Source organism: Armigeres subalbatus, chromosome 1, assembly GCF_024139115.2.
Source record: "Armigeres subalbatus isolate Guangzhou_Male chromosome 1, GZ_Asu_2, whole genome shotgun sequence".
Lineage (NCBI taxonomy): Eukaryota > Metazoa > Arthropoda > Insecta > Diptera > Culicidae > Armigeres > Armigeres subalbatus.
Window position 1 is genome coordinate 117,272,877 of NC_085139.1, and position 144,179 is coordinate 117,417,055.

The 144,179-nt window shown below is 39.4% G+C and overlaps 10 protein-coding genes and 3 long non-coding RNA genes across 15 annotated transcripts in view; 5 read left to right on the forward strand and 8 right to left on the reverse strand.

Moving 5' to 3' along the window:
• Nucleotides 1-11,616: 11,616 nt before the first annotated feature.
• LOC134204986 (integrator complex subunit 15) lies at nt 11,617-31,976 on the forward strand. Its single transcript, XM_062679838.1, has 5 exons — nt 11,617-11,814; nt 11,877-12,184; nt 12,333-13,057; nt 31,328-31,381; nt 31,494-31,976. The coding sequence occupies exons 1-5, from the start codon at nt 11,739-11,741 to the stop codon at nt 31,582-31,584; spliced, it is 1,254 nt and encodes a 417-aa protein (XP_062535822.1). The 5' UTR covers nt 11,617-11,738; the 3' UTR covers nt 31,585-31,976.
• Nucleotides 13,257-14,421, reverse strand: LOC134204987 (ribosomal RNA-processing protein 7 homolog A). 2 transcript variants are annotated; one of them, XM_062679840.1, is made up of 3 exons: nt 14,383-14,421; nt 14,120-14,221; nt 13,257-14,055 (listed from the first exon to the last, which is right to left on the reverse strand). In XM_062679840.1, exons 2-3 carry the CDS (start codon nt 14,145-14,147, stop codon nt 13,328-13,330), a joined length of 756 nt encoding a protein of 251 aa, XP_062535824.1. In that variant the 5' UTR covers nt 14,148-14,221; nt 14,383-14,421; the 3' UTR covers nt 13,257-13,327. The 2 variants fall into 2 exon arrangements, with proteins under 2 accessions (XP_062535824.1, XP_062535823.1); XM_062679839.1 differs by having other exon boundaries at nt 14,120-14,229; nt 14,383-14,398.
• Nucleotides 31,977-32,823: 847 nt separating the features above from the next.
• Nucleotides 32,824-33,722, reverse strand: LOC134204991 (uncharacterized). The gene is made up of 2 exons (XR_009978035.1): nt 33,549-33,722; nt 32,824-33,465 (listed from the first exon to the last, which is right to left on the reverse strand). It is a non-coding gene; the product is annotated as an uncharacterized LOC134204991 (long non-coding RNA).
• Nucleotides 33,723-39,548: 5,826 nt separating this feature from the next.
• Nucleotides 39,549-41,344, forward strand: LOC134204989 (histone deacetylase complex subunit SAP30 homolog). Its single transcript, XM_062679841.1, has 3 exons — nt 39,549-39,988; nt 40,760-40,975; nt 41,037-41,344. The coding sequence occupies exons 1-3, from the start codon at nt 39,812-39,814 to the stop codon at nt 41,163-41,165; spliced, it is 522 nt and encodes a 173-aa protein (XP_062535825.1). The 5' UTR covers nt 39,549-39,811; the 3' UTR covers nt 41,166-41,344.
• Nucleotides 41,345-42,018: 674 nt separating this feature from the next.
• On the reverse strand, nt 42,019-42,665 carry LOC134204990 (single-stranded DNA-binding protein, mitochondrial). The gene is made up of 2 exons (XM_062679842.1): nt 42,470-42,665; nt 42,019-42,415 (listed from the first exon to the last, which is right to left on the reverse strand). The coding sequence occupies exons 1-2, from the start codon at nt 42,555-42,557 to the stop codon at nt 42,084-42,086; spliced, it is 420 nt and encodes a 139-aa protein (XP_062535826.1). The 5' UTR covers nt 42,558-42,665; the 3' UTR covers nt 42,019-42,083.
• Nucleotides 42,666-44,676: 2,011 nt separating this feature from the next.
• On the reverse strand, nt 44,677-47,412 carry LOC134204998 (uncharacterized). Its single transcript, XR_009978037.1, has 4 exons — nt 47,336-47,412; nt 45,528-45,754; nt 45,286-45,380; nt 44,677-45,212 (listed from the first exon to the last, which is right to left on the reverse strand). It is a non-coding gene; the product is annotated as an uncharacterized LOC134204998 (long non-coding RNA).
• A 6,517-nt stretch (nt 47,413-53,929) lies between these two features.
• Nucleotides 53,930-55,207, reverse strand: LOC134206465 (uncharacterized protein K02A2.6-like). The gene has a single exon (XM_062682185.1). The coding sequence runs from the start codon at nt 55,205-55,207 to the stop codon at nt 53,930-53,932; it is 1,278 nt and encodes a 425-aa protein (XP_062538169.1).
• A 1,528-nt stretch (nt 55,208-56,735) lies between these two features.
• On the reverse strand, nt 56,736-58,971 carry LOC134206466 (uncharacterized). Its single transcript, XM_062682186.1, has 2 exons — nt 58,950-58,971; nt 56,736-57,838 (listed from the first exon to the last, which is right to left on the reverse strand). Exons 1-2 carry the CDS (start codon nt 58,969-58,971, stop codon nt 56,736-56,738), a joined length of 1,125 nt encoding a protein of 374 aa, XP_062538170.1.
• A 1,594-nt stretch (nt 58,972-60,565) lies between these two features.
• Nucleotides 60,566-66,533, forward strand: LOC134204993 (anaphase-promoting complex subunit 4). Of its 2 annotated transcripts, none has more exons than XM_062679845.1 (5): nt 60,566-60,690; nt 60,763-60,898; nt 60,956-61,072; nt 64,276-64,421; nt 64,478-66,533. In XM_062679845.1, the coding sequence occupies exons 2-5, from the start codon at nt 60,772-60,774 to the stop codon at nt 66,386-66,388; spliced, it is 2,301 nt and encodes a 766-aa protein (XP_062535829.1). In that variant the 5' UTR covers nt 60,566-60,690; nt 60,763-60,771; the 3' UTR covers nt 66,389-66,533. The 2 variants fall into 2 exon arrangements, with proteins under 2 accessions (XP_062535829.1, XP_062535828.1); XM_062679844.1 differs by having other exon boundaries at nt 60,584-60,690; nt 60,744-60,898.
• Nucleotides 66,440-69,087, reverse strand: LOC134204992 (probable cleavage and polyadenylation specificity factor subunit 2). Its single transcript, XM_062679843.1, has 2 exons — nt 68,804-69,087; nt 66,440-68,694 (listed from the first exon to the last, which is right to left on the reverse strand). The coding sequence occupies exons 1-2, from the start codon at nt 68,950-68,952 to the stop codon at nt 66,504-66,506; spliced, it is 2,340 nt and encodes a 779-aa protein (XP_062535827.1). The 5' UTR covers nt 68,953-69,087; the 3' UTR covers nt 66,440-66,503.
• A 9,301-nt stretch (nt 69,088-78,388) lies between these two features.
• LOC134204994 (claspin) lies at nt 78,389-82,896 on the forward strand. The gene is made up of 6 exons (XM_062679846.1): nt 78,389-79,208; nt 79,279-79,413; nt 79,468-81,031; nt 81,096-82,393; nt 82,467-82,628; nt 82,704-82,896. The coding sequence occupies exons 1-6, from the start codon at nt 78,528-78,530 to the stop codon at nt 82,836-82,838; spliced, it is 3,975 nt and encodes a 1,324-aa protein (XP_062535830.1). The 5' UTR covers nt 78,389-78,527; the 3' UTR covers nt 82,839-82,896.
• A 17,809-nt stretch (nt 82,897-100,705) lies between these two features.
• LOC134204999 (uncharacterized) lies at nt 100,706-101,370 on the reverse strand. The gene is made up of 3 exons (XR_009978038.1): nt 101,264-101,370; nt 101,099-101,194; nt 100,706-100,988 (listed from the first exon to the last, which is right to left on the reverse strand). It is a non-coding gene; the product is annotated as an uncharacterized LOC134204999 (long non-coding RNA).
• Nucleotides 101,371-101,466: 96 nt separating this feature from the next.
• The window catches only part of LOC134204997 (enolase-phosphatase E1-like), a 49,988-nt gene continuing 7,275 nt past the window's right edge, over nt 101,467-144,179 (forward strand). Inside the window, exons 1-6 of the mRNA XM_062679847.1 lie at nt 101,467-101,867; nt 125,235-125,390; nt 132,449-132,585; nt 132,744-133,000; nt 133,129-133,454; nt 135,914-136,493. Of these exons, the coding sequence (XP_062535831.1) occupies nt 101,775-101,867; nt 125,235-125,390; nt 132,449-132,585; nt 132,744-133,000; nt 133,129-133,454; nt 135,914-136,493 (1,549 nt within the window). The 5' untranslated portion in view covers nt 101,467-101,774. The remainder of the gene's footprint in view (nt 101,868-125,234; nt 125,391-132,448; nt 132,586-132,743; nt 133,001-133,128; nt 133,455-135,913; nt 136,494-144,179) is intronic.

Sequence of the window (144,179 nt, forward strand, 5' to 3'; positions counted from 1 at the left end):
GATCCAACGCTGGCTCAGATTCCGCGCTCGGTTCTTGTGTCAGTTCATTCGGCCGACTGAAAGAGTTATCTGAACCAGCCAGTTGATTGAGGTGCTGTCCTAAATCCAGTAGATTTAGAGAATTCAGCGAGATCAAGCATTTTGTAGACATCAATCGGTTGAGCTGGTGTCCTGAATTTAGTTGAGATGGAGAGTCCAGCGAGGTAAAGTGTCCTTCGTCGGAAAGAAAAGGCAGGCGAATTCGATTGAGGGCAGATGTAGTATCTTGGATAGCTTCTGGGGGACATATACTGCAGTAAGCTTTACGTGGGCCAGTCAGTCGGTTGAGCTGGTGTCCTGAATTTAGTAGAGATGGAGAGTCCGTAGATAGAATTCCGAAGGGTGATATAAAGATCTGTTTGGGAGACCTCAATGCGAAGATCGGATCCGACAACTCGAATCATGATCACATTATGGGACGCCATGGTCTCGGAGAAATGAGCGAAAGCGGAAAGCTGTTCGCAGAATTTTGTTGTAATAACGACATGGTGATCGGGGGATCGCTCTTCCCTCATCGACCGGTTCACAAGGTCACGTGGGTCTCCCGTGACGGCTTTACAGAAAATCAAATCGACCACATCTGCATCAGTTGAAAATTCAAACGGAGCCTTCTTGATGTACGGAATAAACGTAGTGCCGATATCGCGTCTGATCATCACCTCCTCATCGGCGAAATACATTGCGCGGATTCGTCGGCAGGAGTAGATAGTTGGACGACGGTTCAACGCACACCGACTGGAGGATGCCACTGTGAAACGGTCCTTCGTTGAAGAACTGGAGACGCGTGCTGCAGATATTCCGGAAGGTAGCAGCGTGGAAGACCAATGGACCGCCATCAAGAATGCCTCCATCATCACCAGCAGCGAGAAGAATCTGGGCGAACTGCGCACTCAGAGAAAACAATGGATCACCGATGAGACCTGGAGGAAGATAGAGGAGCGAAGAGAAGCCAAAGCCGCGATAGAGCGATAAAAACCGCGGCCGATACGCGGCTCTTGAGAAGGAAGTAAAACGCTTATGTCGCTGCGAGCGTGGGCAGACTCTCTGGCCGACGAAGGAGAGAAAGCCGTAGCAACCGGGGACATTTGCATCCTCTACGATATCTCACGACGCTTAAGTGGGGCGAAGATGAATGCAACGATGCCTATGAAAGATGCGAATGATCAGTTATTGACCGACCCAACTGACCAGCTGAAACGCTGGTTCGAGCACTTCAAACAACTTTTCTAAGTGCCAGCCAGGCCACCACCACCTCGGCATGATCTGCCTATAGGATCCGACGTATAACACGCGTCAATACCTAAGCTCCATCACTGCTAGAGATTCAAACAGCCATCCAAAGCATGAAATCAAATAAAGCCCCAGGTGTCGATCGCATATCAGTCGAGATGCTCAAACTGTTCCCATGACATCTGCTCAACTACTGCATCGTTTATTTCGTAATATCTGGGACACCGCAACTTTCCCGGTCGACTGGATGCAAGGTATCTTAGTGAAGGTGCCCAAAAAGGGTGACCTGACTGTATGCGATAACTGGCGAGGCATTATGTTGCTGTGTACCGTTCTCAAAGTTCTGTGCAAAATTATCCTAGCCCGGATTCAGGAGAAGATCGATGCGACTCTCCGGCGGCAGCAAGCCGGATTTCGTGCCGGAAGATCCTGTGTGGACCATATTGTCACGCTCCGCATCATTCTGGAGCAGGTCAACGAATTCCAAGAGTCCCTTTACTTGGTATTTATTGACTACGAAAAAGCTTTCGACCGTCTCAATCAAGAGAATATGTGGGGCGCCCAGAGACGCAAGGGGGTTCCTGAGAAAATCATCGGTCTCATCGAGGCACAGTACGAGGCCTTTTCGTGTAGGCTGCTGTACAATGGGGTCCTGTCCGACCCTATCCGGGTCGTAGCTGGTGTGAGGCAAGGATGTATTCTATCACCGCACCGTTACTGTTCCTCATCGTAATCGACGAGATTCTGATAGGTGCGATTGACCGTGAACCAAACCGCGGGCTGTTATGGCAGCCTATAACCATGGAGCACCTAAACGACTTCGAATTGGCCGATGACGTTGCACTCCTCGCTCAACGGCGCTCTGATATGCAGAGCAAGCTCAACAACCTTGCCGAGCTTTCCTCTTCGGCAGGCTTAGTCATCGACGTCAACAAAACCAAATCGTTTATACCAAGATTTTCTATTGGCAAATATCTAATAAATAATCATTCTTGTAGGGTCCCACATCTACCGATAGGTATCACGGTAGTGCCACACCTTGTTTGTATACTGACAGTTGTTCGAACGGTTAGGCATACCTTCATAACAGAGAGATATTGATGATGAGTGACAGTGAGAGGGAAGCAGGTATATGTTAGGGGGCAGAAAGTGTTGAGCAGCCGCAGAGAACGGTGGTATATCAGAGTGTCGGGAATAGATGTGAAGAAAGCCATTTATAATAAACGGGATTATTGTTTGTGAGAACAGTGTTTTATTTGAAGGAGCAGAACATTACAACCTGGCGACGAGGATAAAGGTTAGTGTTTTTGTCTACGAATATTATTCTGGATGAAAAAAAAATTGATGCTTGGCAAAGAAATAGCGTTGAAAAAAAATAAAATGGCGTCGGTCGGATGGAGTGCTTTATTCAACTCGGCAAACGGGTGATGAATTCAAATTAGCAAAGGGTAGTAACAATAATAAAAAGAAGGGGTTATATATACGGTGAATGTTGGTATGGATGCGGTGTTAAGGGAATATTGGTGAAAAGAGGATGGAAGAATGAAGTAAGTAACAATGATTGTTCGTGACCGACAAATTTTCTCGCGCGTAGGGAAACATTGGCTGCGCTTTGGGCGGGTAGATGGAGAGCAGGGTGGGAATGAGGATTCATTTTTATTGGCGGCCGAATGGATGGGCAGTGTACTGTGGTGTGGTCGTTTGGGGTGTTTTTGTTCTGTTGTGGCTAAGTGAACGTGTACTGAACCAGTGGCGTTCATAGTGGACTGTAGTTTTGCCACCATGTGTTTACAATGGAGAAGTGAATCAGTAGCGTTCACAGATTTGCATATGGACGAGGAGCGAAAAAAAAAAAATGAACCAGTAGCGTTCAAAGTGGTGGATTTTTTTTGTACTAGTTGAGTTGAATTAGAACCAGCAGCGTTCGTGTGGAGTGGATAATTTAAGGAAGTTGGAGTTTGCATTGAGTTGGATAGTTTAAAGAAAACGACAGAAGTAGTAAGGTACTCCGGGGCAAGTGAAAATACGGGGTAAGTGGGTACTATGGCTGCTGATCAATCGATAAACGTTTTTAGTGGTAACAATCTTCTAGAAAGATGAAGCAGGACTATCAACGAATACAGCCCACACAAAAATATTTGGAATCAAAACCATTTGAGGCACCATGCTAATGCTATTGCTTGATCATGACTTTAGACTACCGGGAAAATCTATTGCTTATATTTTAATTCAATGGATTTCCACCATAATAGTCGTTTTTAAATTTATCATTGATGTGGAAGGTGAATAATTTGAGCAATCAAATAATTGTGTGACATCGAAAATGATTTATAAGTTTTAATTTAAGCCAAAATTAGCAATTTTCACTTACCCTTTAGTTTTAACATACATGGGGCAAGTGGGACATATTTGAACAACAATTTCGATAGAGCCCTTTTAATTGTTTTTAAATCGTTGTCTAGTGAAAAATAACTTCGACACTCATATATCATATGGATCTGAATCAGATGTAGTTTGCTTATTGTTGGTTTCGCTGTTAAATAGTATTGTACAGTTGATTAACAATAATACAGAATTCATTCTAAAAATTATCTCCCGCAATAGTTATAACAATGCGATATTTTTCCATTTACAGTGTAAATAATCTATTTGTTCAACGATAGGTCAACAAAATTTGTCTTGTGTTTTGTTATTTTCAAATTGCGCATCAAATTTACAGATTTTCAGATAAATAAAGTGCTCAACACATAAATTGGCAATTTCGTTCTATTACAAATTTATAGCAGTGCGCATAGCCTGAATAAAAACGTTTCTTTTGAAGTACTGATTTATGTAATAATCTGTGCTTTAAACACAGAAACATTCACTCGAATGGTGAATAAAGAATTGCTTATCCTTTCCATCTAAAACATTTGGTACAAAAATAACCCAGTGAAGAGCAAAACAAGAGCCAATCAAACAGTAAATCGGCTGCTGTCTGGTGTTCATATTTGCTAAAATTATAATCCCTTTCTTGTAGCAAAAACAAAAATCCGACAAGCAACAAACCTCCATCCATGATCTGAAAATACTACGACTCAGAAGTAACATGAACATTGTAGATTCCTTTAATTAGTTTAGTTCGACAGTATAAAACAGAATAGGTCCCACTTGCCCCGTTTGAAGGGGTAAGTGGGTCCTACAGGTGAATTTATTTCTTTCACTACCAATATTTTTTGTAATTGAATAAATGGCTTACAACACGTCTACACTTCAACAACGGAAGCATATAATGATGTATGCGTGGTTAATGTTCTGAAATATCGTGTTTTATAAGTATGCATTAACAATTTTGCTGAACTAGCTTTTTTTTAGGTCCCACTTGCCCCGGGGTACCTTATGTATGAACCAGTAGCGTTCACTTGGAGTTGGATAATTTGATGAGATTAACAAAAAGAAGGAATTTGAACCAGTAGCGTTCGCGTGGAGCTGGACGAATTGAGGAAAGTGACGTAGAGTTCCCGAATAAAAAAAAAACAAGTTTTAGCCAGTAGCGCTCAATAGTTGGACCTTTATTAAAATCTGTATGGCTGTATCAGAAGTCTATAAATGTAAGTATATTTAATAAAGTTCTGTGTAACCAAAGTACTGCCTCAATATGCGTATTTGTATCATGTTTCATTGAATGTATATCACTTTGACACGGTTATGAGTAGAAGGGCAGAATATCACCTTACGGGTAGACTATATTTTAAAATGAATAAATTTCAAAAGTTGTTTAAAATTTTAGCAAATTGTAATTATGTACTGAAAAAAAAAATTACTGTTGTACTGAGAAAATTATTCAGTATTGACCGTATTTGTTGAATAAAAGTATGATACTTTTGTTTTATATGCATCAGGAAATTATGCCTGAGATTAATATTGGTTGAGAATAATACATTCGTTTTCTTTGTTTTGAAAATATATAATATTTCAAACGGAAAAAAAAAACGGTGTAGAGTTTTGAGTGATAATCGAAAAAAACTAAATTTATATAAGGGGTAAAGCCTTCATCCGACTTGATTATTGTTAGCTGCTTTTTCAATAAATGTTTACACACAATAGTGATGCTGATAGAAGCATCTTGTTTACAGATGGAGGAAGCACGACAAATTCCGCCTTTTCGATGTGAAGCAATTGAGAAAAACAAGTTATCGCAAGCTTGGGAGGAATGGAAAGGCAGTCTGGAATTCTATTTCGAAGCGTATGCGATATCAAATCAGCGATTGATGAAGGCCAAGTTATTACATTTGGGAGGGATTGATTTACAACGAGTGTTCAAAAGTTTGCCGGATCATGATAAAGTTCCATTGGTTGCCGTGGAACCGAGAGTGTATGACATTGCAATTCAACTTCTGGATGCGTATTTTCAAGCGGGAAGGCAGTATATAATTGAAAGGAGAAAACTGCGTCAGCTCAAGCAAAAGGAGGGTGAAAATTTTGCGCATTTCGTTGTTCGATTACGGCAGCAGGCAATAAACTGTGGATTTGATAAATATTCCAGTGAGGTCAGCGACATATTGAAGGAGATATATTTGATTGATGTGGTGGTAGAAAACTGTCGTTCCGATGATTCGGGTGCTGATGTTAATCTCATCAAACCGGAAACATGGGAAGCTATGAAGCAGAAGAAAATTTCAGTAAAAAGTTCCGTGAAAGGAAGCTCGAAAGTGCTGAAAGGTTACGGTAGCGACAAGCCGCTTGTTGTAGTGGGATCGTTCGAGGCGGAAGTTGTAATCGGTGTAAAGAAAGTGGTTGCCGAATTTTTTGTAGTACAGGGTGGACAGCGGGATATTCTAGGAGATTACACGGCGAAACAACTTGGCGTGCTGAAGGTTGGATTGAATATCAACCGCGTAAATGCGACGAAGGAACCGTTTAGCAAGATATCGGGAGTACAGGCACACATTCGCGTTAACCCACACATAAAACCGGTGTTTCAACCTCTGCGCCGTGTTCCAATACACATGGAAGTGGCTGTAGATCGAAAAATAGAAGAGCTACTACGTCGTGATATCATACAGCCTAAAATTGGTCCAACGTCTTGGGTTTCCCCGCTCGTAGTAGTAGGGAAAGCATCTGGAGAACCTCGTTTGTGTTTGGACCTACGACGAGTGAATGAGGCAGTTATACGCGAACGTTTTCCTATGCCGGTGGTAGAGGAATACCTGGCTCGCATTGGTCGTGGGAAAATTTGGAGTAAACTCGACATACGTGAGGCTTTTCACCAAGTGGAGTTGGCGCCGGATTCAAGAGACTTCACTACGTTTATTACAAACAGAGGGTTATTTCGCTTCAAAAGGATGCCGTTTGGATTGGTAACAGCACCTGAGATCTATCAACGAGTCATGGAAGAGCTGCTATCCGGATGTAAAGGTACTTATTGGTACCTGGACGATATTATTGTTGAAGGTGAAAATGAAGAAGCTCATAACAGAAATTTAAAGGAGGTAAACTAATCTTGTTGTTTTCATTGTTCAAGTTTTATATGAGGAATGAATAAAGATTAATTAATAAATTGACTAATTATTTATAGGTTTTAAGAAGACTCAAAGAGCGAGGAGTAGAGATCAACTGGGACAAGTGTGCTTTGGGGGTATCTGAATTAGATTTTCTGGGTCATCATATTTCGGAAAAAGGAATTAGCCCATCATTATCGAAAATTAAAGCAGTTTTGTCTTTCCGGGCGCCAATAACAGAGTCAGAAGTGCGGAGTTTCCTTGGGCTCGCAAACTACATGAATAAATTTATTCCTGATTTGGCCCACATTGCTCAACCATTACGTGAGTTAACCAAGAAAGGAGTTAAATTTGTTTGGGGTCCTGAACAGAACACATCATTCGAAAAGATCAAGCTGTTGTTAGGCACTGAAGCGAGTTTAGGATTTTTCAACCCTAGAGATCGTACAGCAGTTATGCCGATGCTCTCTCACGATTAGGAACTTCGGCTGCTATTCCATTCGATAATGAAGAGGAGATTTTTATTCGAGAGGTTGCAGTTTATGCAGCTAATGCTTCTGCGGTTAAATGGGAAGACATCGAAAAAGAAAGTTTATTAGATGCTGACATATGTGAAGTAATCCGAAATATTCGATTGGGGGACCAACAAAATTTACCTCTAGCATACCGAGTTGTAGCTAACGAACTTTGTTCAATAAATGATGTTCTCATGAGGGTGGATCGAATTGTAATTCCGGAAAAGCTACGAGAAACCGTTCTGGAATTAGCTCATGAAGGACATCCCGGTATGCGATTAATGAAAAGCCATCTCAGAGCAAATGTCTGGTGGCCCAAAATCGATCAGCATGTAGAACGAGTTGTTAAGCAATGCAAAGGATGCACACTTGTCTCGACACCAAATGCACCAGAGCCGATGAACAGAAAGGATCTTCCAAACCAACCCTGGATAGACATAGCCGCTGATTTTCTTGGACCGCTACCTGAAGGTCAGTATCTATTGGTGGTTGTGGACTATTATAGTCGCTACATGGAGGTGGTGGAGATGACATCAATAACAGCGGCGGATACAATATCTGAATTGGCTACTATATTTGGCCGATACGGATTACCGATAACTTTGAGAGTTGATAACGGTCCTCAATTCTCCGAAAAATGTGAAGAATTTCGAGATTTCTGCGAATCTAATGACGTTAAGTTGATCAACACCATTCCGTTCTGGCCAGCGATGAACGGGGAAGTGGAGAGACAAAACCGATCATTACTCAAAAGGTTGAGAATAGCACAGGAGCTTGGGAAGAATTGGAGAGAGGAGATGAGGAAGTACTTATTAACTTATCATTCAACCAACCACTCAACAACGGGAATATCACCAGCCGAATTGATGTTTGGTCGTAGAATTCGGACTAAGCTACCCCAAGTACCAGTGGAAAGAGCGGATGATGGAGAAATCAGAGATAGAGATGCGCTAGCAAAGGAAAAAGGGAAAATTTATGCAGATGGTAAAAGAAGGGCTGAAGAAAGTAGAATTGAAGTGGGAGATTCGGTGTTGGCAAAAAGAATGAAGAAATGTAACAAACTAGAAGCAAACTATTCCCCTGAAGAGTTCGACGTTGTTAGGAAGCAAGGAGGAGATGTTACTGTAAGATCCAAGGTGACGGGGAAAGAATTTCGTCGGAATGTTGCACATTTAAAGAAAATGGAAACTGATTCGCCAGCAACAGATCAAGAGAAAAAACTGAACGATCCTATATCTAGACCCCCTAGAGCGAGAGCGGAACCATCTCGGTTCAAAGATTTTGTACCGCATTAACTCTTTGAAGGTTAAGGGGGGTTGTAGGGTCCCACATCTACCGATAGGTATCACGGTAGTGCCACACCTTGTTTGTATACTGACAGTTGTTCGAACGGTTAGGCATACCTTCATAACAGAGAGATATTGATGATGAGTGACAGTGAGAGGGAAGCAGGTATATGTTAGGGGGCAGAAAGTGTTGAGCAGCCGCAGAGAACGGTGGTATATCAGAGTGTCGGGAATAGATGTGAAGAAAGCCATTTATAATAAACGGGATTATTGTTTGTGAGAACAGTGTTTTATTTGAAGGAGCAGAACATTACAATTCTTATGTCAACCGCCAACGCCGAGGCCAACGCATAAGGACGTTTCTATAAATGGCGACGAGGACCAACCATTCAATAGATGAATTTTGAAGGAAATTGAAGACGAAAACTCCGAATTAGAAATAGCCAAGGGGCACGACACAAGACAATTCTCAAAAAAATTCCCATACTTTTCATCGGATTTTTTTAAATATTTTTTCCGAACGTTACTTTCAGTGTCTTAGATGAAAATAGCTTAAATTAACTCAAATTGGGCTATCTTTCCTGCGATTAGAAATGCTTAGAAACGGATATTTTAGGATATTTCCGCGTGTAGCACTGTCAAGATGCTGTCAGAATGACAAACAAAGAGGAAATAATATCGTTGGTTTTCTTTTGATACTGTTCTATACAATAACCTCTTTAACATTTTTTGCCAAACTTAAAATACATAATAATTGGTACCGATGTGCCCAAGGATGTCTCCGCATCTGATAATTTTTGTATCAGTTTGTGGCGACGCTTGTGGCAGGAACTAATAACCTTATTATTATTAGTTCCTGCTTGTGGTATGCTTTCCAATGTATCTTTCTTTTTAATTTCTCTTGCTGTTGCGGTCGAGGTTCCGGCTTTTAATGTCGTTTTCGATCATTGATTAGGGAGACCTCGAAAAGCACTGTTTATTCGCATAGCTGTGCAAAACAAATTAAATGCATCATCCGTACCGATGTTTTCACATCTGCGGCATTTGAAGAAATTCATCATGATAAACTTGGCCAACGGTACAGAAACTGGAACAAGAACGGACGAGTTTGCGTCCCCCGCGGGTGTTTCAGTCCTGTACTGTTGGCTGGGTTCACGAAAGATTCTTGTTTGTTTTGGACTATCTCTTTTGTATCATTTCATCACATTTCATGCGTTGTCATAATCAGCTGTTTTTCTAACTTCTCGTGAAAAGGCCTTTTGCCAAAATTGACAAAAACTTGGAAGGGATATAAAAGATTAGAAACAGATATCAAAGAATAGACGATGATAATGCACGCTTAGATGAATTTGATAGGATATTTGAAAAAATGTTTAGTTTGATAGGTTTTTTGGTGATTTTTTCCATAAAAGCGGAAGTGTCGTCCCCCTTGGAAATAGCAAGCTCTATATCGAAACAGGAAATTTTTATCAAAATAAAAAAAAAGATGGCATGGTCAATGGTATGTATACATGCCTGTTTGAAAAGAAAAACACTTCCATGATAACTTCGTAAATGTGAAAATTTGGGTTTTTTGTAAAACATTTTAATTTAAACTTAATAACACCTGTTGGCGATCCTCAGGATGCGATTAAGTTATACATGAAAGTGAAATCTATGGCGATCCCGAAGATTTCGACATAACCCAATCTTGGGTAATGAAATGTCAGTACACCTTGAGGCGATCCTCAGAGTGTTGGTGAATACAAGGGCGATCCCAGTATTCTAAATAAAACATGATTGTGTCAAAGCACATGTAGGCGATCCTCAATGTGCAGAGTTAAGCTAGGTTCATTCATGAGTTTATGACAAACCGTACTATTTAAATCAAATGTCTCACATTACAAAGGCGATCCGTATGTGTATCTCAGAAAGAGAGAAATTTAAAGTGAACCTGATTGTAGAGGCATAAGAAAAAATAATTTGCACAAACATACAAACATACAATTTACAAGTAGCTACATACATGTTTATTAAACGATGTTTTATCGAATTAGGTCAATCACTTTGTATCTCCACTCAACGAAAATGAAGAAGGCCCTGTGGCCATCCGTTGGAAGAGGTGGAGAGAACAATTTGACGCCTACCTGTCTTGGAAGGAGGTCGACAACCACGAGAAGAAATATAAGACGCTCATGATGTTCGGAGGTGCTGATATACGGAGGATAGTCTCGAATAGCTATGAACCTTCTCGACGACTACTTTGTGCCACGTGTGTCCAAGATCTTCGAACGCCAGAATTTCAGACAAATATTGCCAACACCACAAGAAAAACTGGACACTTACGTCGTACGCCTCAAACATCAGGCAGCCAATTGTGATTTCGGGGAACAAACTGAGAGCATGATCGTAGATCAAATTGTGAGTACAACAAAAGATGCGAAGCTCAAACGAAGGTGTTTGGAGAAAGATTTGTCGTTGAAGGAAGTCCTCGACATCACACGAACGCACGAATCTGTATCAGGCCACCGCGAAACGTCTCATGAAATGCCTTGTCACAAGAATGCTAGGTATGAGGAACATATAAAATGAATGAATATGAAAGACGTTACACATACATTTAAAAGGTCAATTTTCTTGCGTGACCGTGGACCCCCGATAATTTGAACGGTACTTCATTCAAATTAACGGGGTTCATTTTTAATTTGAACTTCTGGTCACTCTATTTGCATCAGAAAAACTGGTTTCTGGCTGCTCTCTTTGCTGGTTTGTTTTGATTCTGCGTTCCGTTTCACGATGGTCCATTTTTCTTTTCTTGATTCCACGTGCCAAATGACGTTTGAACCATTTTGAATTTGAACGATGTTCAAACAAACGGGGCTCAAATTAAAAAGTGTTCGGATTAAAAACGGTCATATTACCGGGGGTCCACGGTACCAGAAAAGTCATTTTACGCATTTTACTCAAATTTGGTCTATTGGCCCCAAACTACGGTTTTGAGTGAAAGCAACCCACTTTTGAGTAGTTTTGGTTTTCAGTGTGTGGTGAAAAAGAAGCAACTCAAATAATCGCAAATATGTGTTCGTCGGCTCTTTTCTCTACCTGTCATTTTTATTTTCGATAGAATTAAACAAAGAACGAGCATAACAAAATAAATAATAGAAAACAGAATATTATTTAAGTTGTGTAAATTTTAAAAAATAGTGAAAATGACCAGCCAAGAGAGACAAATTCTTCGAAAAATGGATTTCCCGGAAATGGCCCGCGAAGCTCTTCCTATCATAGGTAGGTAAATGTACAAATTGAAAAAGATTTCTTTTCAACACTAATTCTAAAACATCCCTCAGAGAATCTCATCATTCACCGCAACAAACATGACTTGGCAATGGATCTGATAGGGGAGTTTGTATTTCGCGAACGAAGAGATGATCAGCGAAGTAGCAGCGGTCAGCAGTATCAAAAGCAGCCAGTGACTCCGCGGCTGTCCTCAATCGACGAGTTCCAGCTAGTGCTGGTTATGTGCGATTTTTTCTCCCGGCCCGGACCGGATGCCACCCGTAACGCGGTATTTTTCTCTCTTTTCGGTGGATCCATTGGGCGGAGCAGTGTGTTAAACAAGCTGATCAGTACAGCCGTCTCCGGATCAATTGCTCCGGTACGTGGGAACTGTTTTGCAGTTTGTAAAATAGTGGGAAACGATATACAGTAAAAATTAGACATGTAAACTTTTACATCAAGTGTCTATTAATCAAAATTAGCTTTTATTGATGGTAAAACAAGAAACAATTTTATTTTATTTTCAGCTATTGTGTGCAGCTGGCACATGGATGCAACAGTTGGGTTGCACTTCTCCGCCAAGTCTTGAGTTAGCGCAGTGCATCGTCAAAGACTTTGTAATATTCTCGAAGAAATCGTCGGAGCAGCTCAAATCTTTACCAATGGTGGCACCGCGTTTTGCGGCCAACTTCATGACCGCGGTTACGGATCTGTATCTCAATGGAGGTAAAGGTCAGTTAGTAGCACCTCCTGATCTTCTGCTGGATGTGATTACCGAGTGGGTGTCCGAGAACCCGGCATTGTGTCTCGCTTCGCAGCAGCCGATGGCCCTACCAACTGGGGCAATTGCTATGCCCGTGGTAACTCCATTGGCAGGATTGATCCGATGGTGTGTTCTTTCCATGATGATCACCAAACAGCAAGATTTGTACAGTAAGCTGCATCTGGCCGTGTTACAAAGTTTACTGGAAGCGACTCCTCCTGTCACAGCTCCTCCCAGTGCATTGAATGCTCAACACCTTGGACTAATCATCAACTCGCTGCAGATTGAAATGGAATCATTGCTGAAAATGGGTAATTCGTTGAACGAAGAGTATATTCACAGCTGTTTGGAACGATTCGCTCAAGCCGTGCAGGTCGGATTGACGTCAAGGTGCATATTCGGAAATATTCCCCACCTGGTGTGTCGCTTGGAAACGCTTCCTAGCAAGAACAAATTGCTACAGATAGTAATCAACGCCAATAAGACTGTGTAAGTATACCTCTATTAACGTTTAAACGCCAATCATTTGTGCCGAAATTTTCCATTAAGTTAGATGTCTTACAACATTCTGTGAACAGTTCAAATCGGAAATGAAACTATCCCGGGTTTTTCGAAATACTCATTCTCAATTTATTTTAAGCCTTAAATTCTATGGAGATGTCATTACTAACAAGTGCAACCTCTCAGCTGCAGTAATGAGTAAAGAAATGTAATATAGTAGACAATTAGACAAAGTGTTTAACGCATATATTCAGTAATTTAGTATGGCTTAAACCGTTTAGTTTTCTTAATCTGCTGCATCTTCTGCAGGTCGCGATCGAACTTTTTCCTCAAACTAACGATGTCACTCTTTTTCGACTCTCGGATTTGGAACGTGTAGAAATTCTTCAGCTCCTTCTGTTTTCGGTCATTGCTCATTTTGTCCTCCAATTTGCTAACCGTTGCCTCTCGCTGGGCGAAGGTGTTGGCACTTGATTTCGTCACCGTCGTCCAACCTTCGTCGTCCTGTTTTGGTTCCTGCGCACGCTGTTCGCGACTAACCTGCCGATCATAGCTAGCCATATACTGATCAATCTCCTGCTGCATGCTAACCGGATCTGGAATACGTTCCTGATAAGCCTTGGTCCATTTGTCGATGCCCGTTAGCAGTTGGCCATCAGCATTCAACGGGTTTAACCTCCGCAATCTGAGAAATTTTTTCATCGATGATGGATTTTCGTATATTACGTAGGCTACTTTAAATCTATTAATCGATTGTTCGTTCCGATCATGGTCTCCGGATGGCTTTTCCTGTAAAATAACGTTGGCTACTGCACCTACCACACTGAAGGCTTTTTGTAAAGATTCTGGAGTAGCATACGGAGGTACGTTCAATACGTACAACGTTCTGCCAGCAGGTTTTAGTTTATGAACTACTTTGGAAATATTCTCCTTTACCAGCACTTGATGACAAGCAGTGTCCTGATCGTCGTATTTCAGGGGAATAGCTGCGATGTTTAAGTTAATTATTAGAATCATGTCCTTGTTATACCACAATTGATAGAAACTTACATATAAAATCTACAGTTGCTGAGCTCATTTTGGTAGAACTCTAAATTTTGGATGTGGAATCCCGTATTTTCTGTTCCTCCTCTGAAGCCCTCGTGTTGTGCTGTTGTGCTATAGACTAACGCAAAATGAACTCCCCCAAGAAATTATGACGTTTGAGCGGGTCGCATAATGAACGCAAAATGAACTTTTGTTCGAGAAGACGACCCGCTCAAATGTCAAAATCCATCAGGTGAGTGAATTCGATGAACTCCTGCACAGGTCTAATCTTCGCTGTTTTATCTCAGGTTGTTTGACATTCTTTTATTTTGTACACGGAGAACCGAAACAATCCAATAATAAATCATTTTCATCCATCTTGACCAAGGGGGACGACACAAGACAATTTTCAAAAAAATGTTCATACTTTTCATCGGATTTTTGGAAATATTTGTTCCGAAACATTACTTTCAGTGTCTTAGATGAAAATAGCATGGGTTGGCTTGTCTTTCAAGAGATTAGAAATGCTTAGAAACGGATATTTAGGGATATTTCCGTGTGGCATATTGTCAAGATGCTGTCAGAATGATAATCCAAAAGGAAATAATAATGACGAATGTCAAACAAACAGGAAATAATATCGATAATATCCTTTATTTCATTTTGATATTATTCTATACAATCACCTTTAAAGATTTTGTACCAAACAAGTTTAATGCATCATCGGTACCAAGATCGGCATCGATGTCCTCGCGTCTGATCCAAGATCTGATCATTCTTATGATATACAGTACTCTGTTTTTTTATATTGCTCTTCCGGTCGAGGTTCCGATCCCTGTGCAGTTCCTACCATGGGCTAAGAATCGCCTCGATGAACAACGTTTTTTCGCATATAGCTGTGTAAAACAATTTAAATGCATCATCTGCACCGATGTTCCCGCACATCAGATTCTGGGGCAGGCTCAAGAAATTTATCATGTAGTGAACTTATCCAAACGGCACAGCAACCAGAACTAGAACGAAATTGTTTGCGTCCTCCTCGGGTGTTCACAGGTGTTCATGTTCATGTTCATGTTCATGATTCCTGTGTAGTTGGCTGGGTTCACGGAAGATTCTTGCTTGGATTCTTGTTTGTTTTTGTGTATCTCTTTTGTATCATTTCATCACATCGTTTTGTCTTGTCAAATGAAAAGCCCTTTTTCCAAACTTGACAGAAATTTGGAAGGAATATTAACGAAACAGATTTTGAAGAAAAAACGATGATAGTGCACGCTTAGACGAATTTGATTGGATATTTGAAAAATTGTTTAGTTTGATAAATTTTTTGATGACTTTTTTTATAAAAGCGGAAGTGTCGTGCCCCTTGATCTTGACAGCTAAGACGATCCCCACCGATGTGTATCCAAATGAGTGTCTAGTATAGGAACGAAATGCGTTCATATTTTATTTATGCACTTGTTCTCGCACCGGTTGTTTCTATCAAGGTTGTTGAAGTGCAATCATGCTTCGCACCGGTGGTGAATATCCGGTTGCTATTGAGGCAAACACGGAAATAAATAAAATTAGGAAAAAAATATTATTTATTTTCAAATCTTTCAGAACGCGCTCCAACTTTTGTAATATAAATATGTGCGTAGTGCATTTTGTGATTATCAGATTAGCTAGACACACATCTGCTAGGTGGCGCTAGCTTATATGCAATAATTTAGTGAGGTGGATATCTCGAGATCTATAAGACTTAGAAAGATTTTGTCTTCTACAAAGTTGTTCGGGTAGCCATAACATTTATGATGGAAACTAGTTTAGAACTAGTTTGGAATTCATACGCATAGCGGCGCTAGTGTATGAGAAATAACCTGTTAGGTTAAATATTTCTAAATCCGTTAGAGTTAGAAAGTAGCCATCTTCTACAAAGTTATCCGAATTATCTGTTAGATTGGTTATTATGTAAGATTTAAAATGGTAGTCAAAACAAGAAGTTTAGTTTGAAACCGCAATACTTGTTGGCGCTCGAGTTGAGTCGAATCGAGTCAAGACCGAGACACAGAAGATGGTCTTACTGTAGTATCTGTCAAAGGTACAACCAAGTGGTGGAATTAAATGAAATTGTACGAACTCGTCTTATGGCAAGTTACTATGTAGAATACGGCAATATTCTGAAAATTCCAGATTTTGATATATTTAACCTATCAGTTTATTTCTTATACACTAGCGCCGCTAAGCGATTGTGTTTAAAACTAAACTTGTTTGGATCATGACGGTTTTTACCACCCGAACAACTTTGTGGAATTCGGCAATATTCTAAAAATTTCAGTTTTCGAAATATCTAACCTAGCAAGAAATAGTACACTAGCGCCGCCAAGCGGTTGTATTATTAACTAATTTTGCTTTCGTTATGATGGTTTTAATCATCCGAACAATTCTGTAGAAGTCGGCAATATTCTTAAGATTTCAACTATCGAAATATCTAACCTTTTAGGTTATTTCCAATTCACTAGCGCCGCCAAGCGGTTGTATTTCAAATTAAACTTGTTTTCGTCATGATGGTTTTGACCACCCGAACAACTTTGTAGAAGACGCCAATATTCTAAAAATTCCAGATTTCGAGATATCTAACCTATCAGGTTATTTCATATGCACTAGCGCCGCTGTTTCTTTAACCAAGAAACCTACTCTTCTCACGATGACACCGATTTCGCAAAAATCAATGAGAGACGGTCTTTCTTTTCTGACAAATGAAGAATGAACTCTACTCTAACGATGCTGAGATGGTAATAATTTTATTTCCTATTTCTACTTACAATTATGGATTTTCTTATGTCTAAGTTTTACCTGATCCTAACGTCTTTACCTGACCTGACGCCGATCTTCCCGCCACGCCGTCATCACGGGTAGTTTGGGCCGATGCCCACGTAGCGTTTTTTCAACGCTGCGTGCACGTGGCGTTGAAAAAACGCAGGTGTGCATCGGTGCGGCGACGCTGCGTTACCGCTTTTTTCCGATGCACACATGCGTCCTTTTAACGCCGTGTGCACGCAGCGTTGAAAAAACGCTACGTGGGCATCGGCCCTTTATCATTTCTTTCGTCGTCTCTTGGCTTTGTTTATTTATTGTCTTTCGGTGACGCACCAAACCATATTCGCATTCCGACCCTATCATAAACGTACATTTTCTTATCTTTATGCTAAACTTTATTGCTCAGACATCAACATGCCGCCTTCCGTAATTCAACCGCGTTGGATTACCAAATCAAACTCCTTGGTCTAAAACTCTCGGATGTCTACGTCTCGGAGTGTTTGCGATTGTTGGAACCTCTATTCCTGATTCAACTTGATTTTCATTTCGTCTTTTATTTTTATACATATAAAAAAGTATAATTCCGATAGTAATAATAATTATTACTATTGATCCTGATCCTATCATGGCAATATGAGCTGTTTCTGTCTTAATTGGAATATCCGTAAACACCATAACTTCCTTTTCATACGGATTTTTAAGCTTCTCTACTAGCATTGTTCCGTTTGTTGTGTTATCAAATGAATAATCTATTTCATAAGGTAATTGAATCGTTGGTTTAAAAAATGTATGTGCTCCTTTTGTCTCGCCAATCATTCTTGCATAATAAACTAACTGTTTTGTTCTAATGAAGCAATCCGGTTTCAAAGTTACTTTCGCAATCTTATATGGAGGGGAGATGATAACATTATCACAATGAATAATTATATCTTTCGCATTGCTAGTATAATACAAAATAACATTCTGCTCATTCAAAGAAAACAACCGTGTATCCAATTTATCAAATCGTTTTGATGGGCATTTAATTTTAAGTTTCTTATGAAGGATTGCAGCAGCTACACAATCAGCCTTTCTCATTATTACTGGTTGGTCAATCATAAAATGAGATTTATTAAAGCTCTTCATATTCTCCGTAGGATAAAAGAATTCTTCCAAATGATTGATAGCAATTACTGATTCTTTTATCTCAATCATGGTTCCATTATCTATATTGGGTACCGGAATCGCATTAAAAAGCTCAAAATTGTCTCTATTCACGATAATTGAGTCCATGAAAATAATCATCGTTCCATTCTCCATTTTTGTTTCGAATTTAATAGCTTGTGGATCAGATAAGACAGAATAACCATTTGGCATCTTCTCTTGTATTCCCTTCAAAGTCTTATTGAGTTCTTCTCCGGTCAATGGATGTGATCTTAAATTTTTGTACTTATTAGAGATAGCTTGTAGAACTTGTGTTGCTAACATAGCTGTTTCAAGTACCTTGGTCTTGAACATTTCAACACGTTGCGGAGTATTTTGTTGTTGTAGTTCGACCATACCCTTCTTTATGTTATAAATCCGATTGTTGAATTCGTTACCCATCTTTTCTGCTTTGACATCAATCGCTTTAGTAATTTCAGATAATTCATGAAGCTTTTGTTCTTCATGTACTCGGACACTTTGTAACTCCTCTTCCATGTCATTACCACCAAATAATAAATCTTTCAAGAAACCAAGAATTCCACCACTTCTCCTTTCCCTGTGCGAGATCTTAACCCTTGAAGAACATTATCGCATTGCTGCTCAATTGATAAAATTAGGCTTTCCATTGATTTATCATTTGTTTTGTTACCAATAAACTTCAAGGCTTCATTTAAATTTCTATGCATATGATTTATTTGAAGAATATCATCTGATGGAACAACATTACTGGTAATCTGTGTTCTCCAAATGCCTCGTTTTATCAAGCAACTTCCGATATGATCAAATATTATTCCATCCTCGTCAATAGGATTAATTTGTAATCCATTCACCGTATTAACGTGTAACATAATCAATAATACGGACATAAACGTGCCAAGCCCTGAAACCTTCTTATCATTCTTTTTACTTAAATTATTGGTCGCAATATTCTTGCGCTCCTCTTGAATTTCGCTGGTGCTCTTTTTAACATCTAAAATCGCCATATTAACAGTAGGTCTAATAAAATGCCCTTTATTAGTTTTCACAACTGCTGATCTTACTTGATCATCTTTTCCCGGTCTCACCTCAGTTATAATCCCCTTTTCATGGAAACCTTTTCGATTTTCATCCGCCATTACTACAACGTCACCGACTTCAATGGGTTTCTGAAGTTCTTGCCACTTTGTTCTTTTAACTTGGGTTGGTAAATATTCCTTAATCCAACGTTGCCAAAAGTGAGATGTCAAGATTTGCGCCCTTTTCCACCGTTGCTTCAAAGCTTCAGCTTGACTAACATCGTTCAAAGATAATTCGGCCTCACCTGAACATCCTAAAATAAAATGATTCGGAGTTAATGGATCTTCCTCCTCAGAATCTAAAGCAATGTGTGTTAATGGTCTGCAGTTAATGATAAATGCAATCTCATTGAACGTGGCTCTAAGCGTATGTTCACGATATGTACCCTGAAAGAATTTCATCAAACTTTTCGTTTCTCTAACCATTACTTCCCAAGCTCCGCCAAAATGTGGTGACAAAGGAGGATTAAAATGCCAATCGATTCCTTTAGTCGCCAACCTTTGTTTTATTTTCTTAAACTCGTTATTAGCACCAATAAAATTTGTACCGTTGTCACTATATAATTCAGCAACTCTTCCGCGTAAGTGTTGTAAATTCATTAGACAAAGAAAGAAAGAATCAGTACTTGCGTCGAAGGCTACTTCTAAATGGATAGCTCGCGTTACCAAACACGTAAAAAGCGCTCCCCATCGTTTCTCCGTCCTTCTTCCTATTGAAATTGTTATCGGACCAAAGTAATCAACGCCAGTGAACTTAAATACTTTCATATTCGGTGTTGTTCTGAACTCAGGAAGAGGAGCCATCAATGGAGGGATTGGTCTGGCTCTTGCATTTTTGCAAACCTGACATTGATTTTTCACTTTCTTTAAGGCAACTCTGATATTTACAACCCAGAATTTTTGGCGAGTAGCTGCAATTACCGCTTCAAATTTCTGATGATGAAAACGTTCATGATAGTGTTGTAGAATTAGCTTCGTCACATGATGCTTTTGAGGCAATATAATATGTCTTTTTGCTAGGGCAGACAAGCACTTAACGTTTGTTAGTCTTCCATTTGATCGCAATATACCTTCGTCATCTAGATCTGGTTTAAATTCCTGATATGACTATGCTCATCAATTTTCCCAGAAAGCGTTAAGCATGAAATTTCGTCTGAGAACACTTCACTTTGAGCCTTTTTGATAAGAATTGTTTCTGCCCAGTCAAAATCACCTTTAGATAAATATAAATCAAAGGGTAATTTACGCCTTATTGTGCGTAACCTATCGATGAATTTCTTGGCCATACAAACTGACCTTTTTAAACGTAACCAGTTTGAACACCAATTAATTTGAATGCCTTCAAAATCAAATATTTCTGCACTCTTTATGAGATTAACATGTCTTAATTCTTCATTTGTTCTCAATGAACCATTCATTTTGGGCCAAGTTTCTTCGGGCTGTTTTAGAAAACTTGGTCCATCTAACCAAATGGTTTTCCTTTTAATCACCTTAGTAGCTTCATCTGCTGGATTGCTTTCACTATCAATCCACCTCCATTGGTTTAAGGTAGTACTATCATGAATTTCACTAACTCGAAAAGCAACGAATTGTTTATAATTCCGTGGATCCGATTTAATCCATGATAAGACAGTACTATTATCCGACCAATACACGGTTTCATGTATTTCTAATCTAATTTCTTTTGCGATAGTATTAGCCAGACGTGTACCTAATAATGCTGCCTGTAGTTCTAATTTCGGAATGGTCATCACCCTCATAGGAGCCACCCTAGCCTTAGCAGCGACTATGCTTACATCAATATTATCTCCTGATAAAGTTCTCAAATATACTACGGCAGCAAATGCCTTATCTGATGCATCTACAAAGACGTGCACCTCTCTTTTTGTAACCTCTAAAGCTTTGGAGTAACACCTTTGAAACTTAAGTGAATCCAAACCTTTAACTCTAATAGACCATGCATCTAAACGATTCTTAATGTTTTCAGGTACTTCATCATCCCAACCAATTTCACTTCTCCATAGATCTTGCAATATAATTCTACTCTCTATGGTGACATTTGAAATTAAACCAAGTGGGTCATACATTCTCGCAACAATTGACAACAGCTTACGTTTCGTCAATGTATCTGAAGATGAAGGATAATCAACTTTATACACCAATTCTCGGGTACTTATTCAAAAGGACGTATGTGATTTTGTAAACAAAGATTTAAACGTCGATTTGTCCGATCTGAGAGCCCTCCCACGCAAACCATCACCATAGACAGATAGGGGGAGGCTTCGGCTACCTGTTGGTGGTGTTGGTTTGCGTGGGAGTCCCATCAGATTGGACAAATCGACGTTTGAATCTTTGTTTACAAAATCACATACGTCCTTTTGAATAAGTACCCGAGAATTGATCGTTTTCAGTATTCCACAAAATTCCCAAAACCTTTTGATATGATGGTTCGTCCATATCCAATGGTATAAGTTTTGAACTATCAATTCTATCTATAGGTAAACCTTTCAAAACCTCATCTGAATTTGATACAAACTTTCGAATTTCGAAATTTGCGTGATCATGAATTTTGATTACCTCATTCATTACCTTAATAGCTTCCTGTGGCGTTCGGAAACTTGCAAGACAATCATCAACATAATGATTCTCCGTAATGATGTTAACTGCATCTGGATAATTCTTTGAAAACTTTGCGGCATTTGTGTTTTTTACAAATTGAGCACATGCGGGAGAACACGTAGCTCCAAATGTCATAACTTGCATGACATAAACCTCTGGCTTTTTGTTCGGGTCATCGCGGAATAAAAACATTGAGCCTTCTGATCAGCTTCTCTAATTTTAACCTGGTGAAACATCTCCTTAATATCACCCACTACCGCGACACCGTGTTCTCTAAATCTAATGAGAACACCAAACAATGATGCTGTAGCATCGGGCCCAGTTAGGAGTTTTGAATTCAATGACTCTCCATGAATTTCTGCCTTGGCATCAAAAACCAATCTTGGCATTTTATGCTGATTAATTACTAAAGTATGGTAAATAATAAGTCTTTTTATCAGCATATTTAATGTCATTCACACTCAGTTCAGCTCGGCTTTTTTTCATTCTTTTGCCGAGATCCGCACAGCCGAGCACTCGGTTCGAGACCTTCTGCTGATAAATCAGCTGAAAAGGTGATTTGTTTACTGCGGCACTCAAGGGAGCCGCCGTAATCATACGTCTGTTTAGCCGATATTTCAGCAAACGAACTTAAACCGAGATTTGCACAGCCGAGATCGGTGAAAAAATTTAAGTGTGTTCGGATCGAGCTTGCGAGCATAACCCTTATCTACATATTCCTCAATTTTATTTGTATACCAGGTTTTAATGTCTGGATTACTTGCCATTTTCTTTTCCTGAATTTTCAATCTTCCTAATGCAGATTGATAACTATCAGGAAACTGAACCTCATCATCCTTCCATAATAAACCAATTTCATAACTACCATTATTGTATTTCAAAGTTTTATGCATGATATCGTTAGCTCTTACTATATGTTTCGATAACAAAGGTTTTTCAGGAGCCATAACACCAAATTGCTCAGTTGAAAAATAACCTTTGACAATTTCATTAAGCGATTTTTCTTCAGATTTTGTTTCAATGGCTAAAACAAATGTTGTGTTGTTGGAATGAGATTTTGAGCTTTCGCAACCATATACTACCCAACCTAATCTTGTTCGCATAGCAATGGGCTCATTAAATCTTCCACTGCAAGATTCTAGACCATTCATCAAGTATGCATGTGGTAAACCTAACAAAATTGTAGGAACTGCATTTCTATAGCTCGAAACTTCTGCATCTCGCAAATATGGGTACTTTTGTTTCAATTTACCAAAGTCTACAGTTTGTTTCGGTAATGACAATTGGTTAACTGTCCTTACCCCTTTTAAGAAAAACTGTTTCCCACTAGTTCCCTTTATCTTCATCTCAATCTCTAGACTTTGATTTTCATCCTGGGTACTACCGTTTGTCCAGGATATGGAAAGTGGTTTAATCTGCCCTTTAACATTGAGCTGTTTGCTTATCTTCTCTGATATCAAAGTTGAAGATGAACCGAGATCGTAAAGAGCGTATGTTTCGATCCTGACCGAACCATTTTCAATTATTACAGGCATTATCTGATACAATGTGCTGCCCTTATTCAAATGTAGGTTTACGTTCTTTTCCTCTAAATTCACCTTTTGACTTCTGTGCAAAAGGTAGTGATGGGTTTTTGACTTACATCCATCGACATTACATATTTTTCCCCATCTGCAATTGTAAGCATTATGACTCGACGAATTGCAACATGTAAAACATAATCTGTTTTGTTGAACTAATTTCATCCTATCTTGTAAATCCATTTGTTTAAATTCTCCACATTCTGTTGTTTTATGGCGTAATTTGCAGACAAAACAAGTAATACCTGGTTTAGCAGTAACCTGCTTTCGATCATTATTAATTGAATGTACATTCACAGGCTTATTCAACCGTTTGGGTTGCTCCGACAACATGATAACCGCTAAATCCTTGCGGTTTTAGCCAATTGTAGAATACTTCTAATGTCGGAGCCCTTAACTGAATTTAGTTTTGTGCATTAGCTGCTACCTGATTATGAGCGTTTGCCGCTGCCTGGAGTTCTGTAACATGTTTCAACCAACTCTGGTACAAACTGGATGGCAGCCTACCACTTAAATCTTTTAACAATCTCTGATCGTTATAGGTAATCTTCCTGCTTTAGAAGTTTCATGTTTGTTACCATGTTTTCTAAAGCGGAAATGAAATCAATCATAGTTTTGGGATTATCCATCCTAGGAGGTTTAGCAGACATCAACTCGTCTAATAAACCATTGTAAACCACTTGCGGTCTACCAAATTGTTGCTCAAGGCGGACTAAAACGGATGGAACGTTATCCGCATCTACCATAAGCGGGGCTACTGAAGTCATAGCTTTCCCTTTAAGATATTTATGCAGTCTATTTAAATTGTCTAAATTCGAAAATCCTCCAGCAACTGTAGTTGTATCGAAGGCTGTCTTAAAACGAGGCCATACTTTATAACAACCATCAAAATATGGGAGTTCTGCTAGAGATTGTCTAGCTAGCAAATTTACTATTTGATTCGAAGAGGCTGTTGTATGATTAACCGGCACATTTGAGGGAGTAGAAGCATAAGAAGTAGAAGGGGATACAATTGAAGATGATTCACTTTTTCCATTTTCAGATTCATTATTTTAAAAATTCTTGAAACATCTTATTTTGAGCTTCTTGTGTTTCCTTGTGAATTTTCAAGAATGTATCTAGTCCTCTAGATTCTTTCTCTTCAAATATTTTAGTTTAGAGTAAATCTCTAAACATCGTGGACATTGCCAGGTTTCTTCTTCCTTAGGTAAAGATTCTAAATTGACACAAGATTGATGAAACCATAAAAGGCAATCATCGCATTGAATCATTGACTCTCTTTCATCGGAACGAGTGCAGAGCTTACAATTTCCCTTCTTATTTTCTTTATAAACAATTTGCAATATTTTGCTACTTTAACTGAAACGGGATCACTGCACCAAAACTGACAAATTATTTTTCACACGAAACTTTCTGATAGAACTTTCGTCCTAAATCTCTAATGATCTAACTTATCACTTATTACTAACCCTCTGATCTAACTTCGCTACCACTCGTCTCTAGATGGATTGACTTGGTCGACCGTCCGTCGCGTCCAAGGACCTTTTTCACCACAATCACGAATTTCTCCTTTGTAATTTGACTTGGCCGACTGTTCGTCGCGTCCAAGAGCCTTTTCACTTCTTGCTTGTTGCAAATAATTCTCGGGTTACTTCCGAGAATTGATTGATTACTCTCAATGCACTTTCACCGTTATCGTTCTTTTACCTAGACCAATCACCCGTCGTGTCTTAGGATTTCACTATCAAAGCAAGAACTAGTCACAACGGTCACCGTGAGGAAAACACTTAATTCCTCTCTGGAACGCCACCAAATGTTTCTTTAACCAAGAAACCTACTCTTCTCACGATGACACCGATTTCGCAAAAATCAATGAGAGACGGTCTTTCTTTTCTGACAAATGAAGAATGAACTCTACTCTAACGATGCTGAGATGGTGATAATTTTATTTCCTATTTCTACTTACAATTATGGATTTTCTTATGTCTAAGTTTTACCTGATCCTAACGTCTTTACCTGACCTGACGCCGATCTTCCCGCCACGCCGTCATCACGGGTAGTTTATCATTTCTTTCGTCGTCTCTTGGCTTTGTTTATTTATTGTCTTTCGGTGACGCACCAAACCATATTCGCATTCCGACCCTATCATAAACGTACATTTTCTTATCTTTATGCTAAACTTTATTGCTCAGACATCAACAGCCGCCAATCAGTTGAAATCCAAACTAAACTATGACCTCCATCACAATGGTTTTGATGATGAGTACCCGAACAATTTTTCAGCAGACGGCAGATTTTTTATTTATGGGTAACTTTATATTTCCGTGTGATGGTTTGGCAACGGTTGGAGCGGGTCGCCAAATTTGCCAACTCGCTATTCACCACCCCCCTGGCGTCCTATACTATCACAAGGGGTTTGACAATAGCCACCATGTCCACGGACGGTAGCTCATTACCGTCCGTTGTTATTGTACAAAAATAAACATCATGTGTTTTGTTTACTATTTGTTTTGGTTAAATCTAAAAATTGTTTTCAAAATAATTTGCAAGATTTACATCTTTGACCTTGCGAATTATGTTATTTGATGATAAAATATAATAAACTTACGAATTGGAGGGAATCTACAGGTGAAATCAAGCGCTACACGAAATCATTTTTCGTAACTTGTTCTCCCGCTCCGAATCAAACAAAACATATTATTATTGTTTATACCGTGGACCCCCGGTAATATGACCGTTTTTAATCTGAACAATTTTTAATTTGAACCCCGTTGGTTTGAACATCGTTCAAATTAAAAATGGTTCAAACGTCATTTACCACGTGGAATCGAGAGAAGAAAAATGGAACATCGTGAAATGGAACGCAGAATCAAAACAAACCAGCAAAGAGAGCAGCCAGAACCCAGTTTTCCTGATGCTTATAGAGTAACCAGAAGTTCAAATTAAAAATGAACCCCGTTAATTTGAATGAGGTACCGTTCAAATTATCGGGGGTCCACGGTACTGTGTTTAGCATCACAGTTGAAATGGTCCGGAGATGCAAATCGAACAACATTCATTAGTGAAATAGAAATGAAATAAATGGTGTGCTGAAAGATGTTTAAGGATTATATGTTCATGCCCATAATAGCTGGTATTATTTTTTAACAAATTGAAAAAGTGTAACCAACAATATTTTGGATAAAATCCAGTTGCTTATAAAGGAACGATTCGGGAGAAGTACTTTTCAAAATGTATGCTGGACATATTCATGAAGATGTTCGCTACGCTGAGTAGCATCTCTTGCCACGGGGCTGCTATTCACCGAAGGTTGCGTTTACATTTCCCAAACCCGTTTACCAACGACCGGTGCGAGTTCGCGTCATGATAGAGGTTGCTATTTTGGCTTTATTTACGCACTGGTGGGGATCGTCTAAGTAAACCCATGATGGGTGCAGAGCAGGGATGCCAGATGATATTATCAATTCAGTGCAAATCCGAATTATGGTCCAATGCACCGAGTTCATCATTGACGTTTGAGCGGAGAATGAATACTTTTTCATTCATCGAGTTCATGCAAGTGTTCATTTTTAGTAAACAGCGCCCGTCTCAAACGTCATTGTGTTCATTCGGTGCATTGGACCATAGCCGCTAACAAAGTTGGATTTTTCTCACAATTCGTACGTTAAACCTAACTTCGGACTACTTCCGAAATTAGGTTTAACGTATGGATTGTGAGAAAAATCCAATTTCAATAGCGGCTATAACTCGATTTTCTACTGAATTTATAATATTTTCATATGTCTTCACAGTCGTTGAAAAATGTCTTCAAATGTCTTCAATATTAAAATTATGATTATCAGCGAGAAATTTTAAAATCCAATAGTTTTGTAAATTCAATAATCTCCTTGTTTTACTGATGTGAAATAATGTTTATTTTTTAAACATGCAAATTCAAGAGAATATTCTTTAAAATTCTTTAATTTTTTTTACAACGAGTTTCCCCTGGATTTTTTACTGAGTCGGATTTTTTAACTGAATTTTCACGTAGAATTCTTCCAAATTTCTTTTTAAAGAATACCCTGTTGGGATTCAAAACTTACTGTGGAATACTAGTAGAAGCATAAGTACTAGAACGCTAATGGCGCTGTAGTCAATAAAATTATTTTGCCATATTATGCTTCAACAAACTTCAAATGGCATTAATTTATGCATCATGTTGTAGTGCATGTTTGGTTTCATCATCGGTTTGACACTTGGTCGGGGTTCAGCCAAACCGCACCAAGCGGCTTTTCGACTGACTTGTGAAATTTTGTTCGTACAAGGACAACGGAAATAGTTTCATATCAATTCAAGCATACATTTGCAGTAGGATATCCTCAGTTTTGGGGCTGAGGTATATTCGATGCGATCGGTAATTTTTCGTTGGAGCTTGGTGTGATTTGGCTGAACCCCGACCACTTGTAGTACTGCCAGGTCGAAGAAACCTAGATGTTAGTCACGCGAACAGGAACGACATTAGCAATCTAATACTTTTGAATCAACTGGAATACTTGAAGAAACATCCAGAGAATTTTCTGAAGGAACTTTCGGCAAAATTTCTAGATCAACTTCCGGGTGAATTCCTGATGGAGCTTTTTACAACTTATACTAATTTCTTCTGGATGGAGCTTCTAATTACTTCTGGAAGACTCCAAAGAAGATCCAAAGGATTTACTGAAGGAACTTCCGGAAAAAGTTTAGAAGGAACTTCCGGAGGAATTCTTGGAGGAACTTAAATTCGTAGAAACTTCAGGATGAATTCCGGAGGTTTTTTCTGGGGGAATACCTGAAGGATTTTCCTGATGAATTTCTGAAGCAATTTCCGGTGGAATTCCTGACGGAACTTATGGAGAAATTCTTGAACGTAGTTCTGGATGAATTCATGGAGGAGCTTCTTGAGGTGTTGCTGCAGAAATTTCCGAAAAAAATCCTGGAGGAAATACCAACTAAATTTCATAGTATACTTCCGGAGACATTTTTGGAGAGTCATTCGGCAACTTTCTTAAAGGATCTTCCAGAGGAGGAACTTCCGGAGGGATCCCTGGAAGAAGTTCCGCTAAAATCTCGGGAAAACTTAAGGAAAAATCCTAGAAGAACTACTGGAGGAATTCGTGAAAAAACTACCGAAGGAGTTCTGGGGGATCTTCTGCAGGATCTTCCAATTTAATTCCTGGAGGATTTTTCGGAAAAATCCCTGAATTCAGAAGGAATTTAGAAAAAGTTCAGGTTCTAGCTCAACGGTTGAATAGATTAAATCAAGTCATAGAAGAGTTCAATTTATTTTTGCCGTAAACTAGATCGGTCTTTGCGTTCCGATGTATGTAATGATCGAAATACCTTTTTACATACACGCCATCGGGAATTTTTTAACCAGCGCTCAACTCAAAGTTAAGTGCGTATGTGGTCTAAAATGCGTTGGATTTATCAGCCAGCTAGTATGAATGTATTTTTATGTTTGAGATACTAAGTCCGAGACAAAGACTATCATATCTTTTGTATTTTTTTTAATAATTTACATATAGAAGTCGCAGAATTTATAAGTAAGAAATAAAATTATATTTTCTTACGCTGGCTTATTGATTGTCTTCAAGTATCTTAAAATAAGTAGATAAGTCTTCAAATATTTTGAAAAGTCTTCAAAATGTCTTCACGAAATAAATGTCTTCACAGAGATTCAAATGTCTTCAAATTGAAGACATGTCTTCAAATCTGGCATCTCTGGTGCAGAGACGTTGTTCATAGATAGAGACCCGCGCAGAGTGAAGCCGACAGTACCAAACGAACCATCAAACGCGATACCAAACGACTAAAGTAAATAAACATTACCAATCGGTGCCAAATGCGAGATAAGTATTGTAATCAACATTATAGAAAATATGAAAAAGTTTTCAAAGTTAAGTAAATTAAGCTGTTTTTGGAGTTCTTATACCAAGCTTATTATTCTCAATCCAGTTGAAAACCGGAATTGGGAGTGGAGTTGGATTTTTCTCACAATCCGTACGTTAAACCTAACTTCGGAAGTGGTGCGCTGTTTTCATATCGCGAAGCGCTATTCAGCGCACCACTTCCGAAGTTAGGTTTAACGTACGGATTGTGAGAAAAATCCAACTTCGCTAGCACCCAATTTCGGGTTTCAACTGGATTGAGTATATTGCATTTCATCATATTTGTCGTTGCATTATATGGCAATGGTGCTGAACGAGGCAGGATATATGGTTGGAGCAAACGAAATAACTGCTCATACTGAGAGTCACTTCAAGTTCTCACAAATTTTTATGTTGCCAATCACACAGGATATTTTTGTCTGCTGGCCGTGAAGCCAGAATTGCTCAAGGGGGACGACACTTCCGCTTTTATGGAAAAAATCACCAAAAAACCTATCAAACTAAACATTTTTTCAAATATCCTATCAAATTCATCTAAGCGTGCATTATCATCGTCTATTCTTTGATATCTGTTTCTAATCTTTTATATCCCTTCCAAGTTTTTGTCAATTTTGGCAAAAGGCCTTTTCACGAGAAGTTAGAAAAACAGCTGATTATGACAACGCATGAAATGTGATGAAATGATACAAAAGAGATAGTCCAAAACAAACAAGAATCTTTCGTGAACCCAGCCAACAGTACAGGACTGAAACACCCGCGGGGGACGCAAACTCTTCCGTTCTTGTTCCAGTTTCTGTACCGTTGGCCAAGTTCATCATGATGAATTTCTTCAAATGCCGCAGATGTGAAAACATCGGTACGGATGATGCATTTAATTTGTTTTGCACAGCTATGCGAATAAACAGTGCTTTTCGAGGTCGCCCTAATCAATGATCGAAAACGACATTAAAAGCCGGAACCTCGACCACAACAGCAAGAGAAATTTAAAAGAGAGATACCGCAGACAGACGTTTATGTCCATACATTTGAATTCGAAATTCTTGTGTAAATTTTCAAATCTAAATACGTTGGAATTGCATAGCATGCTAGCGCCGCCTATACAACTTATTGCTACATGAAAACTGACGTTTTGCTTTATCGCCTTCTACTTCACCCGCGTTTGCCACCCACCGAATAATGGAAGCAAAACAGTTAACACTCAACGCAAAGGTCTTCCCGCACGGCTGCAAAGAAGCATTTTTATCTTAATGACTTTACGCAATCGAATTTTGCAATGTAACTAAGCGAATAACTTTACTTGCAATTCATGCCTTGATATTGTAAATGAATTTCTAAGCTACGTATATGAAATGTGAGCTGTTACCTGTTACCAAGTGTTCGGAATTTTCACTTTGGTTGTTTTGGATCCTTTTTGCATGTCTTTTTGTTTGCGGTTGTTTCGAAAACATGAGTCTGGACCGAGAATCGTAGTTTTTTTATTGCAAAACCAACAAATAGTCCAGTCAAGTGAGACATGAAAAAGAATCTTAATCTGATGGCGTGCTGATCGAGCCATTTTTCAACAGTGGTCGTGATCCATGCATTTTTATAAAGAGTCCCATCGAGCAGATCCAAAAAAACTAAAAAATGCTGACGGAATCAAAAATCAAAACAGAAAAGCAAATGACGAATGCTGCTTTGACATGTGGCGCCATCTCTTCGCTTATTGCTACTTGGCAATCAGGCGGCCATGTTTTTTACACAAGTTAATGAGTCGAGCTTGAACGTCTGTCTGCGGAGATACATTGGAATGCATACCACAAGCAGGAACTAATAATAATAAGGTTATTAGCAAGGGGTAAACCACTCGGCACACTTACAAAATGACAAATTGTGCCCACTGTGCCTTATGCTGTGCCCCAACTGTGCCGAAATGTGCCGAAGCGAAAAAAATGTTGTTTTGGCGGCACTGGCTGTAGCGAATTGATGGCATCACGGGAAATACTTTGTTTATGTTTTATTTGAAAAAAAAAGTGAAACCGGAAGATTTTAGACTTAAGATTATTATTTGATTATTATAAATTTAATTTCGATTCTTTTCGTTTAATTTAGATGTAATATTAGGAAAAGAAAAGGGAAAGACATTTGCGTTAAGCAATTCGTAAGGTAAGGATACGATTCATTAATTGGTCTCTGATAAATGTAATATCCATAGTGAATTTTCCACATTTTTCCACATCTTTTTTTGATGATAATCAATTCGAATCTAACAAATCAGAAGTTTCATCATTTACATCCGAGTTTATACCGTGAACGTTAAACATTCATCCAATTGGATCACGAAGTTTTCCGACAAATTCAAACTATGATACATCCCGTCTAGACCATCCAGATGGTCCGACGGTCGGTCGTACGAATTTCGGCCATAAATCAGCAGTTATATCCCCGATGTCATTCGTAATGATTCCAGTGACCATATCTTCAACAGACCCAATATTCAGTGGACTGCCCACAACCAGGCGCACGAAGTTACAACAATGTAAGCAACGGCCATTGTATAGAAATCATCTGACGAGCACCATTCCGACTATGACAAGCCAACCTATTTCCACGATCCACGAGCCAATTATACCTGGGATCCAGCGATCCAGCGACATATTTTCAAAATGATTTGTATTCTTGCTTACTTAAATCTGAATATTTCGAATAGTTTGATTTTTCTGGTGTTAACGGGAATGCTAAATGTAATTGTATTTATTTTTCTTACGAGAACCAGTTTACATTTTAAGCGCACTAGATAACATTCGCTTGAAGGATGCAGGTGGAAATAAATATCAGTTACAGAAAAATTTAGATATCAGAACATATAGTTTCTGCTAGAACTTGTCTTGTCTAGAACTTTTCTAACTAAAAACGCCGTAAATAACTGCGGAAGTGCTCAATGGAAACTCAGTTACGATAGGAATACTTATCCCATTGGGGGTCATGCTATCAAAGAAGAATTATGACGATCTAAAAGTGTAGTAGAGTAGCTTGATAATATTATCAAAGATTAATCATCTAATTTTCAATGCGAATAATGTGGCGATTATATCAGACAAAAGTGATGAAGTTTATATCAAGTGACAAAACTTTTTATAGATACTTTTAATTTAATGCCTTGTATTTGTATTACAATTATATAATTTTTAGAAGCAGTTCGCTTATTACGTAAGGGCTTACTGAAGGAGGGGGTATAGATCATTTTCCTACGCTTCATATATGCTGGCTCATCTCTGAGATTATAGTAATCCAGATTGCTACAACTAAATTACGTTGACAATAAAATAATAGAACATAAAACGTAAATATTTATTTGTACTTAATACAAATTCTATCTAAAGAATTATAAATTTGTGCTTATTCTACGTCTCGTATGAGGTGCGAATTATCGATACCTCCCATTTAAATTACACGATGGTCTCACGTGAGACGTGTCGAACTCGTCTATTCTCGAGTCATTCGAAACACTAAATAACCACAAAAAACTGAGACTTCAAACTTAAAATTCCTAAATATGTCGATTTGTAAAACGTTGAAATAAAGATTTAAAATCAATAAAATCGATGTGTATTATATAAAGTCGCGTGAGAATGTCATGTTGTATTGAAATCCTCGATTTGTTAACTTTTATTACCTACATGTTTGAAATGTTCATTGTTCAGTTACAATTTCCGAGACAATTTCTCTTGATTTTCTTGAAAAGGCATAGTACCTCCGCAGTATTCAGACAATGAATACGCTGTGTTGCTATTGCCGCTGACGGTTACATGGAACGGGTATGCTTCTTCGTGCGTTGAAGTGTCTTGAGTACACGCCAATCCGCTTTATTATATCTGGATCATCGACACTGGTATCCAAAGAGCTGCAGCATCTCGCGACACTCGTGCTTCCTTCCAGCTCCGGCCTGGCAGTTTTCTTTCGCAGGACTATTGTGTCACACTAAACTGAGACGACAAGCTGGAACTGGCTTCTTTTGGTCGAATTGTACTTGAGTGTTTACCACCATAATTTTATCATTCATATCTAAAGTTTTGTCTTCAGTCAGCACTAATCACTAGCTAGTTTTGAACTACGAGCAATGGATCGCTGATTGCGTTGGAGTCCTCCTATACCGTCTGTTGATGTATCGAGCAGCCCTGGTTCTATTGCTGTGAGATTTCGGTAGACAGCTGATGTGGAAGTAGAGGACGATGAAGTATCCTTCACGACTACAACAAATTTTCATCTATCATTCCTTTGGCCAACAACTGCTGTTGCTCTTTTTTTTTTAAGGCTTTCCGGAAGATCTCACCTTGAGGTTATCGATGGTGTTGTTTATAGCGCGTATTAAATATTTGCTTTAGCAGCGATGTTTTGTACAAAGTAAAAAAAATACACTCGAAAGGATTACTGATGATGACTCCATGTTTTATGTTTTATGTTGAACACTCTTGACACTGACAGTACATATGTCAAAGTTGGAAAACGCAAGGAAGGGTGCCCAGATGTGTCGGAAGTGTGCCGAACTGTGCCGCGGGCACATTGTGCCGAGTGGCTTACCCCTTGGTTATTACCGTGGACCCCGATAATTTGAACGGTACCTCATTCAAATTAACGGGGTTCATTTTTAATTTGAACTTCTGGTTACTCTATAAGCATCAGGAAAACTGGGTTCTGGCTGCTCTCTTTGCTGGTTTGTTTTGATTCTGCGTTCCATTTCACGATGTTCCATTTTTCTTCTCTCGATTCCACGTGGTAAATGACGTTTGAACCATTTTTAATTTGAACGATGTTCAAACCAACGGGGTTCAAATTAAAAAGTGTTCAGATTAAAAACGGTCATATTACCGGGGGTCCACGGTAGTTCCTGCCACAAGCGTCGCCACAAACTGATACAAAAATTATCAGATGCGGAGACATCCTTGGGCACATCGGTACCAATTATTATGTATTTTAAGTTTGGCAAAAACTGTTAAAGAGGTTATAGTATATAGAACAGTATCAAAAGAAAACCAACGATATTATTTCCTCTTTGTTTGTCATTCTGACAGCATCTCGACAGTGCTACACGCGGAAATATCCTAAAATATCCGTTTCTAAGCAATGGTCCAATGCACCGAGTTCATCATTGACGTTTGAGACGGGCGCTGTTTACTAAGAATGAATACTTTTTCATTCATCGAGTTCATGCAAGTGTTCATTTTTAGTAAACAGCGCCCGTCTCAAACGTCATTGTGTTCATTCGGTGCATTGGACCATTCTAATCGCAGGAAAGATAGCCCAATTTGAGTTAATTTAAGCTATTTTCATCTAAGACACTGAAAGTAACGTTCGGAAAAAATATTTCAAAAAATCCGATGAAAAGTATGGGAATTTTTTTGAGAATTGTCTTGTGTCGTGCCCCTTGATTTTCTGTTCGTTGTTTAATGCTTGATGCTAAGTATTTAGTCTGTGCGATCTCTGTTTGAAGACGCTAATCCTGTCTTTCGTTTAAAACGAGGAAAATCTGCTGATGATAATTTGATGAATTGCATCATCGATTGAACCTTTCCAAAAACCTATAAAATAACAGCCCGCATAATTACAAACTGTACATGGATATTTTCCCGTGCGGTCGACAACAGTATCCTTTACTGTTGACAACTGTAAATGAACAATCTCATATAAAGTTTTAACAGTTTGTGGTACGGTTATTTGACAAATAACAATATGTTGAATGGGTTGTTAAGTTATGTCACCATAAAAAATCGTCTGTTTTCGCGTGCAAAATTTTCGCTTAACAGTATGATAAAATGTTGACATATAATGCAGGAAATAAAGAACATTTTAGAGACAGCATCTTATATGTTGACATTTAGTGATGATGTCGAGCAGTTATGGTTGAATCGATCGAAAAGTATTCGATAACCGCAACGTAAACTGTGAAGCTATATCTTACATCGTAATTATGATTCCGACCATATAACATGTTGTTTTTTATTATGCGGGAGAATTTATGATATCACCCAATATTCTTCGTTTGTTAACTGTTCTCGAATCTAATATAAAAACTTATTCAATCGGAGCAATACTTACCACAGTATAAAAAAGATTCCTCTGGATGTTGAAGATGGGGACCTCCTTAACCTAGCGGTAAGATGCGCGGGTATAAAGCAAGACCATGCTGAGGGTGGCTGGGTTCGATATCCGGTGTCGGTTTAGGCAATTTTCGGTTTGGAAACCGTCTCGACTTCCCTGGGCATAAAAGTATCATCGTCAGCGCCGTAGCGTGTGGTTGGCCAGGTTGGCCCCCGCCAAGGGCGCCAGCTCTCAGGGGGGCGCCGAAATCAAGAATTGACCTTTCTCGTCAATAATTTTTATTCGCTCAATCGATTCTTTATTTTATTTCAGATGAACTTTCCCAAAGAGCCCATGTTATCGACGCTTCTAAGTATTTTTAAAAATTAAAACAAGATGGCCTATCATTTGCCCGACTTTGAAAGAATATTGGGAGAATTTTCCAGGCCCATTCACACGAGCAGCACTTTTTCGGTTTTTGTTTTCGATTTTTCAAAAAGTTAGAGGCTTTAAAAAATATGAGTTCTTCGGGAAAGTTGACATTTAAAAGTCAAAGAATCAACTGAGACAAAAAAAATCGTTTTTAAAACAAAACCAAAAAAAGGGCTGCGCGTCTGAACCAGCCTGAAAAATTCATCATTCGTTGAAAGTCGGGCAAATGTTAGGCCAAACTTAAAAAACAGCATCTTCCCAATTTTTTGGATAAAATTTTAAAAATACATAGAGGCGTCAAAACTATAGGGTCTTCGACAAAGTTCACTTTAAATAAAATAAAGAATCGATCGAGCGTATAAAAATTTTCGACAGGAAAGGTCAATTACGGCTTATCATCAAACGAGTTTGCACTACTCCATTTACTTCCACCACTTCAAATGGAATAGTTCAAACTCGTCTTATGACAAGTGACAAAATTCCTCTAGAAGCACAAAATAATTATTTATCAAGAATTACGGCATGAAACAAAGAACAGTTTTATTAGTTACAAGGCCAATTAATAACAAACCGGTTACAAAATCTGAAGATTTATGGTACGAAGACTTCCAAAACCGTTATAAAGGGACCAAGAAAAAAATTAAAAATTTCATATCCAAAAAGTTATTTGAAAGTTATGGATTGGATTATTTCCATTTTTGAATACTAAAACTGTCACCAGTGGGGAAAAATGCGAAACTGTTTAATATGCGACAGGCAGTGAAAATGTACTTTGCCAAAATAACTAGTTCGGTTATTATTTCTCAAAGCTTTTATAGATTGTGATTGGCAATACCTATAAGCAGCACGTGCAATCAAATCATTCACCACCTCACTTTACCACGAAGCTTTTCTTGCTTCCAATGGTGAATCCGACCACTTCATAGTTGGATTTTATTGACCTAACGAAGTACAACCGTACCTCCAAACTACCGACAAACCCATTCAAAAGTTGGATTTTTCTTGATCCGAATAGATTCAATAGTGATTTGCACCTTCCACCGATCCATTCAGAGTTCAGAGAGTGGGAGCTCAATAGATTATTTAATTTATTTAAGCACAACTTCCTCAGCTAATTCATATGAGTGAATTATAACTATTTTGAAAATTTAGAAAATTGGAAAAGTTCTGTTTTTCAAGCTTAGCTCAACATTCGTTCGATTTTATCCTTTTGGCCAATTCACGCATGCAGCACTTTTTCAGATGTTGATTTCGATTTTCTAAACAGTTAGAGGCTTCAAAAATATGTCTTCTTTGGGAAAGTTGACCTTGGACGAATAAAAGAATTGACTGAGGCAATAAAATGAAATACACGGATACAAATTTCATCCATTTGCTTCAAAATATACATGTTTACTTCCAAAATGGTAATATGTTTGAATCAAACATATTTATTTTTAAAACCAAATTGAATTTGTTTTATACATACACTAGTGGACAGCCCTCGCTCGCTCTTGCAAAAGTAAACAAAACCTCGAGTTCGGATCGGATCCGATCGGAAATCAGCAGAGGAGCAGGAGCAAAAATAGAAGCATATGTTTTCTTGCTTCCAAATTGAGGATAGGGATGTTTTTCAGGTACAGAAAGGTAAGTAAATGAAATATGAACGTTTGGAATTGTGAAATCTGGTAGTCAAATGCTACCAGAATATGAAAATTGGTAGAATTGATAAGAAAATATTATAAGGGGTCGAACCAAAACAATAATATCCATGTTTGCTTCAAACATTTAGCTGGTTAAAACGGTTAAAACCAGAGTGTAAAAAAATCGAAAACTTTTGGTGAAGTCCACCTTTCTTCACTTGTCAGCTCACTTCCAGACACATTCATAGTCGGCTCTGGACTGTCAATATTCAGTTGAATATTAGTCATTGAATATTTATGCACATTTCACAAATCGATAAATTATCTGAAATCTAAACACGTTTCAAATGAGTAAAGTAATTTGTCACATAGAACTGAATCTGATGTTCATCCGCGAGGCTCTTTCAACGGTGAACATTAATATAAACAATGCTAATTATGTTTTTTTCTACATATAGCAAGCACACTCAGTGACAGTCGAATGAATGAATTGGTGGAGTAGTCGTCGGACTATGTCATTCTATGTTTTGAATATTCATGCGATGTTTGTCAAAATTCGGACTGAAGTTGCTTCATGAAGATGAATATTTTAGGCTCTGGAAAACAACTCGAAACGCACATTTGATTCAATAAAAAGTTTTTGTTCGCTTCAAATGCAACAATATGTTTGTTCCAAACAGATTTATTTTTGATGCCAGGACAAACTGAATTTATGTTTGGATTTACCTAGAATATGTTTGTTTTTAACGTAGTTTTTTCTGCGTGATACAATTTTTGACGGGAAAGGTCAATTGAATACAAGAAATAGTCGTTGTGGGCAGTATGAGCTGAAAGGAATCGTAAACAAAAACTTTCAGCAATTTAAATGATCTTCCAGTCCGTTCTGGACATTTTTAAGATTCCATACTTACATGTTTTGCAAATACTAAAACAATGACACAAAACTTCAAAACTTGTTTAAGACATACAACCGAGAACTGCTTGCTATCGGAAGCATCTTAAATTCACCAAAAATTTTAATCTTTCTTTTCGATTAGATTCAAAATGTTGATTGAATGTAGAATATTGCATTTTTTTCCTTAGTAAGAGAGGGGCGCCCTAAAAATATTTCGCCAAGGGCGCTGGGTATCCACGCTACGGCTCTGATCATCGTGTTAGCCTCACGATGCACAAATGGTAACTTGGCTTCGAAACCTCGCGGTTAATAACTGTGGAAGTTCTGAATGAACACAGCAGCGAGATGTAATGTCATGGATGTTGAGATTCATGCCTGAAACAATATTAAACTAGTACATATTTTGATTTGATATGAATTCAAAAATACTTACTCAATGAATAATTTGTTTAATTATTGTGGACATCGAATCGCGACTGAATGAAACAAGGCAACTGACAGATAGAAAAAAAATCGTCGAAAAAATCAACAATAATGCAATATATCATACCAACATTATATATATTAACAGTTAATGGTAATGTTGAATCAATATTACATAAAGTTCAACATCGACACCGAATCAAAGTGGAACTGTTAAACAGCATTAACACAAAGAGTGAAACTATGTATTACGTGCATCATACTGTAGGTACAATACCACATACAATTTTTGAGTATGCGGGAAAACAAACAAGAATCTTTCGTGAACCCAGCCAACAGTACAGGACTGAAACACCCGCGGGGGACGCTAACTCTTCCGTTCTTGTTCCAGTTTCTGTACCGTTGGCCAAGTTCATCATGATGAATTTCTTCAAATGCCGCAGATGTGAAAACATCGGTACGGATGATGCATTTAATTTGTTTTGCACAGCTATGCGAATAAACAGTGCTTTTCGAGGTCGCCCTAATCAATGATCGAAAACGACATTAAAAGCCGGAACCTCGACCACAACAGCAAGAGAAATTTAAAAGAGAGATACCGCAGACAGACGTTTATGTCCATACATTTGAATTCGAAATTCTAGTGTAAATTTTCAAATCTAAATACGTTGGAATTGCATAGCATGCTAGCGCCGCCTATACAACTTATTGCTACATGAAAACTGACGTTTTGCTTTGTTAATATTTTTATCCGTTTTATCCTGAATATTGATATAGAGTTTTATTCAACCGATTTAACCGTGCATGTTGGTTGATAAGTAGCTTTTGTTGAGCGTGTTTTTTTTTTCATTTTTCTTTTCCATTGTCATTTCTCCTTTCTTTTTTCTGTTTTGCTTGTATATGGAAGCCATTTCAGCATTTCAGGCCAAAGATATTTTCATGGTGATTCCGGGTGATAAAATTTGTATTTTCTATATGCTTGCACTGTAATTGCTCGAAATAAATGTGTTTTTCTGGTGTTGATTGCAACTAGTGTGAATATATCAAATTTAAAGCATTATTTGTGTGAGAAAAAGTCTGCCAATAATTTCCGATTACAAAGTTTGCGCAACCCGATTCTTCGCCTGGTCCAAGTTTGCGTCCGTAATGAACAACAACGGATTCAGTACGGGCGAGGAGGATTCCCGAGGTCCGGCGGATCAAGTGTGCTGCCTGCTGGAAGATGGCGATCGCTGTAGAAATCAAGCCGGGAATGCGTCTTACAGCAAACGTATTCAAAAGACCGTGACACAGAGGAGGTTGAAGCTCAGCATCGACACAACTGTAAGTTCTTTTATTCCACAGACAGACAACAGAGGTTTTCATATACAACGTATAGAACACGCACCTATAGCTCAACTTTTTTTTTATTAAATTCACCAAATTTTGATTGCATAAGCACGAATTTGAAAAAAAAAATCGACTACGGTGTTGCTTAAATTGTAAAAAAAAAACAAATTGGTTCACCTAGTAGTGATATTGCTTTCATTGCATTTAACCAAGTAGTATTATGGAATCATCATGTCTTCATAATGTTTCTAAACAAACAATGATCGTTATCAAATTCAATTGTGCTCAACGAGAAAATTATTCTTCTTATTGGCCTTACATCTCCCACTGGGACATTGCCGCCTCGCTGCTTAGTGTTCATTCTCAGGTGTTCATGCAGCATTTCCACAGTTATTAACCACGGGTTTAACAGCCAAGTTACTATTTTTGCATTCGTATATCTGAGGGTGGCTGGGTTCGATTCCCGGTGCCGGTCTAGGCAATTTTCGGTTTAGAAATTGTCTCGACTTCCCTGGGCATAAAAGTATCATCGTGTTAGCCTCATGATATACGAATGCAAAAACGGTAACTTCTCTTAGAAACCTCGCAATTCATAACTGTGGAAATGCTGAATGAACACTAAGCAACGAGGCGGCAATGTCCCAGTGAGGGATGTAATGCCAATAAGAAGAAGAGTCAATTCATTGAACATGACGAGAAGATCACCTATCGGGCAGATTATGTTTTCTTTTATCATTTGTTTCTTGTTCTGCACTTTCTTCGTAGGCAAGGCACATTTACATCTGTGAGTATCACAAGGGAAAAATCCAGTGTGCCCGCACCAAGCGCCGTCGCCGAGACTCCGAGGACGACAGCAACGAAACGGATTCGGATCTGCTGGAAGTAGACCTGTACCAATTGCAAGTCAACACTCTTCGGCGGTACAAACGATTCTACAAGGTGTCCACTCGTCCAGGTATCAACAAAGCTCAACTATCAGAGGTAAGTTTGAACGCGACTTCTACACAATGATAAATTCTAAATGCAAATTTCTCTCGTTCAGACCATAATGAAACACTTCAAAACCATTCCAATTAAGGAAAAGGAGACTCTCACCTATTTCATCTACATGGTAAAGTCCAACTCCAACAAGCTAGATCAGAAGAACAACACCAGCAATGAGGCCACCTGAAAATGAATTCGTCCTCTTCAGAGGAATTAGATGTAGTTTGCATTTATAACTAATATTGACCCAAGTTGTGCAAAATTATTTAAGTTTACTCATTTAAATTTGACTTTTTTAGCTTGTACAGTACGATTCTCCCAATACAGATCAAATATACGGATATTCCAGAAATGACTAACATCAAATATTGCCAGATTCTCGTGATTTAGCACCATTTACGACGGCCACGCAATGTCAATCTTGGTGAAAAATTTATCTAGATTTCGTAAACTGTTTTATTTGAGACATGGTGACATAAGTACTCTTTATCAAATTTCAGTAAAATATTGACAAAACTTCGGTGAAAGATAAGTTGGATTTTGGTATTTGTTTACCGAGATCTCAGTAGGATTCTCTGAGAGAATATTCTTTGATATCGTATGCTAAGGGTCTGTCTCAATTGGATAATTAAACTGAAATTAAACTTAAAAGTGACATTTCAGTAATTATCAAATAACCCTGCTCGCAGAGCAAGATTACTTTTGACAGATATCGAATCATTTTCCATCGATGTCCTATTGGAATTGCTGGGTAGCACCAGCCATTCTTATAACGGGGTGATTTTTTAATTCTCGAACTGTCACTTTTAAGTTTAATTCTCCAAATGAGACAGACCCTCAATGACCGTTCGTAATCAAAACCAAAATTGATCAACAAATATTTCTAATGCTGGGAGAAAATCGGTTGTAAATTAGTATAAGCAAAGATGGCTAATGTTAGCTTTTCTGTACACACATGGTCAGATATTTGCTCAGCGCTCATCCTCTCGAGTGCCATTTGTTACAACTTTGTTGTGCAGAACCCAATAAAAGAATAAAAATTGAACAAATATTTATACTTAATTTTATTCTTATATCAACGTATGGCAACTATAGAAAAGTACTTTCAATTGCTCTGGTTCTGCAGAAAGATGACATCATCCGCAATGATGCTGGTTGTTGGTCTCTGTTTGCCCTCCTGGTCGGTGATTTCGCCGTAGGTAATCTTTCCGCTGACCATCGTTCTTTGGCCTTTCCTCAAGTAGTTCATAACAGCATCCCGCAGTGCCGGTTTGAACACCACAACCCGGTGCCAGTCAGTTTTTTGCATCCAATCGCCAGACTCATACCTATAGTTGGAATGCGTAGCCAACGAGAAGGTGACCACCGGATGCGTTTCGTTGCCACGCTTTTGCGGATCAGCTCCGACACGACCTAGCAGCGTGACGCTGTTGACCGCTGGAATGCCGGTAGTGATGAAAAACACGTGAAACAAAGGGGAGAACCACTTACTTTTTTCTATGCGACCCGAATCACTGCAATATGGACGCATATACGTTGTTCCATTGAAGATCTTTCGGCATACTTGACGAGAAAACATTTTTAATTATAATTTTGTTGAATTTAAATGGAATTATTGAATGATGAAAATTCAAAATAAAACCATCGACACTTTTGAAGTTTTAGAAAAGCCTTTTCACATGACACTTTATCTACACGCTCATGTTTTTCTACTCACTACTCACGGTTAAATTACACAAAATCTCGGACAACATATGATTAGGGCCGAAAAACCAACAAAGCTGAACCGAGAAAAATTAGGTTCAAATTTTCTATGACTAATTTAATTCATTTATTGTAGATCCAGTTGAAAACCGAAATGAGCTCTCGCGACAATCGTATTTTCTCCCATTTCCGAATGTCGCAACTGCATCGCAAGTGGTGCGCATGATGGCGCACGACTATGGCATAGATGCGCACTACTCAAGATGCAGTTGCGACATCTGGAAATGGGGGAAAATGCGATTGCCGCGAGAGCTCATTTCGGTTTTCAACTGGATCTACAATATTGAAGTAGAAACTCATTTCATTGCCACAACCATGTCAATACTATACGTGAATGGTTATATTATTGTCAGATTTTCTGGATATGATACACCGCGCAGCGTTTGTAGTGTTCCCAAACGGGTACTTGCACAAAACTTCACGCGGCGAATGACTGTCGAAAGGTACGGCCGCGCCAAACGATACACCGCAATGCTATTCACCCATAAGAATCAAGTAAACGGGGTGCAGAAAGCGCGGCGGTACCTTTCAGGAAGGGTTCGCCGCGTGCAATTTTGAGAAAATCAGGCAATATAACAGCAGATCAAGATTAATTGAAAACCATTCGAAATCTACAAAATTTCAGCTAAAACAAAAATCGCGCCGTTTACTCGCATCACCGGCAACACGTCTGGTTTTTAAGCCGTTTGCTCAAAGCTACTAACACCATCGGATTTGTTTAGATTTGTTAGCCAGAGCAGTTTTGCTATGCGATATATCGAAAACCTAGTAAGAATATACATTTTAAAATAACTTGAAGCTAGTTTTTCTAAATAAACAATATAAAGTGAACGGCCCAGAAACCAAAGCAAACATTCCGCATGGTAGTTAAGGCAAGGGGCACGACACAAGACAATTCTCAAAAAAATTCCCATACTTTTCATCGGATTTTTTGAAATATTGTAGGGTGCTGTAAATACGATACACCGCGCGGCTGTTGTAATGTTTCCAAAAGCGCATTTGCACAAGATTCCACGCGGCGTTCCACATTTGAAAGGAACAACCGCACTCTAGGAAACGCCGCAATGTTATCTCTCCATAAGAATCGAGTATATGGGCAGCAAAAAACGCGGTGCGTCATTTCCTTTGGGGAGCGCCGCGTGTACTTTTGGGCAAATGCGTTAATATTTTTTCCGAACGTTACTTTCAGTGTCTTAGATGAAAATAGCTTAAATTAACTCAAATTGGGCTATCTTTTCTGCGATTAGAATTGCTTAGAAACGGATATTTTAGGATATTTCCGCGTGTAGCACTGTCAAGATGCTGTCAGAATGACAAACAAAGAGGAAATAATATCGTTGGTTTTCTTTTGATACTGTTCTATATACAATAACCTCTTTAACATTTTTTGCCAAACTTAAAATACATAATAATTGGTACACACTTAATTCTATTTGCCGGGCCCGGTAAATGAATTACCGATTTCTCAACAGCTGAGCTCTCGGTAGTCACCTCGGTAATCGAATTCAATTACCGAGTTCTCGGTTCAGCATTCATGATAGTGAACTGTCAAAAAATACCGAGTAGATTTGTAATAGTTACTGAGTAATCGGTAAAACAATGCTGGTAGATTCAAGGGGCACGACACTTCCGCTTTTATGGAAAAAATCACCAAAAAACCTATCGAACTAAACATTTTTTCAAATATCCTATCAAATTCATTTAAGCGTGCATTATCATCGTCTATTCTTTGATATCTGTTTCTAATCTTTTATATCCCTTCCAAGTTTTTGTCAATTTTGGCAAAAGGCCTTTTCGCGAGAAGTTAGAAAAACAGCTGATTATGACAACGCATGAAATGTGATGAAATGATACAAAAGAGATAGACCAAAACAAACAAGAATCTTTCAGAACCCTGCCAATAGTACAGGACTGAAACACCCGCGGGGACGCAAACTCTTCCGTTCTTGTTCCAGTTTCTGTACCGTTGGCCAAGTTCATCATGATGAATTTCTTCAAATGCCGCAGATGTGAAAACATCGGTACGGATGATGCATTTAATTTGTTTTGCACAGCTATGCGAATAAAAGACATCCTTGGGCACATCGGTACCAATGTATTATGTATTTTAAGTTTGGCAAAAAAATGTTAAAGAGGTTATTGTATAGAACAGTATCAAAAGAAAACCAACGATATTATTTCCTCTTTGTTTGTCATTTTGACAGCATCTTGACAGTGCTACACGCGGAAATATCCTAAAATATCCGTTTCTAAGCATTTCTAATCGCAGGAAAGATAGCCCAATTTGAGTTAATTTAAGCTATTTTCATCTAAGACACTGAAAGTAACGTTCGGAAAAAATATTTCAAAAAATCCGATGAAAAGTATGGGAATTTTTTTGAGAATTGTCTTGTGTCGTGCCCCTTGGTTTTTTCTTGAGTGGTGAATCGAAGTTAGTCGTTGTCTCTAACACATCAGGTTATGTGTGAAACTGTAAAAAATGTAAATTATAAAAGCATGTCAGTTCCTTACAAAAAGTACTTCGAGAAAAAAAGAAAAGTTACCTGTATCAGCTATTATTGTATCTAATTGGTAAGATAGGCCAATAATAGCTGCCGAACGATATTCTGTCTTACGTGGTCTTACCATAAACTTCCTCCTGAAAAGGAACAAGGATACATGTTAACAAAAATGTTCCGAACTGCTTCAGCGGTGGAAATTAAGAACCCCTTCCTAAAAATACTTTAAAAAGTTCTTTCGCATCAAAATCATCCGGTATTATAATGTTAACATTATAGATACTCACCACGATACAGCAGCCTATGATCCGCCGCTTGCCCACTTCTAGAATCCGTTATGAAGGGACGCTTCCTGCACCACAACATCAGTTTCATTTTTTCATTCCACTAATCATAAACAAAACTTACACGCTCAAATAAATCCAGCCAATCTTCGAGTAAAATAATATGCAAAAGTTTTTGTTCCTTTTTATATTTTTAATTCAACCTGGTCAAAACATGAATATTTAAAGACCTGAAATAAAAATTATTTATTTAAAAATCGGTAAAACTTTTTTTTTTCATTTAATAATTAAACCTTTTGTTACTATATTGTATTCAATTGTTGTTTCATTAATACAATAAATAAAATTAAATGTTTTAAAATTTTTTTTTTTTTCTTCAAGACGGATTTTCTGATCACCCAGTTAGAATACTTGTATAATATATTTAGTTTTGGGATGAGCAATACAAAACATAAGCGAACAATAAAAACAAGATAGAATGTATTAGTAACAGTTAAATTTATTGTGCATTTAAAGTAAGCACAATAAAAGATTTTTATGACCGTGAAAAAACTACAATAAACGTACAATAGATTATTTTGTTTACCATACAATCTACTGTACTCCAATGGATTATGCCATACGAGGTACTGTAAATTTTTATCCGGGAATCTCATAAAGAGTGCAGAAATATTTGATTTTGAAGGCATTCAAATTAATTGGTGTTCAAACTGGTTACGTTTAAAAAGGTCAGTTTGTATGGCCAAGAAATTCATCGATAGGTTACGCACAATAAGGCGTAAATTACCCTTTGATTTATATTTATCTAAAGGTGATTTTGACTGGGCAGAAACAATTCTTATCAAAAAGGCTCAAAGTGAAGTGTTCTCAGACGAAATTTCATGCTTAACGCTTTCTGGGAAAATTGATGAGCATAGTCATATCAGGAATTTAAACCCAGATCTAGATGACGAAGGTATATTGCGATCAAATGGAAGACTAACAAACGTTAAGTGCTTGTCTGCCCTAGCAAAAAGACATATTATATTGCCTCAAAAGCATCATGTGACGAAGCTAATTCTACAACACTATCATGAACGTTTTCATCATCAGAAATTCGAAGCGGTAATTGCACCCCCCTGGCGTCCTATACTATCACAAGGGGTTTAACAATAGCCACCATGTCCACGGACGGTAGCTCATTACCGTCCGTTGTTATTGTACGGAAATAAACATCATGTGTTTTGTTTACTATTTGTTTTGGTTAAATCTAAAAATTGTTTTCAAAATAATTTGCAAGATTTACATCTTTGACCATGGGAATTATGTTATTTGATGATTAAATATAATAAACTTACGAATTGGAGGGAATCTACAGGTGAAATCAAGCGCTACACGAAATCATTTTTCGTAACTTGTTCTCCCGCTCCGAATCAAACAAAAGATATTATTATTGTTTATACTGTGTTTAGCATCACAGTTGAAATGGTCCGGGGATGCAAATCGAACTACATTCATTAGTGAAATTGAAATGAAATAAATGGTGTGCTGAAAGATGTTTAAGGATTATATTTTCATGCCCATAATAGCTGGTATTATTTTTGAACAAATTGAAAAAGTGTAGCCAACAATATTTTGGATAAAAGCCAGTTGCTTATAAAGGAACGATTCGGGAGAAGTACTTTTCAAAATGTATGCTGGACATATTCATGAAGATGTTCGCTACGCTGAGTAGCATCTCTTGCCACGGGGCTGGGTAATTGCCTTGACATAAACGCCGTATTGAAATGGATAGCCATCGCAGCCTGCAAACTTTATTAAATTTTACTTACCGCTGTTTGGTTTTTTGATGATATCAAATAATAAAATAATTAAAATATTCGGGAAAAAGTTCCCGAAGATCTTTATTTATATTTTATTTACATTGAACTGTCATTGGAGGCAGTTATGTATATGTACTTTCACTAGTACATATACATTCTGTCTCTGATGACAGTTGAATGTAAATAAATCAGCATGAAAATCCCTTTTGAAACAACCCTAATCCCTGCCTAACCGCCCAAAGCGAAACATATCTAACGTTGATGTAACGTGAGTGTAACAGGTTAGATGGAATTATGCACCAAGCATAAACATACCTAACAAAACTGTGTCATTCTACACTGTTAGATGACTTTACCCATTAATGGGTACTGTGTTATTGTTGATATTATTCCCACCGTGAAAATTTCACCCATTTTCTTGAAAAAGTGCCACTACCCATTTTAATGAGTAGTGGCGCTTTTTGAAGAAAATGGGTGAATTTTTCACGGTGGGAATAATATCAACAATAACACAGTACCCATTAATGGGTAAAGTCATCTAACCGTGTAGCGTAACTTTAGCCTTACTTTACCCTAACCGTTAGAGAGAATGTTAGTGTAACTATCTCACAGGTTAAGGCTGCCTTACACCTCGGGAAAATTTTCCGCCGGATTTTTGCCCCCGTGTATTTTAAATGGGGCCGGGATTTTGATTTTCCGTGCTCAAATCCCGAAAACATCGCATATGTAAAAATGCATGGGGAAAAATTCCTCGAACCAAATTCCCGAGGTGTGAGGCTACACGGATAAAATGAAAAAAGCTTATTAGCTTAATATTTATTCCTTTTTATGCTTTTTCAAATTTTAATTGTTGCAAGGATTATTAATAAATTTAGCCTGGGTTGCTATTTAAGCATTGGTATGATTTTCTGAAATATAAACTTTAAAATGATTAACGAGCTCGCATTGCTACTCTTGAGACTTGAGAAAAATATTCATTATATATTTGTCGCTCATCAAGGTAGGTCGAATCGGTGCCAAATTTCTTCAGATTTTTTTTTCAGGTGGTTCCAGCCCATATTGATCGGATTACGTCAGTTCCGTCCGCTCCGAGTTCGGCTTTGCGCAGTCAGCGATAAGAATACGAAAAATCGTGTCAGAAACTAATTTCTCGCACTTGTTCTGGAGTTGCACCGAAACGACAAAGCAATCCCCAAGGGGAACGACACGTGTTTTTTTTTCAAGCCGAAAAAGACGGCATATTCTTGTGCGGGTTTTGCTGTCTTTCTTGACTGCATGATATCTTTTCGGCATTGGCAAACGGCTTGGAAAAATATGTGTTGTTCTCCCTGGCAATCCAACAATTACAATGTTTCACCCATATGATCCCGCGATAAGGCTGAGAAAAATCGAACCACCATCACCCTCGTTCAAACCCACCATACTTAAAGGAGCTCACTTTTGGTTTTTGTTTTTTTTTTACGTTTTCATCAAGGTTTTAATCTCGGTTTTATTCCCATGCAGAACCCGGCAAAAATCATTTTCACCGGCGTGACGGCAAAAGCCACTGCTGAAACAACATTCCGTTCTATTTATTTTGAAAAGTCAGATGTCTTTGTTTTGGGATAAAAATCTACTGACTAAATTAATTAACTTTAATCATTATTAGATAAAAAAGGAATAATCCTTCCAATGATTAAATTTATGGTATTCATTCATAGGCTTATCGTAGAATTGTACAAAGCAATGAGTGGATGGATCGAATATGGTTTTAGATTAGAATTTAATCTTTTTAGCTTTTTAATTTTTATCCGTGTACCTTTAGATGCACATTAGGCTCAAGTTAGAGTAACCTTCCTTGCTGGGAAAGAATAGACGATGATAATGCACGCTTAGATGAATTTGATAGGATATTTGAAAAAATGTTTAGTTTGATAGGTTTTTTGGTGATTTTTTCCATAAAAGCGGAAGTGTCGTCCCCCTTGGGCACGACACAAGACAATTCTCAAAAAAATTCCCATACTTTTCATCGGATTTTTTGAAATATTTTTTCCGAACGTTACTTTCAGTGTCTTAGATGAAAATAGCTTAAATTAACTCAAATTGGGCTATCTTTCCTGCGATTAGAATTGCTTATACTAATGACACACTGATGGTATTCGTACCATGGTACAAGTTGTACCACAGGTGTGTCGCCTTGTACCATGCTGGTACAACGTGGAAAACCATGGTACAATATGTACTAGGGTATATAACCGTGGTATCCAGCTTTCCACGTTCGCCATAATGGCGGCTGCTATAAACAAATCTGACAGTAACTGCTTCCGACGCTGAATTGCTTCCGACGCTTCCGACGGTGGCCGTATCCTTAGCAACTATTTTCACATTGTTTATTTATTCTTTCTTACGTGAGCAGGCACATCATAGAAAAAACTGAAGGAAATCGTGAAGAGCTTGCAACTATTAGAAACAATTTAATGATTCGACGAATATAACTTCATCATTTTTATATTTTAGGTGGAAGGACAATTACAACGAAGGATGATTATCATATCAAAGTACCAGTTATTCTTGTCTGGCCTGCAACATAACAAGTTTTCGAGCAAGCTTTAGTTAAGTTTTTACACTTGAATCCATGTTACTTCCGTGGAGATTCGATTGATGCCACATAGACATTCGCATCCGACTGAACGTTCTGGCTGCTCTGAAGCAAATTTGTTGACAATACATTTTTCATGAAACTACTCTGTATTGAGTTGAAAAGCTTTTTTTTTTTAAATTAAGTCCGGGAGAGCCAAAATGTGTAGTTAAATGCATTTGCTTTCGTTAAAGAATTTCGAATTCCTTATATTTAAATTATACCTACTACGTTACGCAGAAGGATTAATAAAAATATATTCTGTTGCGACGAGGGCAGGGGAAATATAATTCCATCACGTGTTTCTTCTCGCAGAACTACTCCAAATATCCACAGCCCTTCTGATCCTTCGATCGTGGGTAAGAATAAAAATACGGTGCTCAACATTATGCTTACACTAGTTTTTATTTTGCGTTGGGTTACTTGCGCTACCGCCTTGATATGGCATGGCAAATACATTTGTGAGTATACTTATTACAGATTACGTATCCGCTTTTGTTGTCGGAATTTTCCTTGAGCAAACGTCCTTTACGCAACTCAACGAAACGGAGTTCATTGTATAAGATTTTAGCACTCGATTCCGATTTCAACCGAGGAGTTCGAATGTTCTTAAAATGGGCAAAAACACAGAACTGCACATTTTGATTTTTTGATTGACCATTAGTTCTCACTCATCAACATGCAGTTTCATTGGAGAATTGATTGTTGAAAAAATTACAAGAAGCAAAAGCGGTCGGGTACGCATGTCCACGTGCCTTCATTCAGATCATACAGAGTACAGAAGTACTTAAATCTGAATGCAAAAACTAAAATAAACTTTGTTGCGTTGCAAGCTGTTCAGAGCAATGTTTATTTGTTGGTATTGTATTAATCCTTCGTTGTGATTGTCATTCTTTCACCTAAAATATAAAAATGATGAATATATATTCGTCAAATTAATGAATTGATTCTAATTATTGCAAGCTCTTTACGAATTTTCTCCGGTTTTTTCATGATGTGCCTGCTTACAGAATAATAAATAAACAATGTGAAAATAGTTGCTAAGATACCATCGGAAGCGTCGGAAGCAGTTACTGTCAGATTTATTTATAGCAGCCGCCATTATGGCGAACGTGGAAAGCTGGATACCACGGTCCTTGTACCACCAGTGTGTCTTTAGTATTAGAAACGGATATTTTAGGATATTTCCGCGTGTAGCACTGTCAAGATGCTGTCAGAATGACAAACAAAGAGGAAATAATATCGTTGGTTTTCTTTTGATACTGTTCTATATACAATAACCTCTTTAACATTTTTTGCCAAACTTAAAATACATAATAATTGGTACCGATGTGCCCAAGGATGTCTCCGCATCTGATAATTTTTGTATCAGTTTGTGGCGACGCTTGTGGCAGGAACTAATAACCTTATTATTATTAGTTCCTGCTTGTGGTATGCATTCCAATGTATCTCTCTTTTAAATTTCTCTTGCTGTTGTGGTCGAGGTTCCGGCTTTTAATGTCGTTTTCGATCATTGATTAGGGCGACCTCGAAAAGCACTGTTTATTCGCATAGCTGTGCAAAACAAATTAAATGCATCATCCGTACCGATGGTTTCACATCTGCGGCATTTGAAGAAATTCATCATGATGAACTTGGCTAACGGTACAGAAACTGGAACAAGAACGGAAGAGTTTGCGTCCCCCGCGGGTGTTTCAGTCCTGTACTGTTGGCTGGGTTCACGAAAGATTCTTGTTTGTTTTGGACTATCTCTTTTGTATCATTTCATCACATTTCATGCGTTGTCATAATCAGCTGTTTTTCAAACTTCTCGTGAAAAGGCCTTTTGCCAAAATTGACAAAAACTTGGAAGGGATATAAAAGATTAGAAACAGATATCAAAGAATAGACGATGATAATGCACGCTTAGATGAATTTGATAGGATATTTGAAAAAATGTTTAGTTTGATAGGTTTTTTGGTGATTTTTTCCATAAAAGCGGAAGTGTCGTCCCCCTTGGTCCTTACCCCTTTTAAGAAAAACTGTTTCCCACTAGTTCCCTTTATCTTCATCTCAATCTCTAGACTTTGATTTTCATCCTGGGTACTACCGTTTGTCCAGGATATGGAAAGTGGTTTAATCTGCCCTTTAACATTGAGCTGTTTGCTTATCTTCTCTGATATCAAAGTTGAAGATGAACCGGGATCGTAAAGAGCGTATGTTTCGATCCTGACCGAACCATTTTCAATTATTACAGGCATTATCTGATACAATGTGCTGCCCTTATTCAAATGTAGGTTTACGTTCTTTTCCTCTAAATTCACCTTTTGACTTCTGTGCAAAAGGTAGTGATGGGTTTTGACTTACATCCATCGACATTACATATTTTTCCCCATCTGCAATTGTAAGCATTATGACTCGACGAATTGCAACATGTAAAACATAATCTGTTTTGTTGAACTAATTTCATCCTATCTTGTAAATCCATTTGTTTAAATTCTCCACATTCTGTTGTTTTATGGCGTAATTTGCAGACAAAACAAGTAATACCTGGTTTAGCAGTAACCTGCTTTCGATCATTATTAATTGAATGTACATTCACAGGCTTATTCAACCGTTTGGGTTGCTCCGACAACATGATAACCGCTAAATCCCTTGCGGTTTTAGCCAATTGTAGAATACTTCTAATGTCGGAGCCCTTAACTGAATTTGGTTTTGTGCATTAGCTGCTACCTGATTATGAGCGTTTGCCGCTGCCTGGAGTTCTGTAACATGTTTCAACCAACTCTGGTACAAACTGGATGGCAGCCTACCACTTAAATCTTTTAACAATCTCTGATCGTTAAGGTAATCTTCCTGCTTTAGAAGTTTCATGTTTGTTACCATGTTTTCTAAAGCGGAAATGAAATCAATCACTATAGTTTTGGGATTATCCATCCTAGGAGGTTTATACTAAAGACACACTGGTGGTACAAGGACCGTGGTATACCACGGTTATATACCCTAGTACATATTGTACCATGGTTTTCCACGTTGTACCAGCATGGTACAAGGCGACACACCTGTGGTACAACTTGTACCATGGTACGAATACCATCAGTGTGTCATTAGTATTAGCAGACATCAACTCGTCTAATAAACCATTGTAAACCACTTGCGGTCTACCAAATTGTTGCTCAAGGCGGACTAAAACTTGGACTAAAACGGATGGAACGTTATCCGCATCTACCATAAGCGGGGCTACTGAAGTCATAGCTTTCCCTTTAAGATATTTATGCAGTCTATTTAAATTGTCTAAATTCGAAAATCCTCCAGCAACTGTAGTTGTATCGAAGGCTGTCTTAAAACGAGGCCATACTTTATAACAACCATCAAAATATGGGAGTTCTGCTAGAGATTGTCTAGCTAGCAAATTTACTATTTGATTCGAAGAGGCTGTTGTATGATTAACCGGCACATTTGAGGGAGTAGAAGCATAAGAAGTAGAAGGGGATACAATTGAAGATGATTCACTTTTTTCCATTTTCAGATTCATTATTTTAAAAAATTCTTGAAACATCTTATTTTGAGCTTCTTGTGTTTCCTTGTGAATTTTCAAGAATGTATCTAGTCCTCTAGATTCTTTCTCTTCAAATATTTTTAGTTTAGAGTAAATCTCTAAACATCGTGGACATTGAAAGGTTTCTTCTTTGTATCGACTGTCTTTCCGCACCGGCCGAACTTATCACTGCGTATCACTAAACTCTGTGGGACAACCTTCTCCGGTAGGCGCTACATCTCGACTGCCCCCGTGTTAAACCATGGTTCGGTATATATCGTCCAGCACTTACCGTTCACTGAAACCAACACATGTGTAACCCGAATATACCGCTTATGTTGTCACTAACATATAGATAACCGATACATCTCTCCTTGTTTTAATAAAATGAAAAGCATGTCCACTTTTTATTACTTGGCATATATTTATAATTGATCTGGGTATTGACTACTACTTTGTGAACTTTTCTTCAAAGTACAAAACCGTCATACCGCTTCGGTAGCTGTACCTTTCGCTTTTTCTTCTCCTCCCGCTTCTCTTCCTCCTCCACATCTAATCTCTTACCACCCTGCTGACCTGATCCTACCTCCTCACTTCCTAGCTTTTTCAGGTGACTACTGTTACGTACATATATACATCCACTGTCCTTAGATTTTACTTTCACTTCACCTCCATTTACACTAATTACATCAAACTCTTCTGCTCTAAATCGAGGCTCTAGCGCCCCCAGTTTACAATTCTTCATGATGACAGTATCTCCCTGCAGTAGTGAATGGTGTTTAACGGCACGACGTTCATCACTATATTGTTTGATTCGCTCCTTCGTAATCATATCACGGTCTTTCGCCTCCTCCCATTTCAAAACATCGGATTTTTCCACAGTGGGAATTGCATTTCTCAACTCTCGGCCAAACATCATTTGGCCTGGTGAGACACCCGTTGTTTCCTGAGGTGTAGAGTGGTACATTAGTAAATAATCCAGCAAATCAGCTTCCCAGTCTGTGTCCTGGATCACACTAATTTTCACACGTTTCCCCAAATTCCTCATCTGGCGCTCCACTGCTCCATTCTGTTCCGGCCAGTAAGGAGTAGATAGATTCAAATGGATGCCGTAACTTTTGCAGAATTGCTTCATTTCTGTCGACCTGAATTGCGGGCCATTGTCTGCAGTTATAGAGCGTGGTACACCGAAACTGGCAAACATTTTAAGTAATGCACTAATCACCCGCTGTGACGTTGCTGGTTTCATTGCCTCGATTTGAATGAATCGGCTAGTATAACACACTACAACTAACAAAGATTTGCCGGAAGGTAACCCTTCTTTGAAATCCATTGCCAGATCTTGCCAAGGCTGCGTTGGGATTCGTCGAATGGTTGGGTTTGGTTTATCCGGTAGCGACGTCATTTTACAGGGTTTGCAATTATTTACCACTTTTTCGATCAGCTTGTCCATTTCCGGGAACCACACTTTTGATCTAAGGTGAGCTTTTATTCCTGTAGTACCCTGATGTCCTAGATGAGCTAACTGAACTGTCTTCTCCTGTAGGCTCCGTGGAATGACTATTCTATCTCCTCTCAATATCATATTACCGTATTCACTTAAATCATCTTTGATTGTGGCTGTTCTGTACTGTATTGGGACATTATCCCACGTTCCTGATAAAATAGCTTCACGAACCAAACTTAAATGTTCATCCTTAAGGCTCTCTTTTTCTAAATCCCCTATGGTCAACGCTGATGGCATCATTTCATTAACCAACCAACCAACCACATCATTTTCTCCATCATGTCCGCAATCAACAACTGCCATTCGAGAAAAAGCATCAGCTAAATTCTTGTCTCCGGGTTCATACTTTACTTCGAAATCAAATACCTGCAGACGCAGTATCCACCTTTCAATCCTTGCTGATGGTTTCGAACGAACTCGGTTGAACAGATATTGTAATGGTTTACAATCTGTGATCAGAGTAAATCGCTTTCCAAATAAATACATGTAAAACTTCTCCATCGCCCATACTATTGCCAAACATTCCTTTTCTGTTTGGCAATATTTCCTTTCGTGTGATGCGAGACTTTTTGATGCACAATATACAGGTCGAGAAGCACCATTTTTCACTTGCAACAAGATGGCCCCAACTCCGACCGGACTAGCATCCGTGACTAAGAGAGTTTTGTCCGTAGGATCGTAAAACCCCAAAGATCCAACTTTACCCAGTATTGCCTTGATTGCGTTTAGTTCGTCATTGTAAACTTGTTGCTAAGCAAATTGGGTATCTTTGATCATAAGCTTCCGGATGTTTGCTGTCAAAGTGGACAGATTAGGTATACATTTACCAAGAAAGTTGATCATACCCATAAGAGATTTTAGTTCTGTCAAGTTGTTAGGAGGTCGCAAATCTAATATTGTGGTCGATAGTATATGAACTAGAAACGTCAATTCGCCTACACCAAACAATGATTTTTCATTATTGATTTTCAAGTTCAAGTCATTGAGTCGTTTTAAAACTTCTTGTAACATTCGGTCATGTCTCTCCGTGAATAAGAAAATCGTCCATGAATATAACCAACCCTTTAATGCCTCGAAACAAGTTTTCCATAGCTCTTTGGAATAATTCAGGAGCTGACTTAATTCCAAACATAAGTCGACGGAATCTGTAAATTCCACTCCTTGACGTAAAAGTCGTTATCTGCCGACTACGAGGTTCTAATTCGAAATGATAATAGGCTGATTCTAAATCAATCTTGGAAAGTTTAGAAACCTTGTGAATTGAAGCAACGGCCGCATCAATATTTAGCATAGGGTAGTTTTCTCTCAGCACAGCACGATTGGCTTCTAGCATATCGATACAAAGTCTAATTTGCCCGTTACTTTTTCGAATTGGAATTCAATTATACCCCTTTCAAGTAAATCTTGGATGGCCTATTTGATTGATTTTTATTGTTTTATTAATAAAATCTATAAATCAACATCAACGATTTATTGAACACTTTCCTTCTCTACCTCAGCCTCCATAGCAATAGGTAGACGTCTAGCAGCCTGTGCTACGGGAGGGACGGATGAATCAATTTGGATCTTCAATTGTACATCGTTAATTTTCGGGAATTCTTCAATGGCTCCCAGACCAGCTTCCTCGATTCTGTTCACATTGTATCCAATCTTGAGAACTCCGAGCGCAAATGCCGTCGACTTACTCAACAGATCAGTTTGTCCTCCGGGCGCTACAAGAAAATGGGCCCATACTCCGTTTTCATCTTGTGGTGTCTTGATCTCTGCTTCAAATGCAATAACAAATTTTCTCCGTTGACGCAAATGCTTCGAACTGAGGGTTGAAGTCAGTCGCATCTCTCTCGTTCAAAAACTGTGCCCCAGATTTCTTGAGCCGCTTGTATGTAGACTCTTGCATGATATTAGCTGGCGATCCGGAATCCACAACCATGTTAGTAGACACACCCCTGACATAGAAAGTTAAGATCTCGGATACGTCGTCCTTGGTTTCTGAGGTTACAAGAAAAATTCCTTTTTCCAGTACCTCCTCCGATTTCCCATCCAGAACTGCGTGAACTTTACGTTTGGGATTCGTATATTCTCGTGGCTCCGTCGACTTCCTTTTATTACAGCAGATTTTGAAGTGGCCTTTAGTTCCGCAGTTGTGACATTTTGCATCTTTTGCGGCACATTTGTGAATGTCCTTTGCGATGTGACCATATCGGCCACAATTATAACATTTTCTTGCATTGCTCGAGCAAGGCTTGGTAGATGTGGAAGGCATTTGTCGATCAGCAACTCTCTGAACCAACGAGGTTCCTTCCAGTCCGGATGGCAAAGGATTGCTGTACTGTTTCGCTTGTTTCTGCACGTTTTCGATAGTTCGACCTATCATAAGTGCTTCGGAAAAGTCTTTCTCCTCCGTTAATAACTTCTTTCTAAGTTCAAGCGAGTTGCACCCTTCGATGATTTGGTCGACTATCATATCGTCCACGTCCGAAAACTTGCAACGATTTGCCTGTTCTTTCAGCTTGAAAACGAAATCCTCAAAACTTTCCCCTACTTCCTGTTTCAGAGCTCGAAATAAATGCCTCTCGAAACGCTTGTTCAACTGTGGTGCAAAGTATTTCTCTAACGATAGGGCCGCTGACTCATATTTAAGTATTATCACGTCCGAACCCTCTTCTGTTGTTGGGACACCAACATGAAGTTTTTCGATTTTATCATAGTATGTTTGTAGTTCAATACCACCTAACACAAGCAACAAATTGTATTTCTCGTCATCGTCTTCTATGCCGTTCGCCACCATAAAACGTTCAAATGCTTTACGCCATTTCAACCAATCATTTCTTGGATCCGATCCGGTTTTGAACGCCGGCAGAGCAGCCGCATCTGTTTTTTTGTTTTTCACGAAGAGAGAAAAATGTATGAAAAGTGGTTAGCTTACTAACAAACTTCTGATAGATGGTACGAAACTAGACAATCCACCCACGCATAGTAAACCTAAATTAAAAAAAAAAAAAATCATTTCGTTTCACACGAAGGCACGGTTCAAGATGTTTTCAGTAATATTCCTAATTACATATAACCTACACTCATACACCGAATTTGATCTCGTATATGTCACGCATCGATATCTACAACACACGAATGTGTTCCTTACACGAAGAGAGCGTACACAATCAACATCGTGCAGTATGTAGCCTAGCACGAAGCAACAGCCTTTGTTTCACGCTGACAATGGTTCTGTTGTACGAAACAACGGCTTATCAACATCACGAAGAAACTCTTTTTCTTTCTCTTTCCTTTAGTGACACGACCACCACCACACCAATGCATGTTCATCTCATGAGTACGAAGCTCTTCCATAGCACGTAGCAACAGCTTTTGTTTCACGCTAATAATAGTTCTGTTGTACGTAACAACGACTTATTAACATCACGAAGAAACTCTTAGTGACACGATCACCACCACACTAATGCATGTTCATCTCATGAGTACGAAGCTCTTCCATAGCACGTAGCAACAGCTTTTGTTTCACGCTAATAATAGTTCTGTTGTACGTAACAACGACTTATTAACATCACGAAGAAACTCTTAGTGACACGATCACCACCACACCAATGCATGTTCATCTCATGAGTACGAAACTCTTCCATAGCATTCGAACGATGCAACAATAAAACATACATAAGTACTCCACTAACACGCAGCGAGGCACGTAGCTCAACTCATTTCACCACAACACTTGAATGTAGAACTTTTTTTTTTCTCTTCGTTCTCTATGCGGTTTGTTCGGGTAATGTTGCTCCAGAGAAAAAAAAAATGGCGGCACTTATAGTTTCATCCCTAATTTTCGAGCACACTTCCTCTGATGTCAACCATTTTGTTTTTTTTTTTTTTAGACTACTAAATTTCAAACTCCGCACTTCTTGCATGTCATAAAAATATTCTTTCGAAAACGCTATCGCATTTTTTATATCGTTTCGCTCTTGATACTCACCGATTTTGATCCTCGTCGCCATTTGTATCGACTGTCTTTCCGCACCGGCCGAACTTATCACTGCGTATCACTAAACTCTGTGGGACAACCTTCTCCGGTAGGCGCTACATCTCGACTGCCCCCGTGTTAAACCATGGTTCGGTATATATCGTCCAGCACTTACCGTTCACTGAAACCAACACATGTGTAACCCGAATATACCGCTTATGTTGTCACTAACATATAGATAACCGATACATTCTTCCTTAGGTAAAGATTCTAAATTGACACAAGATTGATGAAACCATAAAAGGCAATCATCGCATTGAATCATTGACTCTCTTTCATCGGAACGAGTGCAGACTTACAATTTCCCTTCTTATTTTCTTTATAAACAATTTGCAACATTTTGCTACTTTAACTGAAACGGGATCACTGCACCAAAACTGACAAATTATTTTTCACACGAAACTTTCTGATAGAACTTTCGTCCTAAATCTCTAATGATCTAACTTATCACTTATTACTAACCCTCTGATCTAACTTCGCTACCACTCGTCTCTAGATGGATTGACTTGGTCGACCGTCCGTCGCGCCCAAGAGCCTTTTTCACCACAGTCACGAATTTCTTCTTTGTAATTTGACTTGGCCGACCGTCCGTCGCGTCCAAGAGCCTTTTTCACCACAATCACGAATTTCTCCTTTGTAATTTGACTTGGCCGACTGTTCGTCGCGTCCAAGAGCCTTTTCACTTCTTGCTTGTTGCAAATAATTCTCGGGTTACTTCCGAGAATTGATTGATTACTCTCAATGCACTTTCACCGTTATCGTTCTTTTACCTAGACCAATCACCCGTCGTGTCTTAGGATTTCACTATCAAAGCAAGAACTAGTCACAACGGTCACCGTGAGGAAAACACTTAATTCCTCTCTGGAACGCCACCAAATGTTTCTTTAACCAAGAAACCTACTCTTCTCACGATGACACCGATTTCCCAAAATTCAATGAGAGACGGTCTTTCTTTTCTGACAAATGAAGAATGAACTCTACTCTAACGATGCTGAGATGGTAATAATTTTATTTCTACTTACAATTATGGATTTTCTTATGTCTAAGTTTTACCTGATCCTAACGTCTTTACCTGACCTGACGCCGATCTTCCCGCCACGCCGTCATCACGGGTAGTTTATCATTTCTTTCGTCGTCTCTTGGCTTTGTTTATTTATTGTCTTTCGGTGACGCACCAAACCATATTCGCATTCCGACCCTATCATAAACGTACATTTTCTTATCTTTATGCTAAACTTTATTGCTCAGACATCAACAATAAGGATGTCGAAAATTAATTGATTATTTCGATTAATCGATTCATCGTTGTGATAATCGATTAATTTTGAATCGATTACTATACAATGATTAATCGATTCAATAATCGACAAGAATCAAGAGTAATCGATTAGTAACTAATCGATTAATCGGGATTTTACGACATCTCTACTCGCATAATAAAAGGTTTTTTTCTTTACGTCCAGGATTTTAAACGTCTCACGAAAAAGGCCTATTGGCCCAAAGTAAAGTTTTAAGTGAAAACAACTCACTTTCGGGTAGTTTTACTTTTCAGTGAACTTCGTGTTTTTGTTTAAAAAAAAACATTTTTTGTTAACACTATTTATTTATTTTTTGGCGGTTGACGATCGATTGCCGGCTTCGCCGGCTTTTACTCGTTTTTGTGTTTTTCGGGGAAGAACTGCAGCCCATAAAGGTATACCAAAATATTAAATTTTGTTTTTATTTTATTTGCTATTAATTCGAAAGTTTGTAAATGCAAAAACAGCGACAGAAAATGAGCACATCCAAATATCCTGGTAGAAACCCAATGAAACAGACGGGGAATAAAAATGTAGGCTATCGTGTTGATATTCTTCAATGGAGCGAGAAGATGGACCTGCTGGCTATTGGAAATGACAAAGGTATTTAATTTACATTGCTTTCAAAACTTTTAGTAAAATGTAATTTACAAATTGCAGGCGAAGTAATCTTGCACCGATTGAAATGGCAAAAGGTTTGGCAGTTATCCCCTCCGGAAGAAGGGCTGCGTGTTCGTGGAATAGCTTGGAGACCATTGGATAAAGTGATGGCCATCGGTAAGTAGAAAAAGTATCGTTTTTTAGAGCCGGGGAAAAGCGGAAGAAATTAAATTAAATATTCAGAATAATTCCCTCTATTGAGTCTATTGATGGTGAAGATAAAGAAATTAAATCATTGTTTTCGTATAGTTTCTTTGAGGCAAGGATGTTAACGACCATTCAGTAATTTGCGTTTGATCATTTAGTATTTTGTCAATAACACATTCCAGAAGCTGAATTTCAAAATATGTTGTATGGCGGACTTCTAGTGCGAAGGTTTTTCTACAACTCTGTCTAATGGTTCGTTGTTTGAATTTCACTAGTAACGCAGTTCTAGCTATAGTTTCAGTAACTTAGGCTAAATGATAACAAAATTCCAATCATTTAGTCTAAGTTACTGCAACTAGCGCTCTAACTCCGTTATTAGTTGAATTCTAATAACGAACCATTAGGCAAAGTTGTATAAAAACCTTCGCACTAGAAGTCCACTATACAACATATCAAGCTCTATCTGGTAAAAGGGCGAATGTCGCAAGAGAGAATTCTCTTCGTCGACTTCCCCTTTTTTGAATAAAAGTGACAAGCAGAGGATTTCTTTGCAGTTTTTCACCTCAGAATGCAAGTTTGCATTGTTTTCTATCGTTCTGAGGTGATAAAACACAAAGCAATCCGCTGCTTGTCACTTTTATACAAATGAGGGGAAGTGGACGAAGAGAATCCTCTCTTGCGACATTCGCCCTTATTCCAGATATTGCGCATTGCAAGAAACATTTGGAATCCTGGAAAATTGAGAGCGCCTCTAATGAATATTTTCCTGGCTAGTGATCAAAGGCAGCGTATGCCAAATTTGCAATGTTTTGTTTTTATTCACATGTATGACATTTCTATATAAGGTTCTTACTGAAGAATCACTGCATTAGGGGGGATATTGAGACTTGAATTTTGAATAATGAAGATGGTGAGAAACAATAAATGAATTTATTAAACCGGAAAACTCATAATTCATCAAAGAATAAAATGGCAACCGAATTTCAAGGGAGGGGAAACCAAGGGGCACGACACAAGACAATTCTCAAAAAAATTCCCATACTTTTCATCGGATTTTTTGAAATATTTTTTCCGAACGTTACTTTCAGTGTCTTAGATGAAAATAGCTTAAATTAACTCAAATTGGGCTATCTTTCCTGCGATTAGAAATGCTTAGAAACGGATATTTTAGGATATTTCCGCGTGTAGCACTGTCAAGATGCTGTCAAAATGACAAACAAAGAGGAAATAATATCGTTGGTTTTCTTTTGATACTGTTCTATACAATAACCTCTTTAACATTTTTTTGCCAAACTTAAAATACATAATACATTGGTACCGATGTGCCCAAGGATGTCTTTTATTCGCATAGCTGTGCAAAACAAATTAAATGCATCATCCGTACCGATGTTTTCACATCTGCGGCATTTGAAGAAATTCATCATGATGAACTTGGCCAACGGTACAGAAACTGGAACAAGAACGGAAGAGTTTGCGTCCCCCGCGGGTGTTTCAGTCCTGTACTGTTGGCGGGGTTCACGAAAGATTCTTGTTTCGTTTTGGTCTATCTCTTTTGTATCATTTCATCACATTTCATGCGTTGTCATAATCAGCTGTTTTTCTCAGGGGGAGAAGGCGGAGCACTGAATCCCTACCCCAACATGTGCGACATCTGGATTTGGTTCTAAACTGTAAACAACAGTGTTAATTCTCTACCACCTTTTTGTTATGGCGAGGCAATTTTTATGCACACTTTTGTTTTCGATATTTTATCAAAATTAAACACTCAATCAGGCAGCAATATAACGATGTGGTATGCTTGAGATACCTGCTTGATTATAGGGACTCTAAAAAGAATTTATTTGCAGTAACTAACCGAATATAAAAATGTTCACATTAACGATTGCGCCCTAACACCGGTTCTAAGCTTCGATGCAGAGTACACGAGCTTTGTTCGCCAGTGACAGGCGTATGAGGCCCTTGGTTTTTCTAACTTCTCGCGAAAAGGCCTTTTGCCAAAATTGACAAAAACTTGGAAGGGATATAAAAGATTAGAAACAGATATCAAAGAATAGACGATGATAATGCACGCTTAGATGAATTTGATAGGATATTTGAAAAAATGTTTAGTTCGATAGGTTTTTTGGTGATTTTTTCCATAAAAGCGGAAGTGTCGTGCCCCTTGGGGGAAACAGAAGTTTAAATTAATATTTTTTCCGTTCCTAATCATGGCGGGGGAGTGAATGAAAAGTTTTGAATTGAAAACGTTCCGTTACAGTATGAAATAAAAGATACCTTAGCAACAAAAATACACATTATATGAATTTTCCAAGTTTTTGAGTTTTAGGGAGCGGCATGGACTATTTCAAAGAACTTGCAGACCTTTCACTTAGCTACTGCAAGTTTTGTGGTTTGCTTAGGACGTGATGTAGTTTCACAATGAGCTCTTTTGAACTTACATAAATAACTGCATGCATTCGCATGTAGACCCTGCTAAAGCTACCGTGTACCACTCAAATCACACTAGTCCAAATCCTGATGCTGGGCGGGACTCTATGAAAAACGGGGTTTGCGCATAACCAATAAGCATTATGTAAGACAAATATTTTCGAACAACATAAGAATTTTATGACAGAATTACCAAATTATACGGCACACGAGACGGCACATTCCTCTTAATCTACTTATGAAACATTTCCATGTCTACGTCAGTATGTACACGCCATCCAAATTAGTGAACTAGTTACATTTCATTTGTGTTAATGTTTGAACTCAATTCAACGCACACTATGCATGATTTGTTCTATGCGGGGATCTACCTCTGCGCGTTATTTCCGCGTAGCCATCCAAATTTTTCTTTTTCTCCGTAATAGAGATATTATTATCAAATTCAGCTTCTGTAATGTGTTATTGACAAACTACTAAATGATCGAACGCAAATTACTGAATGATCGTTAACATCCTTGCTTTGAGGAGCAATTTAAAAAAAATGCATTGAGCTGCCAGCAGCTAATTGTGCTTTTCTTGTTCACTACAAAACGAATACTCTGTACTGAAATGATTCGTTCGATTCAACTATCAATAGCAAACAATTCGAATTTCCCTTCAATCGCCTTTAACGGAATTACTGTGGATTTGACATTTTTCTTACTAATGAATAATCTTTTATATTAATTTTTTACGTTTTGTTGCAGCTTATAGTAATGGTACAATTATTCTAATTAACATTGAAAATAAAGAAGAAATTTATAATTTCAATATAAAATCGGATATCAGTTGCATGAGTTTGACGGAGAACGACAAAGAGATACCGGTTAATGATACTAGTGGCGATGCTATTGTAAGTGTAGGGACTCATAGCATGAATAAGATCATGATATGTTTGTTTGGTTTCAGAATAACTACACAACCTTTTTGCCATCGCTACCAAGTCTGAACTCACTCACATCGACGACGAAGTCCTGCGAATACAACACTCTGAAATTCTACTCGAGGCAAATTTTGAATCTTCTGATTATAGGAACTACTAATGGGCACGTAAATTTGTCCGTATTTGGATTGCTATCCTGCTGTGATCTGGATCTATTTCAAACTCTCAATATTCGCCCGGACGAAGGCGTGATCAAAGAAGCAAAAATGAGTTCGAACTTCAAACAACTCTGCGTAGTCATTCAACGCGATGGAGCTACACTGGAGTTGATCGTGTTTGAAAACGACATTTTGCAGCGCTACTCAACCTCACTGCTAAATCTGGCCATCAAACATGCGCATATTCTGGGAACCATGACGTACATCAGTGACGCAATTGAGTGCATCATCGAAGCGTGGGAAACCGTTTTGTTGGAGATGGACAACAAACTGACAAAGTACGCCAACAGTCAATCCGAGGGATCAATTTCAGCAGATTTTCTAGAGTTGCTCATGTTCGGAAGTACTTCTCCGGCTTTGGAACAATTTTTGCTGAGAGACTTGACGGAGAAAGGGTTGAAAAAGCTGGGAAACAGCATTGAGTTGAGTTACTCAACGATACAAAAGTTGGTTGTTAAACCGCTTCACACAGCCATCAGTAGCGTGTTTTATCACCTGAATTCTCTACAAGGCATGATAAGTAACGTATACTACTACGAACCCTTGCTGGGAGATGTAACAAACGAGGCGTTGATCAACTGCGGATCATTTCTGATCAAAGCATACGAACTGCAGCAGACGATCGACACATCGACAAGAGATTTCAAGATATTTTTCCGGTGGCTGTACATTGTAATTGTTCGTTTGATGGATGAAACCCTGGCTGAGGACAGTTCCTCGGTGTCGCAGCAGGAGATTAATTACTTGGCGGAATTTCTCAACAATTTTGATGCGAACTATCACGAATCTATGGAAGAAAGTGAAACGGGTTCAGAAATTAAAAAACGCAAGTTTAATCTGGAACGCGTTGGACAGTATCTGGAAGATAAGCCGCTGGTGTTTCCTCCCAAGGTGGATGCTTCCAATCAGTGGACCAAAATCTTAGAAGATAACGAATGCCTTAAAACTTGTCCACTCATTTTCCCTCACAACGAAAACAGCTCCCTTGTCCAGCAGCATAATCAGCTGAAAAGTAGCATTGAACGGATTTTTAAGAAACCGATTACCATAATCGGTCAAGATTTTAGACAGAAAAGCGTCCTCTCGCTAAGAACTAGCGAACTATCCGAAGATTTCCAGCAAACTGTAACCCAGATAAATATCAAAGATGGCAACGTATCACTTTTTGCCATTTTAGATTCCGAAAACAGCCTCATTATAACGGAAATCAATCCCTCCTCGATGCACCGTACCTTACGGTTAAGTTTCTTGGAAAAGCCTTACTTCGATGCCCGACTTTCGGCCATAGGTGATTTAACGTTCAAGCACATTCAGTTCTACAATGTAAAAACCCTCTCACTGTTGCTGCGGGCCAGAACCAGTGAGGGTCGCATCAACAGTTACTTCCTGCAACTTCCGTTGGACCGAATATGGGGATTACTGGAATCGGTTCCGTACGTGAACAGTCAAACAATTTCCGATCTGAACGCGGGTGAAAGCTGCTGTCGAGTGGCGAATGCATACTCATTGATCGAGGAAGGCTCACTGAAGCTACTGGAGGGCATGGATGCGGGGAAGATTGCCGTTTCCGGCTCGAGGAATATGACCGGTGTGGTGTCCGAATCCCAACGCACTATAAGAATATATGATATGGACCCCCAGGAAGAGGAGGATGATTTGTTGGATACATCGCGAGACAATAGTAGCTTTGATAACAGCAAAGAATCCATACAATCTTGAATTTGTTTATAATAAAAAAAAACTTGATTTAAGCTAGAAAAAAAAAACCTGTTAGGGGGGATGGGAGCATTTATCTTGCTCCGTACCACTTTATGATGTTTATTCCATTTTCATTCTAAACAATAGCATACTGGTCGTACAATAATTCTCGAATTTTATAATATTCCTCCGATAAGCATCCTTCAACGGTAACCTTTCCTGTGTCAACTCGTCGCAACGCTACTGTTCCATTGCTACACCAAAGGACACCGCCCGAAAACTCCGAGCTGATGTTCGCCTTCATCAGCACCTGCTTGAAATCGATCAACTTGAGCTCGTTGATAAATACCGAGTTGTGGGCCGGTAATTCGTCGTACTTCAATGGTTCGAGTGTCAGAATCTGCCGATCGCTTTTGTCGTCATTGCCTTCTGTTTGGTCGACGTCCATCGGCAAATCCGAAGCAGCAGCTGCTGCAGCGGCGATCGCATTATTGGTGGTAGCGTTATTTGTTGTACCACTTAAAGGCCCACTCACATCAACATCAGCACCTTGCGTCGTGAACTGCTTGTTACGAATGACAATCTGCGCATCAACCCAAGCGACTTCGGCGTCCTTTCCCTTCTGAAAATCCATCTGCGAAATCAACGCTTCAGTTAGCCGTACCTGGTAGATGTGGGTCTCGGTGGTGGCGTCAATTATCTCTCCCCTGTTTGGTGTGAACACCCTGGCTCCGATGTTCAGTTGACAGTGCTCGCCAATGAGGGCAGTATTCTGGGGTGACCCACGAATCACCACAACTCGGCGTGGACGAAGCTGTGATAGAATCTTCAACATTGACTCCCCATCCGAACGTCCTTCAAAATCGATGAACTGCACCTGAGCGTTGATCTCCACCAATTTACGACTGCTGATACATTTAGTTGGCTTATCCAGTAGCGAGAGCTCTTCATCTTTTTCCTTCTTAATGTCTTCGGGTTTAATTTGATTTTCCTTGTTATCCTCAAAGCCACCCTCTGGGCCTAGGTCAATCATCTTGTAATCGTCGGGTTGAATTATTTCACCGTATTCGTCGAATTTGATCTTTTCTTCGTGGAACGGGAACATTGCGTACTGCTTTTTACTTGACTTGAAGAACCCGGTGTGAGAACGACCTTCTGGACGAACAACAATATCGTGCTTTCCTGTGATTATGCGCATCTCTAATTCGTCATCCGAGTCGGAGCTACTGTCTAAATCCATGTCACTCTTGATGATTGATCGGTTATGCTTCTCTCCCTCGGTTCTCATGTATTCCTCCAGTTCAGCACCCTCTAACTCGACACGTCGCCGAACGTCCAGTTCTATTTTACGACCATTGCCACCGTTTTCAATCAGGTCTCTGGCCAGCGTACCCGGAGAAGACCTGCAGGTAATGATAATGCTGTTATTGACATTGGATGCCCACTGTACGAACAGTTCTCTCGAAAATCCACTCTCCATGTCTACGGAACTTGCCAGCACCACCTTCGGGCTGGGTACCTTCGCCAATTCCGCCATGGTGTGACACAACCGTAAATGTTTGAACTGGAACGGGTTGTTCCGCGCGCCCTCAAAACTCTTCATGAGCTTGTCACTCATCCACTCAATTTGGCTTTTGGCGAATTCCACAACATTGTAGCTTACGTTGTTCAACAATGCCAAAGAATACGCCATCAAGCCGGACTCTTTGTTCTTCCACAGCTGGTCCAACATATGCGCCAATTCCAGCACCCGACCAGCCGTGTCGACCGTTACCAAAACATTTCCGTTGTTCCTTAACGTTTGCAGGATATTGGTCATGAATTTTTCATCACGAGCCCTACGCCGCGCTTGCTGATATTTTGCATTGTAAGCATCTGTGATAAGCAGCGACGGCCTTTGTAATTTTTCCAGCTCACAGCTATTCAGATGTCGCTCTTTCTTGTGGTTAAAATCAGTTGCATACACGATATCCTCCTCGCCGACCTTCATTACCTTCCAAATGGTACCCCCAATCAAGTGCCCAGCTGGCAGCGGCGTAATGGTTATGCCGTATCCTTTACCTTTCAACGAAACGCTTTGATTGTACTTCAGCTGAATGATTCGATCGAATGCCGCATCCACATCGTCCAGTGTGAACAGATCGAAGTCGTACATATTGTAGTGCGACATGAACAGATCGTACATAAACATCTGACCCATCTTGTACACCGGAATCGTGGCGTAGATCGGGCAGTTCAGTCCCAACTTTCCGACCAGATAGGGCAGCGCTCCCAAATGCAATCCATCCGGGTAGGAAAGTAACACGGCGTCAATTGTGTGCACATATCTAAAATCAAAAGCGTATTAGTGTTACACGTTCGAAACGTAAGACTTTACCATCAATGTAAATGAAAATGAACTTAATTTGCGACAACTAAACTAAAAGGGTTACTTACTTTTTCAGTTCCTTAATGAAATTGGGATCGAATTTCTCATCCCATCCACAATCCAGCAAGAAGCGAACCTCGTCGACCTGTAGGATGTAGCACGGAGGGGATTCATCCATTGCACCAGAAATGGCATGCAATTTTATAATCGACGTCATTCTCGTCGGTTGAATATGAATAAGCCAATCGCACTATATCGGAACTTATTCAGTTATTTTATCCAGTAAAATTAAAATAATCTGGCCTAGCAAAATAAACACCGCACGATTAACCGCAGCGAGTGCGAGCGTTCTTTTCACGCTAATCTGAAACAACCCAGTGGCCGGGTCGATTTTACCCGGATTTTTTCGATATTAGCGGTTGTCAAAATCTGGGTATGTCAACAAAATGGATCTGAGTCAGACGAACCCGAAATCTGGTTAAATGGGGACTTAAACATTTTCGAATACAGCAACATGGCGCCGACGTTGTATTCCGGAGAAAATGTTGGAATTTTTCGTTGTATGCAGCAAAAATAAGGTAAGAATGGTTAAATTTATCAAGGCGGAGCATTGTCGGCACAGCCGGCAAATGATATACGTTGGGGGAAACCGGGGGAAACTGAATTTTTTAACATTTTTTATACAATAACAATATTCTGGAGCGAAAAGAGCTGGGTACCGGATACCCAGATTTTTTCGCTTGTACTATTACCCAGATTTGAGTTTAGGTACCCGAACCCAAATTAGAGTAACCACGGTTTTGCTGAATTTGGGTCACTTTGACATAATTCTGGGTAGCTCCAGGTTAGCGTGTTTGCTAACTTTGACGTTTTCGTTCCTCTTTTACGCACCCTTCTCGTGCTTCTCGCCATTTCGGTCATTTCGCTGAGAAACTTTTGAAGGGCAAAATCTGTGAGAGTTTTGAGAGCTGGGAGAGGGATGAGAACTCTGATTCTCGAGTATCATTTGAAAACGACCTAATATTGTATTCTTTGACCAATGGATTTTTTTTTTGACGTAAACTACGTCTAAGGGGAAGACTCTGATACAGGGTGTAAAACGGAAATTTCCAAATTCGAGACCGTCACGAAATTAGGATAGATTTCAAACGCTAATAACTCCTTTATCTTTCAATGGATTTTTGAGATTTTATTATCAATCGAATCGGCAACTCTCCAGCAATTTTTCAAGCCTATCCTGTTTTCCGCGAGCGGTAATGGCCGCCAGCTTGCCTGCGGGTCAGTCTCTGATTTGACGTTTGTGGAGGTCAACTGCACCCACCGCTCCGAGCATTCTGACCAATGTTGCATATAAGAAGGTGCTGATTCAGTGAATTCAAGGCTTCTTATATACCACATTGATCAAAATGCTCGAATGGTGGGTGCAGTTGACCTCCAGAAACGTCAAATCAGAGACTAACCCGTAGGCAAGCTGGCGGCCATTACCGCTCGCGGAAAACTGGATTGGAATTATTAATTGTCAACGAAAAAACATTAAAAATTACAAATCTTCGACAACCCAGTAAAATTTCACAGTTTCGATACGACCGCCGTCTGCGGTTGGTTTTTGCGCTCTACTTATGTGCGATGATTCGCACAAAAAGTACAAAATAGAGCCAGAGCAATGACCACGGTCGGAGCAAAAAGTAGTGTTTATGAAAAAGTGCTACAGATGCTGGACATGTTCATGTAAGCAAGAAGTGAATATTAAAATTGATCAATTTTAAACAAACACTCTAACTTTTTGAAGGAAATTGAGTAAAATTTCTGTGGGATAGAAAGAGAGAGCAATGCAATTTTAATCAGTCACTGAGTAGGTGAAAGTTAGCATGTATTCTACTATTTAGGCAGCATCCCTTTAAAAAAACACTTCAAAAGCATTTAATCGCCATTTAATAGGCAATAAACTATGAAATGCATTAATCACTTTAAGTCGAATAACAATCGGAGAAAGGCATCATCACCACTGCGGAATAATAAATTTGGGGTTTTTAAATGAAAAATTTAAATTGCCATATCCAACCATTTTCATATATAGTGAGTTACGCCAATTTTGTTCGAAACAGAAATGGATTGGTGTGCGATCGAACATGATTTGCGAAAAAACTACGCATTACACGCGGCAAAACGTTTACATATACAAACCTCGCTACCTCCCGACCCCATATATCCAACATCCCAATGGTTGTAATTTGACTAAGCACGCACGCGCAGTTTGAAGCTTGTATGACACTCTTCTGCGGCAAATAAACATCAACGCACAACCCCGACAACTGCGGAGTAACCTAATGCTAAGACTTCCTTTTCGTCGCACAAACTATGGGCTGCGTAGTGCTCTCCATGGTTTGCAGCGTGTCTTCAATAGAGTGGCGTCGGTGTTTGATTTCCACTTGACACGAGATGTCCTCCGCCGGTTCTTCACATCATTTTTTACCGACCAGAACAATTGACGCACATAGACTATAGTTATTTAATGTATTTGTGATTGTATTGTATTTTAATCCTTGACAATGTTTTTAATGTAGTGATGTGATATTGTATTTATATATATATATTTTAAACCATCATTGGGGCTGTATCAAGTCTGTTGATGTAATAAATAAATAAATAAATAAATAAACATAAGAATTACTATGAAAACAGTAAATTTTTCGGAAAACCGTTTTGCAACGTTGGTCATTAATATCTAAAAATATATGAGTACGTTGGCAACATAGGAAACATAGCAAGTGAATAAATCGTCTTTATTGCGAAACAATTCGCTGCTTGCAAGAAAAATTATTAAGGAAATACTAAATTGTGGGAAATTTAATTGAGCACGTGAAAGAATAACATCAATAATGAGCAGTTTTATTTTCTTTATAACTTTGCTTACGAAAATCCGATCGGTTCGCAACAACAATCGTCTTAAAGATTTAGAAATATTCTACAAAGTCTTCGGGTTGATTATATTTAGGGGGAGATTCTCCAGTGCCGGACACATAAGCCATTAAACAAAAGAACTTTAACTATCCGGACTGTAGGGTCATGGGTTCGAGTCCCATCGAAGGGAAAGTGGTTACCTCCAATACATTTTTCAAATCAATATCTTCCACATAACGTACATATTCACATATGAGTTTTCATAACATTGTAAATTAACGTCCAAGTCGGGTGGTTCAATCCCCGGAAATAGGCAATTACCTTTGATTGAACTATCCGGATTATATTTCCTTTTATACCATACTAGCAGAACGTACCCTGCGTTGCTCGGGTATTTTCGTTCAACGTTCGAAATGTCATTTTCTGCGTTTCCCAACTTTTCCTTTAAAATTTACTAACCTTATGCATACAGAAACACAGCTGATCCCAATACGAATCGATTAGTGAGGAAATCTCGCAAATCGGTCATCCTCTTCGTGAGTTATATTGCCTCAAAGGAAGAATAGATAGAAGAAAGAAACACTAAATATGACTATTGACCATTGATGATTCATACAAACTATATTTGATCATTTGAACACGTTTTTCGACGATGAATTTTGGTGAAAAATTTTACGATTCAGAAAAATGTCTCCTAGTACCGGACACTATTGCATCATGTTCAAATGTGACTAAGTTCCTGTTACATGAGTAAAGACATAATTCAGAATAGTAATATTATTCACGTGCTTTAAGTTGTAAATATTAAAAATTGTTAGTGGAGCTTATTTGACTCTTCAGCTAAATTTTTTACATCCTAATCCAAATTCCCAACTTTTTCAATGTCCTCTTCAATTTCTGTTTCTGCCAATTTCTGTGGCTCCGGGTTGTCCGGTAATGGGAGGTGTTCTGCGCTGGGAGATCTTCCCCTAAGTAGTTAGTGACCCGCCTCACGTAACGATCTCTCACATACGGGGCGTTTTCTATAGTAATTTCCATACAAACTTCAAACTGCTCGTACTCAGTTATATTATAACCAATTCAGTTGAAAATTTAAGAGGTTAACCAAAACAGCAAATGTTATCGTTCAAGATAAGGGAGCGCAAAAGTCAAAATTTCAATCACTCTAGGCTCTAACCAAAATAATTATCTTATGATCTGTTTTACGTAGTTTACGTCGGGCGGTCGTATCTTGTATATAACCCTTCTGATTTTTAAACTTTATTGTAGATTTAGTCGAAGGGTGGATTCCTAGGAATTTTTGCCTTGGGTTGTTTTAAATCACCGTTCAAATCTAGGGAGAATGTTCATGCTTTCGACTGATGCAGATGGTATTTCAAATATTTTAATTATTGGTTGAAATTAAGCTGTGTAATTGTAAATTCATAATACCTTGCATAATGCATTTGCAATATGTGTTTAAATCTCATTAGATCACATTTTTCGTCTATCGAATGCGTTAAAAAATACTTCCAACTTTCTTGCAAATATTTCTACTTGCAAAAGTATAGTACTCTACCCTTCGACACGTCGCGACGCCTAGCCGAGCTCAGAGTCGACAGCGAAAGTCGAAAGCAAGTGGGTAAGCTGTCAAAATGAATCAAAACAAACAGCAATGAAAGTGCGGGAACAAGGCAAGGATCTTCCGCATGCGTTACGCCAATGCGAGGAATGAACAAAATATAGTAGCTCTCTCACTCTTTCATCGACCGACAATTTCAACGTCGATTAGGTGGACCGGCGATTTCAAACCGTCGGGTCCAGTCTTGAATTCAACGTACAATATTATCGTAATTTTTTATTTTACATATAAGTTCATCACGTTTTGACCAATGGATTCGAAGGTCGGTTCAAAAAAAAATTGGGTAACAAGAAAAAGATTGTCGCTTCGGCCCCATTTGTTCTGCTTCTTTTTCTTCTTCTTCTTGGCATTACATCCCCACACTGGAACAGAGCCGCCTCGCAGCTTAGTGTTCATTAGGCACATCCACACCCAGGTAACCGTAAGCATTAAAATCAAGCTCTATCTGGAATAAGGGCGAATGTCGCAAGAGAGGATTCTCTTCGTCGATTTCCCCTCATTTGAATAAAAGTGACAGCTTGTCACTTTTATTCAAAAGAGGGGAAGTCGACGAAGAGAATTCTCTCTTGCGACATTCGCCCTTTTACCAGATAGAGCTTGAAATAAGCCGTACGTGCGACTATAATGCTAGCACAGAACTAACAAACTTTATACTGGCTCTGTAATAGCCCTACATAGCTGAAAAGGCGAAATATAGTGCTAATGGTTACTTGGGCAGTTGATAAGAGCAAGATTACCGGTGGTGAGTTTAAGCCGTTTGGCATTACTTGACACTTTACCAGTCGCTACTAAACGAGCTGCTATAACAGTAGCGCGACTCACAGGTGACCAAATTTGGTAGCGCGATAAGAGTGCTGCTATTTGATGAACTGTCAACTGTCAAACGTCACCGGTACGGAATACAGCAACCAAATTGAGAGCCGAAAATATTGACCGATACGGAAACGAGTGACCAAACTAAAATGAAAGCGCTGCGCGGGTGATTAAAATGCTCGCGACCGATAATGATGCTCTAACCGGCTCTAACTAACCGTTTCTAATACCACAGAGAACAGACGTTCATCTTCATTCGCGTGCTTGTGTAAAGTTTTTACTGGTCATTTTGAAGTATGTCGTTATGCCCCCGTTGCGCGGTGCTAGTGTGCTGATAAATATGGTTAAAATTTGCCGTGTTTTACTTTTTAGCGCTAGTGTTCATTTCGAATTGCTTCTAGGCTCGCTCCTAGGTGGCAGCACTACATTGTTTATGTAGTGTATGCCAACGCCATCACTTAGTGAGATTGAGTTTTTATGTCGGGCAGCCTGCGTTGGCGGCGCTGAGGTGCGATTTAAATCTATACACACGTTTTTACCGAAAATTTGTTCTAGCATCCATGTCTGTTCTCTGTGCCAATACTAATGCTACGTTTAGACAAGGCAAGTGAATTGAGCAAGTCGCTTGAATCGAACGCGAACTGAACGTGTAAACACCTTAATTCAATTCACTTGAACGAAAAGAAAGTTGAACATGTTCAACTTTTGGCAAGTCAATTGAATTCAACTGAGTTGTTCAACTCACTTGCCCTGTCAAAACGTAGCATAAAGGACAAGAAAATTATTCCAAGAATATTTTTGGTAAACACAATTCTCGGGTACTTATTCAAAAGGACGTATGTGATTTTGTAAACAAAGATTCAAAAGTTGATTCGTCAAATCTGATGGCACTCCCACGCAAACCAACACCACCAACAGGTAGCCGAAGGCTTCCCCTACCTGTCTGTGGTGATGGTTTGCGTTAGAGTGCTATCAGATTGGATCAATCGACGTTTGAATCTTTGTTTACAAAATCACATACGTCCTTCTGAATAAGTCCCCGAGAATTATTGGTATGGGGCAGTACATAGGTTCATTATTTGACTTTTGAGCGGTGCCGAAATTCATTTAGAATGAATTCGGTGTATGAAAAGGTGTTCATTTTTAGTAAACAGCGCACCGCTCAAACGTCAAATATGCCATAAATTGTGCCTCACCTTATGTGTGACAGGTTGTCATTTTGACAATCAGAAAATTCTGGCAACACTTTCAAATGTCATGACATGTAGAGACCTGAATAAGAGAAACGCGGATAGGTATGTGCCGCCAATCGAACCGTCAAAAAACAGCAGCCAATCGAGCAGGAGACCTGTCAAGCAGCCAAAATGTTGGCTCAAACACTGAAAACGGCTAAATTCGATTTTATGCCGTTTTTAAACAAATAGATTTGAATGCATTTTACATTAGTTTGCATTAATATATGCAAGTCATTTATAGATTATGAAATTAAATTGCATTATTTATTGGATTCTATTGTCGTGTGATGTAGACACATTAAATAGCAGATTGTGAGATTTTATCTACATAAACCATTTCTTCCTTTTCATGTGTTGCTCTTTGATGAAGAAGATTGAATGCAGTGTTGGCAGAGTCATATTTTCTATCCGCGTTTCTCTTATTCAGGCCTCTAATGACATGTTACTTTTTGGCGCGATGAAAAAATCAATCACAAACACGCGAATGCTTCGATTTGTGTTTTGTGTCATTCGATATGTTTTGGAGTTGGATGATGCTTTACCGGAATCCAGGACAGAGTTTGTATACTGGTGCTCTTCGGAAAAAGCTGGATCGGGAATATCAATGGGCTGGATTGCAGCAGCGATACCGTGGACCCCCGATAATTTGAACGGTACCTCATTCACATTAACGGGGTTCATTTTTAGTTTGAACTTCTGGTTACTCTATAAGCATCAGAAAAACTGGTTTCTGGCTGCCCTCTTCGCTGGTTTGTTTTGATTCTGCGTTCCATTTCACGATGTTCCATTTTTCTTCTCTCGATTCCACGTGGTAAATGACGTTTGAACCATTTTTAATTTGAACGATGTTCAAACCAACGGGGTTCAAATTAAAAAGTGTTCAGATTAAAAACGGTCATATTACCGGGGGTCCACGGTAATGGATTAGTTCCGGATGTCGAGAAATCGAACAATATAGGTAGTTATTATGGCTTTTGTGTTGTACTTTCGATCTGGAACTAGCTCGTTACCGTGACTACAATCCAAGAGATTTAGGAATACGATACTGCTTTTCGCATCCGGAAGTTTCGGCTACCACTCCGACGGTGGGTGGGAAGGTGGGTTAACAATGTATAGTGGTTTAGAGTAAAAGAATAAAAGTAGACAATGCAATCATACAAGCGATTCATTTTAAGTTTTATCAATTCACACAATTTATGTTTCTTACAACCAAGGGGTCCAGCCCCTCCTTAGTCAAGCGGTAAAATGCGCGGCTTCAAAGCAAGACCATGCTGAGGGTGGCTGGGTTGGATTCCCGGTGCCGGTTCAAGCAATTTTTGGTTTGGATTGTCTCGACTACGCTGGGCATAAAGTATCATCGTGTTAACCACATGAAATGAATATTTGCCACCAAAAAACGGTTATACGGTGTGATATTACTGTACGAAAACATTAATTGTACGGAGAGAAAATAGTAAAAGCTTGGGCTGACTGTCATCAGCTGCTGCTGCGGCTTGCCATGATTTTGTTTTTCTGTAATTGCATGGAAGAATGAATGGTATCAAGAAATGTCAATCTTTCCCCTCTTTAGTTTGAGAATAGGTCAAAACAAGTTTTGGCAAGGTTGCCGGTATTTTAAGTGCTGATCATTCAAATGTCAAAAGTGTGCCAAGTGTGCCACAGCAAGTGCCACACTTGTGAATCAAAACATGCAAATGTGTGCTTGGCATATTGTGCTCAGCGTCCCACCCCTTGGAAAACTGTCAAACGCAACGCAAACGTATCCTATACAAGGAATGTAAAATAACAACATTGCCAATGACAACAACATTGTCCTCTCTTGTAAATGTTGAGACAAACTCAACTCGCAATAAGCGTTTGTCCCAAACTGCAACCTCGACTGCAACAGAATAAGACAATGATCGCCTGCCGTGCATTTTGAGAAGCAGTCGGTTTCCGATGATGTTTTTGGTTAAATAAGTATCAGTTATCATAGTTTAGACATTAACTTAACCATCTGTTGACATGATTTGTGTTTTACTTCTGAAGTATACAAGTTATCGCAGTTTGAAAAGTTCACAACAATTACCTCTCCATGTTTGTTGCAAATAAAACGTAACGCAACAATGTCTTTATCCTCTGCAGATGAGGACAAAGAGTTCCCGCATAATTACAAACTGTACATGGATATTTTCCCGTGCGGTCGACAACAGTATCCTTTACTGTTGACAACTGTAAATGAACAATCTCATATAAAGTTTTAACAGTTTGTGGTACGGTTATTTGACAAATAACAATATGTTGAATGGGTTGTTAAGTTATGTCACCATAAAAAATCGTCTGTTTTCGCGTGCAAATATTTTCGCTTAACAGTATGATAAAATGTTGACATATAATGCAGGAAATAAAGAACATTTTAGAGACAGCATCTTATATGTTGACATTTAGTGATGATGTCGAGCAGTTATGGTTGAATCGATCGAAAAGTATTCGATAACCGCAACGTAAACTGTGAAGCTATATCTTACATCGTAATTATGATTCCGACCATATAACATGTTGTTTTTTATTATGCGGGTTATCGCTATTCTCTTTTGTCGCTTGTTTTTTGTATTTTTCAGCGACAATTACATTCCTTGATCCTATATGTGCGGGGCTCTTTATGAATCTTCGATTGATTATTCCACCAGCAGTGCTTCTTATACGCAGTTCCCTTCTCGAGTATTTAAGCGTCGATGGGCGTGTGGTCTACATACCAGCATCCCAACCCCGACGTTCATGGTTCGATCCCAGTCTGCTGCACTTTGTCCTTTTTTTTAAGAAAATCATTCATAAGGCAACATATTGAAATTCATACCGATTGCTTGTGGCAAATTTTCATAAGGCGTTTGGTTGAAATTCACACGTCCATTTTCCTCACTGGTCTTCTTCTCCTTCTTTGCTCCGCAAAATTGGCAAAATTAGAAGTTTTCTCTGTTCTCGCTATATCATTTATTTGAGGTCCTTTTCAAATGATAAGCGAAAATTGAGCTCTTGCGCGAGAGTGAGATCCTTGACGCGGGATTCGTGAGTAGTGAGTACCCGGGTAAGTACTGTTGTGGCGGGAAAAACTTTACAAATTTTCATAATATTATTATTCCGCATCCAGTAGTTCATTATAATGGTGCTAACATATTTCGCACCTTAATCTAAAGTAAACGAAGTAAAATATATCAAATAATAGTAATAATTAGTGTTTTCGATATGGATGAAGATTCAAATCAAACCTCTCGCAGCGGCAGTCAGGCGCTGGATTTGCATGACGAGGAATCAAAACATCGCGAGTCGGATTCGCAGATGACTTTGACCTACGGAGGTTCAGATTCGGAGCTAAACGACGATGACACGCTGCGAATTGATGATTCAGATGGCAATGATGATGAAAGTTCTAGGACAGAACTGGACAAAACGCCCGGGCCACTTTTACCTGCTTCTCCGTTCGGAATTGAATCAGTAGCTAGTAAACAGGGTGAGCTCCCGGAAAAGGCATCGATGGGCGATAGCTACATCGAAGAGAACGTAGACTTTAGTTTGAGGAATAGGAAGAAAGTATCGCAGTTGATTGATAGCGACTCGGAGGAAGAGCACGGCGAAGGGGGGTCATCTGTAAGAAAAGTGTGTAACGTAATTGATAGTGACGAATCTGATCAACCTAATGAGGAACCGCTGAATGTACAAAATAAGGATAACGATCAAACGGAGGACAAGATTGGAAATCCTATGAGTAGGCTTAAATCGTTGATCGATTCGGATTCTGCCAGCCCGGCTAAAGATTCGGACGAAGAATGCACCGCGAAAAAAACGAAAAAACTAAAAACCAAGAAAGAGCGAGGACACGGCAAAACCAGTGAAAAAAAGAGCGGCGCCAATGATTTGTTAGCTAGTGTAAGTACACGCGCTAAATTTTCTACAATGTTAGGTTCAATAATAGGCCTTTATATTTATTCCTCTATAGTTAAACTTGAGTTTCAGCGATGACGAAAGTCGGCCAGCAAAATCTGATAAAGATTCTGGGAGCAATGACAGTGGGAGTGACAGTGAAACTGGAGCTAGTAATCAGAAGAGAAGTCCAAATAAAAAACCGCAACGGGTATATAAAACAATAGTTCACAAGAACCCAGATTAACATATTCATATCTTCTAGATGTCAGCCAAGACAGCGATGGAACAGATGCAGGTCATCCAAAGTGAATCGCAACGAATGGCTCGCGAAGCAGCCGTATCAGTTCCGTATCATCGCCCCAAGCAGCATACGCTCCAAGAGTTTCTGAGTCGTAGAACGGTGTTCAAGTCGGCTGTAGGATTGAATACGCCAGAAAAATTGGCCGCTGGTCGGAGGAAAGCCATCACTGCAATTAAAATGACCCCAGAGCAGTTGGCAGCTTATGCTAAACAGCTAGAAGAACGCGAGAAGGAAGCATTAGAGTTCTTCAAAAACGAAGAGGATAAAAAGGAATCAGAGGTTGCTGAACAGCAATGTCATGCAGATGGTGAAACTAAAACACCGGAAGGGGAAATCAATAATAAGAATGCAATAATCTCAGCTCACTCTGAAGAGAATAATTCAAACAGTTTGGATGATCGTACGTCAGGTGTTGATTATCCACTTGATAATACCCAAGATGCAAACAATGAAATCCTAAACACGTTTGCTCCAATAGATACTGAATTAGGCGAAAGTCTCCGAGTGACGGATACGGAAGAGGACGCTTTACAAACATCGATCAATGAAACTAACCAAAATGTTGAAACCGCTCTGGCATCTCAAACAGAAACCGTTAATGCTATAACACCAATTGAAACAATTCCAGTTGAAATGGATTCAGTTTCCGAATCGACCAAAACGGCTCCAGAAATTGATTACGATCCGTTCTCATCGGAGCCAACTCCCTCAAAACTAGCACAGAAGAAAGCTGAACTTCTGATGGGTGGTACCTTCAAAACATTTCCCATCTTGAAAGGTGACGCAGACATGGTAATCGATCTAAATTCCGGAGATATTGGACCAAAAACACCTTCGGGGCCAGAGCTACTGCTTCAGCGCTTCTCCAAATGTAGTGGTAAGAAAGCTCAAAAAGCTGCAAGTTTAAATATTCTGAGCACTGATAAAGGCGTGGTCGAATTAAGCACCATTAAGCTTGGATTGGAACAAGAAGATCGTGATCCTAATGGAAAGGAACCCATACCTGGCGCGGCTTACACGAAACTCAAGCAAAGCTTATGGGAGAAGATGGAACAAGCTCGTAGAGAAAGCATTCTCAAGAGACTGCAGGATACTCCAGAGGCCAAAAAGATTGACGACGAAGAGGATGAAGAAGTGTTAACCGATGATGAAGTTGCTGAAGAAGAAGAAGAAGAAGAAGCAGAGGACTGTGAAGATGATGATGAGAAAAAGGTTAAAACAAAGAGTTGTGATTTTTTGGATGATGAAGCCAAACTTGACGACGATGACCATGAAGATAATGATGCGGTGACGAATCAAACACCCCCAGCTGAAGATTCCAATGAAGAGGAAGACGATGAGTCAAGCGATGAAGAAGATAGTGAGCCGGAATTAAAAGAAAAGTTGACTAACGGCGGTGAGAAGAAAAAGAGTCGAATTATTGCAGCATTTGAAGATTCCGACGAAGAAGATCCAATGACAAAAACTGTAGAAGCCAAATCATTGGAAAGTAAGAAAACCGATGAGTTGTTTTCAACATTTGAAGGTACAAAGTTTTAATATTAATAACTCATTACAAAATTACTATACCAAAGTACGTTTAATTACAGACAATGACAAATTTACACCTTCAGATCGAAACAACATAGAAACAGGCGAAAGCATGAACCTCCTCTGGAAGGACACTGAAGAACAGGAAACTACCAATCCACGTGCGGATGAGGAGGATCTGCTCGCTCTGTGTTCTGGCCGATTTGGCGAAACGCAAGCCACTTTACCCCAATCGTTGACAGAATCTTTTGCAACTACCCAGGCAATGACCACGACTCCTTCCGAATTGAACCTGACCGAAAGCGATCGCCTGACTGAAGACAGCGAGAGACCCACAACAACAGACGCGCTTTTCACACAACGAGTCGACGAGCAAGTGGACGACAACGAATTAATTGCCCTCTGCTCAGGTACATTCGCCACACAGGGGCAAATGTCTAATCTGGAGACAGAGCGGCCAATACCACTAGAAATGGTCGCTAAAGGTAAATTGCTTCTCGTTTCTTCCGATGAGGAAGATCAACAGAAAGAAAAAGAACGAAAGAAAAAGAATAAGCGACTACGACGGAACATCAACATATCGGACGATGAAGAAAGTGACGTGGAACCGGATGAACAAGATGAAGGAAGTGATGATGAAGTGGTCGAAGATGAAGAAAAGGAAGACGAGCTTGAAAAGTTCGTTGACTACGATTCGGAAGAAAACGAGGTAGAAGTTGTGCTGACAAAGAAGGATAAAGAAAAGGTGGCCAAAACGTTTGTTGAAAACGAAGCGGAACTATCGGAGTCAGAATGGGGCAGCGCGGATGAGGACGAAAAGGATCTCGATCGGTACGACATTGAACTGGGAGATGAGGAGAAATTCGATCAGAATAAGCTGCAGGAAGAGCTGGAACGAATTCACATGCGAAGGATTTTGGAGCAGGATAAAAAAGAAGTGAAGACATTGCAGGACATGTTCTTCGAAGACGAAGAGAAGGATGGAGTAGGACGTGAGAGGCAATTCAAGTGGCGTAATGTGGAGACGACGTTTAGCTTGGACTATGACAAGCAAGGAGGCGATGAGCAGAAAGAAGAAGACGAAGACAGTGATGGCGAAACGGAGGCTCAATGGCGCAAAATGCGATTTGAACGGGAAATGTTGTTGAAGGAGAAGAAAATTGATCTGGATGCAATCAATTTGGACAAATCACTGGTAAACGAAAATGCCCAGGAGGATGGAGAGAATAATTCAGGCGCTGACAATCATTCGACACTAGTGACAAAGCGGAGAATCACCGTGGTGCGACATAGTGAGACAATCGAAACAACTAATAAGCCGCAGGAGTCATGTTTTTTGATCAAGCGATCCACTCAAGTAGGTGTATTTTTTAGCTATGCTTTGTATTAACCTACATAGCGGGATAATCTTATATCTATCCAATTTTAAGGTTTCTAATAAAGCATCATTTCTATCGCGAGACCCTGAAACCCTTAAAAAACTGGTCAATCTGGTCAAGGTGAACCCAGAGGCTGATGGAGTCAATACAGCTACAACAGGAAAAGGAAGAAACTTTGTATTCACCTCTATCAGTCCAGCTGTTAATCAAACGGTTAGAGCAGTTTTATAGTTTTGATAAAAATATTTAGTAAAGCCAACATATTATATACTTTCCATCTTTTTTCAGGGATCCAAGCGGTCCTCGGACGCCGCCGACTTGAATGAGTCCAGTAACAGTGCTAAGAAAGTAAAAACAATCGCTGCGTCTTCTAGCAAGGATGACCAAAGCAAAAAGAGATTGTTACTAGCAAAGCTTATGTAAATACAAATTCGGAGGGTACTCAATTACAAAGTCGCGTAGACATGTTATGACATCCCTATCTCGATATTACTGTTTGTTGTAGTATACAGGTAAGCATGGTTAAATGGTTTTGTTTTGTGGCCTAACATCACGAACCAGATAGGCATCTGCCGTGGAATGTGGTTCACCCTTGATTTTGAAATACGTTCGAACCTAGCACTGGGTGCGCCAGAGTCATGGTATACCAAACCGTGCCCTTGATATGAATACTATCGAACTTTTATGAACCATTATCATTTCCCACGATCACGAAGGAAAAATTATAGTATCAATTGGTGTTTTAAAATGTCCTCTACGGTGAAATTTTGAACGCGCCCGATACTTCCGAAGTTTTGTTATCATGAATTAAACGAAATTAAAACAAAAACATTGTACGCCATATTGAATGAATGGTGGGTAGGCGTATTAGCCTTCTCTTCAGTCCCCTGGCTTTAAAATATGGGAACTGTGAGCAACCTATGTACCAAAAAAGCAAAACAAAACAAAACTGCAGTTGCGTCAATCGTGCACTATGGAAAACCGACCAATGTACAGCGACGTATGTACAGCATATCGGTGTATGTATAATTTTATCATTTTTCACAGGGAATTTGAATTAACTAAGCTATGACGTGAAGCACGCTTATTAAGTGCCATGTATTGATGCACGCCAGCGGAAAAAATATTGGAAAAAGATTTAGTTTTAAAACAGTTTTAGAAAAAGTTTTGCAAACTTTCTGCAAAGGATTTCTCGAATCCTCATAATTGTTACATACGTCGTTATGAAAAATTATGCTTGAATTTCTTTGCAGCAAGAAATCGATCATTTTTTTCTACTCAATAGTGAGTAGTTTTGTATTGCCGTCTCTTTTTTTCCCACAGAAATTTTACTCGCTTTTAATAAAAAGTGCAACCACTCAAAATTTGGTTGTTCCACTTTTTTCCAAAAAGTGAGTAAAATTTCTGTGGGAAAAAAAGAGACAGCAATAAAAAACTACTCACCGGTGAGTAAAATCAAAATAAGCGTGTATAGGGACTGCACGGACTGCTTTGTCTCTTTTTCGCTGCAAAGGAATTAGAAAACAACAAGGCCAGTAAACGTCAAATTTCATGAAGAACGTGCAGTGCTCAATCATTGGCTTGTTTTCTAACTACCTTTACTCCAGAGCACGGCATACAAAAAACAAGGCAGGCTCATCACGTATGTAAACATTCAGTTTGAATGTAAACATGTGACGTCACTGCTATCTTCGCAGAAGCTGGACCGAGACGATGCTATACGGTCGCAGCATGCTTACTTTTGTACTCCAACATGTGGCGATAAAATATGCGTCACATTCGAAGTGTCATTTTTCTAACGAGCCTACCTTGTTTTCTGTATACCGTGCTCCAGAGTGTATGTAAATAAATTTACATACACTCTGCTTTACTCTATAACCCCGGTCTGTCATCACACACGTGCTTAGGCACAGATAATAAATATCAGATGAATATCTCATTATACCACATCTCCATTTTGCCTTTCTCGTATTGGCGGTAAGTATACGGTAAAGGCTATATGATCGCTCCAAAAACAAACTTTTTATAGAAGGCCCGGAGACCCATAGTGTTATATACCAATCGACTCAGTTCGACGAATTGAGGTGATGTCTGTGTGTGTGTGTGTGTGTGTGTGTTTTTTTTTTTACAAGGGTTAAAGGCCATCAAAAATCTGCGCGACAGACACCTCGAGCATCCACACTATGCTCGAAGGCGAACAGGGATGGGCTCCTCCCGACCTGCTAAAAATGTGCCTCCCGGATAAACCGGGTCCCTTATCCTCCTTGCCTCGATCCCCCCGGGACCACTGGATGCTGCGACTACTTCGGGGGGGGGCTGTGCTCATGCACTTCTTCTAAAATTCCGGCCCCTAGCTTAGGCTAGTTCGCCGACTGGCTTGCTGAGATCCACTGCTACATTGTCTCGATCCCTCGGCGGTCGTGCCGCAAACTTCCTCACTCGAATCCTCCTGACTTCCCCGGCGTCGAGGGTGGTCCACCAGTTCCGGTGAAGGAAACTTCCGCACTGATGGTGCCCCGACTACCGGCGGCTATCGCAGGGGACGCTTTCGCGCATTGCGCCGACTTCGTCTTCGGGTTGCAGAGGTGGTCCGACAGTTCCGGTGGTGGATAACGTCCGCACTGGCGGTGCCCTACATACCCGAAGCACTTCCTTCTTCTTTCTTCTTTCTTCAGCAGGTTGACTGATCGAGTGCCGAAGTCGGTCCGACGATTCCGGTTGGCAGAAAACTTCCGGTTCACCGGCGCCCCGACGACCCGAGGCCAACACTGCTCACTATGCTGGATTTTCCTCCGAGCCGACGCTTGTTTGCTGGTCCCTTCTCCATCTACGCTGCAGCTCTGACAATATTTGCCTCACGACTCTGCTTACCACATTCCACGTATCTTCATCGTGACACATTCGCTCTGCGATGTTGTCCACGCTTAGGGCAGGCATTCCTCTACGTGCTTCCGCAAACCTCGGACAATCGAATAACACGTGCTCTGGAGTCTCCTCTACGTTGATACACGCCGGGCAGAATGGCGATGACGCATGGCCACATCGGTGCAGATATTGGCGGAAACAACCGTGTCCGGATAGGAACTGAGTGAGGTGAAAGTTCACCTCTCCATGCTCCCTGTTTACCCACGTCGACACATTGGGGATGAGCCGGTGGGTCCACCTTCCATTGTCTGCATTGTCCCACTCCTGCTGCCACTTCACCATTGAGTCCAGTCTCATCGTCTCCCTCACATTTCTGGTACCTCTCCGTTGGTAGCACTCGATATCCTCTGCTAAGGTTATGCAGATTGGAATCATCCCTGCGATAACGCAAACTGCCTCTGACGAAATTGTTCGGTACGCACTCGCCACTCGAATGGCCATTAGACGAAACACGCTATTCAACTTCCTGCGATTACGTTTCGTCTTGAGCGCAGCTCCCCAGGCTGGAACGCCGTACCTAAGTATTGAGGATGATACGGTCGCCAGAAGACGCCTACAGCTGCCTCTCGGTCCGCCAACGTTCGGCATGATCCTAGCAAGCGCACTGACCATCTTTGCCGCCTTCTCGCAGGAATAGTCGACATGGGTGTTGAAATTCAAACGGTCGTCGATCATCACTCCTAGATGTCTCAAAGCCCGCACGGACGGTATGTCGTGCTCTCCGACGATAATCTGCATTCGCTGTATGATTCGGCAGTTGCTGACCAGCATCACTTCCGTTTTGTGGTGAGCAAGCTGCAGCTTGACCCCATTCATCCAGTTTTCAACTGCGTCGGTCGTCTCCGCCACCAGCATATCTACCTCTTCCAGCGACTCTCCGGTTATCGTTAGAACGACATCATCCGCGAATCCGAAGATCTGCACGCCTTTGGGCAACTTCAGCTTTAGCACTCCGTTGTACATAACGTTCCACAGCATTGGGCCAAGTATGGAGCCTTGCGGAACACCCGCCGTAACCCTAATCGACTTCTGCCCCGAGTTCGTATCGTAGACCAGAATCCGGTTTTCGAAGTAGCTCTTAAGGATTCTACACAAATAGCCAGGAACCCGCATTCCATGCAGCGCTACGGCGATGGCCTCCCAGCTGGCACTGTTGAACGCGTTTTTGACGTCAATTGTTACTACGGCGCAGAACCGATTGCCACACCTCTTTTTCTTGGATGCTTTCTCTGCAACTTCAACGACCGCCTTAATTGCATCCACCGTCGATCTGCCTTTTCGGAATCCAAACTGCTTCTCCGACAAGCCGATCTCACCCTCCGTGAACTGCGTCAGCCTGTTAAGGATAATCCTTTCCAGAAGCTTCCCCAGTGTATCCAGCAGGCATATGGGCCTATACGAAGCTGGACTGCCCAACGGTTTTCCTGGTTTCGGCAGTAACACCAGTTTCTGAATCTTCCACTTATTCGGAAAGTAACCATCTGCTAGGCATTTCTGCAGCACCATCCTGAACAAATCTGGAAACGCCAGTATCGCAGTTTTTAAAGCCACGTTTGGAATTCCATCCGGACCCGGAGCTTTCTTCTTCTTCAGACCTTTAGCCACTGATGACAGCTCGTCGTTGGAGACTTGCATACCTGCAATGGTGACACGGTCTTCATCTTCGTACGGTGCAGGCGGCCACATCGTAGAATCATGTTGCGGGAAAAGACCGTCCACGATGATCTTCAGCTTGTCCGGACACATCTCCGCTGGCGTCGCTGGACCCTTGATTTTCGTTATTGCCACCCGATAAGCATTGCCCCAAAGATCAGCGTCAGCTTCTTACCGATTTGCTCGCAACAAGTTGCATTCGACGCAGAATCTTGTCCAATTGATTCTTATTTGAAATTGGCCAGATCGGACTATGGGATCGAAAGTTATGGCCAAATACAAATTCATACGAAAAAATCGCGTAAAAATGTCACTCATTTTTCGGGCACTTATCCTCAACCGATTTGCTCGCAACAAGTTGCATTCGACGCAGAATATTTTCTTATTGAAAATTGGCCAGATCGGACTATGGGCTTAGATGTTATGGTCAAATTACTATTTATTGCGAAAAAGAGTTCAAAAAAGTCTAGCTCACTTTTTGAGCACTTAGACTTTATCGCTCGCAACAGATTGCATTCGACGCAGAATCTTGTCCCATTGTTTCCTATAGAAACTTGGCCGGATCGTACAATTGGGTCAAAAGTTATGGCGAAAATACTAATTTTAAAACAACAAAATAAAATGCCATTTTTTGCTCTTATGCTCATCCGATTTGTTTGCAACAAATTGCGTTCGGCGAGAATTTTTTTATGCATATAAACAAATATGAAAATTAAGACCAATCCACATATTGGTGTTATTTGAGATTTTTTCAAACCTTTTGAACGAACGAGAAAGGCACCATCACCGCTAGGTGGATTAATCTGGGTTTTTTATTAAAATTAGATTGGATAACAAATTCAAAACATCATGGCACAGTCCTTGAATCACTATGGTTTTTTATGTTTCGCTTACCTCTAATTTGCACTACTTGGTCATCAGGCGGTGGATCATTTGGTTCATTCTCAACTGTACCCTGATCGCTCACACTATCCCGAACAAAATTCAACGGATTCCTTGAATCTTACCCTGTCTCTTTATTTGGGGCATGAGTCATGACATCAGACATTCCTGCTGGGAGTTTTGCCAGTTGTAAAGTGAGATGCCACTGCATACGCGCAGCATCTCGAGACAGCGTTGCCGGAAGAGGGTGAGCTCGATGGGGCCCCTCTTGAGGACTGCTGGAATACAGTCAAAGCAGCCATTAACGCCGCAGCGGAGAACAACGTCGGGTATATGGGTCGAAGTCGACGGAACGATTGGTTCGACGAAGAGTGCAGACAGATTCTGGAGGAGAAGGACGCAGTGCGGGCGGTCGCGCTGCAGCAAGGTACCCGGCAGAACGTGGAACGTTATAGACGGAAGCGGAGACAGCAGACCCGCCTTTTTCAGGAGAAGAAACGCCGCCTGGAAGTAGCGGAGTGCGAGGAGATGGAACAGCTGTGCCGCTCTCAAGATACACGCAAGTTCTATCAGAAGCTCAACGCATCCCGCAAAGGCTTCGTGCCGCGAGCCGAAATGTGCCGGGATAAGGATGGGAGCATCTTGACGGACGAACGTGTGGTGATCGAAAGGTGGAAGCAGCACTACGAAAAACATCTGAATGGCGCTGAGAGTACAGGCAGTGAAAGTCAAGGCAGCGGAGGAGATGACTACGTCAGTTCAGCGGACGATGGAAGCCAACCAGCCCCCACCTTGAGGGAAGTTAAGGATGCCATTCAACAGCTAAAGACCAATAAAGCAGCTGGTAAGGATGGCATCGGAGTTGAGCTCATCAAGATGGGCCCAGAAAAGCTGGCCACTTGCCTGCACAAACTGATAGTCAGAATCTGGGAAACCGAACAGCTACCGGAGGAGTGGAAGGAAGGGGTTATATGCCCCATCCACAAGCGAGCGATCACCATCCTTAATGCCGCCTACAAAGTGATATCCCAGATCATCTTCCGTCGTCTGTCACCATTAGTGAACGAGTTCGTGGGAAGTTATCAAGTCGGCTTCATTGACGGCCGCTCGACAACGGACCAGATCTTTACTGTACGGCAAATCCTTCAAAAATGCCGTGAATACCAGGTCACAACGCACCATCTGTTCGTTGAGTTCAAGGCGGCATACGACAGTATAGACCGCGTAGAGCTATGGAAAATTATGGACGAGAACAGCTTCCCTGGGAAGCTTACCAGACTGATCAAAGCAACAATGGATGGTGTGCAAAACTGTGTGAAGATTTCGGGCGAACACTCCAGTTCGTTCGAATCGCGCTGGGGACTAAGACAAGGTGATGGACTTTCGTGCCTGTTGTTCAACATTGCGCTAGAAGGTGTCATGCGGAGAGCCGGGTGTAACAGCCGGGGTACGATTTTCAACAGATCCAGTCAATTTATTTGCTTCGCGGATGACATGGACATTGTCGGCCGAACATTTGCAAAGGTGGCAGAACTGTACACCCGCCTGAAACGTGAAGCAAGAAAAGTTGGACTGGTGGTGAATGCGTCAAAGACAAAGTACATGCTTGTGGGCGGAACCGAGCGCGACAGGGCCTGCCTGGAAAGCAGTGTTACGATAGACGGGGATACCTTCGAGGTAGTCGAGGAATTCGTCTACCTCGGATCCTTGCTAACGGCTAACAACAACGTTAGTCGTGAAATACGAAGGCGCATCATCTGTGGAAGTCGGGCCTACTACGGGCTCCAGAAGAAACTGCGGTCGAAAAAGATTCGTCACCGCACCAAATGTGTCATGTACAAGACGCTTATAAGACCGGTTGTCCTCTACGGACATGAAACATGGACAATGCTCGAGGAGGAATTGCAAGCACTCGGAGTATTCAAGAGACTGTGCTTAGGACCATCTTTGGTGGTGTGCAAGAAGACGGTGTGTGGCGGCGAAGAATGAACCATGAGCTCGCCCAACTCTACGGCGAACCCAGTATCCAGAAGGTAGCTAAAGCCGGAAGGGTACGATGGGCAGGACATGTTGCAAGAATGCCGGACAGCAACCCTGCAAAGATGGTGTTCGCTTCCGATCCGGCAGGTACGAGACGGCGTGGAGCGCAGCGAGCGAGATGGGCAGACCAGGTGCAAAACGACCGGGGGAGCGTGGGGCGTATCCGAGGATGGAGAGATGCGGCCTCGAACCGTGTATTGTGGCGTCAAATTGTTGATTCAGTGTTATCTGTTTAGATGTTAACTAAATAAATGAAATGAAAGTGAGATGATGAGTAATACATTTGGTAATAATATGTTCAATCTTTTGACAACCGATCGATTTTGGCGTTCAACCAACCCGTTCTCTTGGGGCTAATAGGGATTTGTTTTGTTCAACACGATTCCACGACGTACACAATACTCTTTAAACTCTGCGCTCACAAACTGTCTACCATTGTCCAATGTTATGGTTCGTGGGTATCCAAGCCTTACAAAAATTTTCTCCAATCGCTGAGCCGTTTCTAAGTTTCCGCATAATCTCAGGGCCCATTCACAAATTACATAACGCTTTAGGGAGTGGTAGGGTGTCTGTCCGAGCGTTACGGCCCATACAAATTTTAGAACCCTTCCATACAAAACACGTTACGAGGGGGTGGGAGGGGGTTGAAAATGATCTATTTTAGCGTTATGTAATTTGTGAATGAACCCTCACCCTCTTTATATCTGCTGTAATAATCTCCTGAAGGCAAAGGTCCAAGAAAGTATATTGCAATGTCTATACACAGAAAGAAAAACCATTTATCAAATTAAAAAAACCGTTGGTTAAAATGAAAAGTTGCGTTGGTTCTTTTTCGTAGAGAGTCCCGTGTGATTAAAATAAAAGTACGAAAACTTTTGTTACACCCATGCTTCAAAAATGGTATGCGGCTCTGAAAATAAAAGTACAAAACTTTCAAAATGACAACGTAATTGTAAAATCAAAATAGTAGAATAAAGTTGAATATTTTCAATTTGAAATGAAGTTTTAATTTCACCAGAAAGGTTTTTTCATCCCTCCTCCATTCAAGTTTTCTTTTCAAATTCAATTGATTCAATCCATTTCTTCTTATTTTATCAATATTTATTCATCTTGGTTGGTTTAAAAACATGCATGCAACAAGATGTCCTTGGCTGTCGTGTCCACCTAGCACCTAAACCAGCCCGAGAACCAGTCATCGCAGCTTGATTGAAACCACTGGGTGCTTTGTTTAAACATGCCATAGTTCTTCTTCCCGTCAAAAATATCAAAGTAAATCTGTGAAGAAAATCAAAAACAAAAGTCTCGCATGAGAATCGTCATCTCAATGTTACAGCCGAGGTTACAGCGTACAAATTCATTCACGCTATAGCAAAGCACCAGAATTGGGTGGCGTTTTTGAGGAATCAGAATTGGTGCACATTGGTATAGTATTAACATCGTTTCTTTTAATTAAATATTTGACTTACCTCTTCGTTTCGGAATACCAGCTCAGGGATTTTATTTATTCTTGTCACTGCACAGAATAAAAAGTAATAAAAACGGCGCGAACACCACAACAAAGTTGCGACTATCAAAATTTATTAAATTTATCGAAAGCAGCTGTGCCTGTGGCGTATGCTGGTTTCCTTGTCAATGTTTTGTTTTCATTTGCCGCTGTCATGCACTGCGAGGAAAATAAACAGATAGATGTATTGTTGTGTTGACAGATAAATAATTTTTAGGTCGAATGAGAGAACTTTTAATTTGTCGTTGAGAACAGAAGAAAAAAAACTTTTAAAACAAAAAGTAATTTTGAATGAGACGTATTTCACTTTCAGTTTTAAAAAAACGAAGCACGTTTTAAAAGTAAAGTGTAAAACTTTCTGTAAAACCACGTTTGTTTTTTGTGTGTACATGCTGTATCAGGTAATTTCCTTCTTGCCATAGGCTCTGGTCGTTCCGCAAGACTCAGAATGTCTCAAGCGTTGCATTTTTTTGCGTCCTGCATGTCCTTCGTGAGCTAGTTGCACCATGAGTTGTCGTAGACTTCCTGGTATAAGCCACTTACTATTAGAATTAGACTTCTCACCTTATCAAGCTCGTTTCTCAATGATTTTGATTGATTCGGAATAATAGTTCCACACTCCCTTATCTAACCATTCACGTATTGCTTTCAGCTTGGTATCATCAACAGATGCCGTTTCTAGCTCGTCTACATCAATCGCCTTGAATTCAATAACATTACGGATGTAAACTTCGCATTCAGGGTCGAAATCTTCCTTCTCTCCATTGTTTGGTAGACGAGTTAGCCTATCCGCTATATTGGATTTTTCTTTTCCGATAGACAACATCATAGGAAAATACTTGAAGCCGTAATACTGCCGTTCTACGCATGCTTGTACCAAATTCATAAAACGACAAATGAGAAAATGGCATTTGAAATTGAACCCTAATTTTCATTGCTGATATATAACCTGAATGAAATATAAGATTATTACATCACAGAACCATTCAGAAGACTTAATTTCATTGAAATCATTCCTATTTTTCACCCACAAATAGAATTTGCGACAACGATCATGAAAATAGTTTGGCGGGACAGTTATGCCGAGAAATAGAGCACTCGTTTTGTGGTTTCTACGCATATCAGCCCCGTTCAATGCATGATTTCATGAATGACTACTGCGATTGACATATGTATCCACATGCTTTATCTATGGAAGTGAACCATCCACGTGGTTGAAGTGATTATGTCGCTTAAAATGAGCATTGTACAAATTTCCCCCTATTAACCAGTGGAACAGGCTAAGATTGGAAGATCTAAACAGAAAATGCTATTTCAATATGTGTTGCTACATAAAATAACATAGTATCCGCCATAATGATGAATTTAATCACTGCGAGACAATTATGCGCAGAAATTAAATAGACTTGATGTTGTTTTCAATGATTTTCCGAACAAAGTTCGAAATCTGTTAGAGTTTTCTAAAAGTATACATCAGAATAGACTGCTTGATGACGAAAAATCAAAATCCACAAAAACTAACATGGGACAATTATGCGTAGAAGAATAGAATACCCAACGTTCAAATTGAAGGCAAGTTGAGTTTGCAGAAAATATAGCCTCAAGCGGTTTGTTGTCCGTGTCCAATTCGAAACGAATTCGTAGCAGATATATTTGGAATCTTTCTACTGCCCAAAACTAGAGCTTACGCTTCCTTGTCTGTTTGGGAATAAAAGTAGCTTCTGTAGAGTAGGTTGTGTGGATGTAAGGAAAGACGTCCAAAGTTAGCGATTGCAAATTAACGAATGAATATTTATTTCAATCAACCAATTTTGTTACTAAGGAGTGTGAGGGTGAGATATATAGAAATTGGGCAATCCACTTTTAGATAGCATTGATGACAGATATGCAAATATCGTATAACGGTTTGGTTGCCAACACTGACTAGTAAATAGCAGGCCATGACTTTGGCTCTTTCCTCGTGGCAAACGAACGGAGTCGCACGTGCGATAAGACAGCATACCCAGTGATAGCTCGTTCCGCAGAACTAGGCCGCACATTTGGCGATCCTGCCAGGTTGTTCCTGGTTGAAAATAATTGACATTTTTTCATCGGTTTCGACTTGTAATGTCGAAGACGCTCTGGAAGAGCGTCGGATTGATAAATTTTTTCATCGGTTTTGACTTGTGGTGTCGAATTCGCTCTGGAAGAGCGTCAGATTAAATGATTTGCGCATCGGTTTCGACTTGTGATGTCGAAGACGCTTTGGAAGAGCGTCGGATTAAATGATTTGCACATCGGGTTCGACTTGTGATGTCGAAGACGCTCTGGAAGAGCGTCGGATTGATAAATTTGCTCATCGGTTTCGAAGACGCTCTGGATTAAATGGATTGCACATCGGTTTCAAACTGTAATGTCGGAAACGCTCTGGAAGAGCGTCGAATTGATAAATTTGCTCATCGGTTTCGACCTGTAGTGTCGAAGACGCTCTGGAAGAGCGTCGGATTAAATGATTTGCACATCGGTTGCGACTTGTGATGTCGAAGACGCCTTGGAAGAGCGTCGGATTAAATGATTTGCACATTGGTTTCGACTTGTGATGTCGTACACGCCATGGAAGAGCGTCGGATTGATAAATCTGCTCACCAGTTCGACTTGTAGTGTTGAAGAAGGATTAAATGGTTTGCACATCGGTTTCGACTTGTGATGTTGAACACGCCATGGAAGAGCGTCGGATTGATGAATTTGCTCATCGATTTCGACTTGTAGTGTCGAAGACGCTCTGGAAGAGTGTCGGATTAAATGATTTGCACATCGGTTTCGACTTGTGATGTTGAACACGCCATGGAAGAGCGTCGGATTGATAAATCTGCTCAACGGTTCGACTTGTAGTGTCGAAGACGCTCTAGAAGAGCGTCGGATTAAACGATTTGCACATCGGTTGCGACGGTTAGGTGGGACGCTAAACAGCCCTGACACGACGGCCCTCCGACGAGAAAGGAGGTTTGCGCAGGCCCAATAAGCCGCCTTTAAAAATAACTATTACGAACGACATAGAAGATAGTACGACTCGATACAATCGGCAACGACCTAGGCGACGAATAAAGGATCACGATTGGAGGCTTGGAACATGGAACTGCAAGTCGCTAGGCTTCGCACGTTGCGACAGGATAATCTACGATGAATTACATCCCCGCAACTTCGATGTCGTAGCGCTGCAGGAAATCTGCTGGACAGGACAGAAAGTGTGGAAAAGCGGGCATCGAGCGGCTACCTTCTACCAAAGCTGTGGCACCACTAACGAGCTGGGAACCTTCATAGTGCTGGGAAAGATGCGCCAACGCGTGATTAGGTGGCAGCCAATCAACGCAAGGATGTGCAAGCTGAGGATAAAAGGCCGTTTCTTCAACTATAGCATAATCAACGTGCACTGCCCACACGAAGGGAGATCCGACGACGAGAAAGAAGCGTTCTATGCGCAGCTGGAGCAGACATACGATGGATGCCCACTGCGGGACGTCAAAATCGTCATCGGTGACATGAACGCTCAGGTAGGAAGGGAGGAAATGTATAGACCGCTCATCGGACCGGATAGTCTGCATACCGTATCGAACGACAACGGCCAACGATGCATAAACTTTGCAGCCTCCCGCGGAATGGTAGTCCGAAGCACTTTCTTCCCCGCAAGAATATCCACAAGGCCACATGGAAATCACCTAATCAAGTAGCGGAAAACCAAATCGACCACGTTCTAATCGACGGTAAATTCTTCTCCGACATCACGAACGTACGCACTTACCGCAGTGCGAATATTGAATCCGACCACTACCTCGTTGCAGTATGTCTGCGCTCAAAACTCTCGACGGTGATCAACACGCGTCGGAGTCGTCCGCCGCGGCTAAACATTGGGCGGCTACAAGACGGTAGACTAGCCCAAGACTACGCGTAGCAGCTGGAAGTGGCACTCCCAACGGAAGAGCAGCTAGGCGCAGCATCTCTTGAAGATGGCTGGAGAGATATTCGATCCGCCATTGGAAGCACCGCAACCGCTGCACTAGGCACGGTGGCTCCGGATCAGAGGAACGACCGGTATGACGGCGAATGTGAGCAGTTAGTTGAGGAGGAGAATGCAGCATGGGCGAGATTGCTGCAACACCGCACGAGGGCGAACGAGGCACGATACAAACGGGCGCGGAACAGACAAAACTCGATTTTCCGGAAGAAAAAGCGCCAGCATGAAGATCGAGAACGTGAAGAGACGGAGGAACTGTACCGCGCTAATAACGCACGAAAGTTCTATGAGAAGTTGAACCATTCACGTAAAGGCCACGTGCTACAGCCCGATATGTATAAGGACATAAACGGGAACCTTCTTACAAACGAGCGTGAGGTGATCCAAAGGTGGCGGCAGCACTACGAAGAGCACCTGAATGGCGATATGGCAGACAATGGTGGCGGTATGGTAATGAACCTAGCACACGCGCAGGACATGCGACTTCCGGCTCCGAATCTCCAGGAAATCCAGGAGGAGATCGGCCGGCTGAAAAACAACAAAGCCCCTGGAGTTGACCAACTACCAGGAGAGCTGTTTAAACACGGTGGTGAGGCACTGGCTAGAGCGCTGCACTAGGTGATTACCAAGGTTTGGGAGGATGAGGTTCTGCCGCAGGAGTGCATGGAAGGTGTCGTGTGTCCCATCTACAAAAAGGGCGATAAGCTGGATTGTAGCAACTACCGCGCAATCACATTGCTGAACGCCGCCTACAAGGTACTCTCCCAAGTTTTATGCCGCCGACTAACACCAATAGACTAACGCAAAATGAACTCCCCCAAGAAATTATGACGTTTGAGCGGTTCGCATAATGAACGCAAAATGAACTTTTGTTCGAGAAGACGACCCGCTCAAAAGTCAAAATCCATCGGGTGAGTGAATTCGATGAACCCCTGCATAAGTCTATTGCAAGAGGGTTCGTGGGGCAGTACCAGGCGGGATTTATGGGTGAACGCTCTACCACAGACCAGGTGTTTGCCATACGTCAGGTATTGCAGAAATGTCGCGAATACAACGTGCCCACACATAATCTATTTATCGACTTCAAAGCCGCATATGATACAATCGATCGGGACCAGCTATGGCAGCTAATGCACGAAAACGGATTTCCGGATAAACTGATACGGTTGATCAAGGCGACGATGGATCGGGTGATGTGCGTAGTTCGAGTTTCAGGGGCATTCTCGAGTCCCTTCGAAACGCGTAGAGGGTTACGACAAGATGATGGTCTTTCGTGTCTGCTATTCAACATCGCTTTGGAGGGAGTAATACGAAGGGCAGGGATTGACACGAGTGGTACGATTTTCACGAAGTCCGTCCAGTTATTTGGTTTCGCCGACGACATTGATATCATGGCACGTAACTTTGAGAGGATGGAGGAAGCCTACATCAGACTGAAAAGCGAAGCAAAACGGATTGGACAAGTCGTCAATACGTCGAAGACGAAGTACATGATAGGAAGTAGGCAGAGGCTCAAGAGAGGTCAATGTAAGCCACCCACCACGAGTTTCTATCGGTGGTGACGAAATCAAGGTGGTTGAAGAATTCGTGCACTTGGGCTCACTGGTGACCGCCGATAACGATCCCAGCTGAGAAAGGCGCATAGTGGCTGGAAATCGTACGTACTTTGGACTCCGTAAGACGCTCCGATCGAATAGAGTTCGCCGCCGTACCAAACTGACTGTCTACAAAACGCTTATAAGACCGGTAGTTCTCTACGGACACGAGACCTGGACGATGCTCGTGGAGGACCAACGCGCACTGGGAGTTTTAGAAAGGAAAGTGTTGCGTACCATCTATGGTGGGGTGCAGATGGCGGACGGTACGTGGAGGAGGCGAATGAACCACGAGTTGCATCAGCTGTTGGGAGAATCTTTGCTTGTGCAAAGATATTATCCCTAATCAAAGAGCACTCTGGCAAGATATTATCATTTGAGCATTTGATGATGATCCTGATAGCCAGGGCGGTTCGGGGTTTGTTCACGTTGCGAGGGCGTTGCTACAACAAAAGCAGTGAAAAAAAATCTCTCCATGGCGAACATTGCACTTTGTTTACTGAGCAGATAGATAACTAAGATCGATATCCCAGCATATCATCAGTATCTTTGCTCAGAAGATCGAATGATGGGATAAATTGCAATGCCTGGTTAAGATGCTCTGGAAGAGCGTCAGATTAAATGATTTGCACATCGGTTTCGACTTGTGATGTCGGAAACGCTCTGGAAGAGCGTCGGATTGATAAATTTGCTCATCGGTTTCGACTTGTAGTGTCGAAGACAAAAGATATTTTAGTTACTAGATAAAGATTGTCGCTTCGGTTCCCTTTGTTCTGCTGTCCGGAACATGTTGGGTACCAAGCTGTCAAATCGTATGGATTTTCCTTCTTTGACATTTAGCTCCCCTATCCTCGCCAGCAAAAGATGTTCCGGACAGCGACGCCAGCGACAATCTTTATCTGGTAACTAAAATATATTTTTCGAAGACGCTCCCCAAGTAACCACTAGGCCGTTAAAAATGGCATTAATTCGATTATATAGTCGCATTAACGACATGGCAACAGTGCTGATAAGATCTAAATTGCACTTGAGTGCTGCTCAAAAGCCGCTGGATTTGGTTTTAGTTGGTCGCTGAGTTAGCCATCTGATCCATCTCCGATCGGAGTAGATGTATTGCTGGAAGAGGTTAATGAACAGAAAGATTCTGTCTTCTTCCATGTCAATACATGCCATGGCGAGAAAAATGTACAAAAAATATAATCCGTATACGAATCATTTATTACTATTTATAATAATCCACACGACACTTTTAGAAAGTCTACTTGAAAGGTTCCTTTCAGCGAGTCTTTCAGGTGGTGATTAATATTGCTAAATATAGAATAAATTCACAGCTTATGAGGCATGAATCATGCATTTTATATACAAATGTTTAACATTATCCATAATATTATTACTGCAGGTTTCAAAAACATCTGTTTCAAATACGAGTGAAAGAGATAGCTTACAATCTTTATGAGTGTTATTGATTATGATTTTACGCAAATGTCATAGCTGATAGCTCTATGTCATAGCATACAATATAATGGAAATTTGATTTCAGTGTAGTGGTGTATTCATCTTGATTTGACGTCTGTTTGTTTTCAGACGTCACGAATGAATTCGGTCCTCGTCGAATGAACTTTTTTGACAGTTCAGTAGTACTTTTCACTGCCTCCGACAAGGTTCGAGTTCGTGATTGGTTGGCTGCTCCCGAGTCCAACACGAAGTTAGATACAGACGCTGCAGAACCAGAGTGTCCGTAATTAAGAGTGGCGACATGTGCCGCATTTGACAGGTCTCCTGCTCGTTTGGAACACGATTTTGTATGGGAATGACAGATGAATTTTGTTCCAATTCTGACAGTGTCGCCACTCTTAATTACATACACTCTGTGCAGAACCTAAAAGATGAGCTAAGATAAATCCTCTGTCTCCAAACGAACTGTCAAACCTTGTCAAACGTGTCTCCAAATGAGCATGACGTCACGATTTCAATGGAAACGTTAAGAGCTGTGACGTCATATGCGCGTGTGCACGGGCAAAAATATCGACTCAGCCATGCTTTCGCTCATCTATAGATTCTATATATATATTCTACTGGATACCAGTTTTCCGCGAGCGGTAATGGCCGCCAGCTTGCCTGCGGGTTAGTCTCTGATTTGACATTTCTGGAGGTCAACTGCACCCACCGTTCGAGAATTTTGATCAATGTAGTATCCAGCTTTCCACGTTAGCCATAATGGCGGCTGCCATAAAGAATTCTGAATAAATAAACAATGTGGAATGGTTGCTAAGCTACTACTACAAGCGTCGCATGCAGTTCAGCGTCGGAAGCAGTTACTGTCAGATTTCTTTATGGCAGCCGCCATTATGGCGAACGTGGAAAGCTGGATATAAAAAGGCTTGAATTCACTTAATCAGCACCTTCTTTTATGCCACATTGGTCAGAATGCTCGGAGCGGTGGGTGCAGTTGACCTCCAGAAATGTCAAATCAGAGACTAACCCGCAGGCAAGCTGGCGGCCATTACCGCTCGCGGAAAACTGGATAGTACCTAACTATCAAATCGTATGTATTAAATACATAATAAATTTTTTTCCTATTTTTCCTTCATTGACATTTAAATCACCTATCCTCGCCAGCAAAAGATGTTCCGGACAGCGACAATCACTCACAAAAAACCGCAAAAAACTCCGCATTAAATATATTCATGAGTTTACACATATGGATTTTTGCAATGGGGGTTGCGAAATGGATACCATATTTTAGACACATATATTCCATGCGCCCACATGCATTACATGAGTGTTCACACATACTATCCATGTGGGTCATAGTATTCATGTGTGAATTTATATGCAATTAAATTCCACACATTTTTATTGGCAAAAATCCATTAGTTTAATTCATGGTTCTAATTAGTGCACACATAACCACTCTCCACGCGAAGTACAAATATAATCTATAATCAAATAAAATGTATGTGTGGTCTCTAATAAGCAGTTAATGAATTTATGTGTGGGTACAAATTGCATACACGTAAAAAAATAACCTTATATGTTAAGGCAAAAAAACATTCGAAAATACTTATACTCTTCATTATGCCACCTAATGAATGATCCCATATCAAAAAGCTAATAACATTCATAAGTTAATGAAGAGTATAAGTTTGCGAACGTATGTGACTAATGCGATGTATAATTTTTTTCTAATACATGTCATTAAGCGCCTGCTTTGGCAAAAAAGTATTAGGAATATTAATAATAAACAACATTAAATTTTTTTACGTGTATATTTGGGTCGCCAAATTGCAAAAATTTATGTGTGCGACAAATATATTAAATATAAAGAATTTTGTCGGTGTGCACTCATGAGTTAGATTCGCCCCAGTGAAAAATAAAATTTCGCCTTTTCCCGCCGAAAATCGTTTTAAAACCGCAACACGGACATCTTCAAGTACCCATTAATGGGTATTTTCGTACCCATTTTAAAGAAAAGCGGCATAACTCATTTAATGAGTAAACTCGATTTACTCATTAATGGGTACGCTCGCGAAACTTCAGAAAAAGGGTAATTTTTACTCCAACTTTTTATTGATAAAATGGGTAGAAAAGTCCCATTAAAATGCTTCATTTTTATTTGAGGTTATGTATCAAATGCAATGAAAACGAATGAATACATTTAAACGAAACATTAAACATAAAATTTATTTATTTCCATTGATAACCAATCATATAATACATGATAATGATCGAGACATTGCACGAAACAAATTTTGCACTATCGCTGACATCATGAGTTTTCTTCGGTGGATCAATTTGCCGATGCCCGTCGAAATTCATTCCTCTGGCGAAGCAACAAGTGGGGAATCATCAGAATGGAGCTTTTACACGGTGTCTCATCCTGCAGACGCTCATAGGCGATGTCTAGACACGGCACATTAGTTGCACTTGAACAGGAACAGGATCACCATCATCCGAAATCTCCTGCAGCTTCATATTGGTTTCTGGAAAAAGAAAAACGATTGGATATCAGTGGATCTATGCGCATTTCGATTAAATTTTGTATCCAAAGCACAGAGAATCCAAACCCGCGTATGAATTCGAATAAACTTACCTTGTATTATTTAAACACCAACGAAGAACTTAATATTATGTTGGTCAAAACAATTAAACGCATCCAACCGGAAAAAAATGGCGTTGACATATGACACTAAAACGAGGCGTATAATCTACCCATTATTATCAGGAAACGAGGAACTTCAACATGAGGATTAAATACCCATTATTTGTATTAGAAAAAATACCCATTGTTTGACATTTCAGTACTGAAACGAATAATGGGTACATGAAACCCAATTAATGGGTACTTGAAAATGTCCGTGAAGAGGGAGCATTTCTCTCTCGAACCGGTTAGCTTTCTCTCGCGCTGGTAACCCTCAATCGTGTTCGGTTCTTGCTTCGTCGACCGCTTGCGCCGCTTTCAGTCTGTAGAAAGCCATCGGCCGGTTAAGCGTCTAGTCCTTGCAAATCTCGTTTCGCACAAACTTTTTCTCTTGTACCAAGCTCCGTGGTGTGAGTGAATTTAGTAGACTGCTGCTTTGTGTTCTCGAACCAAATCAAATTCGCAAAAGAATAAACTTTTTCTCCAAAAGAAAAGTTTCTAAAATCGAATTCGCCTAGCGAAGAGGGTCAAGAAAATTGAGTATCGATTTTAGTGTCCGGTTCCGCTAGTGTGGTAGTGTTGAAAGAGTTCCCGTAAGTGCGTTAACAGCTAGAGCAAGAAAAAAAAGATGGCAGCCGTTAGTTTCGATGAAAAAGTCCTTGCCGCAAAGAAGATCATTTGCGATATTGAGGGTACTACCTCTTCCATTAGCTTCGTGAAGGTAAGTGCTTCTAACTTTTACCGTTATTTTTCTGGGATTTGCATAAATGGTATAGTGTTCCATGTTCCTCCTAGTCCCCCCTAAAACGGTTATGGTGCTCCAGGTAATTGGATGCTCCCGGCTTCCGAAAAATGTGCTGATCCTGAACATCAAGGATGTAGAGATCAATGAGAGATGGCAGCGTAGTTGGGGCGTCAAACACATGTGGAAGATCCGAGGAAAATGGTGGAACATGAAATTTTTTCGTTAGCAGCAGCAGCAGCCTCGTCAGTAAATTTCTCATGCGGCTGTTGCGGTGTCATCGATCGGCTTGGGGCTCCGACTACGCCGCTCTTTACTGTTGGGGCTCTCCCTCTCTCTCTTGCACACAATGATGCTCATTATTCTGCATTTTTTGTTGCCCACTGAGCGCCCACACTGCTCCCCAATAATTAGCATTAGTCCATCCAGTTTTGCTTTTCCCCTTTTTTGCTGTATGTAGAACTAAAAACATCTATTACAATCCAGGTCAGAGTTTGGATTATCAATCTGTTCTGGCTATTGCTGAAATCATTTACCGGCTTTTTGTCCTGGAAGCTTTTTGAAAGCGCCGGCCGGCAAGCATGTTTTCGCAGTTTGTAGACACCTGCACGGGAAGTGTTGCCAGCTTGTTTGTTCCGGAATCTTACCTGGCACAGCAGCGTCGCGTCGAAACAATTCACCCGCTGTGAACGCGTAGGTAGATGCAAATTATATTGCAGGATAATATTGACTTACCGTTATTTTTTTATTGGTTCAATCACTCAACTTGCAGTTTAGGCATGAATTTACCTGCAATTCAATAGCTACCTTTTTGCCTTTCTCGTATTTATATTTGGCATACCATAGTGCTAAAGTTAAACATTGAGGCATTGATCAATTGAAACATTTTTTGTACCTTAATTGGTCTAACGCAAATAATTGATTTTGTTAATCAAATTTAATTTGATTTTCAAAATATGACCAGCGAAAGGAATCATTTCGTTTTGGCACTCGTTTGCAGTTGCACACAAACACGTGCAAACATGAACATCGGCTTAAGATTTTGCCTAATCGGTTTAATCCGGATAACCCCGAAAAAAAAATTAAGGACGCTTACAAACAATATCTCATCTCTGAAACATTCATTAGGAAATCAAAAGCACTCATTTCAAGATAACCGAAAAGCATGTTACAAGCGTATAGTCTAACCATAGCACAGCTCCATATATAGACGAATCCAAGTAAAAATTAGAAGAAGACACACGACGGTGTTAACTTTGACAGATCCTACAGTACAGCATAGGGAGATAATTTTAAGATGCTTATAATAAATTCTAGACCAAATGTAATTAAAATCTTTGCATTTTGCATCTACCTACCTTCGCAATTTGCATCTATACCTACGCGTACCCCTAATCCTTAGCAGTAAATTAAAATATTAGGTGACAATGGTTGCAAAAAAACTACCTCTCTTTAGTTGACTGCATTGGGCTGATACGCCTGACAGTGACAACACAGACAAACAGACGTAACAGCTAGAACAATTTGTTTTAAAATCCATCGACCAGCTATTTTACCACCACCTAACGTGCATGTTGTACGAAACAAAGTTTAGTACGACAATGTCAACAGAAGGCGCTAGTGTCAGGTGTCAAATACAAGGGTATACGATGCGCGCGCCCCTGGATGTGAAACTCGCAAGCAGTAGAATTTAAAACGATCGTTGAGCTCATGGTCGATGGGAATTTCCTCAGTGTTACGTCTGTTTGTCTGTGGCCATTACGTATACTTAGTATACGAGAAAGGCAAAACTAATCAAATTTCTTTTAATTGCTTTGTTTTTGATGGGATAGAAATGGAAGCTATGAGATGAAGTGACGAACCGTTCCCCTATATCACACTAAAGCAAAACCAAACAATAATTGAATCGAGAAAGGCAATGTCACCGCTAGGTGGATTAATCTTGTTTTGCCTTTTTTCAATACAGTTAAACCTCCATGAGTCGATGTTCTATGACTCGATATCGACTCATGGAAGCAAATTATGCCATATTAAAAAATATTTTCTGGGCTACTGAGATGGTCCCTTCAAACAGCTTCCCGAGGATGTTGTATTCCACATCTCGATATTTCCATGAGTCGATGGTCCTTTCAATATCGACTCATGGAGGTTTGACTGTATGTAGTGAAATCTGTATTTTTTATGATATTTTTAAGCATTTACCCTAAGAAACAACATTAATAATATCGCAAAAACTCATTAAAGACAAGGGTTAAATTTGTGTTGGTTCAGACTGAGCATTTCGAAGTTGCACACCAATCACATTTTGTAGGCAGAGCACCCATCGATGAAGTTCATGAGCGTGCTTGTAGCGTAAACTTTTTGGCGTAAATTCAAACTGAAGATAAGAAAGGCGTTTCAGTAGAAGTGTGGAGCACAGTTTCAAATGCTCCAAAACTGCCACGCCGTGTGATGTGTATTCAAACAATTTAGACTATCAACATGTACCAACACGAAAAAAAACAACGATGAGACATGGCATCTAAATGTCTTGCCATTTTTTACACATCCACAAAATATTTAATATTACTCGACAATTCAGCCTTAATGAAAATCGTTCATTGGCTTAGACACTTACCTACATTTGAAAGCAAAAAGTGAATAATATGTAATATGTGTTAGGCCGAACATATTTTCAGTCATGTATTGTGCGCCAAATATTGAGCGACGCAATTTCTTGTGCCTGATCTAAATTCAAGGACATATTACTCGCACGCTTGTGTGCACTGAAAACCAAAACTACCCAAAAGTGGGTTGTTTGCACTCAAAACCGTGGTTTGGGCCAATAACCCAAATTTGAGTAAAATGGCTTTTCTGGCACTAGGTAGTTTGCCTTTAATCCCATGTAAACAATTTACCCAAAGCTGAGTTTAATTTATCCAAAGCGAACCTTGATCAACCCAAAATAGAGAATATTGAATTTACTCAAATTTGGGTTATTGGGCTGAGCAACCTCGGTGAGGTGTTTGCATCTTGCTCTAGTTTTGATAGCAATCATGAGAAAGAAAGGGAAAACTACCCAAATTTGGGTAAATTTTTTCTGCGATATTCTCAATAGTGCGTATATTGAACTCAAAGTTTGGGTTGATTTATCTGTCCGTGTGCTGTCTCTCCATTCTTCGCTCAAGGTTTCGTCTGTACAGTTTTCCAATGCTCTCTTTTCGCGGAATCTAAATCATTGAACCTTCGGAATAAAAAGAAAACCGGTTGTTCTCCTCGTTTCGTAAAAAAGTGCCTTCTCCGATTCCCTTTTGGTACTGGTTTTCGCACTATTGCTTCAGGTTTCTCGTCGACACCGGCGGCACGTCTTCATTTTCTCTTTGTCTCGGAGAGTTGCCGGCGAACCGACCGGGAAGAACGAACGATGCCATCCAGCTCCGCCCGCATCCTTGCTTTCACAACTGTTATTATTTTGTGTTTGGATGGCAGAGATAAAACGTCGTTTTAACTCATTTTTATTGCTGCATAGTCTAACAGTCGATTTTTTAACAATTCTCTTGTTTCTATTTTATTAATTACGCATAACATATTTGTTGAGTTGTTCGTTTCATTATTATAACACTTGACTTCTGTCATTTGCAGTATGCTTGATAAGAGGCTAAACGGGCTAAACAGAATGAAACCAAGAATCACTTAATAATGTTTTAGTTGTTGGTTGCCGGACGCTACAAAATGGATTTATGTCAGGGAGGAGCGATTCGTTGCACAACCGGTTTCATGTTATGAACAGGTTCGGGATTGCGCTGGATCATTTCCTATTTGAACGATTTCTTGCACAATTTATGTTTTGGAAGACCGTAGGTTTTGCAGAAAAATATTATGGAAATTAACTTCTGATAACATGCATATCATGTTGCGTAACATAGCTAAAAAACTTGACGGGTCGGTTTTCTGGGTTTTTTGGATCACCTCCCACTTGTACGATTTTCCCAACATTTTTTTTGTTTATATGAAGAGTAAGAAAATGAAAGCACCCCCCGCCGCCTCATATGTGCTTACGTAATTAGTGAACGACCCCTTGTATGTACAGCAAAATTGTACCAAAAGGCTATCATTTCAACCCAAAAACAAACGTTTTAGGTATATGTGGCTCGAAAGACTCATAACCATAAGCCCTGTCTTAAGCTCGAAATAGATTACAAACGTTTTCAAGCTTGACCTACTACTTCGAGTCGCTTGAAACAGATTGGAAGCTGTAGTCCGAGCAAGTTCGAGCAATTCGAGGTAGCTCGGAATTTGGTCATTTTGACTGTTGACAAATTTATCAAAATTATCCAAACAGAAGCCGCAACTCCGCAGAAGAAATAAAGTTATTTTTTTCTTGCATTAATCTGAAGAAACAAGAAAAAACAAATTAATGTTTTATGTCCTTGGTGAGCATTTATTGAAAACATAACCCAAAGTAGCTTGACTGCTCTTTGTTAAAAATTCTCGAGTAAGGGTAACCAACTTGATTTGGACCCCTACACATTTTGGACCCTCCTGGCGACATTTTTCTGATTTTTGAACTAAAAACAATGCACTAATAATGATGATGCGCAACATCGCGCCCGAAACCGGTCGACTTAAAAGGTAATTTAAAAAAATCTTAGTTGACGAGTGTAAAAACGATAAGTGTTATGTCTTGTCTCACGTCGCGTTTCATTAGTGTCGTGTTGTTTTTACGTTAGCATAAACCATAAAAACCAAAAAAAGAAAAACAATGCCGCTGCTAATTCCCCCATTGCCTTCAGGAAATTAACATTGTTCAGCATCTATTTCACTGGTTTCCGGTGCAAAAAAGCGATATTTAGATGAAATTTCGCGGAAATGAATTTGTTCAAGAAGGCGAGCGTTACAATGCGTTACGCTTAAAAGTATACATCACTGAAAATTTCAGAACGTACACAATAAGTTTTTGTTGAAATTGTGAATTTAAAACGTAGGAATCTTCTCATTGATGCATGCCAATCAAAAAATAAAACTTGGCTTCGACTCAATTTACCAGGGTAAATTAGAAATTCGACTTTGAAGAAACTAAATTGGGGGTGTCCAAAATGTGTACATTTGGGGGTCCAAAATATGTTGCACTGTCCAAAACAAAGAATTTTTCATTTCAGAAAATGGCAAATTTCACTGATTTATCAATAACTGATGCTCATTTCGAATTTCTATTTCATAAATAAGACTTTCATCTTCAAAATGGTGTCATTTCCGCCCATATAGAACCTGTATTTTAATAGATATAAGCATATATTGGGATGCACTTCCTCTAGGGGTCCAAAATAGGACAGTTACCCTAGTAAGTTCGAGCAGAGTCATTAGATAGCACTATAAATAGTGTTATACCATTCGTTAAACTAAAGTTTGTCTTATTTGGAGAATTAAATTGAAATTAAACTTAAAATTGACATTTCAATAATTCTCGGGAACTTTTTCAAATCGGCGTATGTAACATTTTGATCAAGCTGAGAAAATGAGCTTGGAAGTTTTCAGATTTCATTTTTATTCCTATTTAGAAACTAATCATTTTTATTGCAATTGAATACACCTCAACGATACATTATGAAAAGGTTCATCGTCACTGACTCTGAAATCTGCACTGCGTGGAACATTTCAGTTATTTTGATAAAAATATATGTTACAACGTTCTGCAACAGATAAATCACATACGTCGTTTTGATACGTCAGCATGACCGAGGTCATGCTACTTTCGTCGAAATGTTAGGCCGATGACATAGTGACGCGTGTGCGTGCGCGAACGCGTCTAAGCACTCGTGAAGCAGAATATCAGCAAGAGGATTCCTTTTGTCTTGGACGCGTTCGCGCACGCACACGCGTCACTATGTCATCGGCCTTACGCTGCTCCGTACGCTGCATTGTTGATACGTCGAAATGTTGCGTCAAGTTGAAACGTTTCACGCACATGCGACATAAAAATTGCAACACTTACAACACGACGTAACAACATTTGCTGCAGAAAAACAACGTAAAATGTTTTTCTTAACGAAAACCAGAATTTTCAAGCAACATGCTTAATTTTGAAATCAGTGATGAAAAAGTACAAGCAGACGCACGTTTTAAACTATTAAGTTGTTCGAAAAAACTGTTTAAAGTACATTTTCTGCTAAGTGGTGTATGTGCAATATTTTCAACAATGATGTTACACCGTTTTGCAAAAATTTGATTTACATGTTTAAAAACACATTTTCATGTAGCTTTGAAGATCCCTGTCCATGGATAAGGGGCTTGACGTTGATATTTCAAGTGTCTTTAAAAGATTTTTATTTTATTTTTATTTTTGTTGTTTAATAGAGTGCTTTTTTCAAACAAAGGTTAAGTTCAACACTAAATTAAAAAAATTAAGATATTTTTCCGTTTTTTATATCTCCTTCACAAGAATATCGTTATTTTAACGGTAATGGTTTGAAAATAAGCTCCGTAGAGAAACTTTTATCACATCTTACTTAAATAAGGTCAACAGTTATACCAAACACTTGAGGTACCATGCCTCCAAGTTAACTAATGGTTAGTGTCGCACGATCTAACAACAACTGCCTATTGGTAAATTTGGAGGTGCCGGCAGGGCTCAGTAGGGGTCTAACTAACATAACTCTAATACTAACAAGACCCTGAAACAAACGCTTATCCAAATAGCATACATCTATTTATACTTGTAGTAGTAGCTAACAATAATTCATTTTGTACCCGTATAGCTGAAGTAGAATTTTAGTAGTGAAAAGTAGAATTAGTAGATTTACTAATTTGGCATTGGAGATAGTGAATGTATCTATTATATCTTCTCGATAATCTTTTTATTTTAATCTCTCTAGCTGCATGGATCAACGCAAAAAAAAACTGTTTCTCTCTTCCTTCTATTAGGTTAGTTAGAAAAATTAGCGGATATATAGGGGACATGACTTAGTGTTTCTCGTATTAAGACAAATTCGCTGACCTTTACCTTATAATAAAATAAATGACCGATAGTAAAATAAATGACTGAAATTCAATGATATCAAATAAATTATAAAAAACGAAAATAAATACATGACCATCGGTGGACAGAAAGACAAGAGACAGAGTTCTGTTTAGAATAGTTAATTGAGACCATTGCACTCACAAGATAGAGAATAACTAGTACCACTATTATTGCTACAAGACTAATAACTTGACCACTTACGGAAATGAGGATAGACCATATGATGCGTTCATCCACTATTATATTGAATATTGTATACCCTGAATCTGAATAACTGAATTTTAGACCTCATTATTTTAATAAATAATAAAGGTTTGAATATTAGAAAAGGAAATAGAACTTGACCAAAAAAAGCAATTACGGAACAACTGGACAAAAATTTTGTATAATGATCACTATTAGATTACTGAAACTTTAACATATGACATTACTGTGACTGATAGGATACAATTAACTCGACGACGTATTGACAAACATCCGATACTCAACCGTGTTAAAATAAGGGAAGCTCTTCAATGTGTCCATTTATTACAATAGTACTTAAATTAATCTATTTTGAAACTACTCTACCAGAATGATATCATTACATCTTTATTCGAAATTTTTACTTGGAAATGGCAACAGTACCACCCGTTGTCAACATAGACTACTATTAGGTATTGAATGTCGGCTCCAAGTAACTAATAATTAAATTTACATGTTAACTACTTATTCAGAAAACATCTATGTACATGTTGAGCTTCCATTATTTGTTCGGTTTATAATTGACAGACTGTAGATAGAAAGAATAATGTATCGGTATGATCACAATACAAACCCAGGCCGCAGTGACCTAGTGAGCAACATAGCTTGAGTCGTCTGCTAGTATTGTGTATCACATGGAGAGCCCAGCCGAGATACCAGTCTATTAAGACTACAACTGGTCAACTCTCGAAAAAAAAAAAAAAAAAAAAAAAAAATTTTCATGTAGCTTTGAAGATATACACATTTTTAGATGAATTTGATGCCATATGCTGTTGAAAACGGGTTTGTTTACAATTTGCGACATACGTCGTTTTGAAAAAGTACCCGAGAATTATCGAATAATCCTTTGATTTTACTTTGACAGATATCGAATCATTTATCATCGATGTCTTATTGGAATTGCTGGGTAGCACCAGCCGTTCTTATGATTGGGAGATTTATTATTTTCGAGCTGTCACTTTTAAGTTTAATTTTCCAAATGAGACATGTTGTCTAGAATCAGTATAAAAATACTTACGAAGTTACTTCAGAAGTTAATTTGGGATTTTCACCACAGATTGTTTCCCAAATTTGGTCGGAATTGATATATGGAATTAGTTTGAGAATTTCCCCTGAAACCCGTACAGAAAATTTGCTAAAAATTGTCAGAAAAATATATTTGAAAACTACCGAAAAAAATGCTTGAATAATATCCTAAATTTCTTATAGGATTTACTTTCTTTGGATTTATTATGGAATTCCTTAGATTCCTTCCAGTAATCCCTTAGAAGAATTTGATTTGAATAGAAATGTGTGGGCCTTGGTTATATAAAGTGTTCTTCTAGAAAATATTTCGAGAATTCTTCTCAAAAACCTATCGTTAGTGCTTTTAGAATTTCTTCTATTTCGTTCCGTAATTGTTTCAGGAATTCTTTCTTGAAATCTTGTACGCATTCCTTGAATGGCGTATCTTCCAGAAATTTCTCAGAAGTCTTAATTGTTTTCATGAAATTCCTTTTGGTAATTCTTTTAGGAAAATCTTTGGACACTCTTCCAGGAAGTCCTTCTTCCAGGAAGTCCTTCTTCAAATGCGGAAGATCTTCAGAAATTCCGCTGGAAATTCCTCCAAGAAGTAGTCTGAACTCCTCTTGAAAGAATTACAGAATTACAACAGTCGTGAGGCTAGCACGATGATACTTTTATGCCCAGGGAAGTCGAGACAATTTCCAATCCGAAAATTGCCTAAACCGGCACCGGGAATCGAACCCAGCCACCCTCAGCATGGTCTTGCTTTGTAGCCGCGCGTTTTACCGCACGGCTAAGGAGGGCCCCAATATGATTATATGGTAATTCTGAATTTTCGGGACGCCAAATTGTGTTTAGAAGTTAGTCTTTGTTTTTAAAATTTTTGACAGTGGTTCCCATGAATGTTGTGAAAATTGCTGATTTTTATTACAATTCCGGGGTACGACACTTTGTCTATTTCGCTCTCCAAGGGTGTTATTGTCCGGATCAAACACACTGAAATTCGCACCTGGGATCGCATGCTGGTTGTCTTACGTAATCATGCTGGTTATAATCAACTCTGACTCTGACCACTCAGTTGAACGATAGAGAAGCTCTTCATCTGTCAGACCTTCTACTGCATCTAGTTCTGCTGCATAGTGATTCCCAATACTTCAGGCGGCTTATTCCAACTGTTTGCTAATCTAGTTTGTTGTATTGTCATTATAGTTCAATATTGTTTGGTTAAATATTTTTTCGATAAAAACCATTTCTACAATTTTGCGATCCAAAATTCCTCATTTTTTCTTTTGCTTGTGCCTAGTGTGTAAAAGGTCATCTGCATGTCATTTGACTAATTTGTCTAAAACTTTTTTTAGAAGCCTAAGGCCCTGTCCATGGATGATGGGGTCAACGTTGATAAGTCAAGTGTCTGCATATTGTTAAAATTGTGAAATAATTTGTTCTTTTATAGTACACATTGCTAGTATTATTAGTACTCAACACATTACCGTTAGACGAAAACGAGATGAATTTAATTGCATCCGAGTATGGTTACACTATTAAGCAGTACTGAAGTACGTACTTTAAACCCGGTAACATTTCAAATTAACAGAAACGCGTCGAGTATTTTTTGCCAATATATAGAAAATAATTAAACACTTGATATATCATACCTCCTTGCAAATACTTAGAGAAGGTGTCGCATGATCTAACAACATTTTCTTGAGTATATGCTGCGGAGGTTCCGGCAGGGTCTAGTACCAGTCTTAACTAACAAAAGACTGGGAAGCAAACGATCATCCATTGCACCAATTGTAGTTCATAGTTCAGTATACAGTAAGTAGTGAAAGTAGATACTGTAGATTTACTAATTTTGCATTATATACGGTGATTGTATCCGTTATTTCTTCTCAGTACTCTTTTGTTATTTTACTCTTACTTTCACTGCATGGATCAACGTATAAACAAACCTGTTTCGCTCTTCATTTTTCGGGTTAAGAAAAATAATACATACTCCAATGTAAAGAAAGATTGAAGGACATAGGAAACGTGACTAAGTGTATTCTGAAAGACAAATAAAATTAGTTGACTACCTTATAACACAGTAAATGACCGATAGGGAATGAACTCATGATCAGCGCTAGACGGTAAAACAAGAGATAGAGTCACGTTTAACTGAGACCTTAGTCACCTATGTGCATGAGAATAGACCATATGATGCTTTCATCCACTATCCTTTTATCTACATGACTAATAGTTTGACCACCTAAGGTCGTGAGGAGGATCAATCAATGTCTTTTAAGCCCATCATCAAATGGAAGCTCACGAAATGGTTTGAAATTTTTACTGACTGAATCTAGTTCCGAGACAATGATGATGCTATGCAAGGCCGTCATTAGTCCACAAAGATAGTATCAGGCGTTTTCTTGGAACATGGTTCTTCAAAATATGTAGTTGTTAAAATAGCAGGCTCAAATTTTTGAAGATTGTTTGGTGAACGGTTCTGAACTGTGGCCCATTTTGGCTTTTCGATTCAGTTTCGACTGCTTTCACTAGATAATTTTCAAAACTTTGGACGATTATTGATATTCATCAAATTGTAATACGATATTTTAGTTTCAAAATACGTTTTCATGAAAGGTGTTTATTTGAAATATAGTCAGCAATTCAAATTTAACGAGATGTATCGCAATTCATATACCATATACACATCAACATAATTGTATTAACACTGACTCGCGATTGAAAATTAAGATTTTGAACAAACTTTTAAAGCTTCTTTTGTTTGATGGGGACATTACTTAAACGCTATTGATGAGAAAACTACTTCGAAACAATACCACTCACACTGAATACTCCGAACAATATTGAAAGAGACTTTATAAGAACTGTTTAGATCAGGCCTTAACAGCAGACTGTAATGACGAATAGACTGATCATTTAGGAGTAAGGATTTGTAAGGGTTACCTTGCTGGACAACTAAAATTTGTAACATCAGACAACTCTTAACTGGAAGAATACAGATTTCAACACGACATACTATCAAACACATTTGTTTAACCGCCTAAATACAAGGGAAGCTCTTTGTGATTTATAATTGGAATCAAAGTTAATACATATAATCAAATATTATAACCGACATCTCTCCACAGCTTTAATATTCATCATAAAAATATCCCCAACCTGCCCATACTCCTAAGGCAGTGATATACTAGCAGTATATCCCGCAAAACTTAAAACCCCCATGGGTAAAGATGTTGTGAAGCCTTATCCTTTAATCCCTGGTGTATCATGGACGATATGAATTTCAAATTCACATCGGTGACTTGGCCCCCGGCCCCCTTATACATCAATAAAATAAAATAAAATAAAATAAAATAAACTTTTTTTAGAAGCCTAAGGGCCAATTTCTTCACCATCGTGTTTCGATAGCAAATGAATGACAGATGTCAGAATAACAGTATCGGCTTTCTGTCAAAAGATACGTGGGGGTGCCCACAACCGAATCACCTCCCCTAATAAACACATCATTTCGATTTTGAATGTTATTTTGTGATATTAAACTTTATACATAGTATAAGTGAAGTCCAATCCCGTAGAGGATGTGGGGAGACTTGATCACCCCCTGTTTTATCGAGAACTAAAGTAGTTTTGTTATAGCGTATTTTTTAGTGTAGATCCTCTACTAGATAAATGACCTTTATGTAATGATTTTTTTTGGATTGACAACCTTATTAATTCTGCAGGGCGGTTTGTATGTTTTGACCTTGACCTTGACTTTGACCTGCTTTTTAATGATGACAGCGGGCTATATCTATTAAGGATGAAGACACCGCAATTGTCACAGGCTCGTATTTAAGTGATGTATGTTGTATAGTACGTAACGAATGCAATCGATGTGCTTTACTACAGGTGTGGGCCAAACCCCAAAGTAGTATTTGTTAAACGAAAATTAATTTATTGTTTAGATTCGTCTGCCTTATAAAGGGTTAAACCAAATTTAAGCGTATGGGCAAGCACTGCTTAGGGGTCGTACACATATTACGTTAGCACTTACGGGGGGAGGAAAGGGTCTGTCGTTTTCTTACGCAACATATAAATAAAAAATCATATGTATGAAAAAAAAAATTTTATAAGGGGGGAGGGGGGTTCAAAAATCCCAGAAAAATTGCTTACGTAATAGGTGTACGACCCCTTAAGAGTTAAGCGGAGGTGAAGAAATTGGCCCTAGTTCAGTTTGTATACCTCCACTTTACTCGTGCTTACGCATAGGCCTAATCCTGTTTAAACTCTAAGCAGAAATTGACCCTATCAATATTAATAATCGAAAACAAAAACTAAAAAAAGCGCTGCACGTGTGAATCACGTGAAAATCGGGCGAATGGTAGGCCAAGCTTGCAAATCAGGGGTAATGTATATGTACACATCACTTGTTTGAAAAAATGTAAATTTAATGGGATCTTTCTTCCTAAATGCTAACTCTACGGTGTCTCATTACCTTTTACAATGCACGAGAAAAGCGGTTCGGCGATTAAGATAAATAAATAAGAGTGTCAAGGAACAGATTATTTTGTAATTTATCCTATCCAACCAATTAAGTTTGTATCCCAACATAATGATTTGATAGTCACTTCTATCCAAAAACGAAAAGCAATTATTCTTCGAATATTATAGTGTGTCCTACGCCATTATTTCTATGAACAATCAATATAATATCCCTATATTCAGAACAGAACTGTAAAATGTGCCGAATATGATGCGCAAATTTTTCCAACTAATTAGCGCACATCATAGTGTGAATGAACGATGCACACTTTCAAATGCCACTGCCACAGTTGAAGTCAATCGGAAAGTAGGTATCGCTAGTTCCTGTAATATGCCATAGATCCATTGGCGGCTGTCTTGAAATTCTCATTTAGCTTTCTTCGGCTAATCATCTAAACTCTTAATTCAGTCCGTTACTTTTTATGGAACTTTCGGGCGTCGTCTTCTCATTCACAATCCATCGTTGATATGGTTTTTTTTTCTGCGGCGTTTATTTCTTTACCAGCCAGCAGCGTTGGTGCACAGCAAAAAGGGCATCAATGACCGCACAAGCATGCGGGCTCTGAGGTCCGTCTAAAAATAGACTAGTGTTGCTCTCTAGGAGGAACCTGTTTTCTGCCATTCCACTGCTTCGCAAATCATTTACCGGCGTCCGGCTTGGTTATTCTTCCACTTGCCGGATCATGTAGATTCGTAATATCACTGCCTGGTACCTCAAGGCAAATATTAGTTTTATTGTTTTTTTTTATTGGCACTCAGACCTCATGGCTTGTTAAAGAATCTACCTATGCAGATTTGTATATAGAACCAGATAATCAACAATTTCTGTAATTCAATTTTGTGTTTGCTGGCATAATTCTCCTTTTGGTATAAATTCCAAAAAAAATATCAAGTAAAATAATCGATTTTCACACTATCGTAATATAATAATCGTTTACCATATTCGTTAAAATCATGCAATTATGTCTGATTTTATAATTTGATTTTTTGATTCACGCGATTTCCACTGGCGAAGTATGGTTCCGACCAGGGTTGATCAATTCTAAGTTCTGTTGTTTCGTAAGCTCTACTAGCTTTCATGATTTGATGATCACAAGATGAATTAGCATTGGGCTGAAACTCTCGACAGCGAACAGTGAGGATGACCGTGCATTTCATAGTTGCTATTCCGTTATTGAGCAGAACAATCGCAATTGCACAGGGAACCAATAGATGGAAGCATTGGATTCGCTCTCCAACCTCAATTTGCATAGCCCGAGAGTTCTAGCACCAACGAACCGACGTGTCACTGGCGCTCTCTGATTGTCTCACACTTTTTAACGGTCATTCGCTTTTGCGGGCGATCGCTCCTGTCAAATGAGCTAAGACACAACACACAACTCCGCTGCAATGTTAATACACGTAGGTTGGTTGCTGAGCTATGAAAACTTCGCGAGCCATTATGGGGGTGGCGGTAGTGTTCGATGATTTTTCAACATGGTGTCGTGGGCAGCAAATTTGAATTATTTTCTATGGGGTGACACGTCTGTTCGTCGGTGGTTCTAGTACAGTAATATCCCGATTTTATCACCTCTTGTGAATTTTGGGGTGATAGGGTAACCGTACCCTTAGTGGAGGTAGCACCAATAGTGGAGGTAGTGGGATTTTAATGAAATTTATCATATTTATACACTTTACGATGGTTTCAGTTAATGCGGCGTGCTTTAAATATCATGTTAAATGCAACTTATCCTAAGATTTCGCGTGGAAAACTATTGAAAACAACGATTTTCCTTTAAAAAATTGACTCCCTTGCACCTATAGTGGTGCAACTGTACCAATAGTGGCGAGTCTCATAAGAAACCAATGGATAGCACTACTATGGGAACCAAAATTAATTTTTACCTCCACTAAAGGAACAGTGTACCCATAGTGGTGCAAGAAATATTTGGTAATTGTTGATGTTAAATGACATCTATCTCATTTTTGTTATCAAATTTATTAGTTTTTCTTTTGACTACGATATTAAAGCTGTAAATTTCCCATAATTATGAATTTTTTAAAAATATTTTCTTTTGTGGATCTACTAATACCTCCACTATTGGTACCGTTACCCTAAAATAAGAAATGTGACAAAATCGAAAAAGAAATCATTTTTAATTTTTTTTATTCATTTTACAAATATGAATCAGTTAATGCCTTGAAAAGGTAAAATGCGTGATTGGCACCCGTTATTTCATGTCGAAAAGGCTTAAAAATCCTTGACAAGTACTAAGAAATGATTTTATCATAAACCACAAGCGGTGGAAGTTATTTCATGAAAATCATTCACTGAGGAAAATGGAGGTATGATTTTCAATCAAACGCCTTATGAAAATTTGCATCAATGAATCGGTATGAATTTCAATATGTTGCCTTATGAATGATGATTTTCATTAAAAAAAAAAGTAAAGTGCGGCAGACTGGGTTCGAACCATGGACGTCGAGGTCAGGAGGCCGGTATGTAGACCACACGCCTATCGACGCTTGAATACTCGAGAAGGTAACTGCGTATAAGAAGCACTGTAGTTGGAATAATCGGTCGAAGATTCATAAGGCGCCAGTTATGAATTTCGATAGTCCAGTTCGCTGAGTGTTGTTGTTTGCGGTATTATTTACAAAAATAAAAAGGACGACTAAAATTTTCAAAAGTTTTTGGGGTGACAAAATCGGATCGAAAACGTGACAAAATCGGGACGTGATAAAATCGGGTCGAAAACGTGATAAAATCGGTGGTAGACAATCGGGGAGTGACAAAATCGGGGCGACACTGTATTTTTTAAATGGTCGATAACGGCGTCACGTTCTTACGGTCTATTGGGGATGACCGGAAGACATTGATAATGCAATCACTTGCTCACTGCAATCCGAGAACAACTCCACACTCGCCACGAGATCATGCGGAATTTCATTGGAATCGGGGGGTTAGGATCTATGGCAGAGGTTCGTCTTGGTTAACGGATTGTCAATGTGATAGTAGTGAATGGGTGGGTTTATTCTAATTGGATACTGAAGCAAACTTTTTTGCTCATTTCGAATTCTGACAGTTATCTACCAGGACTAGTCAAGTTATAGGTATATGATAGAGGATGGAAAGGGTATGAAAGCCCATTTCCAGTTCTGGGGATTGTTAGAACATGAGAAATATATGGAAAGATACAAAATAAGAGGAATGGAACGGGTCTGGGATTGAATCCAAGACCTCCTGCGCGTATGAGGCAGAGGTGGTAGGTATATGCCCACCAAGCCCTTCACTGGGCTGGAACTCTCAATAATAGAAATATAATAGAAAAATAATCTTATTTTTTTATTCAAACTAAAGCCCAAGTGGCCAATACATAAAAGTCAGCTCCATTCGGCTTTTTCCATGGATGGATGTCGCCAACCACGCATTCTACGAAGCGTCCTCAAATCGTCTTCCATTTGATCGATCCACCTTGCTCAATGAGCACTTTGCCATCTTGTGATCGTCATTCGTTAAGGGGGAATGAAGGTTGGCTACACACCACAACATAAATCCCTATTTTTTAAATGAGTGTGATATTGCCCGGTGTTGCACTAACACAATCACAATTTTCCGAAAGACGGACAGAGACAGACGACTGTTTTCAGAAAGCTGTTTTCTTTGCTCAACTTTCCTTGATGGCCGGTTTACATATTCGCTAGTTCTAGCGGACAATTCACTATCCGACAATACTAGCGCAAAATTGACATATAATTGGGCTTATTCTACGAGTCGAGTGACGTGAGGTGAGTCGATTTTAGCAATTCTCACGTGAGGTGACCATGTTATTCAAATGGGGCTATACGACTCTTCTCACGTCATTCGAGCAATCTCACGTCACTCCACTCGTATGAATAAGCCCGAATGTAAACAGGAATTGTCATCCGCTACACTGAGGAAAAAGCACCTATGACCGTCATAAGTTTTGCTTATGAACGTTCCATTGCCGGTCCCAGAGGTTGACCAACCGATTGTTGACGGCAGTGGCGTAGTTTCCTTGCCCTTGGACAAGGACATGCACAACATCCTCAACGTCCAAAGGAATCACGACTGTTTTATCGAGATGTTGGTGACAAAGTGCTACCAGGTGAAATGGTTTTTTTCTGTGGATTTGCAAAAAGTTCTCAATTATTTATAGATTATACAGTCAAACCTCCATGAGTCGATGTTCTATGACTCGATATCGACTCATGGAAACAAATTATTCCATACTAAAAAATATTTTCTGGGTTACTGTGATGGTCCCTCCAAAGAGCTTTCCAAGGTTTTGCTACTCCACATCTCGTTTTTTCCATGAGTCGATGGTCCCTTCAATATCGACTCATGGAGGTTTGACTGTATTCTAGGTCATATGGCTTCCAGGGTTGAATTGGTTTAAGAGCAATAGCGTAAAGGCTGCTGGTCTTTAATGAGAGCTTTGCGCCTGTTGGCCCCTACATACGAGCATTCCCATTGTCTGCATCAGGGCCGGATTTAGCCAGAAGGGGGGTGGGGCCGACGGCTTGTGGAGGCCCCAAAATGTACAAAAAGGTTGGTTATGGTACACAAGATTTGTGGGCCCCCGGGCCACGCCTCCCCTCGGCCTCCCCACCCTAAATCCGGCCCTGGTTTGCGTGCATTTGGGCCGAGTCAGTTAATGGTCGTACAGCCAACGAAATCCTTAGCTGTTTTTTCAAAGTTATTATGAAGTACGCTGACCTGAAGACAATTATCTTTTGGTTGGATAATTGTTGTTCGCAAAATAAGAAATGGAATTTATTCCATCACATTACCCTACTGATGAACAGTCATGAAATTCAGGTTAAGCGCATACTGTTGGAGAACTTTCAATTGGGACTAATGGCCGATGACTTTTTCCATACGGCGTTTGATTCCAAAATGCGTCATGAACATGTCGTTAGTTATGAAAACTTCAAGTCTGTGGTTGGCAATGCAAAGAACAATGTTGACGTACTTGATATGCAAGCAACTGACTTCTTCAAAGCTCACCGTTTTGTAGTATACGATAAACCACTGCAAGCCACGTCCGTATGTAGATTTCATACAAATAGTGGAGTTTGAAAAAGGCCGTTATGAACTTGGATACAAAACAATATCAACAGTAAAGACCTGAAATATTGCAAGTTGCTTTCCAAGAAGCAATTTAAGTTGGTTGTAAAGAATTCATCCTCTTTTGATACAAATGTACGTTGGCAAAATGCTCCTCAAGGAATTGAAGAAGAAAAAAAAATTCTCTAATGGAAGTGGTTCAACCTGTTGTTACCGAAAAGGAAAAATCGTTTTTCATTGATCTTGGGACGAAACAAGAAGCTTCTAATTAATCTAATTAATCTAATTTTATCGCCATAACATGTCACAATAATTATAAGTTTTACAAAAAAACGGGTTTGATAAAGGGTTCCTCTTTATCAGTTTTTTACAGGCCTTGAAAATTTAAATTATGTCACAGTTTCATATTGTCTTCTCCCAAGAGACCGTTCACGTCAATGAGCTAACTTTACTAAGGTGGCGCAGATCAAAGTAAAGTCTTGCTCATTGCGTTCACGTTATATGTACTTGGAGAGGTTCTAGACAATCTAATACCTCCCCTATTATTTCATGGACAACCCTTCATATAAATTCTGAAAGTAGGGAAAGACCTTGCATGCCTACCCTTCTAAACTATCCACGTGGATTGCAGATGACCCTAAAAGCATGGTATATTTTATGGACGGTCCTCAGGACACATCACGCAGTGCTATGTGTCTTTTTGTGTAATTGTTATATCTGTTTTTTTAGTGTGCAAATATGCGTCCATTTATCCCTGTGTGACAAGTATGCGTCCATTTGTTCGAATGTGACAAATTGACTTCAGATTTTCTTAGAGTTTTGTAGAATAAAACCTCTGTTTTGACCAAATATTTCGAAAATACGTATCAAATTATGACGTTAGACATCAAAACTTCAAAAATGTTAAAATGTGACATGTGACATTAGAGTGATTCAAATTTTGACTTTTTTGCTCCCCGATGCTTAAAGGATTGTATCTGCCATTTTAATAATCCTCCCAAATTTTTAGCTAATTTGGGTGTAAATTGAGTGAGTTTGTATGAAAATTACTATGAAGCCGTAACTTTTATGGAAACCGGTCCTCAACGCTTCCCATTAAGGTCTGAAAACATATGAGTAAATCAGCAATATAGAAAATATTACACCCTGTCCATGGATAAGGGGCTTGACGTTGATATTTCAAGTGTCTTAAAAAGATTTTTATTTTTGTTGTTTAATAGAGTGCTTTTTTCAAACAAAGGTTAAGTTCAACACTAAATTAAAAAATTAAGATATTTTTCCATTTTTTATATCTCCTTCACAAGAATATCGTTATTTTAATGGTAATGGTTTGAAAATAAGCTCCGTAGAGAAACTTTTATCACATCTTACTTAAATAAGGTCAACAGTTATACCAAACACTTGAGGTACCATGCCTCCAAGTTAACTAATGGTTAGTGTCGCACGATCTAACAACAACTGCCTATTGGTAAATTTGGAGGTGCCGGCAGGGCTTAGTAGGGGTCTAACTAACATAACTCTAATACTAACAAGACCCTGAAACAAACGCTTATCCAAATAGCATACATCTATTTATACTTGTAGTAGTAACTAACAATAATTCATTTTGTACCCGTATACTGCCGTCATACGTATGTTTGTCCCATGTTTGCTGGGATTCCCTATATACATGGGACAGTTATGCGTATAACGGCAGTATAGCTGAAGTAGAAGTAGAATTTTAGTAGTGAAAAGTAGAATTTGTAGATTTACTAATTTGGCATTGGAGATAGTGAATGTATCTATTATATCTTCTCGGTAATCTTTTTATTTTAGTCTCTCTAGCTGCATGGATCAACGCAAAAAAACTGTTTCTCTCTTCCTTCTATTAGGTTAGTTAGAAAAATTAGCGGATATATAGGGGACATGACTTAGTGTTTCTCGTATTAAGACAAATTCGCTGACCTTCACCTTATAATAAAATAAATGACCGATAGTAAAATAAATGACTGAAATTTAATGATATCAAATAAATAATAAAAAACGAAAATAAATACATGACCATCGGTGGACAGAAAGACAAGAGACAGAGTTCTGTTTAGAATAGTTAATTGAGACCATTGCACTCACAAGATAGAGAATAACTAGTACCACTATTATTGCTACAAGACTAATAACTTGACCACTTACGGAAATGAGGATAGACCATATGATGCGTTCATCCACTGAATATTGTATACCCTGAATCTGAATAACTGAATTTTAGACCTCATTATTTTAATAAATAATAAAGGTTTGAATATTAGAAAAGGGAATAGAACTTGACAAAAAAAAAGCAATTACGGAACAACTGGACAGAAATTTTGTATAATGATCACTATTAGACTACTGAAACTTTAACATATGACTGTGACTGATAGGATACAATTAACTCGACGACGTATTGACAAACATCCGATACTCAACCGTGTTAAAATAAGGGAAGCTCTTCAATGTGTCCATTTATTACAATAGTACTTAAATTAATCTATTTTGAAACTACCCTACCAGAATGATATCATTACATCTTTATTCGAAATTGTTACTTGGAAATGGCAACAGTACCACCCGTTGTCAACATAGACTACTATTAGGTATTGAATGTCGGCTCCAAGTAACTAATAATTAAATTTACATGTTAACTACTTATTCAGAAAACATCTATGTACATGTTGAGCTTCCATTATTTGTTCGGTTTATAATTGACAGACTGTAGATAGAAAGAATAATGTTTCGGTATGATCACAATACAAACCCAGGCCGCAGTGACCTAGTGAGCAACATAGCTTGAGTCGTCTGCTAGTATTGTGTATCACATGGAGAGCCCAGCCGAGATACCAGTCTATTAAGACTACAACTGGTCAACTCTCGAAAAAAAAAAAAAAAAAAAAAAAAATATAGAAAATATTACATGAATTTGATGCTCGCAAGAAAAGTTATTAAAGAAATGCTGAATCGTGGGAAACTTATTTAACACGTAAAAGAATAACATCAGCATTTTTGTTTTCTTCATTACTTTGCTTTCAAATGACAAATCGCTTCGCAACAACAACTGCTTTTCAGGATTGTACGATTGTAATGTTACAAGTAGTTCAATAATGTGTTTTTTAGCTTTGTAGAGCCTCGAAATTCACCTAATTATTATGTATAGCGAATAATCATTGAGTTTACACCAGACTCATATAAATTCAAATCCCAACAAAAAAATGTTTTAAGCAAAACATATTTGCAAATACGACTACCGCCACCGCACCGGAGGTGACAATGGGTCTGGGGATGAGAATGGGTCATCGCTTTCACCGGCAGTCAGAAGGTCGAAGAGCAAAATAGTTTGAAAAGGTCTCTTATATTTTAATCTTCTTGCCCTCAGATGCATTCAATCCAATCTACAGGCATTCTAAGAGGTTGAAACAGTGACCCATTCTCGATGACGGTATGCAAAGAATGCGAAACAACACACTTTGCCTTCTACCGGATGCAAATATTTAAAGAAGGCAAAGCATCACAATTTGCCTTATCCAGTTTTCCGCGAGCGGTAATGGCCGCCAGCTTGCCTGCCGAAAAAGTCAAAATTTGAATCACTCTAATGTGACATTTATGTGACATTTTATGCTCATGCTCATTTGAGTTGCGTAATGTTCATTTAAAGCACCCATTTAGTTAGTATGGAAAAGTAGGATGTTTTATCACTCAAAGACGAACTGTACAGAATTTCTCTCCCGAAAAGCCTCATTCCATGTTAACGTTAAAAAAATGCCATAAACAGTGTGTCTAGTGTGTCTATGAATGACAACCAAACACAGAATGTGGCCTATTCCGGAGAAAAAAAATGAAAATAGACTTATTTTCTTTTATCGATTTCTACACTTTTTTTGGCTATTTTCGATGCAAATAAGGTTATGGATAAATGAACAGTGTCGATTATGTGCTTTTAGAAGTTTTTGCTGCTCGAAATATCATAAACCTGTGAAATGAATGGGAATTGAAATTGTGATACATTTTTATCGAACGCCATTTCGCCAATGTTATGGATGTAGGCCCTTTTCACGTGTTAAGCAAGAGTTGTCGAATTCTACAAGGCCACACGATTGTGCCTTTGGTTTAGAAAATCAATCTGAAAATTTCAACCTTATCGGTTATTGCATAATCTGGCGCATGATTTGAAGTTGATACGAGGCTTTCAGCCGAAATATGCAGGAAAATACAACTCCATCACTCTTTTGTTCTGAAACATGCAAAATGCATTAAGCGTCCTATAGAACTTACGTGTACGATAGTGTCTGCTACATTTCCTCACATGCTGCTTCTTCCAGGACTCCGAGAGGGGATTTTTTTGCTGTCTCTGTCTTCCATGAAGCTCTATTTTTAGCCTTTTAGCATACTGTTTCAAGTATCCCTACTAGAATATTTATCGAACAATTCCATTAAATATCCATTTGGTTGTTTGTTTCCATCATTCAATTAGCAAAACAGATTAATTTGTCTGCGATGTTCGTATGCTCGCTTATTCGTCATAATGCACCATTTCAAGGTTATCCTTGATGCGTATTCAATTTTAATCTCTTGTGCTGTTTATAGACACAGTTAAGAAGACGAACGCTCTGAACATGTCAAGTGATTCCCCTTTCAGAAAATTTGTTTTTGAACATGTATGTCGTTATAGTATTTTCAGAATCTAAGTGACTTGAAAAAAAAAGATCACCCTTGAATTTAAATTATATCAATCTTTCAAAATATAGTTCGAACAAAATAGAACGGAAAAAGCCCCAGCTTCCATTTGCGCATTAGCAAACTGTGACCAAAAGTAGAACACCGGCCGGTCGGCGGCGTCCGGGTGATACTGTTCAGATAATTTATTCTCTCCTCTTTAAACCTACATGCAATCGCTACCTACTTCGTGAATTAAAACAAAAGAAAAAGGCTAGCGGGGTGGAATGAAAGTGCTCGCGAATGTGTTGGACGTGGACCACTGGAGAGTGAAACGGGAATACAACAGCCACGGTAGTGCTGTGAACTTCTTTACTTGTGTGTCTGTCGTAAGCGATCGCAACTACGTTGTGAAACATTGTATCGCTGCTGAGGAGGAAAGTTGCTGTTGAAGCTGTTGGATTCAAGTGCTAAAAAGTTTCGCCTGGAAAGAATACCGTTATTGTTGATTGTGGCACCAAGTTCGGAACGACGATATTTTACATATTTATCTGGTTACTACTAGCTCTCCATGCATACGTAATTCGAGAACACTTTAGGGATGGCACATCGATATCCACGCGTTTACAGTTGCCTGTTATGACGGCTGCTTTTCCGGCTATAAAATATCCAGGTGCTCATCTATTTTTAGAAAATGTTCGACATATTTTACCTTACCTACTGCCTATTTAGCTATCATGAATATCGATCATCGAGGAACATGGGTTTAGCCAATGCACCTGTTGATGTGCCTGCTTTTTCCAGTAATAAAAATATCCTTTTTCTCTTCTTTTCGCAGGATGTTCTATTCCCTTACGCACTAAAGAATGTCGAGGAGTACCTCAAGACCCACTGGAGCGATGATGCGACAAAAACCGTTGTCGCTGCTTTGCGCGAACAAGCCGACGAGGACAAGAAGGCCGAGCTCGAAGGTGCTGTAACCATTCCTGCTGAGGTAATTATCTATCAGTTAACCCTCTAAGAAATAAGAATTGCATTTTTGTTTTGTTCGGGATTTTGCGTTTTTTTTTTGTTGTTCAAGTATTTTCGATCTAAACCTGCGTGGTGTGTTACGGTGTAAGAGGTCCATTGTCAGCTACAGGCAAATCCTGACCCAGCGAATACTTTTCCCATATCCAACTCCATGGTACTTCTGAGGGTGTCGCTGAATCGGAGGCCTCTCATTAAGTAAGTGCTACATCAACTCTTCCTTCTTCTGCCAAGTTACGGTGAAGATGGGCGGGGCCAGGTGTAATAATTCTCATGCTTTTGTGATTTCTATCGTAGATTGAAATCAAGGATCACACCCACCGTTATTTCTGATAGCAATCTGAATAAGGATTTCAAAAGAAAAACATGAGTATCACTAGTTTCCAATCTAAAAAGTATACACCGTGTCCACAGTCTGTGCCGTAACTATGATATGCTGCTTCAAGAATTTTCGATCTAAGCACGTCTTTGGTCAAATAAAATTTGCAATTTTATTAATAAATCATTTAGAAATTTTAGTTTGTTTATGCAAGTTTTTTTTTATAAACGCAATAATATGTAAATTCTAATATCTTCCAAATTTCTACGTACATTTTCATAAAAGAATTAGAGACAAAAATATAGATTAGATAAGAAAATTATTTTGAGATTTTTAGTGGAATGTCTTCACTTTAGATTAGATAGTTTTGTTGCGATACATTATGGCATTTATTAAATTTGCTAACAACAAGTTGTATTCGGGGCCTTCCTTAGCTGAGCGGTAAGATGCGCGGCTACAAAGCAAAACCATGCATTGTTGAATGTGAGTGGGTTTGATTCTCGGTCCGGTATAGGACATTTTCTCGACTTCCCTGAGCATATAAGTATCATCGTACTAGCCTCACTAGCGTACTAGTACGAATGCAAAATGGTAACATAAAACCTTGCAATTAGGAAAGATCCATTAATCACGTAACGCAAAAATTGGTCATTTTCAACCCTCCTTCCACTCTATAGGGGAAACTGGGGTAATATGCACCCCCGGGGCAAAACGACCCTTTGACGTTTTTAAGGACATTTTCGGCAATTTTTTGAGAGTATTTACTACAGCACATGTAGTTCGGATCTCGAACTACGAATCTAGCATTAAACATTCTTGGAAATATGTCTGAAACACCGCCAAAAATGCCAAAAGGTCGTATTGCCCCGGGGTGCATTTTACCCCAGTTTACCCTATCACACTTTTCTTATAAAGCATCTGACAATTTTGTATGAAACGGTAAAGCTGCAATTTTGACCTCTTTTATGCCCTGTCCATGGATAAGGGGCTTGACGTTGATATTTCAAGTGTCTTAAGATTTTTATTTTATTTTTATTTTTGTTGTTTAATAGAGTGCTTTTTTCAAACAAAGGTTAAGTTCAACACTAAATTAAAAAATTAAGATATTTTACCATTTTTTATATCTCCTTCACAAGAATATCGTTATTTTAATGGTAATGGTTTTAAAATAAGCTCCGTAGAGAAACTTTTATCACATCTTACTTAAATAAGGTCAACAGTTATACCAAACACTTGAGGTACCATGCCTCCAAGTTAACTAATGGTTAGTGTCGCACGATCTAACATCAACTGTCTATTGGTAAATTTGGAGGTGCCGGCAGGGCTCAGTAGGGGTCTAACTAACATAACTCTATACTAACAAGACCCTGAAACAAACGCTTATCCAAATAGCATACATCTATTTATACTTGTGATAGTAGCTAACAATAATTCATTTTGTAGCCGTATACTGCCGTCATACGCATATTTGTCCCATGTTTGCTGGGACTCCCTATGTACATGGGACAATTATGCGTAGAACGGCAGTATAGCTGAAGTAGAATTTTACTAGTGAAAAGTAGAATTTGTAGATTTACTAATTTGGCATTGGAGATAGTGAATGTATCTATTATATCTTCTCGATAATTTTTTTATTTTAGTCTCTCTAGCTGCATGGATCAACGCAAAAAACTGTTTCTCTCTTCCTTCTATTAGGTTAGTTAGAAAAATTAGCGGATATATAGGGGACATGACTTAGTGTTTCTCGTATTAAGACAAATTCGCTGACCTTTACCTTATAATAAAATAAATGACCGATAGTAAAATAAATGACTGAAATTTAAAGATATCAAATAAATAATAAAAAACGAAAATAAATACATGACCATCGGTGGACAGAAAGACAAGAGACAGAGTTCTGTTTAGAATAGTTAATTGAGACCATTGCACTCACAAGATAGAGAATAACTAGTGCCACTATTATTGCTACAAGACTAATAACTTGACCACTTACGGAAATGAGGATAGACCATATGATGCGTTCATCCACTATTATATTGAATATTGTATACCCTGAATCTGAATAACTGAATTTTAGACCTCATTATTTTAATAAATAATAAGATTTGAATATTAGAAAAGGGAATAGAACTTGACCAAAAAAAAAGCAATTACGGAACAACTGGACAGAAATTTTGTATAATGATCACTATTAGACTACTGAAACTTTAACATATGACATTACTGTGACTGATAGGATACAATTAACTCGACGACGTATTGACAAATATCCGATACTCAACCGTGTTAAAATAAGGGAAGCTCTTCAATGTGTCCATTTATTACAATAGTACTTAAATTAATCTATTTTGAAACTACCCTACCAGAATGATATCATTACATCTTTATTCGAAATTGTTACTTGGAAATGGCAACAGTACCACCCGTTGTCAACATAGACTACTATTAGGTATTGAATGTCGGCTCCAAGTAACTAATAATTAAATTTACATGTTAACTACTTATTCAGAAAACATCTACACCTGTGTTCAGAATAATAGCAGCGGAAGCCGTTTTTCATACAGAATGGTCAACTTTGACAAGCTGCAACTTTGTACCCCGATGACCGATTGAGCTGAAATTTTGGCAGTGAACTTCAAATATAATGAATTTTACACATACTACGTACCCATTTTTTCGAATGACGCGTTAAAAAATTACGCACTAGGTCAAATTGTTCAAAAAAATAGCAGTTTTTATTTTTGTTATATTGGCCAATTCAAATGTCAAATTCAACAATTTATATTTTTTAAATTTTAAACTTAGTGTCTCGCAGCACCTGAATTCAAATTGATAACATTCCAATCAATTGTTTTATTGATATTTCCAAAACAAAAACTGCTATTATTTTGAACAATTTGACCCAGTGCGTAATTTTTGAACGCGTCATTCAAAAAAAATGATACTTACTATGTGTAAAATTCATCATATTTGTAGTTTACTGCCAAAATTTCAGCTCAATCGGTCATTGGGGTGCAAAGTTACAGCTTGTCAAAGTTGACCATTTTGTATGAAAAACGGCTTTCGCTGCTATTATTCTGAACACAGGTGTATGTACATGTTGAGCTTCCATTATTTGTTCGGTTTATAATTGACAGACTGTAGATAGAAAGAATAATGTATCGGTATGATCACAATACAAACCCAGGCCGCAGTGACCTAGTGAGCAACATAGCTTGAGTCGTCTGCTAGTATTGTGTATCACATGGAGAGCCCAGCCGAGATACCAGTCTATTAGGACTACAACTGGTCAACTCTCGAAAAAAAAAAAAAAAAAAAAAAAAAAATTTGACCTCTTTTATGTGTTTTTTTTTTCATTACATTTTATGATACATGAGAAAGGCACCATCACCGCTAGGTGAATTATCGGGGTATCAAACTTCCATGTTCCTCCTTCCAAAAAGGAGAATTATCAGAGCGAAAACTGATCTCTCTTCACTGTTTCCACGCTTTTTATCATCCATGTCTACCCTCCATGCGGATCTATTGCAAATCTGGCAGATCCGTCAGAGGCAGTCGCAAAGCCTGTGATGTATCTTGGGGACATGAATTCCCGCCCACCACACTGTGAGCGGGAGTCGCGCGGGCAATAGAGGAACTACTATCTCTCTATTTTGTTTTGAAGAATTGGATCTTGTGGTGCTCCCTGTCCATGGATAAGGGGCTTGACGTTGATATTTCAAGTGTCTTAAAAAAAATTTATTTTATTTTTATTTTTGTTGTTTAATAGAGTGCTTTTTTCAAACAAAGGTTAAGTCCAACACTAAATTAAAAAATTAAGATATTTTTCCATTTTTTTATATCTCCTTCACAAGAATATCGTTATTTTAATGGTAATGGTTTGAAAATAAGCTCCGTAGAGAAACTTTCATCACATCTTACTTAAATAAGGTCAACAGTTATACCAAACACTTGAGGTACCATGCTTCCAAGTTAACTAATAGTTAGTGTCGCACGATCTAACAACAACTGCCTATTGGTAAATTTGGAGGTGCCGGCAGGGCTTAGTAGGGGTCTAACTAACATAACTCTAATACTAACAAGACCCTGAAACAAACGCTTATCCAAATAGCATACATCTATTTATACTTGTAGTAGTAGCTAACAATAATTCATTTTGTACCCGTATAGCTGAAGTAGAATTTTAGTAGTGAAAAGTAGAATTTGTAGATTTACTAATTTGGCATCGGAGATAGTGAATGTATCTATTATATCTTCTCGATAATCTTTTTATTTTAGTCTCTCTAGCTGCATGGATCAACGCAAAAAAAACTGTTTCTCTCTTCCTTCTATTAGGTTAGTTAGAAAAATTAGCGGATATATAGGGGACATGACTTAGTGTTTCTCGTATTAAGACAAATTCGCTGACCTTTACCTTATAATAAAGTAAATGACCGATAGTAAAATAAATGACTAAAATTTAATGATATCAAATAAATAATAAAAAACGAAAATAAATACATGACCATCGGTGGACAGAAAGACAAGAGACAGAGTTCTGTTTAGAATAGTTAATTGAGACCATTGCACTCACAAGATAGAGAATAACTAGTACCACTATTATTGCTACAAGACTAATAACTTGACCACTTACGGAAATGAGGATAGACCATATGATGCGTTCATCCACTATTATATTGAATATTGTATACCCTGAATCTGAATAACTGAATTTTAGACCTCATTATTTTAATAAATAATAAGATTTGAATATTAGAAAAGGGAATAGAACTTGACCAAAAAAAAAGCAATTACGGAACAACTGGACAGAAATTTTGTATAATGATCACTATTAGACTACTGAAACTTTAACATATGACATTACTGTGACTGATAGGATACAATTAACTCGACGACGTATTGACAAACATCCGATACTCAACCGCGTTAAAATAAGGGAAGCTCTTCAATGTGTCCATTTATTAAAATAGTACTTAAATTAATCTATTTTGAAACTACCCTACCAGAATGATATCATTACATCTTTATTCGAAATTGTTACTTGGAAATGGCAACAGTACCACCCGTTGTCAACATAGACTACTATTAGGTATTGAATGTCGGCTCCAAGTAACTAATAATTAAATTTACATGTTAACTACTTATTCAGAAAACATTTATGTACATGTTGAGCTTCCATTATTTGTTCGGTTTATAATTGACAGACTGTAGATAGAAAGAATAATGTATCGGTATGATCACAATACAAACCCAGGCCGCAGTGACCTAGTGAGCAACATAGCTTGAGTCGTCTGCTAGTATTGTGTATCACATGGAGAGCCCAGCCGAGATACCAGTCTATTAAGACTACAACTGGTCAACTCTCGAAAAAAAAAAAAAAAAAAAAAAGAATTGGATCTTGTGGTGCTCAACGGCGGATCCAATGCTTACAGCTACAACAATGGGCACCACTCGTATCACCGCTGCAGTCTTCCTGATCATAACGCAACGACCAATACGCGCATTATACGAGCACGCAGACTAAAAATATATGACCATGTGTTCAAAAAGCACTCCCAATCTGTGTGGTTTCTCGAATATTATCAATTTTGTGGAACCCATCCGCAAAATTGATTATATTCGCATTGCAAAATCCCCAAAACATCCGTTACCAATTTCCACGTTCCGAAAGACCTGTCAGGTCTTGCAATAAATCGCCCTTTCTCACTCGCTGACCTGCATTTCGCCCTTAGTTGCAGCAGTAGCAAATCAGTCGGGCCCGATGGTATCGGATATCCGTTGATCAAGAACCTATTTTCAGCTGGGAAAATAAAACTGTTAGAGCAACCAAGCCCGGGCCCACAGCAGGCATCCGTCAGATTTTCAAGAAAGTATCGTCAAAGTGATGAAATGTATGTTCTTCTTCTTCTTCTTCTTCTTCTTCTTATTGGCATTACATCTCCACACTGGGACAGAGCCGCCTCGCAGCTTAGTGTTCATTAAGCGCTTCCACAGTTATTAACTGCGAGGTTTCTAAGCCAAGTTACCATTTTTGCATTCGTATATCATGAGGCTAACACGATGATACTTTTATGCCCAGGGAAGTCGAGACAATTTCCAATTTCATTTCCAATCCGAAAATTGCCTAGACTCGGTGGGCGATGTCCTCCGTAAGACCTACTCACAGGGGACTGCACACGGAATTAATCTTACTGGATTTCTCAAGGGCTGTCAACCGGACGTGGATACCATCGGTATTCAGCCAATCCAGCCATCGGTATCGCAGCCAAGTGCACCTTGGAACAACCCATCTTAGTGTTTACCGATTTAGCCAGTGCAGTGTCGGCTCTTCAGGCCGAAGCTCCAAACCATTCCAGGGTTCAAGGTATCTCCATATTCGCACCACCAGGAACAACTTTTTCTTGATCCCTGGGCATCTCCGCCGGTAGCGACCCCCCGAAAAGCTACAACCGATGATGAATGAATCACACGTGTGATCCCGCTACAAAGTCGGCTGAACGTACCTGAAATGGATCACTCAAATATTTTCGCCAATTGTCTCCTAAACGGTCTATCGTGTTTAAACTTGTATTTCCTCTTATCTTGTTATACACAACAAATGAGATCCCCAGGTTGGGCTCGGATAGGAGACGCGGAGACGAAGCTTCTTTCAACAACCTAGCATCGTCATTTTAAACAATTTTTTTTTGTTTCTTCACTTTCAGGACTCCGAAGACATCATTCCAGACGTAGTCAAGAACGTCGAATGGCAGATGTCTAAGGATCGCAAAACCGGTGCTTTGAAAACTCTGCAGGGACTAGTCTGGGCCAAGGGTTACAAAGACGGAACCATCAAGGGACAGTAAGTTATTGTCATTATTATTCCCCTTTATTTTACATTGGTAGTGAAAATGTTTGCTCCGTATATCGGACAATCTTTAACGCCCGATCTCTTAGAATAATTACAAGATGTCCTAGAGCGTGTAAACTCGAACAACAAAATCCCCTTTCCCTATATAGCGTTTACGAAGATGTGAAGAAAGCTTTGGAACAGTGGAACGAAGGTGGTCACAAGGTATACATTTACTCGAGCGGAAGCGTCGACGCACAGAAGCTGCTGTTTGAGCACAGCGAACAGGGTGATCTGGTAAAGTATGTTTCCGGATACTATGACACCAAAATCGGCGCCAAGCAGGAGAAGAACAGCTATGAAGCCATTCTCAAGAACATTGAGGCAACAGGCGAAGAAGCTCTCTTTTTGACCGACGTTGTAGGCGGTAAGTTACGTTCTCCTAGGATCCTGGGATCTACGGACTGCAGATTTTGTTCGACTTTCAGCACACCTCTCTTTAAAACGTCTAATAATTTGGTGTTTCGCGTTTGCTTTTTCTTCAACTTATAACAGAGGCTAAAGCCGCCAAGGAAGCTGGTTTGAACGTGGTTGTGCTAGATAGACCCGGCAACGCCGAGCTATCAGAGGATGACCGAAAAGAATTCACAGTCATCTCATCCTTCACGGATCTCCCTCTCGAATCGGTTAAAACGACCGAAACCGAAAACGGCACTGAGAAGGAGGAGACTGTAACCGAATCGAAGGAAAAGGTTGCTGCCGATTCGGAAAAAGAAGCCGAAAAAGAAACCGCTGCCGCGCAAACCGAAAATGGTGCTGATGCTGAAAACGGAGCCAGCAAGCGCAAAATTGACGAAACTGCCCAAGACGACGAAGCTCAGGTATATCCTAATAAGCGTTAAATAACTTTACATTTTTCTTTTCATTTATCTATCACACACACACATTTACAAACACATTGACGAGATCGTAATCATACACAAGTGAAAAGTTAGACAAACACACTCTTAACTGATAATGTATGTGGTACTAGTATTTTTACTGCATTAGATGGTATCTGTATCTGAGAAAGTTTTGACATAGTTAATTCGGTCATCAGAAATTGAATTTCTTAATAGCAGAGTAAGATCCCCCATGAAACATGAATCATCTCTATAGAAGATAAGACGCTGAACAACATTTGACGTTGAACTGGACTGAAAATCGCAGATCACAACCTTGATATTCGTTTTTGAGTGTCAATATCGAATCCACCTGATTATTATGCTTAGGTTTTTTTTTCTCATGCTTATTTTTGTGATATCGAATCTTGCTACAAACCGTTTTACAACGATCATTTTAGAATATAACCACACATGATACCTGTCCAGTATCAGATTCAAAGCAGAAGTGAATTATTCCTATTAGAGATCAAAATTAAAGTTTAGTGAAACAAAGGGGAAGAGTCTCCCAACCTAGTACAACTACATTTAATGTAATTATTAGACGTGTGAATGAATAGAAAGAAATAAAACAAAAAAGTATTATCACTGGATAACAATAAAATCTATCACACAAGAATGCAGCAGCAAATTGATTGTACTTAGTATTATACAGATTTGACAGACTGATGTTACTTGAACCGCTTCGGTAATGTTCACTCTGGAGAATCATAAAGGCCAAGAAGTGAGTGTTTGGAAGCCTTTTGAAAGTATTTGTTCACTCCTGGATCACTACATGAAACAATGAAGAGAAAAGAGAAAATAAAAGGAAAACTTCCGATGGATCGACCGCGGATGCTCAGCAGCTGAAGGTGTGGAATGAATAAAGTAACTTTAAGACGTCAGAGAAGCAGCTGGAAACACGACAGCTAAAGAGCAATCCCGATCGATGCATCGGAAAAATTGTACAACAAACAATACAATCGGTCGTGTTTATTCAAAATTTCGGTTGCCCAATCCTCATTCTTCTATTGCGCTATTCGTATTTGACTCGATCGTATATTACTTGCCAGGTGCACGAAACCTCTTTTCTTTGTTGTGACAAACTGTCGTATGTCAAAATTTTGCGGCGAATCTCCCACACCTCTTGCGTTTCCTCTCTCTCTTTTCGTGAGTATGTACGTTTCCACGTTGTTCGGCGATTGTTGTATGATGAACTTCTCACCAATGAAGGCTTTGTCAAACGATATACTTTTTGGTTCTTTATTATTTAGCTTTAACTAGGACGGAAATGGATTACACATATTGAAACTAAAAGAAAATGTACTTTATGTTGTTCATGTCCATAATCGTTGCTTTATGTACGATAACAGCCGTTGGCTACCATCACCATCAATGTCATATTTTCTATCATTTCGAGATTTTTACCGCTATCGTGTATGAGATAACACACATGATGTTGACCGCTTTTCATAGAGAAATAATAACAGTCGTTGTCAGCACAGGAGACAACAACTAATGCAAGAACACAAATAAATAGTTAAGGATCAAATTATGGTCGCATATGCTATCAAATAAATTTCATCAAAATACTCGAAATATCAGCCAACGTTAGTAAGCGTATCTGTGCGATATTTTGAGTTACTTTGATGATAATGACTGATATCGATGATCACACCTAGTGTGCAACTACTGCTCTCAAACATGTGACCTATTAACGAAAACGGCAATCAACTATCAACAAGAATAATACAAGAGTGGATATGCAAGCTGACATTACTTTGTTGGAACACCTTTTGGCTAGCAATAACTTCATAAATTCTAAAGTGGACATAGTTTATAGGATTGTAAATGGAAAACAAGGGAGTTCAAAGTATGCTCCAAAAAAGTCATTACAGCTGAATTATCACGGCTTGCTATTATCATTATTATATTCCAATATAAGCGACAGACAGTGTGATTCTAGCAAGGTGCTGTATGTTACAAGTTGTCTGAAAATCATAATACAGGAATCATGCGTCTATTCTCCAGACAACGATCCTGACGCACAACATCCGAAAGAATTAATCAAAGGAGAATGCAATGCGGACGTTTCCATACCAGTTTATTTCAAATCCCATCTATATGAGCGCTCTCTTTTCTCCCTCTCCATCCCTCTCTCGCTATGCCATCATGTTTCCTCTCTTTTTTCTTGTTCTCTTTTGTAGTTGGTTTTTGTCTTGGCTAAATTACTAGAAGCCATCGCCACCTATCGTCGTTTCTGGTAGCTTTCACAAGCCAAGCCATAAACCCATCGAATGCCACCTCTAGCGCAAACCCACAATCAGTGGGTAGTATTGTAATTTATAATTTTATTTCTATATAAATTTCAACTGGCAAATTTTCTCATATGCTTTATTTTCTCATACGTTTTTAAACAGCCCCCTTCGAAGGTAGTCAAGGTTGACCAAAACGGTAGCGATGTTGACGACGCTGCAAAACAGAACGGTGACGCAACGGCGATTAAGGTGGAAGAACCCGCTCCCTCTACGAAAACCAATGGTAAGCCTGCTGGTGGTGACGCGGAGGCGATGGACGTTGACACCGAAATGACCGATGCCGCCCAACCATCCACAACTGCCACCACGGCAGCTGATACAGAAACTGAAAAAGTAACCGATAAGACTGAAACTGAAGAATCTCCCAAGGAGAAGCTGAAAGCGGATGATGAAGTCAGTAAAACTGACTCCAACGAGGATGCCAAACAGAAGGAGGAACCCGCAACGGGTAACGATGACAAAAAGGGGGCGGAAATTAAGAAGCAGAAGGCTGAAGACGCCAAGGATAGCGACGCAGAAGATGAAGCTGCACCACCAGCCAAGAAAGCAAAGGTCGAGGAACCGAAGATGGATGTGGATGAGAAGGATGGAACCGCAACTGAAAAGAAGGAACAGCAGGCTACCGAAGAAAAACCCATAGAATCCACTAAAAATGACGTCACCAAGGCGGAAGAAAATGAAGGTAGGATTTTAATATTTTAATGTTTGAATAGGGACGATACATTATTAACAGTAAGTCTTTTAGACACCTTCTTTCAACAAAACATTTTTAACACCTTTGTACATAAAGTTACGCCTCTTTATAAAACAGCCCCGGAAATCATTATAAAGCATCGGCTGCTTTTTATATAAAGTGGTAATGTTTGAGGAACAAAATCTTGATATCCTGCGATTGGATTGAGGACATTTTTGGCATTCAAGCCTAAAATGACTTTAATTAATGATTGTTGTTTTGTAGGCATGTTTACCAAAAAGTCACGTTTTAGTTTGAAATAATCATAAAGCTTTTATATGAAGCTACATAAAAGTGGATTATACACTCACTTCTCGATCTTCCGTCTGGTGCTTTTTTTTTTTTGGAAATATGTAGATTTTTTTTCTGTTCCGCGCCGTTTGTATCGTGCCTCGTTCATCTTCATGTGGTGTTGCAGCAGTCTCGCCCATGCTTCATTCTTCTATAGACGAATCCAAGTAAAAATAAGAAGAAGACACACGACGGTGTTAACTTTGACAGATCCTACAGCTCAGCATAGGGAGATCATTTTAAAATGGTTATAATAAATTCTAGACAAAATGTAATTAAAATCTGATTGATGTACGGTTCGGAAAAAGTTCTGAATTACATATCTGAAAGCTTATCTCAATTTTTTGAATATTTTGCAAAAATGTATCTATCATACAGTTCGAAACTTTTTCCGTATCATACATCAATCAGATTTTATTTACATTTTGTCTAGAATTTATTATAACCATTTTAAAATGATCTCCCTATGCTGAGCTGTAGGATCTGTCAAAGTTAACACCGTCGTGTGTCTTCTTCTTATTTTTACTTGGATTCGTCTATTCCACTAACTGTTCACATTTGCCTAGTGTCGCAGTTGCGGTGATTCCAATGGCGCATTGAATATATCTCCAGCCTTCTTCAAGAGAAGCTGCGCCTAGCTCTTCTTTCTTCGGGAGTGCCACCTCCAGCTGCTGCGCGTAGTTTTGCGATAGTTTACTGTCTTGTAACCGCCCAATGTTTAGCCGCAGCGAACAACTCCGACGCGTGTTGTACACAGTGGTCGGCTTCAATCCTATTCGCACTGCGGTAAATGCGGATGTTTGTGATGTCGGAGAAAAATTTACCGTCGATTAGAACGTGGTCGATTTGGTTTTCCGTTTCTTGATTAGGTGATTAGTTGTATTCTAGCCAAAATTCCGCTTGAGGCCACTTCAAAACATTTTAACAACAGCTACTGCACCTGATGGTATTATTGCAGGCCTGGTAGCGAGTCACTTTTTAGTGACTTGGGCACTATTTCGAGGCTAGTCACTAAAAAGTCACTATTTGCATCGAAAAGTCACTTAAGTCACTATTTTTTCGGAAAATGGTCACTAAAGTCACTATTTTGGCACCGCCTATTGGAAAAAGATCAAAATAAAAATCATTTGTAGAGTAGAGTAGGGCAAGAGTGCGCGTGGGGTAAGAGTACGTTTTCGATTTTGTGAAGTTATAGAAAAAGATAAACTAGCAGCACTGCATCAGTTTGATAGGTATTCTGACCAACTATTGTCATGTGTAATTGTAAGCGATTTGAGCAAACAACAAGGGAGATATGGAGTTAATCAATTTTTTGGTAATTTTGCTAAAAATAATTATATTGCCGCAACTAGTATTCCATTACCTTATATACGTTCGATCAGGTAAACATTATACCATTTCGATAGCCTATTATTTAGAGTACTTTATGGTGCAGAACATTAATTCGGTTGGTTTTCCAGGAGGTCAAAACCATTAATTGAATAAATTGTGGGGCTGTGGGGTAAAAGTACGCAAGAATGGGTGGGGCAAGAGTACGCATGTGAACCTTTAAGTTCTGATATCAAACCCATATTTCCGGTCGAAATAAGACTACTTCCAAAGCGTAAAGACCCACAACAAAGAAAAAAGGAACAGAAATCGGAAATTATCAAAAGTTCTCCTTTTAAGGATAAGTTGACATAATGTGGTGTTGGAAAGCACGAACAAAGCACTGAAGCAAAATAATTAAATTGTATTAGGTATTGTTTTACACCTACACATAGTCTGAAAACATAATTTCATCTAAATGATAATCATTTAATCGAAAGAAACATCCATAAATTACGCAACGCTGAGCTGGGAGGGGTTGCGAGATGTATAACGATTCAAATCATTTTTAGAGGATTCATATAAAAAGGGTAAGATAGGAGTTAGAGGTGATGAAATGGTCAAATTTTGCAATACGTAATTAGAGAACTTTCTTTAAGAAAAATTCCTTTGTTTACGCCACGCGAAACTGGCTATATTTTTACCTCTATAGCTTTTTATATATATAATTAAAACAATGTTTTTTCATGAGAAAGTACACTTTTCTAGGACCCCCTCCCCCTTTCAGAGTTACGTAATCTTTAAACATTCCATAATATACTAGGCGCAGCATCTCTTGAAGATGGCTGGAGAGATATTCGATCCGCCATTGGAAGCACCGCAACCGCTGCACTAGGCACGGTGGCTCCGGATCAGAGAAACGACTGGTATGACGGCGAATGTGAGCAGTTAGTTGAGGAGAAGAATGCAGCATGGATGAGATTGCTGCAACACCGCACGAGGGCCAACGAGGCACGATACAAACGGGCGCGGAACAGACAAAACTCGATTTTCCGGAGGAGCAGGCCAGCAGGAAGATCGAGACCGTGAAGAGACGGACGAACTGTACAGCGCTAATAACGCACGAAAGTTCTATGAGAAGTTAAACCGTTCACGTAAGGGCCACGTGCCACAGCCCGATATGTGTAAGGACATAAACGGGAACCTTCTTACAAACGAGCGTGAGGTGATCCAAAGGTGGCGGCAGCACTACGAAGAGCACCTGAATGGCGATATGGCAGACAACGGTGGCGGTATGGTAATGAACCTAGGAGCACGCGCGCAGGACATGCGACTTCCAGCTCCGAATCTCCAGGAAATCCAGGAGGAGATCGGCCGGCTGAAAAACAACAAAGCCCCTGGAGTTGACCAACTACCAGGAGAGCTGTTTAAACACGGTGGTGAAGCACTGGCTAGAGCGCTGCACTGGGTGATTACCAAGGTTTGGGAGGATGAGGTTCTGCCGCAGGAGTGGATGGAAGGTGTCGTGTGTCCCATCTACAAAAGGGCGATAAGCTGGATTGTAGCAACTACCGCGCAATCACATTGCTGAACGCCGCCTACAAGGTACTCTCCCAAATTTTATGCCGTCGACTAACACCAATTGCAAGAGAGTTCGTGGGGCAGTACCAGGCGGGATTTATGGGTGAACGCTCTACCATAGACCAGGTGTTCGCCATACGTCAGGTATTGCAGAAATGCCGCGAATACAACGTGCCCACACATCATCTATTTATCGACTTCAAAGCCGCATATGATACAATCGATCGGGACCAGCTATGGCAGCTAATGCACGAAAACGGATTTCCGGATAAACTGATACGGTTGATCAAGGCGACGATGGATCGGGTGATGTGCGTAGTTCGAGTTTCAGGGGCATTCTAGAGTCCCTTCGAAACCCGTAGAGGGTTACGGCAAGGTGATGGTCTTTCGTGTCTGCTATTCAACATCGCTTTGGAGGGAGTAATACGAAGGGCAGGGATTGACACGAGTGGTACGATTTTCACGAAGTCCGTCCAGTTATTTGGCTTCGCCGACGACATTGATATCATGGCACGTAACTTTGAGAGGATGGAGGAAGCCTACATCAGACTGAAAAGCGAAGCTAAACGGATTGGACTAGTCATCAACACGTCGAAGACGAAGTACATGATAGGAAGAGGCTCAAGAGAGGTCAATGTGAGCCACCCACCACGAGTTTCTATCGGTGGTGACGAAATCGAGGTGGTTGAAGAATTCGTGTACTTGGGCTCACTGGTGACCGCCGATAACGATACCAGCAGAGAAATTCGGAGACGCATAGTGGCTGGAAATCGTACGTACTTTGGACTCCGCAAGACGCTCCGATCGAATAGAGTTCGCCGCCGTACCAAACTGACTATCTACAAAACGCTTATAAGACCGGTAGTTCTCTACGGACACGAGACCTGGACGATGCTCGTGGAGGACCAACGCGCACTGGGAGTTTTCGAAAGGAAAGTGTTGCGTACCATCTATGGTGGGGTGCAGATGGCGGACGGTACGTGGAGGAGGCGAATGAACCACGAGTTGCATCAGCTGTTGGGAGAACCATCCATCGTTCACACCGCAAAATCGGACGACTGCGGTGGGCCGGGCACGTAGCCAGAATGTCGGACAGTAATCCGGTGAAAATGGTTCTCGACAACGATCCGACGGGAACAAGAAGGCGAGGTGCACAGCGGGCAAGGTGGATCGATCAGGTGGAGGACGACTTGCGGACCCTCCGCAGACTGCGTGGTTGGCGAAGTGCAGCCTTGAACCGAGCCGAATGGAGAAGTCTTTTATGTGCAGCACAGGCCACTCCGGCCTTAGTCTGATGATAAATAAATAAAAATATACTTTCAATAAACATCAATTAAATGTTATTTATTCTTATTTGTGTTAATATATATTTGAAACACATGATTGAGAAAATGCGTACTCTTACCCCACCCGATGCGCACTCTTACCCCACCGGTGGGGTAAAAGTGCGTTTCTCACGTGTCTTGCAATAAGAGTTCTACTAAAACGAATTACAAGAATTTCAATATTTTTTCCACTGGGTAACGTAGAGGAAGAGTGTACGAATCGTCGACATTGATTTGATATGCAGAAGCTTGCTTCATAAGGGCTACATGGTCGATTGAAAACTAAGTGCGTACTCTTGCCCCACTCTACTCTACCTATTTTTATTATCAACCGAATCAAATGTAAATCTTGTAGCAATGTATAAATTTAAAGTATTATGCTAAAAGCGCCAAGTGTACATCCAAAATGGGATGACAAAAATGTACACCCAAAAAGGGATGACAAAAATTTTGCAAAATCGAGTTGCGGACCAAGCACAAAAGGTCATAGACTCATAGACAAAAAATAAATTTTGGAAATTCGTGTTCTAGCATATTATGCACATAAAAGTATTTGTATATAGTCCCAGTTTTGTAAACGTATGTTGGAAGCATAGATAGCAGTCACATGTGTCACGATATGCTTAGAAACTTAAATGAATGGTTAGGCAAAAATCAATCAGAAATTTTCCTCAAATAACAAGGTCCATAAACACGATTTTTTTACTGCACGAAGCCACAACCCGTAAATCAAATATCTAATATTAAACAAAAATTTTTGTATTGCAAACAAAAAATCAGTTAAGTTAGACCTTGTATGCGAGAAACAGAAATGTTAAATTCGTTGAAATATTAATCGATAAAGATTCTTAAACTTAAAGTATTTTGGAGCTCAGAAACGAGTTCCACCCTAAACCATCAACAGAATCGTTGTTTTCGGTGTACCCTATGAAATCATGTACATTGCAGTAGCAACTATTAAAATAAAAAAAATAAATGAACTCCTCGGATTTGTTAAAGAATGTTTTGAAAATCCTCAAAATTATCCAAATTTTGTTTTGTTGCCCCCTCAATTATTATTTTTTGGCAAAAAAATCCGAGGGGGAGGGAGACAAAATAGTTTTTAAATATTTGTATCGGCCTTATATTGATAAAAACATTAAAAAAGGATATGTTACGTTGCCGGAAAACTCATGAGGCAAACCGCCTTTTAGTTGGCAGCTCTTAGGGAACAACGCACCACGCATCGGCGAATCAGTATTTTGGTATGGGCCGTGCATGGAGACACGTATTGCATTGTCAACTTCTTTACACACTTTCAGCTCCTATTGTTAATGAAAAAAATCTAGGTATCTGTTGCTGGAACAATCGTATTTAAAAAATTTCTTCATTATTTTAATTTTTTTTAAGTTTTTTAACTACTAAAGATTTATAAGCTTTGTGAGTTCAAATAATTCTCTGTCTAGGAATCAATTAGATCATTGTTTTTGCAGTTTCACGGAAAACTTCGAGCTCATATTATTATGTTAAATATTATTACCACAATGCTGTAATTGCTTCAAAATCGTTGCTGAAATTATTAACTTGTAACTCACTACCTGTTTCCGTGACGGCTGATATATACTTTTTTGTGATGTGACTAAATATGATTTATCGTGGTCAAACTGCAAGCTTCTGGTTTAACCAACGAATACCTTCCCCAATATCCAACTCCGTGGTACTTATGAGGGTGTCGCTAAGGCGATGACCTCTTACTAAGTTCCATCCTTTTCCTGGTTACCGTGAAGATAGGCGTAGTAGTAACACAGACAAACAGACGTAACAGCTTGAACATTTTTCTGAAAAATCCATAGCTCAACTCATCTACCACCATCTTGCGAGCATGTTACACGAAACGATGTTTCGTACGACATCGTCATCAGAAGGCGCTGGAGTGAAATGTCAAACCCGAAGGATTACGACACTAGCGCCTCTAGTTGTGAATTGCGTAATCAATCAAATTCAAATTAAACGTTGAAGTCATGGTCGATGGTTATTTCTCTAGTGTTACGTCTGTTTGTCTGTGGTAGTAATCTTCATGCTTTTAATTTTTTTTTGAATTTTTATTTTTTCTTGATTTCTGATAGCATTCTAGATAAGGATTAAGGATAAATATGAGTATCGCTACAGGGGCCCTCCTTAGCCGTGCGGTATGATGCGCGGCTACAAAGCAAGATCATGCTGAGGGTGGCTGGGTTCGATTCCCGGTGCCGGTCTAGGCAATTTTCGGCTTGGAAATTGTCTCGACTTCCCTGGGGCATAAAAGTATCATCGTGCTAGCCTCATGATATACGAATGCAGAAATGGTAACTTGGCTTAGAAACCTCGCGGTTAATAACTGTGGAAGTGCTTAATGAACACTAAGCTGCGAGGCGGCAATGTCCCAGTGGGGGATGTAATACCAATGAAGAAGAAGATGAGTATCGCTACATAGTTTTTAGTCTACGAATTACACCGTGACAAAGTTAATGCAACTTGTAGCTCACTATCTGGTTATAAACTTTATACAAAAGTCACTATTTGGTCACTTTTACTGAAATTTTTTTTTTTTTTTTTTTTTTTTTTTTTTTTTTTTTTTTTCTTTTACTGAAACTAAAAGTCACTATTTGGTCACTTTTTTAGTCATCGTTGATCACTAAGTCACTATTTTGAATGGCATTCATCGCTACCAGGCCTGTAATTGCAATATTTTCATTATCAGGCAACAGGTGGTGTTGCTGCGTGTCTGTATCAATGTAATATTGCATATACACTAGTAACATCTGCTATTCGATATCGTGAGTTTTCAATGTTTCTTCCACACACAAGGTGGAGAACAGTCTTGAAGAAATTGAAATTATACAGCTAGAATTTAGTATGGAGGTACAATGAAATCTCTTTGATTGTTTAGAACTGTAAAACAAGTCGTGGGTACAAAAAATCTAAAAATTATTTGTTGTTTTTTGACCTAGCTTTCATATTGATGCGATGCGTGCGTAGTTGATTCAACGTGACCTATAAGTGATCTTGTTGTAAGGAGATTTAGCGTTCGAGTCCCTCCAAGATATTGTTTTTTTATTTATTATCATACTAAGGCCAAAGTAGCCTGTGGAGCGCATAAAAGTCTTCTCCA

Coding starts and splice junctions, on each gene's coding strand:
- LOC134204986 (XM_062679838.1), top strand. CDS start 11,739: ATGACCAGCCAAGAGAGACAAATTCTTCGAAAAATGGATTTCCCGGAA. Junction 11,815..11,876: donor CGAAGCTCTTCCTATCATAG/GTAGGTAAATGT, acceptor AACATCCCTCAG/AGAATCTCATCATTCACCGC. Junction 31,382..31,493: donor TGCGTTAAGCAATTCGTAAG/GTAAGGATACGA, acceptor CTAACAAATCAG/AAGTTTCATCATTTACATCC.
- LOC134204987 (XM_062679840.1), bottom strand. CDS start 14,147: ATGAGCTCAGCAACTGTAGATTTTATAT. Junction 14,056..14,119: donor AGCAACTGTAGATTTTATAT/GTAAGTTTCTAT, acceptor TAAACATCGCAG/CTATTCCCCTGAAATACGAC.
- LOC134204989 (XM_062679841.1), top strand. CDS start 39,812: ATGAACAACAACGGATTCAGTACGGGCGAGGAGGATTCCCGAGGTCCG. Junction 39,989..40,759: donor AGCTCAGCATCGACACAACT/GTAAGTTCTTTT, acceptor CTTTCTTCGTAG/GCAAGGCACATTTACATCTG. Junction 40,976..41,036: donor ACAAAGCTCAACTATCAGAG/GTAAGTTTGAAC, acceptor TCTCTCGTTCAG/ACCATAATGAAACACTTCAA.
- LOC134204990 (XM_062679842.1), bottom strand. CDS start 42,557: ATGTTTTCTCGTCAAGTATGCCGAAAGATCTTCAATGGAACAACGTAT. Junction 42,416..42,469: donor TTCGGGTCGCATAGAAAAAA/GTAAGTGGTTCT, acceptor CCGGCATTCCAG/CGGTCAACAGCGTCACGCTG.
- LOC134206465 (XM_062682185.1), bottom strand. CDS start 55,207: ATGATGCCATCAGCGTTGACCATAGGGGATTTAGAAAAAGAGAGCCTT.
- LOC134206466 (XM_062682186.1), bottom strand. CDS start 58,971: ATGGCGACGAGGATCAAAATCG. Junction 57,839..58,949: donor GGCGACGAGGATCAAAATCG/GTGAGTATCAAG, acceptor ACAAAAAAACAG/ATGCGGCTGCTCTGCCGGCG.
- LOC134204993 (XM_062679844.1), top strand. CDS start 60,751: ATGCAAAAACAGCGACAGAAAATGAGCACATCCAAATATCCTGGTAGA. Junction 60,899..60,955: donor GGCTATTGGAAATGACAAAG/GTATTTAATTTA, acceptor TACAAATTGCAG/GCGAAGTAATCTTGCACCGA. Junction 64,422..64,477: donor ATACTAGTGGCGATGCTATT/GTAAGTGTAGGG, acceptor GTTTGGTTTCAG/AATAACTACACAACCTTTTT.
- LOC134204992 (XM_062679843.1), bottom strand. CDS start 68,952: ATGACGTCGATTATAAAATTGCATGCCATTTCTGGTGCAATGGATGAA. Junction 68,695..68,803: donor TTCATTAAGGAACTGAAAAA/GTAAGTAACCCT, acceptor TTTTGATTTTAG/ATATGTGCACACAATTGACG.
- LOC134204994 (XM_062679846.1), top strand. CDS start 78,528: ATGGATGAAGATTCAAATCAAACCTCTCGCAGCGGCAGTCAGGCGCTG. Junction 79,209..79,278: donor CCAATGATTTGTTAGCTAGT/GTAAGTACACGC, acceptor ATTCCTCTATAG/TTAAACTTGAGTTTCAGCGA. Junction 82,629..82,703: donor GTCCAGCTGTTAATCAAACG/GTTAGAGCAGTT, acceptor ATCTTTTTTCAG/GGATCCAAGCGGTCCTCGGA.